At 47.8% G+C, this 112,836-nt stretch overlaps 6 protein-coding genes and 1 long non-coding RNA gene across 13 annotated transcripts; 4 read left to right on the plus strand and 3 right to left on the minus strand.

The window, feature by feature from the left end:
- Nucleotides 1-484: 484 nt before the first annotated feature.
- On the minus strand, nt 485-16,097 carry ROBO3 (roundabout guidance receptor 3). Its single transcript, XM_068554800.1, has 28 exons — nt 15,938-16,097; nt 12,604-12,930; nt 12,111-12,268; nt 11,504-11,624; nt 11,269-11,407; nt 10,822-10,949; nt 10,416-10,540; nt 9,081-9,252; nt 8,560-8,765; nt 8,260-8,341; nt 7,790-7,955; nt 7,438-7,604; nt 6,783-6,907; nt 6,369-6,594; nt 6,032-6,153; nt 5,602-5,773; nt 5,321-5,506; nt 4,487-4,510; nt 4,353-4,395; nt 4,015-4,154; nt 3,534-3,728; nt 3,226-3,364; nt 2,844-3,056; nt 2,314-2,462; nt 2,074-2,184; nt 1,701-1,868; nt 1,028-1,218; nt 485-710 (listed from the first exon to the last, which is right to left on the minus strand). Exons 1-27 carry the CDS (start codon nt 16,095-16,097, stop codon nt 1,058-1,060), a joined length of 4,125 nt encoding a protein of 1,374 aa, XP_068410901.1. The 3' UTR covers nt 485-710; nt 1,028-1,057.
- Nucleotides 5,442-10,877, plus strand: LOC137771444 (uncharacterized). The gene is made up of 3 exons (XR_011075364.1): nt 5,442-5,523; nt 7,296-7,354; nt 10,799-10,877. It is a non-coding gene; the product is annotated as an uncharacterized lncRNA (long non-coding RNA).
- Nucleotides 16,098-50,281: 34,184 nt separating the features above from the next.
- On the minus strand, nt 50,282-50,892 carry LOC137771873 (small ribosomal subunit protein eS6-like). The gene has a single exon (XM_068555609.1). It carries the CDS (start codon nt 50,831-50,833, stop codon nt 50,282-50,284), a length of 552 nt encoding a protein of 183 aa, XP_068411710.1. The 5' UTR covers nt 50,834-50,892.
- A 7,325-nt stretch (nt 50,893-58,217) lies between these two features.
- Nucleotides 58,218-87,408, plus strand: MSANTD2 (Myb/SANT DNA binding domain containing 2). 7 transcript variants are annotated; one of them, XM_068555932.1, is made up of 4 exons: nt 58,218-58,822; nt 80,685-80,940; nt 82,543-82,603; nt 85,205-87,408. In XM_068555932.1, exons 1-4 carry the CDS (start codon nt 58,313-58,315, stop codon nt 86,055-86,057), a joined length of 1,680 nt encoding a protein of 559 aa, XP_068412033.1. In that variant the 5' UTR covers nt 58,218-58,312; the 3' UTR covers nt 86,058-87,408. The 7 variants fall into 7 exon arrangements, with proteins under 7 accessions (XP_068412033.1, XP_068412034.1, XP_068412039.1 ...); XM_068555933.1 differs by having other exon boundaries at nt 58,240-58,822; nt 80,841-80,940; XM_068555934.1 differs by lacking the exon at nt 58,218-58,822 and adding an exon at nt 76,874-76,940 and having other exon boundaries at nt 80,841-80,940.
- Nucleotides 87,409-90,864: 3,456 nt separating this feature from the next.
- On the plus strand, nt 90,865-99,054 carry ESAM (endothelial cell adhesion molecule). Its single transcript, XM_068555289.1, has 7 exons — nt 90,865-90,961; nt 94,407-94,603; nt 95,678-95,879; nt 96,052-96,207; nt 97,471-97,593; nt 97,876-98,002; nt 98,227-99,054. The coding sequence occupies exons 1-7, from the start codon at nt 90,892-90,894 to the stop codon at nt 98,543-98,545; spliced, it is 1,194 nt and encodes a 397-aa protein (XP_068411390.1). The 5' UTR covers nt 90,865-90,891; the 3' UTR covers nt 98,546-99,054.
- Nucleotides 99,055-99,846: 792 nt separating this feature from the next.
- On the plus strand, nt 99,847-104,766 carry VSIG2 (V-set and immunoglobulin domain containing 2). The gene is made up of 7 exons (XM_068556331.1): nt 99,847-100,255; nt 100,633-100,796; nt 101,382-101,589; nt 102,397-102,555; nt 103,520-103,639; nt 103,751-103,895; nt 104,634-104,766. Exons 1-7 carry the CDS (start codon nt 99,847-99,849, stop codon nt 104,764-104,766), a joined length of 1,338 nt encoding a protein of 445 aa, XP_068412432.1.
- Nucleotides 104,767-105,284: 518 nt separating this feature from the next.
- On the minus strand, nt 105,285-112,253 carry NRGN (neurogranin). The gene is made up of 4 exons (XM_068555868.1): nt 112,159-112,253; nt 106,534-106,760; nt 106,288-106,305; nt 105,285-105,879 (listed from the first exon to the last, which is right to left on the minus strand). Exons 1-2 carry the CDS (start codon nt 112,171-112,173, stop codon nt 106,539-106,541), a joined length of 237 nt encoding a protein of 78 aa, XP_068411969.1. The 5' UTR covers nt 112,174-112,253; the 3' UTR covers nt 105,285-105,879; nt 106,288-106,305; nt 106,534-106,538.
- Nucleotides 112,254-112,836: the final 583 nt, after the last annotated feature.

Genomic DNA, 112,836 nt, shown 5'->3' on the forward strand with positions numbered 1-112,836 from the left:
TCTGCCAGTCTAACCAGCTACATCTCGGCCTAATCTGGCTAAGAGGTGCCCGTCTACACACACCCTTCGTGAGGGGGTGTGGCTGGTTGTCTGCAAAAGCCTGTTTTTCCTTCTTGGCTGGGATTTCCCCCATCAGCTCCTCCTTTCTTTGAGTTTTTAAAAATTACTGTTATTGTAAGGGGTATATTTCCTGATAGGGGAAGAGGGCACCAAGGGAGGGCCTGGCTCGGCTCTCGGAAGGCGGGACAAGATTCTCGCTGTTGGTTATTTGGAAAGTCCTTCTGGGTGTAACTGGGAAGACAGTGGCCTCAGCTCCTTCTGGAGGCAAAACAGGTGGCATCTCTTAGCCCTGCCCTCAACTAGTGCTTTCAGCCGAAGAAGCTCAAATGATATACACACGCTCGCAGCCCCCTTCCTCCCCACATCCTGCACAAAACCAGACAAACAGGGCCCAGGGCTCTGATCAGACTCTTTTTATTGTCTTTTTTATGAATGGGTCCCAGATGGCAAGGGAAGAGCTGGCTCCTGGCTTCTAGGCCAGTTTCTCAGGGAGCCCCATGCATCATTGCTGAGAGGGAAGAGACTCGGCCCTGCTCCTCTCTGCTCAGCCCTCATTCACCAGGGGGAGGGGCTCTTGCTCAGGCTCCCGGCCCAGGGACATGCTCTTCCCCATGGGATTTCTGGTATTTCATCAAAGGTCATCTTGGTTCCTAGAGAGAGAGAGAGAGAGAGAGGCTGGTTTGCAAGGCGCTGGTCGGTACAAACAGGACCCAGTAGGGATGCACCTCATTTCTGGTCAGCCTCTCTCCTGATCCAGCTCTCCTACAGAGTCTGGCCCCTCTGTTACGTCATCTGTCTTCATCCTTTGTCACCTGTACTCCAGGAGTCCTCCCTTCCTCCTTACTCACGGGGTCCCTTCCTTTTGACACTTCCCCCAGAAGACCTCTCTGCCTTCCTAGTTTTAATCATCCCGTGGCCCACGCTCCCTAGCCCTCCACTCTCATTTTTTGCCATCCCCAGCCCCTACCTCTCCACGCTTCTGTCCTGGCCTTTGGCTCTAGCTCCGGCTCCGGCTCCGGCTCCGGCTCCGGCCAGGGCCCCGGGAGCCCCGAGAGCTGCCGGAGCCTCTCGAAGAGTTGCTGCCGGCTGTGGAACAGGTGCTGGTGCCCTGGCCCCGGGACAGGAAGCTTGGTCGGCTGTAGGGGAGCCAGGCCTCTTCTGCAGCACGAGACAGAGGGGCATTTGCGCCCAGGCAGGGGGAGAACATCGCTGCTTGCCCCCGTGCCCCCCTAACCGCCATCCCAGCTCTGGAAGCAGAGTTGAGGGCAGACCGTCCTGGGGGCTGAGGAAAAGCAGAGCGCGCAGCCCATGGCCTTCACATAACACGTGCTCAGAAACCCGTGGGGAACTCCCACGCAGAGAGGGCCTTGGGAAAGCAGGGACAGAGCGCCCGGCTCCCACTCTTTTCTCCTCTGGGCTTCAGTCCTGGGAAAGGATACAACTTGGGAACCTCAGGGGATTTTGCCCAAAGAGAGCTAGAGAGACAAGTGTCTTTGATGTTGATCAAATGTTGACCTCCTCCCAGCTGGAGGTCAGGGATGAGCTGGGTTGAAAATCAGTGCATCAGTGGCACGGTCTGTACAACCTGTTAGGCTCCAGTCCCAGCGCCCACCCTCTTGTGTAGCAGGGGCCCTCCTTACCATCCAGGTGCGGGCCCCGCCAGGCGCCCAGGGGCCCGGCCTGCGCCACTCTCCTCCCCCCACAGTGCTCCCGCTCCCGTTCCAAGGAGGACATGCTGCCTGCAGCCCTCAGCCCCAAGGCCCAGCTTGCCTCTTCCTCCGGCGGCGGCAAGGGAGGGGGCGGCAAGTCTGGGGAGAGACCTGTTTTCAGCACTCTCCTGCTTCTCCCGATATGGGTCTTTCTCCCACTCCCACTCCCTGGCGTCAGAGGGCGCTGAACGAACAGCCCAAGGTTTGGGTCCACTCGCTCCCTCCTCCAGCCCGCAGAGCTCACCCTTGGTTATCCGCCTGCTTCCCCTACTGTCACCACCTCCCAGGCTCATGGCCCCCTCACCCCCAGGACTGAGCTCCCGCTGGTAGGGAAGAGCCTTGGGTTTCTTCCGGATTCGGGCACGGGGCCCGTGAAGTGGAGGAGTCATCTCCCCAGGCGCCTGCCGGGTTCTCCCTGTGGCATCAGGAGATGCGGGGAGGAGCGGGTAAGAGAGTGGGTCAAGAAAGGGGCTTGAAGGTGAAGGGGAAACAAGCTTCTGGGGGATGGGGAGGTGGAGGCCAGTTGAGGGGTCTACAGACTCACCTGGGGCACTGCTGGCTGTACTAGTGGCAGGGCTGGGGCTGTGATGGAGGGCCAAGGGGTCAGCAACCAGGCCAGCAGGCCTCCCTTCATGGCTACTCAGCGTGGGCTGGGATACACTGAGAGGGGAACTTGGCCCAAGGGGCGCCCTCCTGCAATGACATGAGGCTTCATTTGTTCGCTCAACAGACACTAAGTGCCTACTGTGTGCCAGGCACCGTGCTAAACAATCAACCTAACACTCAGATGAATAAGACACAGCTCGTCCTCCACAAGGCTCCCATGCTGGTGGAATACTAGGAAAGCCAACTTTGAAATGCCCCAGGAAGCTTGCAGAGTCCCTCCAATGACTGTCGGGAGTGAGAGACCTTGCCAGCCTCCACATTTCTCCCCAGATCACACTTCCACCCTGATACAGCCATGAGACCTCTGGGCCCCAGATTCATCCATCCATCTGGTCATCCACCCATTCACCCACTGAATAGATATGTACGGAGGGCCTGTAACATGCAAGGTACTATACACCTCCCTACCTGGGCGTCTGGTGGAGATGGGGAATGTCAGTGGGGGGCTGGGGAGGGTCAGGAGGTGAGGGGGTAAGAGTGGCTGTGGACTGCTGTCCATAGGAAGGTGTGGGAGAGGGGGTTTCCCCTCGGGACGGAGGGACCAAACACCCCCCGCTGGTGCTGGGCTCTGCCACGTGGCTCCTCTCGGGCACTGGTGGGCCCCACTCTTCCGGCTCTGAGCTGGGGGCAAAGAGGCAGGAGGGCGGGGTGACTGAGTAGCTTCATACCCTCCCTTTGGCCTTCCGCTGCCCCCTTCCCTTCTTCTCCCAGCATCTTTGCCCTCCGCCGACAGGAGGCCCTGGGCTGGTCCCATGTGTACAGGGCATCTGCAGGCAAGGCGCCTCCTTACCCGCCCTCCAGCTCCTCCTCAGGCCCCTCTAGGCAGCTCAGTTCACAGGAAGGGGGCGGGGGTGGCAGCACTTCTGGCCAGTTGAGAGAGGGCATCTGTACAGGTTTTCCCAGAAGCTTTACTTTGCCTCCCCTGGCTCCTGAGGAGAGCAGGGTGGGGCCACAGCAAGATACAGGCAGGAAAGAGGCAGAGGTGAGACACGTCAGAAAGGAGTGCTGGGCTAGGTCCCAGAAGGGGGGGTGGAGGACACTCTTTGGGGAAGATGCCGCTCAGGGCTAAAATGGGGGTGTTGGGAACTGGAGTCCTACCACTGTCCCCCTGGCTCCATTCTGGAGGAGCATACTGGCTCCAGTCGCCTGGCTCCCCTGAGGGGTGTGGAGGGAACCCCCCGTGGAAGGTCTGCAGCTCCTCGCCGGCCAGGTCAATGGCGCTGTAGACGGGACCCTCAGCAGAGGCGGCAGCTCCCCGGGCCGTCTGAGCCAGGTAAAGGGAGATCCCTGCTTCTGAGGGGGAGAAAGAGGGAGGCCCGGGGAGGAGACGGGGCAGAGACAGAAAAATAGAGGACAACAGGAGAATGGAGGGCACAAGGGGATCCCACTTCTTCCCCTATCCCAATCCGGGGTAAAGGTAAGGCATGAGAGAGGCTCCCCCAACTCACAGCCTCCCAAGGATCACGCAGCCTCAGCAAGACTGGGACCCCTTGGCCCCCTTCAGTTTGCCCCAGCCGGTCGGGAGGAGAAAGGGTGCAGGGCCTCCTGGTGTACCCCTGAGGGAAGCAGAACTCCTCACCATTGTAATATCTGTCGTCTGGGTCAGGATTGCTGGGGCAGCAGCTTCCCCTGGGTTCCTGGGCCGAGGGGCTGCGAGATGAGTGCGGCCACGAGTCTGCCAGCCACGGGTAAGGAGCAGGGCCAAGGCCCATTGGTGGCCTGAGGGACAGTAGGTGAACGCTGGGGACAGAGAGCCTGAAGAGGCCAGCGAAGTAAGGGAGGCAGGGGTAATGGGAGCTGGAGGACGGTAACGGTGAGTGTGGCGGTGAGAGGAGGGCGGAGGTCAGCACGGGGAGGCAGCTGGGCCTGGGACGAAGGGAGTGGTCTCATCTTGGGGAGATGAGCTAAGAGAATTACCTGGAACTGGCTGCCGACAGGCCCTCTGAGTGTGGGAAGGACACTGGGGAAGACGAGGGGGAGACTGTGAGAAGCGCGGCTATCTGGGGTCCGAACCCCGCCCCACCCCCACCCCGGGGGCAGAGATGTCTTACCTGCAGATGTGTAAGCAAAGGAGCCTTCCGAAAAGGAACCCGTGGGAGAAAGAAGAGGGGAAATGGGGAGAAAAGTCAGAAATATCCATATTCTGGTCCACTCCTTGGGCCTGGTCCTAATTCCACCACTCGGGTTGTACCCTGGACCAATTTCATCGGAATTCCTAGGGATGCGACTCAGGCATCAGTATTTTTCTAAAGCTCCCCAAGTGATTCCTGCGTGTAGCGAAGATTGAGAACCTCTGAACTGAGAGACCTTACATCTCTCCGGACACGCCCCTTCCCAGGGAGAAGCGGAACTCAAGTCTCCTCCTTTCAGCGGGTCACCCCTTTCCATCCAGACCCCGCCTGACAATTTATCGCCTGGGATCCTGGCCACACGCCCTCTGCCAGCCCCCGACCCCCAGGAAATGAGTTTCCGCCCCCCGCCCCCCAGACTTGCCCCTACTCTACTGAGGCTGACTGCAAAGCCTGCTCCTTCCCGAGGCATTTTAAGGACAAATCTCACTCCTCTCAGCAAACTCAAGTCCCGCCCCGCCCCTCTGGGCCCCGATCTTCCCCGTACCCACCCCCTACCCCCCCAGCCCAGGTCCCGACAGCTCCCGGTTCCACCTTGGGCACCCGGCCCCTGTCCAAGGGGCTGAGTTCCCGGGTGACCCCTCGCCCGACGCCGCTCCGGGAGCTGTTGAGCCCCTCCTCCTCTCTTTCCATCCTCCCCGCCTCCCTCCCTGGGGGGGCGGGATCTCCAGGCTCCGCCCACTCCAAGGCCCTCCTTTCCATCTCCGCGACGCCCTTGTGCCCCCCGCCCGCGCTGCCCCCGGGCCGGGCTCTCACCCGTGTAGTGACTGAGCTCCTTGCGCTGCCTCTGGCGCCGGTAGAGGGCGGCGCAGAGCCCGAGGAGCAGCGCCCCGCACGCGGCGCCGCTGCCCGCGAGGAAGGCGGGCTCCCGCAGCACCCTCGCCAGCCGCTCCGCCAGCCCCGGCCCCGCCTCGAGCCCAGGCTCCAGTTCCGGCGGAGACGCTGTGGGGGTCAGAGAGGTGAGGGGAGTAGAGGCACCGCTACCCCAGGGCCCCCCTTAACTCCCAGCCCCGCCCTCCCACCCCCTCCGGACTCACGCAGCTGCACCGACACCGGGGCACTGGCCACGCCCACGCCCGCGCTGGTGGCCGCCGCCACCTGGGTCCGGTAGAGGAGACCGGGCAGCAGTCCCCGGAGCACCGCCGAGCGCGCCCAGCCTGCCGCGGACCGGTTGAGGTGGAAGCGGCTCTCATTGCCCAGGCACCAGATCTGGGGAGGCCGAGACCCAGGTTTAGAGATTCAGAAGTGGCTTCTGGCCTCACGGGGAAACTTGAAGCTCTGAATGGTAGAAGGGGCTTAGCCGGGCGTAATTCAACTCAGAGAGGGCACTCTGGAACCTCTCTCCTCTTCCCCCAGCCTCGTCTCCAGGCCCAAAGCCAGTCCTAGGTTCCCTCCTCCCTGATCCTAACCCCTGGAGCCTCCCTCTCCCTCCACTCCCCAGCCCGCCCACCTTCTCAACCCCTGCACCTGGTATTCCTTGATGACCCCATTTTGCTGGGAGGGGAGCGGAGGTTCCCAAGACACAGTGATACTGCTGTTGCCTTCACCCCCCAAGGCCACTGCCACTCCCTGGGGGGGACCACTGGGGGCTGGGCCAGGGTGGAGCATGGTGAGAAGGACACAGACAGTCATTGCAAGCTGCCCCTCGTGCCCCGCCCTTCCTCATCCTCCCAGTTCTAACATCTTAGGGAAGCGAGATGCATCCCTCCTTCCCGCCGGCTCCTTGCTCTCCGCAGGCAAACCTTCCTCCTCCCCCACTCCTTCCCTCTTGTCCACCCATCAGCTCTGGGCCCCACCCCCTTACCCTCCTCAGGAATGCTCCTGGTCACCAAGGGGCTTTCAGCCCCCAGCCCCTCCTGGCCTTGAGCTTGCACCTTGATCTGAATTTGAGTCCCTGGGGGGAGTCCTCTTAGCACAGTACTTTGCTGGCTTGGGGACTGTAGGTCCAGCACTGACCAGCTTCCCCCATCAGGACCTGCTACCCTCCAAGACACCCGGAAAGCTTGTACCAGCTGGACTGGGCCATCTACCTGTGGGAGGCAGGACAAAGCACACCAAGGGTAGAGCTGGAGCCACACAAGCCCTCCAGCCCCAGCCCTCCTCCACTCACCCATCTTCCCCAGCCGCTCACCTCGCACCCTCCCACACCCATGCTTGGAGGCCCCTTTGTGCCCCATCATCACCTCCGCCCTTAACCTCATCCCTAGGCCACACTCACAGTCCAGGACACCTGCAGGGTCCGGGGCCCAAGGACTACGGGCTCCTGCAGACGCACAGCCACTTCAGCCAGTCCCCACTGGCCCCTCCACGGGTCCTCCTCCACTGGCCTGGATGGGTTGCTGTCTACTGACCAAAGAGCCCACTCAGCAGGGGCCACCGGGACAGGGGGTCAGGACTGAGAGTGTGCGTATGTTCCACCTCTGCCCTGCCCCACAGACCACTACTTAGTACTTCGGAGCACATCCCAGGGTCAGGAACAGGCTGGTCAGGGGAAGACCTTCCAGAGGTGGGCCAGGGTGTCCAGCTAACATGAGTATTCTTTCTGCCTGACTACATATGTGCCCTTTAAAGGCCCTGTTCCTCATCTCTCACATGAAGATGACCCTCCAAGTTTCCTTCCACTCCTTATAATCTGCGTTATCTGTGGGTAAAGGCTCAGAAGTGAGGAGATACCAAGATGCCTGAATCATCTTCCTCTCTTTCCCTCTCTCCTCTTCTCTCGTTCCCTCAGTGAAAGGGAAGCATGACCTCCTATTCCAGGCCGGGCCACCAGGACAGACCTGGAACCAGGTAGGTGCCATGGTTTGCGGGGAGGGGGTGCTCTGCCATGTTTCACGTTATACCTGTGACCCAGAGACCCTGACCTTACTCACCCTGGGTGCGGACGGGCTTGGAGACGGGGCTGGGCTCACTGAGGCCCCAGGTTCCCACGGCTCGCACCAGGAACAGGTAGATGGTATTGGGCTGCAGACCGCTGACAGTGTGTGTCTCCAGCTGCACGCCATCTGCCACCGTCCGCCACATGTTGCCAGAGGCTTGGCTACAACAAGAATGAGGTGACAGAGCTGTCCGAACCCAACCTGTCTATTTCATCTCATCCATTCTCTGTCACCCCCTACTACCTCCTCACCCTGGCAGACCTCTCGCCACAACAGCAAAGCCTTTAAGGACACAGGGGCCCCTCCTTGTAACATTCCATGTTTGCATTCAAAACCTTCTCTTTACCTGAAGGCCTCTATCACATAAGAGGTGACTGTGGCCCCAGCTTGTGGGTTAGGCTTCCAGGTCAGGGTAATGCTGTTCTTGGTAATGTCAGTGACCACTGGTTGCGAGGGAGGCCCCGGAGGGGTACTGGGTTCTGTAGGGGGGTCTGGTGATACTCCCCAGTCTTCTGCAGTGAGGAGATAATCTTTGAGTAGAAGGATGGGGAAAAGATGGCCCCAGCGTAACCTTCCTCCTTCCCAGAGGAGCTGTGGCGCTGTGACAGTGGTGATGGTGGAGGGGGGACATAGTGAACTAACCCCTGCTCACATGTGCCTCCCAAGGGCACCACTTCTGTCCTCCTTCTCCCCACCACCATGACCCTGGCATTTGGAAGATAAAATCAGTCCTGGGGTTTGGGGAGGTACTGGCCACCTTTGAAGCAGGTTTGGAGAAGGGTGCTGGCAAAACAAGGGAACAAAGGAAAAACTCACCCCGCCTCCTAAGCCAGCCACTCCAGGTGGCCTCCCCTGTGGAACTCTTGGCCACACAGCTGTAGAATCCCATGTGCATCTCCTGCGGGAGAGGGCGGAGGATGGGCAAACTGGGAGTGGAGCAAGGTAGGGCGAAGGAGTGGAGGTGGGTGTACAGAAGGATGGGGAGGATGTTGTCCACTCTAGGTGGCCTGAGAGCAGAGGGGAAGAGGTGGAGTTCAAGTTGCAGCAGGTACTGGAGTTGGGCATGTGGACCACGTGGCCATTCTCAGTTACTTGGGCCCCAGGAGTGAGACTCACCTGCACACTGGCGATGTGCAGGGTACCGTTGGCCATTAGGTTGAGTTGGACGTCATCCCCTTGCAGCCACTGCCCATCCTTCTTCCACTGGACGCTAGGCTGAGGGTTCCCAGTCACTCTGCATGGCAGCCACACAGAGGAGCCAAGTGCCAGCGTCTGATTGGCTGGTCCCTGGAGGATGATGGGAGGCAGCCCATCCAGGGAGGCTGAGAGAGGAAGAACTTGGGCACCTCAGGCGAGGGTCCTGGGTTCAGGCAACCAGCCCCTTGTCCTCATCTCTGCTCCTTCACTTCCCCTCCCCTGGATATTGCAGGGGGCTTCCATAACCACCTGTTGTCTCTGTGTGGGATCAGCCATCTATTAGTGGCTTCTGTACCTGATTTCCAAACTTCAAGGACATGCCTCAGGAACATGCCTCTCCCCTTGCAGACATATTACATTGAATCCAAGAAAAACAGATCTCTTTAAGCCATGATTTCCTTCCAGGCCATGAGTCCAGCCCTGTCTCCATGGGCACGTACCTCCTTTCACCTCCAACAGAGCCTTGGCCAGGATGCTGCCGGCCACACTGACAGCCTGGCACACGTAGTAGCCAGCATCCCCGCTCTGCACTTCAGTGATGCTGAGCTGGCCTCTGGGAGAGACTGAGAAGCGCCCCGTGGGCTGAAGTGACTGACTGGGGAATAGCAGGGCCTGGGGACAGAGCAAGCAACCAAGCCACCTGGCAGCTGGCAGGGAGAGCTCCCCATTCTCACCAACCCCAGAATCCAGAGAAGTTCTAAGGTTCTAGTTCATACTCTGTCCCAAGCCAGTTTTGTGACCTTAGGCAAACTAGTTAACCCTATTCACAAGAGTAAGGGAGTTTTATTAGATGATTTGGGGGTGCCCATCCCAGCTCTACCAGTCAGGAAACTGAGCAAGCTATTTAACCTTCCTGAGCCCCAATTTCCCCAAATTTGACTCTTAGAGGATAGTTATGAGGACTAAATCAAGTGATTACCTGAAACTCTTTCAGTACATTTGGATGATAAACGTTAAGTACTTTCCCCTTCTCTCTGGCTTTAACATTTTACATTAGATACACAGAAGGTAGGGAAGCAGGTTTTAATGGCACCATGCTGAGCCCCTGACTGATACTTATTCCCACCCTCTACTACCGTCAGCGTTTTTATTCATTTAAGAATCTAATTAAAATGCAGCAGTCCCCAATGCTAGAGAAGATGTTGGAAAATTGTGGCTGTGGATTTGCAACGAGGTAGTGGGTGGCCTGGTTTCCCAGTGGGATGGGGTTAATGTGACTTATTTTATTATACTGACCCTGTTTCCCAGTGGCAAAATTCCCATCCTTCCCTTGGAGGGAGTTACTTGTGTTGTAACATTAACTAATGTTCATTCCAATTCTATATGCTGAGATTCGTTTGCTGAGGTTGAGGGGTGTCTGTGAGCTCCCCCTGGTGGAAGTCCTTTGTAATTAGAAAAGCGTGTAACGTTCTACCCTGAGCAGCTTTGGTACAGTACTCGCTTTCCAGAGCGGAATGTTAAAGCCCAGGCCCCAGGCGTGGGGAGGAGGAAGGATCTAATTGGATCTGCTACATCCTCAGGACAGCCTTGCCCAAAACAGAAAGATTCTCCAATGAATTACCATACAGGACTGTTCCCTACCTCCAAAACATATTATCATATGTTCCAGGCCTTTTATATTCATTATCTTATTTAATCCTCCCAAATAACTTGCACGGGTTTCTGGAAGGAAAGGTAAGACAGAACCCCAGAGAGAAGTTTGCAGAATGTAGAAGGAGGAAAGCTGAGACCCAGAGGAGAAGCTGGTGGGAAGGCCTGTGGAGCTGGCCACCTACTTGACTTCCCTCCTTTTGCCAGAAGATGGCAGGCGGGGGGTTTCCTTTGGTCTCGCACTGGAAAGCTATGCTCTCTCCAGGAGCCGCCATCTGGTCCCGGGGCTGGATCACCAGCTGGGGTGGGACTGGGAAGGGGAGGGGAGATAAAGGAACAGGGAGTCAGGGGTACTAAGAAGGGAGACAGAGGGAACAGGAGAGAGAAGCCTGAGCTTGGCTTAAGCAGGAGCAGATGTCCATCTCCTGCTCAAGCCTGCTTAGCTTTCCCATCCTTCCTCCCCTTCCAGAAGTCTCAGGGGACGCACTCATATCTCCTGCTCTGTCCTTTCTCCTCATTCTCCACCTCCACCCATCCTCCGTCTTCCCTCGTCTCATCCCTGCTGCAGGCAGTCCCAGGTGGGGCCCTCACCGTGAACACTGAGGGAGCCGGAGGCTTCGGTGCGGCCCACACTGTTCTCCGCCACACAGGTGTAAGTCCCCTCATCTTCAGCGCTCACACGCCCGATCCAAAGGCTGTGGTCGCTCCGGATCTCATACCTGCTCCACCCCCCCACCCCCAGGCTGGATTGGCCACAGCTACAGACCCTTTCTCACCCACCCAGGACACACACCAGGATCAGGGTACATAAGGACAAGGTAGACCTCAACAGGGACAGAAGCTGGTACCCATGGACCCATGAACGGACGTGGGGACTGGTTAGCGCAGGGACCACAGGCTCTGGGGGACAGACTTCTCTGTGCCATCAAGTGAGAGGCATCTGCCTTCCTTCCCACCCCCCCCCCCCAGTTTTCTAGGGCTGGGTATGTTCTTGAGCTGATTGGGTCTCCTTACAGGCAGTAGGAGGGGGCTTCTCACCTGCCTGTGGGCAGTTCCCCATCCTCCTTGCGCCAGCGTAGACGAGGCGGGGGATCCCCCTGCACCTCACATGGGAAGTCCACGGGGGCATCAGCCAGGACCACCTGATTCACTGGTCTACGCAGGAATGAGGGACGCTCTGTGCAGAGGGAGTGAGTGAATAGTCAGGGGGTCTGCTCAGTTACTCACTCCCCAGGCTACACACTCCCGTAACTCCAAAACCCCACGTGCCTACCCAGGACCACAAGTTTGGCTGCCCCACTCTCCCGTTCTCCTGCCATGTTGGAGGCCACGCACACATACGTCCCTGCATCACTCTTGAGCGTATGCGACATCATCAGCTTCCCTCCACGGAGCTGCAGAGTAATAATGGAAACTTTGATCCTTTATAGCCATCAAAGCATATTTGTTTGTCTGATCCTCACAGCAAGCCAATGAAGACCAGTGAATTTGACCCACTTATCAGATAAGGAATCCTTGAGTGATGTGCGCAAGGTGGGGCTCAGGTGTATCATTTCTCCCACAGCCCAGACCACCTCCCACCAGTCCCTGGGGCATCATACTCCCTGCCTTCTTACACTGATTCCGTCCTACCTTTGCTGATTTATCCCCCACTCAGTAGCTGACTCTCAGCCTCTGGTCAGCTAATGCCCCAATTTCAAATCTCTTGTCTTATCGCCTCCAGGACTTTTTCCCCCGCCCCTCTAAGACCTTTAGATTCAGGCCTTCCTCCTCTGACACATGTCCCAGACCCCTAGCCTAGGGCTTCACCCCTCAGGATGTCCCTGGCCACGACCCTGGCTCCCAGTCGTCGGATCCCCAGCCGTGGTCCCGCCCCTCACCGTGATCCTTCCCTCCTCCTCCTTGAGTCTAGCACCGTCCTTCTTCCAGGACACGGAAGGCTCTGGGTGGCCGCGGGGGGGCACGCATTCCATTACCGCGGGCTCCCCCACGGCCGCCACCACGTTCCCAGGAGACTGCCGGAAATCATCGCGGAGGACTGGAGAGAGGGAGAGCGAGAGCGAGCGAGGAGAGGGAGAGAGAATGAATGTCCAGGGGAATAAATAGGGTGTGGGGTGACATAACTGGGTGAGGACACAGGAAAGTGTTTTGGGGAGAGGTGGATCACCGCAGACCGCAGACCGGAACTCTTCCCGGGTTGCGACAACACCAGGCCCACTTCCTCCTCCGGCCAAGGCGAGGGCTTTAGAGACCAAAGGTCTTAGTCCCAAAGGGAAGCTGCTGAATGGGTTGAGATGGGGCCTAGCCCTGGATGGCATTACCCGGTGCCCTCCCGCCTTCCCGAGGCTCTGGAAGCAACCAGGAGACTCCTACCTGCCACTTCTAGAGAGGCGTTTCTACTAGCCGCCGCTCCCAGGTAGTTGCGCGCCACGCAAGTGTAGACACCCTCGTCCGGCCGCGCGCGGCGCCCGTGCACGATGCGCGGGAAGAAGAGGGCGCCGCTGGGCAGAAGCAGGCGGTGTGCGCGCGGGTCCTCGCGCGCGGTGGCCACGCGCGCCCCATTCTTGTACCACTCGATGTTGGGCCGCGGCCGGCCCTCCGCGCGGCAGGGCAGCGTGGCCGGCTCGCCTCGGGAGACCAGCAGATCTGGCGGCTGCTCCACGATGCGCGGCATCGCGTCCTCCGGCCCGACCTTTGACCCTGAGGGGGGTGGGGGGCGCAGAGCATTCAGACCCGGAAACCAGGAGAAAGATCGAATCTCCAGAGAGAAGAAAGATCCCCTCCTGCCCACCCTCTCTGTGTGTAGGGTCGAGTATCTCCTTCGGGACAGGTGCCCCGCACGTTCTTAGGCTGGAAAGGAGATGCCTGCGGACAGGCAGATCAGTAGAGGAATCTGGACACCTGCTCCTAGGCCGGCTTCCTAGGCCGGCTAACGACGCCAGCCTCCTCTCCTGCCAAGTTGAAGTGCAGAGTGACTGGGCCACGGCTTGGCAAGTAGACCGCGCCTCTAGCCGACTGGTTTTCAGTCCCCCTCCCGCGCTGGTTCACAGACCTGTGAACAACCGTAAGCGGTGCACCAGCGCCGACAATTTGTTCTTCGCCTCCGCGCGGTCCCGGACCAGCGCTATGGAGACTGTGGCCCAGCCTGGGGCCCCCCTTAGGAAAGGGAAGAAGTGAATGATGGACTGAGGGCTGGGACTCCTTATCCTGGAGCCCGTGAATGGGCACAGTGCCCTTCTTACTGACACCCTACAGATAATCACGTTTCTGGGTCCTGTGACGTCACAGGAATTGAACGCAAATGATGGTGGAATAGTGAGTAACGCTCCTTTTCTAAGAGGGCATAGTTTTCAACAGATTATGCTACAGGTTGATATAGTTAAGAAAGGCTAAGAATCATTGAGAGAGGAATTCCTCTACTTTCCTTGGTCACTCAGATCCGTTCACCCGCATGTCTGCTCCTGCCCCTCACTTGGCCTACAGACTTCTGCTCGCTTCTTCTTCTGCAGTTTGGGATCCAGGATCCTCGAGCGGGTTGAGCTCAGACGCCCACCCCCAGATTCGTCAAAAGTGGATTTGTAACCTATGGCGGCCAGTAGGCGTCGCTGCCGCCTCGCGTAACCTGGTGTCCTTAAATAATCAGGGACAGCCCCGTGCTTCTGTTCTCTGCCTCCCCTCCCCCGCCCCCGCCCCCAACGCCCCACCCCACCCCCAGTTCCGAAATCCGCGGGGACCTCTTGCTTCCAGCCTCTGTACGGGATTGGGTTTCGTTTCTCAGCCCCGGCTCTTAAGAAGTTCTAGTGGAGACAAAGCTGCATGGGCTGCCCCGTGCTGCTGCTATCCTGGGGAGAGGGTATCTAACTGGTTAGGGACAAGAAGATCGGTTTTCCTCCCACTTAGGGAAGGAAGGAATTTTTCTCGATTTCCTCCCTTTCAGATGGAAATCTCTGCTTCTCACTCGTTTCTTCTCCTCCATCCCATTCCAGTCCCCGTTTAGACAGACCAGACCCCACGTGAGCGACCCTGGAGTGGTTAAGAGCTCAAGGGGTGTCGTGGAACCGACCGGGGCTGGAATCTCAGACGCTGACACTTCCTAGCTGTCAGAACTAGGGCAAATTATTGAACTTGTCTGGGTCGAAGTTTCTTTACCTGTAATGTGGCAGTAGTGATAGGGTTGTCACAAGACCAGAGTGTATGTAAAGCACTTGGAAGAAGACTCCATGAATATGGCTATTCTACCATTAGTTATGGGCTCTTCCTCCCTGGCCCACCTTACCGTATCTTGACCTCTACAGTCTCTACCTGAATCAGATTCTTCCAGGCCCCAAAATTCCCTTTCCCCCCTTCACATGGTCTTTGGGTGTAATGGAAGTTGGTTTGTTATTGCCAAGCTTTACGTTGCTTTCGTGACCATTGGGATACTATTCATCCGCTCTGAGTTTGTTTTCTCAGTCACAAAATGTGACCATCAACGCACCTCCTTAAATTTTCGAGTTTGAATGAGACCATGTGTGGTGAAAACACTGTAAGAGCGCTGGGGGAGCAGAGGCGCGTCTGGGGTGTCCGTGAGAAGGGCTCTGTGCTTAACCTCCTGGGACTCTAAGAGGGTCAGGAGGTTGGAGAATCCCATCTCATTCCCCATCTTCTTCCTCCTTGCTCCCTCCATACAAACCACACCCTTCTCATCGGCTCTTTCCCCCTAATTCCTGTAGACACAGCTGCAGGCGTCCTTTCCCTGGAATTTCTTCCCTGTCATTCCAGGTCTCAGGAGATGCTTCGACAGCAGCTAATGAATAGCTAATGGCCATGCTAATGGGGCTCTGGCGCTCCTCCCCCAGCACCTGGATTACCCCACTCACAAACACACATCCATTGCCTGGGTCTCCTTTCTTGCCACCTTGGAGTCCCCAGCACGGTGCTGGTAGATTCGAGCGGGTAGAGGCGGAGGGATGAAGGCTGTGCCCAGAGGGGGATCAACAGCAAAGTCGTTCAGGGATGCGGGAGTTCCCGATGCGGCCGGCAGGGGGCGCAATTGGCCCTCTCCCCAGGCTCCGGCAGATCTACTCTCGCCGCCTCCCCGCAGCGCTAGGGGAAAGCGCGCTGTCTCAGTCATTTATTAATCACCGTAATTAGCGGTAATGACCTCCCCGCCAGCGCTGCCCGCCCGCCGCAGCTCTGCCGGGGTGGACCGGCGGTGAGTTCTACCTCTGAGGGGCAAACTTCTAAGTTTCCCTGAAATGGTCGCCGCCTCTACCTTCTTCTGTAGCAAACACATTTAACATTTTGGCGTCAACACCCTCGTCCTAAGTGAGTTCTTGGAAAACTTAGGGTCCCGAAGGGAAACCTGTTACCTGGGTGGGTCACCGAGTGGCCCGGCTTGGCCCAGGCCCTCCAGCGACCGCGCCCCCTCCTCTACCCTCCGTGCTGTGGGTCCCGGCCTCTCTTACTCCGGTTCTTCTCACCTGGGGTGGCCGTGGGCATCGGTTGGGGAGGAGAGGAGTGGTGGACTCAGCTGCCAACTCTTCCCAAGCCCTCGACCTCCCGCCGATATCCCCACTCAGGTGCTTTAAGCCCCAAACTATCCATTGGCCCCCACCACCCGGGAGGCGCTGGGAGGCGCGGGAGGGCATCGCTTGGTCCCGGGCCTTGCCGCCCTCCCACCTTATCCCATCCCTGGATCCGAAGTCCCCGTGGGGCAGGGTCTCACCGTTGAGATAAGGATCGCCGGGGGTCAGCTGGCTTTGGTTGAGCGTCGCCACCGAGGAGTTGAAGCCGAAGAGCAGGTCGCTGGAGTTGGAGATGTCCCCGCCCAAGGAGTCCGCGAACAAGTTCATCTGCAGCAGCGTTTTAAGCAGGTAGCGCAGCATGGCGCGACCCGACTGAGACCGGGGCTGGGGGCTCGGAGCCCAGCCCCTGGGTCTGAGACCCGCGGGCCGGGAGCCGTAAGCCCCTCTACAGCCTCTGCGCGCTGTCCCAGCCACGGTGCCGCTCTCCTGCCGGCGCGCCTGGGTACCGCGCGTGCCTCCGCGTGCCCTCCTCCTTCCCTCGTCCTTCTCTCTCCACCCGCCAGTGCCCGGGTCCCCCGGGAGCTGGGCGGGCAGAAAGCAGGTGCCACGCGGATCACCGCGTAATTAAGGGATTAAGCCGCCGCCTTCCACCCTCCCACCCCCACCCCGACGGCCACTAGCAGGGCCAGAGACTAGAGTCGCGTCGCGCGCGAGATGGAGTCCCCGCCCCGCGCCCCGAGTCTCGCGCCGGTTCTGGACACCTCGGGAGAGTTTCCCTCCTTTCTCAAAGCACCTAAGATGAGGGATGAGGCTCTTTCGGACTCTGCCCTTCTGCCTGACTTCAAAGGAGGAATCCCTCCCCTCTTTTCCTCTTTTAGGAAACTGAGGCAAAGCGCCAGACCGTTCCTCTAGCTCTCCAAGTCCTGGCTTCCACTTCCTCCCAAGTCCCCGGGCTTTGCTGCGGGAGTGCGGACGGCTGGCTTGGTTTGGGGCGGGAGTTGGGAGTGGGTGGAGAATAATTCCGCGGTGCGTCCACCCCTTTGCCCAGCAGTCGCCTGGTTTGCAGCCGAGAGACCGGGGGATGAGGCGGCGCGTCTTGACCTGGGAGTCCTTGCCCCAGACGCACCACTAATCTAGTAGTTCCTGAGGATACTCAACAGGGATAAAACTGGAGGCGGAAAGCCCAGGGAAACCCAGGCATCTCGCATCTATTGGCATGCTTTTGCATTACTTTGCTCTGACATATTTTATTAAATTGTCTTACCTTTCGGAGGAGACTGAAGGGGAACCAGGGAGTCTGGGGCTAAGACAAAGAGAGCAATATTGTTTCTGTAAAGGCAAGTGCAAGAGAAGACATGGGGTTGATGGAAAACTCGCTCAAATCTGTTCAAACTTGATAACGATCCTCCTTAGGGGGGGGACACGACACCCCCCCCACCCAACCCCCTCCCCCCACCCGCCTGTTTCTGGCTTTTCTGGCGTGCTTTGTACCTGAAGATCTCCCAGTCGCCCCCCTCCACACACACACACACACACACACACACACACACTTTCCTAGGCTAGGGGTGGCCTTGGGGTGTCAGGGGAAGAGAGACCCGGGCCTATCTGAGCTAAGGCCCTGCTGATGGTGGGGTTCTGGTTCAACCGGAGGGCTCCGTGTGAGGAGATCACCTTTGAGGGGTGGCTGCCTCCGAAGTGGGAGGAGGCAGGTGAACAGGTCAGCATCCTGAGGGGTGGGTGCTACACAGACGTAGACCCCATCGTAAGCTAAGTCAGGAGTTGAGTATTTCCGGCAGGCAGCGCTCAAGTGAACTAGAGACTTAGTCAAGGGGTGGGGGCTTGTCCCCAAACTCCTCCCTCAATCCTCAGAGCAGCCCTCGGGGACCTCAAACGAACGGGCATTTAGGTGCCTTCCTACGCCGCCCCCCCCCCCACGCCCAGCCTCAGCTCTGCGCGTGACTTCGCCAGGCCAGAAGCAAGAAGGGCGGAGGCGGGGCAGGGCAGTGGGGCAGGGCCTGCCCCACCAGAGGCTGCGCCCTAGGAGCTGTTCTTTCAGCACCCCGTCTGTCCTTGCTGGACTAGGAACCTGGCACCCCACATACAACTTAAATCCCAGCGGACCTTAAGTTGGAGTAGGTGGGAGAGGAGCTGGTGACATATTTTTTTCTCAAGGACCAGATACTAAGAGATAGGACCTGACGTCTGATCCTTGTTCCAGGAAGAGGTTGCATTCAGATAAGAGAGGTGATAAGGGATAGATTTTCCCACCAGAAATCAATCCCTTCAGGAATGATGAACCCAGACGTCCCAATCCTATATTTGCCAGTGAGGAGATTTCACACTCTAGAGCTGTTTGCGCATCCGTTAAGGAGAAATTGGACTACTTGCTCTGCTCTGATGCTTCAGGTTCCCGGTTCAGGAGCCCTCTGCCCCCCTTCCTGCTGCCCCTCCCAGGTCACCTGGGTTCCATCACATCAGAGGATGAACCAGGACAGAAATCCGGCGTCCTGGCACCAGCCCTGCTCTGGGGCAGGGAGGGCTGCAGCAGACAGGAAACCGCATCCCACCATGTGGCTCCTGCCCCATCCTAATCCCCTGATTTGCTCCCGGTGGGCCTCTCAGCAAACACAGGGCCTGCCAGCGTCTAGGGGCTTGTCACCCTGTTAGCGGATTTGTTCCCAGAGACAGTGCAGTTAATTGGCCCTTTATGTGGGGATCAGGGCTATTTGCTCAGGGTTCCCTGAGCGGAGGCTGCAACTCAGCCCATGGGCAAGGCTGCTTCCTAATCCCTGGCATCCTGGGTTTGGAGGCTGGACAAAGTAGGGCCACTCTCTTCCTTTCCGAGACTCTCCTGACCCAAATCTCCTGTCCCTCTTCTACACCTCACTCCGTCTCAGTACTCTTTTCTCTTTCCCCACTTTTTGTTCTTGTTTCTTCTCTTTCCTTTTTTGTACTTCTCTGTATCTCTAGAATACTCTCCCTTTGAACCAACTCATATTAAACACCAAACGAGGGTCCAGTACTCAACTGGGGTGCATTGGAGAATAAACACCTCCCAACCACAGCCCAATTCCCAGCCCCCTCAGGGCCCCTGGAGCCCTGGATTTAGTAGAGCGTGGGGCAGAGAGTGGGCAGAAAAAGCCCAGCCTCCCTTTCTTAAGGTCTGATGGGCAGCCTGGACACTGGCCCTGCATCTTTTCCAATCCGGCTTCTCTCCGTGCTCTTCCCACAGGCAGTTCTGGAAGGAGTTTGCCTCCTATTTGTCTCCCCACTGCCTGCCCCACCTCACCCCACAAACGACCAACACAACTCTGGCTTCTACCTCTTGCTTAGAGAGAATAGGTAACTCGCTGCATCTGTCTCCATTTCCTAACCTGTAGATCACAGGTGCTGGTACAGCACCTAAAGCAGCGGTCCCCAACTTTTTGGCACCAGGGACCGGTTTTGTGGAAGACAATCTTTTCCACCGATGAGGGGCGGGTAGGGGATGCTTCAGGCGGTAATGCAAGCGATGCGGAGCGGCAGACGAAGCTTCACTCGCTCGCCCGCCGCTCACATCCTGCTGTGCAGCCCGGTTCCTAACAGGCCGCGGACTGGTACCGGTCCGAAGCCCGGGGGGTTGGGGACCCCTGACCTAAAGCACTCAGTGTGTGCACTATAATTGGAGGGTCCTCGTCTAACTTCCACTGTAGGCTGGAGAAAGAATTTGAGTTCCAGGCCCCTCCCTTCTGCTGCCTCAGAAGACTACTTCTTTCCCAGCGTTTTATCAGTAACAGTCTGCACTTCAGAAAGAGTAAAAAAAAAGGAAGTTTTGAGGGGAGTTGGCAAAAAGAAGAGAGTAGCAAGAGGCAGAGAGGATGGGGAGAGTTGAGTCTATGGAGAGAGAGGGTAAGTTTCTTCTGATAGGGTTATGGCGTCTGGCGGGAAGAAATGTGTGTCTGGGGTGTGGGCGTGGGTGTTTATGGAGGGAATAGCTACCCCAGGCCAACTTCCGTGGCCTAGAACCATCACATAGGCCAGAGAACGTAGCTGGGGATTTTCAGTGGCCAAGCTAGGGGCTGTATGGGAAGCTTCTTGGTGGTTCGAAGCCTGCATGCCAGCTGGTAGTGGATGAGCTGCTGGCATGTAATTGCCCAGGAGGGCACTCTGAGGACAACCTCCCTATCTCACACTGATTACTGCCCCTGCCTCCCCCTATTGCACACACACACACACACCCAGTCCATTTACATCCCCCCGGAGCCTGTAGCCTCCCATCACTCTCTCCACCTTGGTCCCTTCCCAGGGCACTGATACACCCTGAGCATATGTGTGTGTTTTTGTTGGGGAGGGGGACAAGGAACTAACATCTGTCCCCCACCCCTACTAGGCTATGCCTGTGAATGGCCCAGCAGGGTTGCTGGCTTCAGAGCAATGATGCCAGGGGGCACTGACCCAGCCTGCAGGGGCCAGAGGGCCAAACAGGAGGGGGCATCAGAGAGCGAAGAATAGGCCCCCGGCTGGAAAGCAGACAGCAGGAGCCAGCCCCCGGCAGGAGCCAGGGTCTGTTGACTCAACCCCTGTAGCTGCTGAGATAATAGGCCAGGGCCCCTTGTCCTAGAGCGCACTTCCCCCCCACCCCGGCCCCCCACCCCTGGGGTTCCAGTGGAGGAGCCTGGGGGGAGTTAGTGTGCAACACACACCGCCAAGTCTGGAAATTTGGAGGCACCTGGGCAGAAATGTCCACATCCCAGTACAGATGGAACAAAGGCTAGGGAGAACAAGAGCTTTCCTGATTCCTTTTATTAAACTTGGTACAGAGCAAGCACTCTGTACATATTGGTTTAGTGAATACACCCAATTAACTAGTCAGTCCTCACAACAACTGCCCCCTCAGAGCCCACTAGCCTTCCCTCTGTGCCTCCCATCCATTCTTATTCTCTGTCTCTGTCTCTCTCCCCTTCTATATTATTTTCCTAGGGCTGCTATAACAAAAAACCACAAACTAGGTGGACAAAAACAACACATATTTATTCCCTTTTGCAGGCTGCAAGTCTGAAGTCAAGGGCTATGCTCTTTCTGAAGGCTCTAAGGAAGATTTCTTTTTTTTTTTTAAATTTTTATTTATTTATTTATTTACTTAACATATTTATTGGAGTGTAATTGCTTTACAATGGTGTGTTAGTTTCTGCTTTATAACATAGTGAATCAGTTATACATATACATACATCCCCATATCTCCTCCCTCTTGTGTCTCCCTCCCACCCTCCCTATCCCACCCCTCTAGGTGGTCACAAAGCACCGAGCTGATCTCCCTGTGCTATGCGGCTGCTTCCCACTAGCTATCTATTTTACATTTGGTAGTGTATATATGTCCATGCCACTCTCTCACTTTGTCCCAGCTTACCCTTCCCCCTCCCCATATCCTCAAGTCCATTCTCTGGTAGGTCTGCGTCTTTATTCCCGTCTTGCCCCTAGGTTCTTCATGACCTTTTTTTTTTCTTTTTTTTTTTTTAAGATTCCATGTATATGTGTTAGCATACGGTATTTGTTTTTCTCTTTCTGACTTAGTTCACTCTGAATGACAGACTCTAGGTCCATCCACCTCACTACAAATAACTCAATTTCGTTTCTTTTTATAGCTGAGTAATATTCCATTGTATATATGTGCCACATCTTCTTTCTTGTCTCTTCCAGGTCTGGTGGATGCCGGTAGTCCTTGGCATTCTTCGGCTTGTAGACGCATCACTCCAATCCCTGCCTTTGTCTTCACATGGCATTCTTCCCTGTGTGTGTACATCTTATAAGGATACGAGTCATTGGATTAGGGCCCAACCCAATCCAGTGTGACCTCTTCTTAACTACCGAAAAGGTCCTATTTCCAAATAAGGTTCCATTCTGAAATTTAACCCAGTACACCTTCTTTTTCTGTTTTTCTTCCTTCCCTTTCCCCCTCTATTATGTCTGATACTCTGCTAGGGATCCAATTTTGTTAGTTTAAAAAAATAGTTTTATTATCCTAGGCATAATACATGCTCATGCAAGAATATCCAAGCAGAATAAAAGAGTATGTGATGAACAAAGTCCTCACACCATTCTTATCCTTCTTCAGCCTGGGGTAGCTACAGATGGTTTCTTGTGTATCCTTTCAGATTTTAAAAAAAGCATATATCTCTCTATCCTTCTTAAAACACAAATATGATCATATTAATTGTACTGTTTTGCAGCCTGCTTTTTGTTAACATCAATATTTTTAGGGTATCCTTTCACATCAGTATATATAAATAGAGCTGACAAGATTTTACTGGTATGGGGAAACCTAAACATATTGTAGATTTTATGGTTAATATTAGTAAATTAGTTTGGGGCATGTTAAGTTTGAGATGCCTGTTAGAAATCTCAGTGGTGTCATCAGATGGGCAGTGGGATGAACTAGTCTTGAAGTTCAGAGGAGCAGTCTAGGCTAGAGATATAAATTTGAGAGCCTTCATCATATAAATGCTATAGCAAGCCACAAAACTAGATGAGATCATCAAGGGAGATAGAAAAAAAAAAAGTAAACAGGTCCAAGGACTGGATCTTTGGTTACTTTAATATTTAGGATTTAGGGAGTTGAGGAGGAAGCATAAAGAAAACTTAGAAGGGGCCAGAGAGATAAGAGGAAATCTGGGAGAGTGTGGTATCCTGGCAACCAAGTGAAGGAGGAGGGAGGGATCTATAGTAAATGGAGTAAGAAGAGCTAGAATGAAGACCGAGATGAGTCATTAAATTCAGTAATGTGGATGCCACTGTGACCTTGTTAAAGGCAGTTCTGGTGGTTGGGTGGAAACAAATTCTGACTGGGGTGGCATGAGAAAATAGAAGCAAAGGAATTAGAGTTTTGCTGAAATGGGAAGACTTGTAGGGAGAAAGTTGAAAAAGAAGTGGGATCAGAAATCTCTTTTAATAAAATGGGAAGGAGAGCCTCCTGCTTCTGTGCTGACTGAAATTACCTAATAGAGAAGGGACATCCACGATTCAGAGAAGAGAGGGGAGAGTGGCTGGAGCAACGCCCTTGACTGGAGAGACGACGGGGTCTCGTGCACGAGTGAACAGTTTCACTTGGGACACAGATCGTTCTTCCACAATAACAGGAAGAAGAGGGTACGGCGTCCAGACACAGACACGAGTAGGCGGTAAGATGTGATGGTGGGAGCCAGTGGGAGTTATCTTCTTTTTGATTTAATTTAATTTAATTTATTTTGGCTGCACCGGGTCTTAGTTGCGGCACGCGAATTCTTAGTTGCGGCATACATGCGAGATCTAGTTCCCCAACCAGGGATCAGACCCGGGCCCCCTGAATTGCGAGCACGAGCGCAGAGTCTTACCCACTGGACCATCAGGGATGTCCCGGGAGTTATCTTCTGATTGCTTCTCTATTCCTCATGAAATAGGAAGTAAATTTATCAACTAAGAGTAGGATAGGGGAAGAGGTGTTGACGGTTTGAGGAGGGAGGTGTGTGTATGACTTATTCATATAGGAGAGCAGTAGAGTTAACAACTACGGAAATGCAACATAATCACCAGGCAGTGTTAGAGGCCTGCTTGGGGTTAGTGATCATGAATTTAAAGTGAGACCATTGTGCATAGTTTTGCATGTTTTCCAGGTACCTTCAGTGGCTTGGGTGCAGGTTCAGAAGAGGTGGAGAGTTGGATTTATTCAACTTTGTGGGTTAGTCAAACACACTCAGAGAAGTGAGGGTCAGATAGGAAAGCTAAGAATGTCTACAAGAAACTGATTCTGATGATTGACCATGGGAATTTAAGCTGAGTAAGGAGGGAAGTAGGGCCACGAGTTGAAAAACTGGAGTGACAGTGAAAAGGAATTGAGATCAATGGGAAAAAATAAGATTCATGGATTATTCTGGTGGGGGTCTAAGGTTTGTTGTAATTGGAACATCAGAAGAAGCCAATGGGAAAAAATAGGAGATGATGATTGGAAATGAAGTTGCTTGAAATTAAGATCATGGAGTAGTTCAGTTACTGGTTATGACAAGGTCTACTAGGGTATGACCACAGGAATTAATGGCTAAGGTAGAGCAGACAACAAGGTTGTGAGAGGAGAGGTCAAGAAACTGAGCAGCAAAGACATTGTTCAGTGTTTTTTTTGTTTGTTTGTTTTTTGATTTTTTGGGGATTTTTGGCCGAGCTGCCAGCATGTGGGATCTTTTTTTTTTTTTTTTTTTAATGTTGGAGAAGGCAATGACCAACTCCTCTTTTTTTTTTTTTTTTCAATTTTTCAATTTATTTATTTATTTATTTATTTTTGGCTGCATTGGGTCTTCATCACTGTGCGCGGTCTTTCCCTAGTTGCGGCGAGCGGGGGCTACTCTTCGTTGAGGTGCGCGGGCTTCTCATTGCAGTGGCTTCTCTTGTTGCGGAGCACGGGCTCTAGGCGTGCAGGCTTCAGTAGTTGTGGCACATAGGCTTCAGTAGTTGTGGCTCGCGGGCTCTAGAGTGCAGGCTCAGTAGTTGTGGTGCACGGGCTTAGTTGCTCTGCGGCATGTGGGATCTTCCCGGACCAAGGCGTGAACCCGTGTCCCTGGCATTGGCAGGCGGATTCTTAACCACTGCGCCACCAGGGAAGTCCCAGCATGTGGGATCTTAATTCCCTGACCAGGTATCAAACCCGTGCCCCCTGCAGTAGAAGCTTGTAGTCCTAACCACCGGACGGCCAGAGAATTTCCGAGCAGCAAGGATATTGGATGGATCATCTGAGTGGTTATTAGAACCATCAAGAATTAGAGCAGGGGAAGAGTTGGTGAGAAACATTGAGCCGGAAGCTAAAACCTGCAAGGAATGAGGTGGTAGGACCCAGGAGTCGGCAGTAGGTAGTACTGAGATGGTGGGTAATAGAGTCTTATGACATTGGACTCAAATATGGGGCATTTTCAACAATGAGGGGCAAGGAGTATATTGTTCCCCTTTAGGACCAGTGATACATGTTTGTGGCAGAAAACATCTGCCTCATTTTTATGTTCTTTAACAATTTTAAAGTTTCCATGATGTAGATCTTGAATACTTCTCATTTGTTTATTCCTATGTTTATTATTGTTGTGTTACAATTATAAACAGGACCTTTCCTTTGGACTCTTTCTAAATTCTTTATACCTCCCCCACTTAAACCCTGAACCTGAGGATGCCAGTCCAGTGAGTCTCTGAGAGCTATTTCATCAGCTCTGTACCTCCTGCCCATCTCCACAGTCACTGCCTTAGTTTAGATTCTCACCATCTTTCACTCTGACTATTGCAAACTAACTCCCTGCGTTCAGTCTCCCAGTGGGAATCCATCCCCTACTCTGCTGCTTCAAGGAGTTGTCATATATTTGTTCAAACCCCATTTAGTAAGCAACTGCCAAGTGCCAGACACTGAGCTACATGCTTGTCTCTGATGTTCAAATCTGATCATGTCACTCGCCTACTTAGAAATGATCATGGCTTCTCAATTCCTAAAGGAAGTGCATACAAGTATCACCATAGATCATGTGTACCTTTCCCAGATCTTCTCCATTACCCCACCTCTCACCCCATCCCTCTGGCCATCTACATCTCACCACCAAGCTGCCTTTTTTCTTTCACGTGTGGTGCTCTCTCTACTTCTGTACCTTAGCTCTTGCCATTCTCCACTTCCTTGTCCTGAAATGCCCTCTCCCTTCTGTTCTCCACCTGCCAGGATTCCGTGCATCCTGGCAATCCAGTCACCTGATTAGTGAAGCCCTCCCTGACTCTCCCAGACCACTTGATTTATTCCCCTACTGTATAACTTAGCATGTGATGTTTAAATTATTTGCTGCATGATTAGCTTCCCCATGAGCTCCAAGTTCCCCTTAGGGAGCTGGAACTTATATCTGACTCATCTTTGAACCCTGGGTGCCTGACATAATGTGTAGCATAGCATTTATTGTGAACTTACTATTGACAGGGCTGTTCTAGGTGCTTTGCTCATTTAATTCTCCTAATAACTCAATAAATAGGTACTGTTACTACCCTCATTTTACAGACGGGGAGATGTAGGCACTGAGTGGTTAAGTAACTTGCCCAAAGTTAACTTAAGTGGCTACTAAATGGAGGATCCAGGATTTAAACGCAGGCTGATCATACACCTGTGTGCTTGGTACACCACCTCTCTGTGAAAGACCTGCATCTGAGGATAGCAGAAGGAAGATTCCCCTGCCCCCCCCCCACCATTCTTATGTATAATTCATAATTCTAGTAACAGAATGACTTCTACAATTACATTGCTGAGTGTAATCCACTAAGACCTCCAGATCTTTTTCTACCATTCTGTTTTTAGTTCCGAAATCCCATAGTACCTGGTACTTATCAGTATTAAACCTGCTGCTCTTTGCATTTGCTCATTTCTATAATTCCTGGAACTTTTGCAGTTTCAGGGGAGTCAGAAATGGACTATGTTTTTTATCACTCTTTGTCTCAATTTCCCAGCCTCAACCTCTCTCTCTCTCTCCCCCTCTCCCCCCTCCCTCTCCCCCTCTCTCTCTCTCTACATGAGCATAAAATTCACAAAGGAAGAGACCAATTAAGATCTTCAAATCCCCTGCATCCAACAGAGAATGTCTCATTTTTCAATTAAAGAGAAATATTCCCATGCCTCTAATGATTTACATTCAGAAGGAAATGTTTTTGCGTTAAATACATATGTGAAAGGTTTTCCACCTTACGTCACTGAGTCTTTAGTCTCTGTGTTCTTTGAGTTGCTACTTGTGTTCATAGATTTATTTGTATTCACCTTGAGTACTGGACCTATCTCCAGTGTCTTTAGGGACCCCTCTGCCCTGGAGTCCTTCCTTCCACTGCTCTACATTGATCTTTGGTTTTCTACACCATAAGGGGCTCCGTTTAACCGACATACCCTGGAGCTCAATTCCCGGGAGTGAAGATGACTCCAAGATCTCTCTGGGCTTCCATGGTCTGACCTGGAAAAGCCAGCATCATTGTGACCTCATTCACCATCTACACATGTAGAGAAGTCATTATTCTGACAAGTCATGAGAACCTATTCTTCTTCTTCCTTCCTTTCATGTGTCCCTCTCCTTTCCCCATGGCTTTTCTTCCATGTCTCTCTCTCTCCTTCCATCTTCCCTACCCCCATCCTGCTGCCTGTTTAGTTCAAAGCCTTACCTCCTAGGTCCTGATTGCAAGGCTCATAAATATTCAATATTTCCTAGAAGCAACCTCTGAATGTTATTTCACCACTCAGTGTTGTTACCACATCCAATCAGAAATGGAGCTAGACTTTACTCAGGGTCACTTGCCTCCACCCCCTGAGCCCTACACTATCAGCATGGGGGACTTATTTTCCTCTCCAAGATCTTAATCATAAAGGGATGGCCCACTGTGACTTTGGAGCCCTTTATGGATTCCAACCTTGACAGGTGCTGAGACCCCCATCTCAAATGTGAGAATTTCCAAATATTCCATCATGAGAGGGTTTACTTATTCCAGAGCAATAACCCTGGCATTAAAAGAGGAGAAGGAAAGATAGGAACAGGTCTGGAGTTATAATCCAGGTAGAAAAACTATATGCGCTGTGCCTGACGCACAGAAGACATTCGGTAAATACTTTAGTTGTGTGGAATGATTTCTAAGCGTACAATGAAAAAAAATAAACCAAAATCTAAGCAATGGTTGGTTAGTTATGAGGGACTATATGCAATTTTTTTTACCTTTCCTCCATTTAAAAATATTTTGATAATTAATAATGGAAAATATAAAATTATCATTTTAAAGGTTTAAATAGAGGAAGGAGGGCAGGCAGATCACAGGTCGAGGACTCTCCTCAGGACAAAGAGTTCCTGCCTCGATGGGCACCCAAGCCCAGGCAGCAGCCAATCTCTTCTTTCCTCCATTGGTTTGGAAAAAGGGTCAGCAAACCCACAGCTCTTCATATTGGAGGGAAGGAAGGAAGAGAGATGTAGGGATAGGAAGCAAGTGCAGGGAATCAGAGAATGGTAGGTCCCTTTGCAAATATCCTCCCCAAACCTTTCTTCTCATCCAGGCTTGGCTTGAATCCTTCCAGAGACAGGGCGCTCAAAACCTGGTGGGATGCCTAGGACAAGATGGGCAGCTCCAACAGAGAGAACGGCTCTGGTCTGTAGATACCTGCCTCACCTTTGGGGCTTGGTTCTAGTTCTGCCTCTAAAGAATTGGTTGGGAAGTGGGTAGGAAGAGAAGTAGGATCAAAAAATAGAGATGGAGTCCAAGAATTAAGGAAGAGAAAATCACTTGGTGAGATTCCAACATTAGTCGAGTCATTGGAGACTGAAGGCCAAGCTCGTCTTTTAACACAGCCTGGAGCCGTCTCTGCCCAAAACCCACACGGGGACTTAGGTTGGCAGAGGTTGGGGGTGGAGTGGGCGGCGATGACTTGTGCCAGCGTCCAAAGAAACAGCTTTCCAGCTCCCATTTCAGCACAGCTTAGGTGGGAGATGGAAGTGGGGAATATTCCATGGGGCTATTTCAAAAGGCCAGGGCTGCTGTCAGAGGAAGCTGTAAAAGTGTGTGTGTGTGTGTGTGTGTGTGTGTGTGTGTGTGTGTCTGTATGAGGGGGAGGGTCGGTGTGGGGACAGGGCCCATGTGTTTTGGGCTCTACTAACTAACTCCCTCCCATCCATCACAGCCTCCCCCCAGGCCTCCGAAGCCCTGGCAGCTGGGTCACCCCGGGGAGGCTGGGCTGAGGGTCCCTAAAGGGAACCAGGCTTCAGGCAGAGCAGCGGAGACACATGTGTGCCTGGCTGGGTTGGGGCTGGCGCCTCATTGAGAAGGGGGCTCTCCAAGCTGGGCTTCATTAGGGCAGTGGCACTAATAGGGGAGGGGGTGCAGGGGGCCGGGCTGACAGCCAATTACTTGCTCGTCTGCATTATGGATTAACCCATCTGGGTCTGGGAGATTGGCTCCGAAAGGGGCACAAAAGGGGGGGCGTGACCACAATCACACACTGAATTATCCAGTCTGAGCACAATTGTCCACCAACAAACGGGGCCTCAGGATGGGTGACCCCCTTGGCTTCTCTCCATCCCCCACCCCTCGCCCCACAGGAAGAGCCAGAGATAAACTGCTGCCTGGTTAAAAGGCAGGGTCTGGGATGAGGAGAATGAGGATGCCAGAGAGGCAGGGAATTTAGGGAACGGGGGCTGGGTTTGAGGTTAATCCAGAGAAGTCAGGAGCCAAGCAAAAGTTCTCCCAACAGACTTTTTAACTTCAGTCCTCTACTTCAGAGGCAAAACATGACTTAAACTTGCCCATCTAAAATACCGGACAGAGTCAGAGAGCAGAGGGTCTCAGCTGAGTCTAGGGGAAAGGAATGGAAAGACTCTCAGAATCGGGTGTCTCACATCTCACCCATCACCCTTTCTGAGGTTAATTGATTCCAGAAGTGAATAGGGGCTTTCAGATGGGGTCCTGGAGGACCCCTGCCCTGCTCTGGCATCTCTGATGCTCTCCCAGTGGGAGTGCCCTGCACCCTCCCCCACACCTCCTCCTTTAGGAATAAGCCCACCGTGCAGGGTGATGGAGGAAGAATGGGAGGGGGCGGCAGGCAGGGGGCTTCTCTCCTCTGGCTAATCCCCTCATTACCATCTCATAATCGGAATCACGCTTTCAATGTAAATGGGGTTGTTAAATATTGGTTTCTCTAGACACAAGCTCCTTTGGAGAAAATTATTGATGCTCCCTTTTTGCCATCCCTGGCTGGCTCCCACAGTGAGGGTGGGTGGTGTGGAGTGTTAGTGAGGGCTGGGGGCTTCAGGGGCTGGTTGGTGGTGAAGGTGAAGGTGTCTGACAAGCAGGGGAAGACTGATTTGTTTTTAGTTGGCCCGGGCAGCCTCAATTTCCCTGGTTCAGCAGAAGAAACTCATCTGGAGGAAACTGGCTCATTTTGAAGTCAAGAACTTCTTGACTTCAAGAAGTCAAGCTGATTGGTTTCTGGTACCCAATCACTTTAGACTGGAGATCAATATGGAGCTGTAGATCCCAAAGTGAGATTACTGGGAGAAGGGAGGTGTATTCATTGGGCAGCTCTGGCATCTTCCCCTTTGCCCATTGCTAGAAACCCATGGCACGCCCCAGGGCAGTGACCTGGACTCCCTGGCCAGCCATTTCTAGATACAAAGCACAACATAAAGTTACAATGACCCTTTACATGCAAAGCTTCATGCTTGTCCTGTTACAGCAGTCCTGTGGAACAGCTATGGTTGTTACCATCCCAACCGGCAGATGAAGCTCGGGGTCGTCAAGCCACTCACCCAGGTCCACATGGCTGGTCAATGTCAGATTCATATTGGAACATGGTTCTTCCGAGTCCAAACTCAGCCCCATCCCTTTGTGCCAAGCTCTATCCTTTAATATTGAGGCTACCACTCCATGCCACTGTGTGGACATGGAGACCATTTGGTGTGTCTGTAGTATGACCGTAGAGGTGTGTGCCTTGAGAGGTGGGTATGTAGAGCAGAGCAGGTCATTTTCTGCTCTGCTCGCCCACTATGGTCAGGACACAAGGCTGCAGACTGTTGGCGAGGCCACCACACCGCCTGTTGTCTCTCCCTGTTCAGGGGCCACATCCTTCCCAGCCCTGTCTCTACCCTGGGTCCAAAACTGAGTATGAAAATAATAATAATAATGACAACAACAACAGTGGCTTCTTCGCACATTTGCTTAGCATTTAACAGTTTACAAAGCCTTTTTCACGTGTTATATGAGGAAATCCTCACAACCACCTTGCAAACTAGCACTGTTGCTTACTGCTAAGGACACGAGCTCTGGAATCACACCGTAGGTTGACGTCCCAGCACCACTTAGTAGCTGGGTGGCCTTGGGCAAGTTACCTCACGTTCCCTGCTTCTATGTCCTTCTCTATGGAATAAAGATGGTAAGAATTGAGCCTGCCTCCTAGAGTTTGAGGGAGCAATTAAGGAGATTATACATGCCAGCTGCTTACAGGAGTGTCTGGTACATACTAAGTTCTCAGTCAACCTTACCCATTTTGAGGTGGGGGTAAGGAGTATGATCCCATTTTACAGATGCAGAAACTGAGGCTTAAAGGACTAGGTAACTTGTCTAAGTTTAGTCGGTTGGTAACGACAGAGTTGGTTATTAATTCGGGTCGGGAATGAAATCTGCAGGGGGTCTGGGACTCCTGCACGACAATGAAGAAGGCGGTCTCCTGAGGTCCTTTGTTGGGTTTTAGACGGGAAGGGCAGGTTCTTTCTCTGTTTAGCGAGTTCGGGCACACACGGAGGAAGGAGAAGCAAGTTCTCCACGGCGGCGAGTGTGAGGCGACCCCTCCTCTCCCCGGCCGGAGGCAGCGAGCGGAGCCCGGGCACCACGTGGCTCGCGCAGAGCCTCGGCGAAAAGAGAGGGCGGGAGATGCCTTCGGAGACCCCCTCCCCCCCAGGGCCTGAGAGTGATTCCGCTGCTCGGCTCCCTCCGTTTAGCTTTCTCCTCATTAACTCCCCGGCCTCATTAATCAGCCGCGATGAAATGCGCCCCCGGGAACACTGCCCGCCCGCTCCGCCATTTGGCGCTTTAATTATCGTCCCAGCGGGAGGAGGAGGGGTGGGCAACGTGCGCGCGCGTACACACACACACACACACACACACACACACACGTGTCCTCGGATGGACAAGACCAAGCCGGGCCCTGGTCGTGGCTCAGCCAGGGCAGCAGACACAGGCTTGGTCCCCAAGATGCTGCATCAGCCCCAGGCAACCCTAGCCAATACTTGGCATCTGTCAGTGAGTTTACTGTAGTGGTGTCATTTGCATCAAGCCCCCTCCCTACAGCGGAAGGGAGAACTTTCTTCTGTCCAAAAAAGTCCACAAAGCTTCATCTCTCTGGTCTAATTTCATTTACTAAACAAAATCCTCGCTGACCCGCCTACTGTGTGCTGTGCTTCTAGGTGTTGGAGATACAGACATAGCACCTGTCAGGCCTCAGGAAGCTCCCACATCGTCCAGGTGGGAGACAAGTGGAAGAAAAAAACGAACCTAACTTGAAAAAGAGAATACAAGAACAAAAACCCACACAGGAGGCCACAGAAGTGCAGAACAGGGCAGGGAATGCAACCAGGGCCTGCCCAAAGCAGTTTTCCAAAGAAGATCAAAGCTTGAAGGGGACTTAAACTATAAGTGAGAGTTAGCTGGGGAAGGAGTGGGTGCTTAAAGAAGCAAATAGAAAGTACAGAGGACAAAATATAGACAGCACTGTGTGTGCAGAGTCCTGTGGGTAATTCAGTCTGGCTGCAGGACAAGATCATGACAAGGGGACAGCATGTGGTTAAGACGCAGGTCACGGGGAGCCTTGTCTGACGTGCAAAGGAGGCTGACTTAGATCTAACCTAAAGGCAATGAGAAGTTACTGACAGATTTTTAAGCCAGAGAGTGACATGATTAGACTTATGGTTTGGAACACCTCTTTTTGATGAGGAGGATGAATTGGAGGGGACAGGAATGGAGGCAGGGAGGCTAATTAGCAGGTAGGTGACTGATTGGGTGTAGAAGGCAAGAAAGAGAGAGAGAGGAATTTGGGATAGCCTCAAGTTTCCTCTGCAAAGTGTGTTTTGGGAATTGGGAGGAAGGTTGTCTTGAGGTGTTTCAAGGTCTCTGACTCAGCTCAAATTAAAGGTAAGGCAGAGTCCAGCTGGTTCTCTCCTCTGAGGAGGCAACCAGGAGACTTGTCTTCTAGTCCCAGGTAGGTAAATTACTTCATCAGTTCTCTCATCTGTAAGATGAAACACAGATTGAATCTGGTTTACAAACTCACACCTGCAGTGTCCAGGGGGGTAACAGAAAAGATCTGAGCAGACCAGGAGAAGAATAAATGCCCAGTAACGAGGGCAGTGCCCTTCAACAACAGACTGCTCTAGCCATGTTGGAAAAGCGCTCAGGATTGCCAGATCATCTGCAGGAGAAACCAGAACTCAGAATTTTTAATATGGTACCTCCTAATTTAAAAATACCCATGTAATCAAAACATACTTAGTGTGAAACATATCAAATATATTTAAATCCATGAGTTCATAATGATTTTTTAAAAAAAATCATTGCTTACCTTTAGAGGATGCTAAGGAATTGGTTCATTATTTTGAGAAATAATAGGTAAAGGAAAAGAATCAAGCCTTTATCCTACCTTTTCTATTTGGATGTACCTAAGTGTAAACAAATAGTTGATGACAGGTTTTCTTTAGAAAAGTATTACAGCTAATAAATGAAGATGGAATCACAGAATTAGAATGCCACAATTTGGCAATCCCTAATGAAATAATGGATCCAGGCAATGATCTTCACTGGATACTGGATGCTGATATAACAACAACAAAAAACAGACAAGCAGACATTACTCCTGATACAATTACACAATATTGCCTATGAAGTACTCTTGCAAAAAAATATCGAGCATTAATTGATCAAGCCTTTATATCTAACAACCAATTTACAGGAAATATAGGGGCAGAAGAACATGTTAAATGACACCATGGGGATACATTCAACAAAATTCAGACTGTGGAAAATTCTACAGAACAAATGACCCTGTTTTGTCATTTGCAAAGAAAAAAAAAAGAGAAAGATTAGAGGGGAACATCCAGTTAAAAGAGACATTGCACTGTATAGATTAATTTGGATCCTAATCTGAACAACAACATTGAAGAAAAATCATTGAAACAACTGGGGAAGTTTGAATATTGATTATATATTGGGAGATATAGGTGTGACAATTGGGTGTCAATTAGGGAGATTGTGTGTGACAATTAGGGAGATCAGGTGTGACAATGTTATTACTCTTATTATGTTATTTAATGAGACCTTACCTTTTAGGACTACTTTGAAATATTTACAGAAGAAATATGATTTCTGACATTTGCTTCAAAATCACGAGGGGAGAGAGGTGGAGATAGATGAAGGAAGATTGTTTTTGAATGGACAAGTGCTGAAGCTGAGTGATGGATCCATGGGGCTCATTCTATTACTCTCTCTAATTTTGTACATGTTTATTATCCAGAATATGCTGTTATCCATAATAGAATGCTTAAAAATACTTAACGGGCCAAAATGTGTCTGTCGCCTAGATTTGGTCCACGAGCTGCCAGATTCTGGCCTCTGGATCTGATGAGCTTCGGCTTCCACTCAACGCTACCCCCCCACCCCCCATGAGTCCGAACCCTCAGTGGTGGGCGCTTTATCTCTAGACCTCGCTGTCCCTTTTCAGGTCCTTTCCCAGAGGTGCCCATCTCCCAGGGAACGTAAGAGTGTGGCAAAGAGGAGCATGAAACAAAGCCATAAAGACCAGCGCAAGTTCCCTGGGACAGAAGACACCCCAGAATTAGGGAGCAGGGAGCTGGGTGTCAGGGGCCGTCACAACCTAGCACACTTCGTTTAGTTCCCTCCCTCCACCCCTCCTCTATCCAAGTCTTCTACCTCAACATCAAAGGTACACACACCTGTCCAGACCTCCCAGCTTTTATCTCAGCATTCCAAAGTCCAGACAAAGGCTTCCACTGCCCAGGAAAATAAAATAAAATAAAAAGAGGGCATCTTTCCCGGACCAGTTCGGGTTAGAGAGGAGAGTCGTCAACCTGGGGAGACGAAGCATTTGGGGCGCGGGAGGGGAGCGCGTGAAAGTCCCGTGATCCGCAGGCACGAGTGAGGGACGGTGTTGGAGGCCGGCTAGTGCTTTTCTGTGCAGCCTCTGCTTCCTGCCTCCCCTTCCTCTCCTCCCCCCAGGCCCCCTCCGTGAAAGACCCTTCCCCCGGCACGCGCCGGCGGCGCTAGCTGCTCTTTCGAACGGACGGGGCCAGCAGGGAGAAGGAGTTAACGCCAGGCGAGCGCGAGGGGCGGTGGCCGGGCGCGGGGCGCGGAGGGGACGCGGACAATAGGCAATCAGCGGCCCAGCAGGGCGCGCGCTCCCCGGGCGCCGCCCGTCCCTCCCCAGCCCCCTTGGGCCTCTTGTTGTTCCCTGGCTCCGCCTCCCGCCCGGCCTTGGGGGCCCAGATTGGCCCGGGCGTTGGGGGTTTGGCGAGACTCGGAGCTCGGCCGCAACTGGACCGGTGTCCACGGTGCAGGCCTCGCCCCTCCACCCTCGCGCGCTCCGGCCCCGGGGTCTGCGCGCAGCGGTCTGGCGGCCGGCCCTCCCCCTTTCCCCCCTCTTTCAACACCCGCTCCCCGGCCCATCGGGGTAATGAGCCGCCCTCGGCCTGGCCCCGGCCCCATTGTGTGCACGTAGGGAACGAAACCGGGTCTCCGCGGTGCGATGGAGAGTGACCGCGCGCGCGGCTGCGACCCCCGCTTCACACCTGCTCCCCGCCCCCAGCTCGGGGCGGGCGCGGGTGTGTCCTCTCCCTCCCCGCGGGAGGGGTCTCAGCTGGGGCTGCACTTGGTAAAGAGGCCGTGGAGAGGCCGGCGGCGGCCCGAGGAGGAGCTATAAATTTGGAGCAGATGCGGCCTGACAGGCCCCGAGCCCGGGGAGGTGGGGGAAGGCTCCGTTCCCGGCCCAGGCCCCATCTTCCCGTCTGCAGCGGAGTTGGACGGACTCCGGGCGAGGTGACCGGGGACTTTGGACGTACAGAGCCCGTCCCCCCCCACTGCTACCTCCGCTTCGGCTCTTTGTGTGCCCACGTGTGCGGAGGAGGAATGGAAGGCAGGGAGGTGCCGCAGGGAGGTGCCGGAATGAGCTTATTGCTTTCCCCTTAAAAAGAGTGGTTTCTTTGGAAGAGACTGGCAAAGTCTGAGCCCCTGGCTCTGGCCTGACACTTTTGGGCAGCGGCTAGAGAGAAAAAAAAGCAGATAGTAGAAGCATGCTTCGGCTGTTCATTCCACACCATTTAAATGCCCATTTTGTGCTAAAAATGCAAGGTAGGGAGACAGGCAGACGGGATGGGGGGAGGATGGGAACGGGTGGCAGAAAAATACTAAGGAATAATGCCTGCCATGCTGTAAGTACTATAGGTGCTGCGATACCGTACATTTAAGTAGCATTTCCCTTTAGTAAGTACAGTCCTCCCTGGGTATCCTCTGGGGATTGGTTCCAGGACCCCCATACCAAAAATCGGATACTCAAGTCCCTTATCTAAAATGTCCTAGTATTTGCATATAACGTATGCACAGCCTCTCATATACTTTAAATCATCTCTAGATTACTTAAAACTCCTAATACAGTGTAAAAACTATGTAAGTACATAGTTGCTCTCCCGCAGCAAATTCAAGTTCTGCTTTCTGGAATTTTTTTTTTCTCAGTATTTTCGATCCACAACTGGTGGAATCTGTGATTGCAGAACCAACGGACCCAGAGGGCCCACTGTAGTATTCTCTCCGTCCAACAGAGGAGGGAGCAAGGTGCTGAGTGCTGCCAGGGGCTTGATGGAGTTAGTATTCAATCCAGGTATCCCAACCCCAAGTGGGAGGAGGTGGGAGGGTGTGCTAAGGGGGCTTTCCAATACCCTACACTGCCAAGGAGGTGAGGCGGGCCTGTCATGGATCTGGAAGGGAGTGGAGAGAGTTGAAACTGAGTGTCGGTAGCAGTTGACACAGCCCTGATTGACCTTACCTGGACTCGACACTGTGCAGCTACTTCTCTGGAGTGGCACGAATTGAAGGCTGAGTCCGTGTCCCAAGTCTGAAGGTCGTGGTACGGTCACCATTCTGACCTAGGGTGAACTGGGGGTTAGTGTCTACAACACTGGTGCCAAGCTGAGTTGGCAAAAGCCACTGTGTGCGGTGTCATCTCCGTTTACAGCTGTTCTCTGCTTCCTCTGCTTCTAACACGCCATGGGGCTAACCAGATTGGCCTGCAGGAACCATTGCTTCTTCCCTTCCCTTCCCTTCCATTCCTATCAGTCTCCCTGGTCCATACCCACATAGTTTTGTAGACTAATGGTTCTCAAGCTTTGGCATGCATCAAAATTGCCTGGAGGGCTTGTTAAAAACACTCCCAGGGTTTCTGATTTATTTAGTCTGGGAAGTCGTAGGGCCTGAGAATTTGCATTTCTAAAAGTTTCCCAAGTGATGGCGGTGCTGATGGCCACAATTTGAGAGGGCTGACCTAGATGGAAGGAGAAACAAGGGCTGGTGAAAGAGGAAAGAACTGATGTGTGTGCAGTGCTGGAGAAGGTTATTGGAAGTTCAAGCTCCCCAGGGTCCTGGGGTGTCTTCACTCTCTGTGAGGGATAGATAGGCTATATCCCCAAGCAATTGTGGGCATATTCCGGAATTAGCCCAGTATGTGGGTTCCTTGTCTGGAGACTTAGCACTCCCCCTAATGGACTCAAACGATTCTGCACTCTCCTCAGCCTCCTAATGGAAACAAGAATTACCCTAATTTATTTTCCCAACCTATCTTGGTCATCCATTCATCTCTTTGCCACTAAAGGTGCAGGGATGTTGTCTTACACATTTCTGTTTGCAAATTGATTAACATGTTTTTTTTTTCAAGGAAAGGCATTTTATTTTGATTAGCATGGTTTTGGGCGCTCAGTGGTGACTCCGTGAATGAATGAATGCTTTCTTTCTTCTTTAGGAGAACCCTAACATCTACCAGTCCCCTCCCCTTCACCTTTGCTTCTCCCAGCTGCTCTAAAATACTCTACAGGTGATTTAAGACCCAGATATTTGCTGAAAAATTCTCCTCAACGTGTCAGCATCATTATCACCAGTTACAAGACTTTGGCTGGGGGCAAGCAAGCCCAAGTCAGAGGCTGAGGATGGGTTTTGTAAAAATGTGATTAAAAAAAAAAAAAAAAGTATAACAAGAAATTAGATGAGAAAAGCAGGTGGCATTTTATTTCCTACCACCAGGTGGCAGACCTTGCCCCATTAATGAGAATTTACCCTGGACTTGAAGCCTGGCCTCAACTACTTTTTTCAAATCAGAGCCAGGACAAAAGGCTGTTTCTCTACTTAAATGACTTGGGAGTTGAGGCAGGGAGAGCAGTTACTTGAAAATACCTTTGTTAACTGCTGCTACTCAAGGTACTTGAGTAGATCCCTTGAGTTTCCTCAAGGGCTCGCTGAGACGTGCTTGTTTTTCCTTCCGGAAAAGAGGTTCACCCTCTTGTAGATGGAAGAAAATGGGTTAGTTAACTAAGAAAAATGCAAAAAATGTAACTTCAAACCAGAGGTTTCTGGCGCCGCATACACACGTGGCAGCCCTGAACGGCTTTAAGCCCCAGTGCTTGGCTTCTTCTTCCCAGCCCCCATCTGGCAGTCAACCTCTATTTCCTACCACCCGACAGTTCTTTGTTCTCTTGCTCATACTGAATCTTCCTCAAACTAAAAATGAACGCTTTATTTTAACTCTAGAGTCCACTCCAGGGCCTTCTTACTAAATTCCAGTTTGCAATCTAATGGACACGTGGATGGTCTCTAATCTACCCCTCTCTCAGAGGATCCTCAGTATGTTACAAAACCTAAATCATACAGCAACTTGAGCAAGAGTTACAGGCTCACAGCAAGAATATACATACATATGTGTTTCTGTGAAAATATATATATATGTATATACATAATGTCTTACAGGAGGGCTCAATGAATGTTTTGGCAGACAAACAGGTGAAGATTCGGTTTTATGCACCTTTTTTTATCTCAGTTGTATGTGCAACAGATATTGAGAATAGAGCAGTATCCACCACAGTGCCAGGGTCAGAGCAGATCTATACCTTACACACAAAACAGGAAGTTGTCTATACCATTGTTAAGGGTCTCTAACACAGGTGAGCCATTGCCCTCAGCTCATCAGCTTGCAGCTTCCTCCCTCCCTTTGGGATGTGCAAATCTCAGGTAATACTGACCATCTTAGACTAAGTAAAACTCACAGCCCAGAGCGCTTCACTGGTTCCCTACCACTGCAGCAGCTCCCTTGGTGGCCTAAAATGTTTATAGATATCTGTGCTAAAGACAGAGGCTATGAGAAAAAAAATAATTGAAACAGTACATATTTGGGTTTTTTTTTTTTCTGTGTGGATTGTTAACAGAGTCAGTCAAAACATATTTATGCCCTGCCTGCAGGGCACATAGCATGGTACTTCACCCCTCATTGAAAATCCATTAAAACAATTACCAGGCCATGCTTGGAAACTTTTTTTCACAAAGGAATTTGCTTTAGTTGCTGGGTTAGCAGGAACTAATTTGAGATGCAAAACTAACAACCCCCTTTGTACTAGGAAGCCCTTATGTAAACTGTCACATACTACAAATAATATATGTGTATTTATTCATACCTGTGTCTGAGTATATGGACTTAAAAGCTACAAACCTAATGGGATAGTGATATAAGGGGAAAATAATTTTAAAAGTTAGTGAATCATCTTCTACTAATGCTGCAAAGTTAAATGTTTACCTGGGAGGTTGTGCCCTGGTTATAGGCCATTAACGACCATCAAAAAATAAAATCATGTTCACATCTGTCACACTTACGGAATGTCATATTGTCTTGACTCTCATACGAAGAAGCTAGGTTCAAAAAACCCCACTTTTATTGAGATACTGTTGATCAATGCAAATGGTGAGACTCATTCAAACCAACATTTGGTCTTTGAAATTAATTTATAAACATAAGAAGATTTCATAAGTTTGTTTATTGCTTTTCCCCACTGCTAACTGTAACAACCTTTATTAGCATACGTACATACACACAGTTGGTTCTGTCTTCTTTCAATTATTTGTTCAACAAGGAATTTTCATTACCTACTTAAGGCACTGAAACAGAACTTACCCCCATATCTTGCAAAGCCCAAGTTATCTAGTAGAGAGATGCAGTTTGAGGGAGTTGTGGGGTCTTGTTAATGGTACCCAGTTGTAGTGGGAGCCCCACCATTGCTACTCTTGTCCTATGTTTCTAGTCCCAAACCTTCTCTGCAACCAGTGTCCAACCCAAGACCCTCTACTGAATCCCCTACCTACTTTAGGGCAGAAGGAGAGAGAAAGAGTAGACTTGGGCAGAGGGCCTTACTCTTAAGAGAAGAACACACTTTCCATCAAATGGTAGAACTGTGGTGACTGACACAAGGAAAGTAATATAGGTTTAAAGCATAAGCTGAGGTCAGACAGTCCCAGCATCAAAGTTTAGATTCATCATTTACCAGTGATCAGGTTTTGGGAAAGTAACTTAACTGCTCTGAGCTAAGGCTAAACATCTCACTTATAACGTGACAATAAAATAATGCATGTAAAATTCTTAGTATAGTGTCTACCAGAATGCATCAGTGAATGGAAGTTCTTGGTATCCACCAAAGCTCTGTGAGAGTAGAAAACTACTTCACCTCTGATGCTTCAGGTGGCTTCTGGCCGACCTTCACCTGTGATCAAGAGAGTATGTATGGGGAATTCCCTGGTGGTCCAGTGGATAGGACTTGGCGCTTTCATTGCTGGGACCTGGGTTCAGTCCCTGGTCAGGGAACTAAGATCCTGCAAGCTGTATGGCCAAATTAAAAAATAATAATAAAATGTAAAAAGAGAGAGAGAGAATGTATGCACTTGCAATACAGCAGAAAGCTCACTGATCTGTCAGTAAGCCAGGGTACTGCATCATGGGAACATTCTATTTGGGGAAAAGCTCTGTTTGGGGCTAGGAGTCATAGATGAGCAAGACTCTTTTCTTTTTTTCTGATTATTTTTCCAATTATTGGTAGGTTAGTTTGGAACTTCCAGAGATCGACGCTGAGACAAGGATTAGAGTGCAAGGAGTTTACCTGGGGAAGAGGACCACCAGTAGGGAAAGAGGTGTTTAAAAAAAGGAAGGAGGGCAATAAAGGGTGAGTGTGGGCAACTGGGGTTTAATCCCATCAGGGAGCCCTGGGAGATGGTGTAGGACACACCTCAGAGCTACCCCAAAGGGAAGAGCAAGGATGTTGGGATATTTATTTACCAACTCTCCATCATTGGTTAAGATCTGCTTCTGGGAACATTAACTGTTGCAGGACAGCCAAGCAGCAGAACCCTGGAGGTCTACACTACAGTTTTCCCAGTGGAGCTTGCAAAAACTCTACATGGCATACACATGTACAACTAACGCCACTAGCACCAAGGAATCTACTGGTCATAGGGCCAGGCAGCAAGGCCACTTAAACGGTACCCAAACCTGCTACAGAGTCTGCTCTTGCTCTGGCCCCCCTCATAATGTGTGACCTTTAAAGTCACTAATACATGGATTGGAGTGGTATTCCCTAACGTGGTATATGCTGTCTCCAAAGTCCCAAGAAGCCTACCAGAACTACACCTCCACGTGGTAGGCGGAGCAAGGTACAGGAACTTGTCCTCAAGCTTGGAGTGGACCTCTTGGGCATGCCCCAGACAACCGGACCCTAATAACTAGTGATATGGCAGGCACCCCCCAATCATTTTAGGGTGTATATCCTCCCTGCTGGTATTCAAGTGATCCAATTAACACAATGCTATCAAAATAGGGGAACTTGTGGTGTTTCGTGTCACATATACCAAGACAATCAAGGTCTCTGGGGGCAATAATTTGGAACTACTGTGGGAAAGCATCCTTAAGATTCTCAGAAGCCCTTGCTGAGAGTCTTTTAGGCATTTACCTTAAATCATTCAGGAGTCTTAACAAAGGTTCTCACAGCCATACCCTTGATTTTGACCTCGGACTCGAGGCCTTGGACTCTTTTAATGCTGAGAAATATAAATGAGCTGGGAAAACAGGGGGTAAGAGACGGTTCTATCAGCCAAACCAGCAAATCCTGGTGCTTCTGCATCGCCTCCAGATTCTGCTTGTAAATTGCAAGGTGCCTTCTTTCGCTCACCCCTCTTCCTGTGCGTTATTATACTCCGTTAGAAGAAACCAAATGGCACTTTCAACATTCTGTCTGGAGATCTCTTTATCGTATATTTTAAAGTTTATTAGGTACATTTCTTATCTTTCAAGTTTCCATGGGCAACATTTTGCCAATTATTCCATCACACATAACACATGTTGTCCTTTCTCAAGCCTCTAATAACTATTTTCTTACTGCTTTCTCAGGCTCCAGCAACTGTTTGTTCACCATTCCTCCAGGCTTTGCTAACAGCGTCTTTGGTATTTTTCCAGCTTCTAACCACCAACTGGTCCAAGGGCAGAATTCCAAGAGCATGAGAGGTTAGGCTCTGGAACCCTTCTGCTGCATTTTATTGCAAGCAAGCCCCAGGGCCATTCCGGATTCAAAGAGTGGGGGAAACAGATTCATCTCTTAATGGAAAGCATTGTAAAATATTGTGACAGTGTTTTTCAATATACAGCAGACATCTTTACACTAACCAGTGGATACATTTTTAGAATAAATTCCTAAAAGTGAACTTGCTGAGTCAAATGCAAATATGCATTTGTAAAATGTTGCCAAGCCACCCTTCACAGAGGTTATACGAATTTTGAATCTCCCCAGCAACATAAGAGGGTGCCAGATGAGGTTTCCCCAGATCTCACAACACAATGTGTTATCCAATTTTTTTTCTCTGCCAATCTGACAGGTAAAAATGACATCTTCTTGTAGTTTTAATTTGTATTTTGCATATTATGAGTGAGATTGGGAATATTTTATTTACTTAAGAGCCAATTGTATTTTTTTTTCTTGAAACTGACTATTCGTATGTTTGCCATTTTCCATTTGGTTTGTAGGTTTGGCTTATCATCTTTCAATGCACTCAAGAACTTGTATATGTTAGTAGTGTGATACAATTCTGGGACAGGCTCTCTCAAGTCTCTGAACTGAAAGTTTCCTTACATACCTAATTTTGGTCTTTCTGAGGGTAACGAATTCTCTCCTCCCCTGGGAAAGGCCAATAGTATGAGACCATTATGAGCTCTAAGGGAATATGTGGTTCTCTACCTGGCGAAGACCTGGGTTTCTAGAGATTTTTCCCCAAATTTCACTGCTCCCAAAGAAGAAAGTCACATAAGTGGAAGAGGATCCTGAGTCCCAAGTCTGGAGGAACCTAGTTGCCTTCAATTTCCTAACAAGGGCTTAGGCAGAACTGATCATAAAGATACCCCTGCTTATGTGTTATAATTGACTTCTGTAGTTTGTGGGTACTACTATAAAGAGTTCTGTGTTGAAGTAGAACACCTGTGTTTGAGTCTAGTGACCTTGGACAAGTGTCTCCCCTTCACTTCAGTTTCTTTGCTTCTAAAAGGAGGATGATATTACCTGTTTAGAAACTCAGATTTGAAATTTGCCAAGGTAAGTTGTACAAATATGTGGTGTTATGATGTTCACCTAGAGCTACTGGGTACCATCCAGGATCTAATGCAGGCTGTGGAAACTCCGTAGTTCTAAACCATCATTGCCTGCGGGACACTACTATTTCTCGCAACCTGAGGTACTAGATATTGTTGCCTAACTTCTTCTAATGCTACTGTTAGAGCCAACCGAGGTTAAGAGCACAGACCTCCAGACTGCCAAGTGTGCCTGAGACTAGGCACCAACTGCAAGTTCAGGGATCCCTAGGGCCACCCTTACTTCAGACCAGCTGGCTACAAATTAGGAAGCTTCCATGACCACCTTCAGGTTCCATCCTTTACTACAATGACTCACCGGACTCAGGACTTATGATGGTAGTTTTGTTATAATAAAAGGATACAAATTAGAACCACTCAAAGGAAGAGATACATATGGCAGAATGTAGAACTGAGAGAGTCCCAAATGCAAACTTTTGTGTCCTCAAGAATGAGTTTCTCTCATGGCTTCAATGTGTGGTAATATGCAGAATATTGCCAACATAAGAAGCTCATCCACACCAGTCCCTCCCATCAGGAAGCTTGCACAAGCCTCTTAGATAGCCTCATCCACCAGAGGGCAGACAGCAGAAGCAAGAAGAACTACAATTCTGCAGCCTGTGGAAGGGAAACCACATTCACAGAAAGACAGACAAAATGAAAAGGCAGAGGACTTTGTACCAGATGGAGGAACAAGATAAAACCCCAGAAAAACAACTAAATGAAGTGGAGATAGGCAACCTTCCAGAAAAAGAATTCAGAATAATGATAGTGAAGATGATCCAGGACCTCGGAAAAGGGATGGAGGCAAAGATCGAGAAGATGCAAGAAATGTTTAACAAAGACCTACTAGAATTAAAGAACAAACAAATAGAGATGAAAAACACAATAACTGAAATGAAAAATACACTAGAAGGAATCAATACCAGAATAACTGAGGCAGAAGAATGGATAAGTGTCCTGGAACACAGAATGGTGGAATTCACTGCCATGGAACAGAATAAAGAAAAAAGAATGAAAAGAAATGAAGACAGCCTAAGAGACCTCCGGGACAAATACAGCAACATTCGCATTATAGGGGTCCCAGAAGGAGGAGAGAGAGAGAGAGAGAAAGGACCTGAGAAAATATTTGAAGAGATTATAGTCAAAAACTTCCCTAACATGGGAAAGGAAATAGCCACCCAAGTCCAGGAAGTGCAGAGAGTCCCAGGCAGGATAAACCCAAGGAGAAACATGCCGAGAGACATAGTAATGAAATCAACAAAAATTAAAGACAAAGAAAAATTATTGCAAGCGACAAGGGAAAAACGACAAATAACATACAAGGGAACTCCCATAAGGTTAACAGATGATTTCTCAGCAGAAACTCTACAAACCAGAAGGGAGTGGCATGATATATTTAAAGTGATGAAAGGGAAGAACCTACAACCAAGATTACTCTACCTGGCAAGGATTTCATTCAGATTTGATGGAGAAATCAAAAGCTTTACAGACAAGCAAAAGCTAAGAGAATTCAGCACCACAAAACCAGCTCTACAACAAATGCTAAAGGAACTTCTCTAAGTGGGAAACACAAGAGAAGAAAAGGACCTACAAAATAAACCCATAAAATTAAGAAAATGGTAATAGGAACATACATATCGAAAATTACCTTAAACATGAATGGATTAAATTCTCCAACCAAAAGACACAGGCTCGCTGAATGGATACAAAAACAAGACCCATATATATATGCTGTCTACAAGAGACCAACTTCAGACCTAGGGACACATACAGACTGAAAGTGAGGGGATGGAAAAAGATATTCCATGCAAATGGAAATCAAAAGAAAGCTGGAGTAGCAATACTCATATCAGATAAACTAGACTTTAACATAAAGAATGTTACAAGAGACAAGGAAGGACACTACATAATGATCAAGGGATCAATCCAAGAAGAAGATATAACAATTATAAACTTATATGCACCCAACATAGGAGCACCTCAATACATAAGGCAACTGCTAACAGCTATAAAAGAGGAAATCGACAGTAACACAATAATAGTGGGGGACTTTAACACCTCACTTACACCAATGGACAGATCATCCCGACAGAAACTTAATAAGGAAACACAAGCTTTAAATGGCACAATAGACCAGATAGATTTAATTGATATTTATAGGACATTCCATCCAAAAACAGCAGATTACACTTTCTTCTCAAGTGCACACGGAACATTCTCCAGGATAGATCACTTCTTGGGTCACAAATCAAGCCTCAGTAAATTTAAGAAAATTGAAATCATATCTAGCATCTTTTCTGACCACAATGCTATGAGATTAGAAATCAATTACAGGGAAAAAAACGTAAAAAACACAAACACATGGAGGCTAAACAATACATTACTAAATAACCAACAGATCACTGAAGAAATCAAAGAGGAAATCAAAAAATACCTAGAGACAAATTATAATGAAAACATGACGATCCAAACCTATGGGATGCAGCAAAAAGAGTTCTAAGAGGGAAGTTTATAGCAGTACAAGCCTACCTCAAGAAACAAGAAAAATCTCAAATAAACAATCTAACCTTAAACCTAAAGGAACTAGAGAAAGGAGAACAAACAAAACCCAAAGTTAGTAGAAGGAAAGAAATCATAAAGATCAGAGCAGAAATAAATGAAATAGAAACAAAGAAAACAATAGCAAAGATCAATAAAACTAAAAGCTGGTTCTTTGAGAATAAACCAAATTGATAAACCATTAGCTGGACTCATCAAGAAAAAGAGGGAGAGGACTCAAATCAATAAAATTAGAAATGAAAAAGGAGAAGTTACAAGGGACACCGCAGAAATACAAAGCATCATAAGAGACTACTACAAGCAACTCTATGTCAATAAAATGGACAACCTGGAAGAAATGGACAAATTCTTAGACAGGTATAACCTTGCAAGACTGAACCAGGAAGAAATAGAAAATATGAACAGACCAATCACAAGTAATGAAATTGAAACTGTGATTTTAAATCTTCCAACAAACAAAAGTCCAGGACCAGATGGCTTCACAGGTGAATTCTATCAAACATTTAGAGAAGAGCTAACACCCATCCTTCTCAAACTCTTCCAAAAAATTGCAGAGGAAGGAACACTCCCAAACTCATTCTATGAGGCCACCATCACCCTGATACCAATACCAGACAAAGATACTACAAAAAAAGAAAATTACAGACCAATATCACTGATGAATATAGTTGCAAAAATCCTCAACAAAATACTAGCAAACAGAATCCAACAACGCATTAAAAGGATCATACACCATGATCAAGTGGGATTTATCCCAAGGATGCAAGGATTCTTCAATTTACATAAATCAATTAATGTGATACACCATATTAACAAATTGAAGAATAAAAACCATATGATCAGGCTTCCCTGGTGGCGCAGTGGTTAAGAATCTGCCTGCCAATGCAGGAGACAAAGGTTCGAGCCCTGGTCCGGGAAGATCCCACATGCCACAGAGCAACTAAGCCTGTGTGCCACAACTACTGAGCCTGTGCTCTAGAGCCCTTGAGCCACAACTACTGAGCCCGTGTGCCACAACTACTGAAGCCTGTGTGCCTAGAGCCCATGCTCCGCAACAAGAGAAGCCACCTCAATTAGAAGCCTGTGTACCACAAACGAAGAGTAGCCTCCCACTTGCCTCAACTAGAGAAAAGCCTGCGCGCAGCAGCGAAGACCCAATGCAGCCAAAAATAAATAAATAAATTTATTTTTTAAAAAAACAACATATGATCATCTCAATAGATGCAGAAAAAGCTTTTGACAAAATTCAACACCCATTTATGATAAAAACTCTCCAGAAAGTGGGCATAGAGGGAACCTACATCTACATAATAATGGCCATATATGACAAACCCACAGGAAACATCATTCTCAATGGTGAAAAACTGAAAGCATTTCCTCCAAGTTCAGGAACAAGACAAGGATGTCCACTCTCGCCACTATTATTCAACATACTTTTGGAAGTCCTAGCCACGGCAATCAGAGAAGAAAAAGAAATAAAAGGAATACAAATTGGAAAAGAAGAAGTAAAACTGTCACTGTTTTACTATACATAGAGAATGACATGATACTATACATAGAGAATCCTAAAGATGTCACCAGAAAATTACTAGAGCTAATCAATGAATTTGGTAAAGTTGCAGGATACAAAATTAATGCACAGATATCTCTTGCATTCCTATACAGTAATGATGAAAAATCTGAAAGAGAAATTAAGGAAACACTCCCATTTACCATTGCAACAAAAAGAATAAAATACCTAGGAATAAACCTACCTAAGGAGACAAAAGACCTGTATGCAGAAAACTATAAGACATTATGAAAGAAATTAAAGATGATACCAACAGATGGAGAGATATACCAACAGATGGAGAGATATACCATGTTCTTGGATTGGAAGAATCAATATTGTGAAAATGAGTGTACTACCCAAAGCAATCTACAGATTCAACGCAATCACTATCAAATTACCAATGGCATTTTTTTACAGAACTAGACCAAAAAACTTAAAATTTGTATGGAGACACACAAGACCCCAAATAGCCAAAGCAGTCGAGAGAAAAAAACGGAGCTGGAGGAATCAGACTCCCTGACTTCAGACTATGCTACAAAGCTACAGTAATCAAGACAATATGGTACTGGCACAAAAACAGAAATATAGATCAATGGAACAGGATAGATAGCCCAGAGATAAAACCACACACCTATGCTCAACTAATCTACGACAAAGGAGGCAAGGATATACAATGGAGAAAAGACAGTCTCTTCAATAAGTGGTGCTGGGAAAACTGGACAGCTACATGTCAAAGAATGAAATTAGAACACTCCCTAACACCATACACAAAAATAAACTCAAAATGGATTAGAGGCCTAAATATAAGACTGGACACTGTAAAACTCTTAGAGGAAAACATAGGAAGAACACTCTTTGACATAAATCACAGCAAGATCTTTTTTGAGCCACCTCCTAGAGTAATGGAAATAAAAACAAAAATAAACAAATGGGACCTAATGAAACTTAAAAGCTTTTGCAAAGCAAAGGAAACTACAAACAAGATGAAAAGACACCCCTCAGAATGGGAGAAAATATTTGCAAACGAATCAACGGACAAAGGATTGATCTCCAAAATATATAAACAGCTCATGCAGCTCAATATTAAAAAAAGAAACGATGCAATCCAAAAATGGGCAGAAGACCTAAATAGACATTTCTCCAAAGAAGACATACAGATGGCTAAGAAGCACATGAAAAGCTGCTCAACATCACTAATTATTAGAGAAATGCAAATCAAAACTACACTGAGGTATCACCTCACACCAGTTAGAATGGGCATCATCAGAAAATCTACAAACAACAAATGCTGGAGAGGGTGTGGAGAAAAGGGAACCCTCTTGCACTGTTGGTGGGAATGTAAATTGATACAGCCACTATGGAGGACAGTATGGAGTTTCCTTAAAGACCTAAAAATAAAATTGCCATATGACCCAGCAATCCCACTACTGGGCACATACCCAGACAAAACCATAATTCAAAAGGACACATGCACCCCAATGTTCATTGCAGCACTATTTAAAATAGCCAGGTCATGGAAGCAACCTAAATGCCCATCGACAGACGAATGGATACAGAAGTTGTGGTACACATATACAATGGACTATTACTCAGCCATAAAAAGGAACGAAATTGGGTCATTTTTAGAGATGTGGATGGATCTAGAGACTGTCATACAGAGTGAAGTAAGTCAGAAAGAGAAAAACAAATATCGTATATTAATGCATATATGTGGAATCTAGAAAAATGGTACAGATGAACTGGTTTGCAAGGCAGAAACAGTGACATAGATGTAGAGAACAAACATATGGACACCAAGGGGGGAAAGGCGGGGGTATGAACTGGGAGATTGGGATTGACATATATACACTAATATGTATAAAATAGATAACTAATAAGAACCTGCTGTATAAAAAAATAAATAAAATAAAATTCAAAAAAACATTCAAAAAAAAAAAAAAGTTCATCCACATGCTTTGTATATTCAAGAAACAGGAAGAAGCCTGGTGTGACCGGAGCTGGGAGCAGCAATAGGAGATGAGGTCAGAGAGGCAACTGGATGGCAGCAGGAAGACCACTTAAGCAGTTCTCTAAATAATCTAGGCAAGAGATAATGGTGACTTGGAACTAATACTACTGATATATTATTTCACTAAAGTCCGTAGTTTACATTAGCATTGGTTCTTTGTGCTGTAGAGTTGTATGGGTATTGACAAATGTATAATGTCATGTATCCATGTGTGTATGTCAGTATCATACAGAGTAGTTTCACTGCCCTAAAAATCCCCCCTGCTCCACGTATTCTTCCTCCTTCCCTTCCTGCCCAACCTCTGGCTGCCACTGATTTTTTTTTTTTTTACTGCTTCCATAGTTTTTCCTTTTCCAAAATATCATATAGTTGGAATCACACAGTATGTAGTCTTTCTGATTGGCTTCTCTCACTTAGCAATATGCATTCCTCCATGCCTTTTCATGGCTTGATAATTCATTTCCTTTATTCGTTGAATAGTATTCCATTGCATGGATGTACCACAGTTTGTTTTTCCATTAACCTATTGAAGGACTTTCTGGGTGCTTCCTGTTTTTGACAATTATGAATAAAGCTATTATAAACATTCATTTGCAGGTTTTTGTGTGGACATAAGCACTATTGCTGGATTGTGTGGTAAGACTATGTTTAGCTTTGTAAGTGGTTGAACCATTTTGCATTCCCACCAGCAATGAATCAGAGTTCCCATTGCCCCACAGCCTTGTCAGCATTTGGCCTTGTCAGTGTTTTAGATTTTAGCCATTTTAATAGTTGTGTGCTGGTATGTCATTGTTGTTTCAATTTGCAATTCTTCAAAAACGTATGACATTAAGCATATTTTAGTATGCATATTTCCATCCATATATCTTCTGTAGTGAAGTGTCCATTCAGATCATTTGTCTATTTTTTAATTGGGTTGTTTTCTTTTTGTTGAGTTTTAAGTGATCATTGTATATTTTAGATATGAGTCCTTTATCAAATATTTGTTTTGCAAATATTTTCTCCCAATCTGTGGCTTGTCGTTTCATTCTCTTAAGTCTACTATTCTTTTTTTTTTTTAATGTCTGATCTTATTTATCTGTTACTCTTAGAGCATCTCATTTTTGACTGGACTCAGACTTAGAAGTAGAAACTCTCAGGGCGGACAGCCTCTGTCTCATGGCAATCTGTTCCGGGCGTTTTTCTTTGGCTTCCTTCATTCTTTAGGCCAAAAGTTTAGCATATTCTGTAGCCTCTTCCTTATTCTTCTTTGTACGCTGTTTCTTCAGAGCAATACACCTCTGTTTATGTTGCAGAACACGTGGAGTAACAAGACGCTGAATTTTAGGTGCTTTGGTCCTAGGTTTCTTACCTTCTTTGTTTAGGGGCTTTCTCAAAACATACGGGTGGACGTCATGTTCTTTAGAGAGACTGAAAAGTTTGCAGATTCTGCAAGTTCTTTTGGGCCCCAGGCGACGAGGCACAGTAGTATCAGTGAGTCCAAGAATATCCTTCTCCCCTTTTTCTACGATGACCAAATTGAGAACGCTCAGATTGGCATCCACAATGCAACCCCGTACAGATTTGTGCTTTCTTTCTCCAGTCCTCCTCGGTCTGTAACAGGAATGCCCCTTATTCAGTAGCAGGCAGGCTCGACCATTGGTCAAGACACCCTGCTTCATGGGGGAACCTGGTTTGTCATTCCCACCACTGATACGGACCACATAACCCTTCCATTCTTCACCCAGAGCGTCAGCAGCAACTTCCGTGGCCATATGCTTCTCATAAAAGGTAGGAAGTTTTCGTTCATCATCCACTTCAGTGAGTTTCTGGCAGCCAGTGGCCGGGAAAGAGATGGTCAGCTTCTTCCTGAAGCAGCCGACTGCCTCCAAGGTGCCACAAAAAATAGCAGTCTATTATTCTTGATTAACAAAAAATAGTGTAAACATCTCTCTAAGTTAATTCATTTGCTACATCATTTTTCTTGTCAGAATAATATTTCATGGAATGAATATAGCAGTGTTCATTTAACTGGTATCTTACTGCTGGGTTTATAGATCCATTCTAATTGTTGGTACTGCACACAGTGTAGAGGTGAACCATCTTGTAACTGAATCTTTGTGTGCAATCTTATTTTCTCAGTATACATTTCTAGAAGTGGAATAGCTAGATCAAGGGGTTCTTACGTTTTTTGAAGATTTTGTTATTTATTAAAATTGTTCTACAGAAAATTTCTCCCAGTTTACGTTCTGATTAGCAGTACAGAGAAAGCATCTATTTCCCCAATCTCTTAAGTAGGTATTATAAAATGCTTTAGAAATGGAAATAGCTTTCTTTTTTCTTCTGAATACAAAAATAACTCATGCTTATGCTATCATTTAAAGCTATTTGAAAATTGAAAGTTAAAAACAATATTTCGTTCTTTTAATTTGTATTTCTTCGATTGTTAATGAAGTTAAACACTTTGTCAATAAAAATATCTTTAGTCCCACTTAAATAACATTAATATAATGGATGTGTAATAAATGTGCCATGATAATATTCATAAAACATCATTTGAATACTTGGTACTCACATGGTACTTTGCTGGGTATTACCTAAATATGTATAGAAGAGTCAATCGCTAACCACTAAGAAATCACAGTCCAAGAAAATCAACAGTCAGTCAACAGATGTTTATTGAGTGTCTACTATTTGCCTGGAACTATGTTTTTTTATAACAACTTTACTGAGGTATAATTAATATACAATGAACTGTACATAGTTAAGTGTACAATTTGATAATCTCTAACATATGCATGCACCTGTGAAACCATCACCACAATCACCTTGTTTCCCATCTCTTAGGTTCACTCTCCTTTGTTTTCTGATGTCCTTTGTCTTGAATACCACTGTTTCATATATTTTGTCTGGTTTTCTAGTTATTCAAGGGAGGAGGGTATATTTAGTCCCGGTTGCTGCATCTTGGTTGATGATGAAAGCCTGCCTGGACTATTCTAAGTGCTGGATCTAGTAGAGGGAACAAAATGGACAAAATCCTTGGCTTCAAACAGCCTACATTCTAGAGGGGGGTGGCAGACAATAAATATATGAAAAAAATTAATTTGCATAAATAAATGATTTCAGAAAATGTGTGTCAACAAAATAAGATGGTAGGGGCTTCCCTGGTGGCGCAGTGGTTGAGAATCTGCCTGCTACCGCAGGGGACACGGGTTCGAGCCCTGGTCTGGGAAAATCCCACATGCCGCGGAGCAACTGGGCCCGTGAGCTACAATTACTGAGCCTGCGCGTCTGGAGCCTGTGCTCCACAACAAGAAAGGCCGCGACAGTGAGAGGCCCGCGCACCGCGATGAAGAGTGGCCCCCGCTTGCCGCAGCTGGAGAGAGCCCTCGCACAGAAACGAAGACCCAACACAGCCATAAATAAATAAATAAATAAATAAATAAATAAATAAATAAATAAATAAATAAATAAATAAATAAGTAAATAAATAAATAAATAAATAAAAACAAAAAAACCCCATTTATTTGGCCCACTATCCCCTAAAAAAAAAAAAATAATAATAAGATGGTAATGTGATAGAGATGCCGTAAAGGCGTCTCTGGGGAGGTGACATTTGAGGAGATGACTTATGAGAAAGAGGCTGTCACTTGAAGAGCTAAGATAAGAGCGCTCCAAGGTAAGGATATATGACAAGTCCAAGGGCCCCCAAACAGAAATAAGCTGGACTTGCTTGATAGGACAGATACAAGGCCAGTGCTGTTGGAATGTATCTGAGACGGGAGATGAAGTTGGTGTGGTAAGTAGGCTGAGCTTAGAGTAAAAGGGTCTTGTAGATCAGTGTTCCATTACCAACTGCTGCATAGCACAGAACAACAATCGTGAACTATGCTCATGAAGCTGGGGGTGCCTGGGGTGAGCTAGGCGGCTCTTGCTAAGGGTCTTGTATGGTTGCAGTCAGGTGGTGGCTCGGGCTGGGGTCATCTCAAAGCTTCTTCATCCCCCTGTCTGGATCCTGGGCTGTTTAGACAAATAACTGGAGGATGGAACATTTCTGGCTGCTGGGCACTCTCTCTCTCTCTCTCTCTCTCTCTCTCTGGTATCTCCACGTGGACTTAGGGTAGCCCAATTTTGTACATGGCGGCTAAAGGTTTTCAGAGTAAGTATATCAACAGAAACTGGCAGAAGCTTCAGGGTATTTCCAAACCTAGCCTTGAAGTCACACAATGTCACTCCCACCACATTTGGTTCATTGAGATAGTCACAAAGATTTACCCAGGTCCAAGGGGAAGGAACATAAATTCAACTTCTTATTGGAAGAGCATCACATAATGTGTGGATATATTCTTAAATCACCACACTCAGGACAAAGAGTTTAGATTATATTTTTACAGTGGGAAGCCATTGGTGGGTTTTTAACGAGGGAATGATATGCAATGATTTACAATTTTAAAAGACCAATCTGTCAGGATTACTTAGATGCAAAATCAGCATTCAAGCATCAATCGCATTATTATATACCAGCAAAAACAATTAGAAAATAAAATATGAAAACATGATACCATTTACAAGAGTGTTTTAAAAATACCAACTACCTAGGAATAAATCCAAAAAAAATGTGTAAGACCTTTATGCAGAAAACTACAAACATTTTTTGAGAGAAACTAAAGACTAAATAAATGGATATACTATTTTCCAGGATTGTAAGACCAATTCCTATAAAGATGTCAGTTTTTCTCAAATTGGTCCATAGTTTCAATGCAATAGCAATCAAAATATCCACAGCTTTTTCTGTAGAATTTGACAAGCTAATTCTAAAATGTATATGGAAATGTGAAGGATTAAGAATAGCAAGCCACTCTTGAAGAAGGAGGAGGAAGAAAGGAGGAGGAGGAGGGACTTTCTGTACTTGATATAGACTTATCATAAAGCCAGTGTGACCCACTATTAAGGCAGTGTGATATTGCCACAAGGAACACAAATAGAAAAATGGATACATGGACCAATGTAACAGAAGAGCCCAGAAATAGACCCATGCACATATGGACACTTGATTTATGTCAAAGAGACATAAATGTCTTTTTTTGGCATTGCAAAAAAGGAAGGAAAGGATGGTCTTTTCAGTAAATGGAGTTGGAGTAATTGTGTATCCACATGGAAAGGCGGAAGGAAAGAAGGGAGGGGGAGGCATATACTCTGCAGAAGTACTTGCACATATGCACTGGGAGACATGTACAAGAATGTTTGTAGTGGCATTATTCATAACATCCTAATTTAGAGACAACCCAAAGATTCAACAGTAGGATGGATAAATAAAATGTGATATGTTCATAAAACAGATTATTTTACAGCAACAAAAATGAATAAACTGCAGCCTCATAGAGAATAGATGAATCTTAGTTAAAAATACTGAATGAAAGAAGCCAGACACAAAATACATGTGATTTCACTTCCAAAAAATTCAAAACCAGGGAAAACTTTTAGCGATGTATAATCAAGTGATAAAACTATAAAGAAAAGCAAGTCAGGATAGTGACTTTATGAGGGAGATAGGGGTTAACATTGGGAAGGGATTTTAGGGTAGGCCTTCTAAAGTGCTGGCTATATCCTATTTCCAGTCTTGGGTGGTGATTATATAGTATTTGTTTCATAATTCATATAGTAGTTGTACATGTACGTTTTATTTACTCCCCTATATGCACGTTATATTTCACAAGAAAAATGTTTTAAAATACCAAGTTCACTCTGGCTACTGTGTAAGCAGGCAAGTATGCAAGTGGGAAGTCCAGTTGTCCAGTAAAGACATGATGGAGGCTTGGACCAGGGTTGAGAAGTAGTCAAATTTAGGAAATGGTTTAGAGGTACAGGTACCGGGACTTGATATGCAATTTGAAGGGCAAAAAGATAAAGCAACAAACATACTGACAGTCATAAAACACAGCAAGAGAGTATGCAACAGAATTAACTAAGCTTCTGAAACAGAAACATTAATGTGAAGTGCTAAGTTGTGTGAATGGGTATTAGATGGAGGACTTCTGTCCAACAGATTAGGGAAGGCTTCATAGAAAAGCTTGGAAAACAAACACTTGACTCAGATTGTGGAGGAAACGGATAAGGGGTGATATGGTTAAAGGGAGTAGTGTATATTTTACAGGTGGAAGATTTGTATTGTTGTGTACTCTTTTGCCCATTATTATATTTTTGAGACGTTTCATATATTATCTCTCAAATAAGATTTTATCTGCTTATGACTACCATTTGGATCCACAATAAAAGGTGTAGCATATTACTTCAATCACAATAGCCATTCCATAAGTCCTGATTAAACCATGAAGTCTTGAACAAGTATATCGCACAACTTCTGGAACCCAGGAGCGGCCACAGGGAGCCAACATGATGATCACATGATCCTGGTGGACTATATAGCAGTGCCTCTATACTATGGAACACATATTAATAGCTTTTACATTATTGGCTTCGTTTTAACTTCAGGGTGTTAATGGAAATTTTATTATTTTATTTTTAAAATAATTTTTAAGTAGATTTATTTATTTATTTTTGGCTGCATTGGGTCTTCGTTGTGGTGCGCGGGCTTCTCATTGCGGTGGCTTCTCTTGTTGCGGAGCCTGGCTCTACGTACGGGGGCTTCAGTAGTTGTGGCACGTGGGCTCAGTAGGTGTGGCTCACGGGCTCTAGAGCGCAGGCTGAATAGTTGTGGTGCACGGGCTTAGTTGCTCCGAGGCATGTGGGATCTTCCCGGACCATGGCTCGAACCCGTGTCCCCTGAAGTGGCGGGCAGATTCTTAACCACTGCGCCACCAGGGAAGTCCCCAGAAATTTAATTTTTAAATTTTTATTGTTTCTATTTTTTAAAATATAAATCTTTATTTATTTATTTAATTTTGGCTGCGTTGGGTCTTTGTTGCTGTGCGCGGGCTTTCTCTAGTTGCTCCGCGGCATGTGGGATCTTCTCGGACCAGGGCTCGAACCCTTGTCCCCTGCACTGGCAGGTGGATTCTCAACCACTGTGCCACCAGGGAAGCCAAGAAATTTTATTTTTGATACAAGATTTTCTCATTGGATAGACTGATGGGTGTGGGAATAAAGGGGGGGTATATAGAAATAATGTCTAGAAACAGAAGTTTGTGGGAAGGGAGACTTCTCAGTCAACCCACTTCATCTAGGAAGGCTTCCTGAATGAGTCAGAGTTGATTTGAGAATCATCCAGAATTAACAGTAGAAGGAGGGAGGATTTTTTTTTTCAGGCTTGTGGTAAAATGAGAGCGGGAGAAGCAATGATTTTAAAACTCTTTGGAGTTTCTGATTTCATTATGATTCTAGGCATGTCACTCCCTCTCATACATCTTATGACATTAAAAAACTTACTGTTGGGCTGAATGATAGTGAATTTTGCTTTGATAGGTGTTTGAGCTTCCACTAGAGCCCTTAAGAGAACTGGAAATGAGAACACTGAATACCAGAAGTGGAGAGAAAGCGACAAAGGGAAGATTCTATTAATGAGAGTACAGGCAAAGTGAGATGACAGCTAATGCTCATACATGTTTATGTGAACCAGGCACCATTCTAAGGGTTTTATCTGTATTAACTCATTTATTCTCATGACAATACTCTGAGGTCATCCTCAATTTATAGATGAAGAAACCAAGGCGCTAAGAGGCTAGGCACATAAGTTGGCTGAGGCTGCAGAATTGGAATTTGAAGCCAGGTATTCTGACTCTAGAAATCATACACTTAACTGAGGTGCTAGACTATATCTTTTATTTATTTATTTATTTTTGGAAGGATGTGAAAATTTTGTTTTTTGTTTTTAATTTTTATTGGAGTATAGTTGATTTACACTGTTGTGTTAGTTTTAGGTATACAGCAAAGTGAATCAGTTATACATATACTATACTATATCTTTTTCTTAGAAAAAGAGGAAGAGATAGCATAAATGTTGGAATTTCTTTATGTTTCTTCATATTGCTAACATAAACTACAGTGTCATTTTAATATGACATACGGAGACAATTATCTCCTCTACTTCATCTCTATTGCTTATTCCTTTGTCTTTCCAATGACAACCATGTCATTCTCTGGGGTGATTCTGAGTTTAAAATGTAGCTGACCTCAGTTCTTTTTTTTTTTTTTAAACCTAAAATATATTTGCTATTTAAAAAAACATTGAAGGTTATTCATATTTGAACAAAAAAATCAGCTGGGGCCTTCAAGTTAAAGATCCAAGATAAACAATTAGATTTTTGGCTTTGAAGAATATTGAAATATCTTACAGCGATGTATTGGACTTGGGGGTGTTAATGTTCATTTAACTGCAGCATGTTATGGAGGGTTCAGGCGCGGTTACCACTAATTACCGGAGGTCACAAGAGCTGTCATAATTGACAGTCTTCTTTTTAGCCTCCTTACACTTGAGAGCATGAAACACTGTGGGAAAAACATGCAACTTCCAAATTAGGGCGGATGGAGAATGGTATTGTAAAGTTAACTTTTCTGCCGAGCTCGGGAGTTCCTACCTATTTAAGTTGTAGACAAACCGTGCAAGCGCAATAAAGACATCTAACTATTCTACAAACCGTCACACCCACCCAGATTAACTAGAAAATAGATCAGAACTGGAATCAGAGTTGCTCTTCAAATAATGCGCTTGGGTTTCGTGAAAAGCTACGCCGCAGGAACTCTAACCCTGGTCCCCAAATGCTTTTTAAAGTCTTCCCCAGAAGCCTCCCGCTGCAGCCTCGGCGCCTTCCTAGCTGTGCCCTGCGCAGGGCTCCCCAGCCTCCGCCCTGGACGTCAGCCTCTGCACCCCGAGGCCAGTTCCGAGTGGGGAGCGGCAGAGCCGAGGGAGAGAGGCGAGCGAGCGAGCGAAACGGTCAAGTCCTCCTTAACTCTGGGCCCCCTCGCGGGCCTCACCCCTCCTCCCAGGGGCTGAGATTGGAGAGGAAGTGGGAAGGCTTCAATCGGTTCCTCACACCAGCGCCCTCATGCCCCCACCCTACTCTTCGGCTCGGGGCTTCGGCGCGCCTCACCGCCGCCCCTCGCCGCGGGAGAGGAGCGGGCGGCGCGGCCGGGCTCGCGGTGAGAGGCCTGGGGCGGCAGGCGGCCTCCGCGGGGCCGCCAGGGCCCGCAGCCGTCAGCCCGCTGGAGGGCCAGGCCCGAGGGCAGCCCCGGAGTCCGCGGCGGCCGGATGCGCGGGCGCGTCACTTCCGGGCGGTGCAGCGGCGGCCGCTTGGAAGATGGCTGCGCCCTGTGGCTCGGAGCTGCCCGCCAACTCGCCGCTAAAAATCCCGAAGATGGAGGTGCTCTCCCCGGCTTCTCCTGGTGGCCTGAGCGACGGAAATCCATCGCTGTCCGACCCTTCCACGCCTCGGGGTGCCTCCCCGCTCGGGCCGGGCAGTGCGGCGGGCTCGGGGGCAGCGGCGTCCGGGGGTCTCGGGCTGGGGCTGGGGGGCCGCAGCGCCGCCTCGTCCTCGGTCTCCTTCTCCCCTGGTGGCGGCGGTGGCGGGGCTGCGGCAGCCGCCGCCGCCGCCTGCCGGGGCATGTCGTGGACGCCGGCCGAGACGAACGCGCTGATCGCAGTGTGGGGCAACGAGCGGCTGGTGGAGGCGCGGTACCAGCAGCTGGAGGGAGCCGGCACGGTGTTCGGCAGCAAGGCCCCCGGGCCAGCCATGTACGAGCGCGTGTCCCGGGCCCTGGCCGAGCTGGGCTACGAGCGGACCCCGTCCCAGTGCCGGGAGCGCATCAAGGTAACCGGCCGCCCGGCCTGGGGCAGCGAACCAGAGGCAGAGAGAAGGCGGGGAAGCGGGCCTCGGGGGCGGGGGCCGGTCTGAGCGCAGGGCTCCCCTCCGGGGCCCGGTGGGCGATTCGCATCTCCTCCGCCTTTTTCTTCTCTCCCTGGGAAGGGGGCTTTTTTCCAGATGGCCGCCAGCCCGTAGGTTTCCTGAGTTTGAAGTTGGGCGTGCCTGCCGCCGCCCCTCTTTCTTGCCAATTGAGGATGTTCTCGCGCTCTGAAGTTGGTAGTTGCTCATTGTGCGGCGGGCGGCGGTCCCCGTGCTGCCCGCGCCTCTCGCCCCCACCGCCGGGGCCCCTCGCTTTGTTCCAGGCCGGGGGCTCCTAGGCAGAGGCTTACTGGCCGGGGCGGGACGGAGCAAGGGGAGAAGAGCGGGGCCGCTGAGCCCCCAGTTTAGGAATTTTCAAGTGAGTGGCAGGGGTAGAGCCGTACGAAGGGCGCCTTCGGACGATGGCCTTTGTGTCAGTCGTCTTGCTTCCGACTTGAGCTTGCTTCTAACTCGAAGGGCGACCAAGTCTTGAGATGCTTTGGAGAATTGGAAAGGCTCGGTTGTAGCCAGATAGTGTATTGCTTTCGTGGAGTTAGGAGCACACGGTTCGCCTGGCTGGTAGTTGGTCTGGAATTTGGAGTGTGATGCCTGCAGATTTAGGTTGGTTTGAGGCCCTGCTATGTTTCTGACTAAACTCCTTCTTGAAAGCCAGTTTTCCCCTGCTTTAGCTGTTGTGCCGGCTGCGGTGACAAGTAAAGCTCTCACTGTGCATCTGGCCATCCTTGTGTACCTGAATGTTTAAATACAGAGGCTTAATTTGGGCTAGAAATTTCACCTCCAACCGGGTTATCGTTTTGCTCTTCCTACTGACTTTTAATCTAGGAGTTCAGATTTGTAGTCTTGGCAGATACGGAGTTGTTTTTTAGGTAAGCTGGTTCCCTCTTCACAGTGCCTGCTAAAAGATTCTGGTAGGATTCTTTCTCCCAGTTTTCACGGAACTCCTTCTTGTTCAGAGTTATAGTATCTGTGTGCTTCTCTTCTGGCAGGGATGACACTCTTGGGAACTCCTTGGGGGGTAGAAACCCAGTAAGAACTGTCATACTCACACTAGAGAAGGAGATTGCTCCAAAGTTCCAGAGATCTTGGCTTAAGTAGTGTTCATCTGAGGACATTGTTGCTTAGAAAATTTGGTCCAGAAACCAAGGTATTTCAAACCTATTAACTATTGTTCAGGGAATTTGACACCCATTTCTCAATTACAAAATTAAATTGGTTTACCTGATAACATGTACCTCTGGGTTCCGTCTCCCCCCGCCCGCCTTTTTTGAACAAGGATGTCATTAAAGTGATAGTTTACAGGTAGGATTAAAGTAGTAGCTAATAGTAGCCACTGTTCTCTGAATCTCATTTGTTGTTCTGTTCAAGGTTAAATTTGGGGGAGAGTTTTTGCATTGTACTGTTTAGCATCTATCCATGAACTTTTCTTGAGTTAAGTGCACTTTAGGTATTTATAATTGTTTTAGCTTTATTGATTTTTGTCCATAGAAATTTCCCAATCAAAAGGAAAGAGTGTCTTATCCAAAACTCACTGCTTATAAATCTAACTGATTATAAAATTGTTTCTCAAATAACCAGGAAATCTTTAGTTGGGTTGCATCTTTGTCTGGTTATGAGAAACATAACCTAAAGCAAGGAAAGGAGATTGAGTGTCTCTGAAGAATTTTAAAAAGAGGATCGTCTTATCTGTCTGCAAACAGATAAGATCAAATTGACCTCAGCTCTTAGACTATTTTGAGACTATATAGATGATGGTGATGGGTTCTCTGATCCACAGCAGCAGTTGGCAAGGAGGGTAGATAGCTGTTTTTTGTTTTCTTTTTTAAGTGCTCTACTCCTTAAGTCTGATTTCAACCAGGGAACCAGACTTCTTCATTAACAATGTAGGTCTTTCCTGCCGGAATTATAAGCTCCGTAAGGACAAGTTCTGGTCTCTCTTATTCACAACAGTATTTCCAGTGCCTAGCACATAGTAGGCACTGGATACATATTTGTTAAGTTCACCAAATAAACAAAGTCTAGAAGGAGAATTTTGTAAAGTATAGAAATCTAGAGCAGTGTTACTCAAACTTTAACCCCGAAACATAGACTTTGAAACCCAATTTGAAAAAACTGCATTAAAAACTAAGCTCTGTCCCTCTAGGAGGCTTAATATGAATGTAATCTTAAGCATAGAAGGACACGTAGTCACTGAAATCATAGCTTTACACAATTATGATGTGGATGTCCAAGTACTCCAGATTACATTTATGAAAATAAAAACACAACCATAGAAAATTCTCAGAGAATCCCGAACCCCTGAAACAAATCTTTCGATCCTAGTTTCAGAAATGCCAATTTAGAACAAGTAATTCAGAAATCTCTTTCACTTTATCGTGTTAATGAGAACTGCAAAAAGAAATTCAGTAATCCTTTTTGCTTTAGAATTTGCAAAATAGAAACAAAGTAGTGCAGTAAGATATGGACCTGGAAAAACATCTTGTATAGGCTAATGTAGCTCACTTAAGTGTGAACTCATGTCAGAGTCTCCCAGGGAAGGAACACCATGTGCATCAGTTACATTTCTGGTCAAATGTATTTAAATATCTATCAAAATTCAATTATGAAGACCCAGTAAATAATTTCTTCTAAATTTGAAAGGAAGCATGATACATAGTAACTTCAGTTTTTCCCTGAAACTTTCCCTTAATCATAGTTTCAATATATTGATGTAGCGGCCTTCACCTCATCATATGAAGGCAACAGCAAGCTGAGTCCTATCCCAGCCTCTTCGAAGACCACCTTCCTGAGTAACCTTAAAGCACGTCACTTCCCTTCTCTGGACTGCCTCAGTCCTCTTATCTATACAGTGAAAGTATTAAAGTTTTAAATATTGAAATTGAATTAATGACTCTTGGATTTTGCTACCAAAGTACTATTTTTAAATACTCTCAAAGCAAATATGTATATTTCTAAGCACACAGAATTTTAACTTAAAGTCAGATATAGACATTTTTTTTATTGCTGCAAAGACTTTCATTTTGAAGTCTGACATGTCCTGTTATTGGTATTTGTTCAGCCATTTGGATAAAATGGATGTGTTTGAGACTGCCTTGCTACACATGTTATTGTTTGGTTCTGAAGTTTTGTTGCTTTTTGTTTGTTTGCCAGAAGAAAATTAGTCTGCTAGCAATTTCAGCCTAAATTTGGAGTCAGATAAACAAATAGGTGGTTTTCTGTTCTTTTCTGTAGACCTTGTCTTCATATCTCCATTCGCCAAATACTTGAGTGTTTACTGTCTGCTAGGTGTTAGGACGAAGAAAAGAACTGTAATATACAGTCCCAGAGCTTAACAGTGCAGTTGAAGTCTGTAAACACACATCCAAAGTTACAAAGCTGTACAAGACAACACAGGGGATAGTATGCAGTGCAGTACTTGATTGAGTGTCAAATGACAAAAGCAGACAGTAAGTGTGATAACTGCAAAGGAGGGAGAGATCTCAGCACAGTCCATACTGTAGTAGTTGAAAGACCTATCTAGACTTGGAATTCATGAAAGCATTCACTTCTGAGCCAGATGCTGTATTCACACTTCAGTCAGTCAGTCTGATGCACTGCAAAACCCATTCTCAAGTCCCATATTTTTGGGTGTTCTCCAAAAATTTGCCTCTTGTGGGTTGGCTTTATGTCTTTGAAACAGATGTGTACTTTTAGCTCTCCCTCAAGATGAAATGCAAGGTGATTGTATGACCTAAAAAACTTGTCTTTGCTGGATCAATGCTGGTTGCTCATCAGGTAAATTTAAAAGTGGTAGGGAGTCTTCTGCCTAGCAAACAAGATGATTAATCTTTTAGGGACTTTGCTTAGATCTATTCATCATAATTCATCATAATCTTTGGAACAAATATTGTACTTTAGCAGACAAATCACAGTATAGTATATGTGGTCTTCATTTTAGCTATCAAGACTTGTCATTATTTGTCTGTGAGAACCAATAGGGCAAAGATAACTTGGAGCCCAAAGATACAATTGTCCCTGTTTAAGCATTTTAAGACTCTGTGGATCTCTGAGGACTCTTCTCTGGTGTTTGCAGACAAGACTTTCCTTCTGCATTATCGTTGAAAGATTTTCCAGAAATACGGTATACCACTCAAAGAGTTCGTAAGATTTAGTGAGATTTGTCTCCTTCCATTTCTGTTGTTCTAAAGCCATTGCCACCTGAAAGCTTGTGTGTTCCAGTGTTTTTGTCTGTTTGTGAATCTGACAAAGGCTTGATATGTATCCTAAAAGAATAGACCATCCTAGACTCCTAGCCATACATTTATATTCAGGCTTTCAGTTTTGGAGGTAAGGGATCTAGTAAGCACATGTTAAAACTGTGCATGAACAGGCAGGCATCTGAGTTTATTTCCTGGCATTTTGGGAAGTCTACTGAAGAGTGGAGTGAAATATTCTGGATCCTTCATTAAGAGGATATATAAAAAAAATTTTTTTTTAAAAAGAGGATATATAAAAGGAAAAAAAATTAGAAAACCCATAGTACAAAACAGTGTAGTTCAATAAAACTTTCTGTAATGATGGAAATGTTCTGTATCTGCTGCAGTTCGGTGTGATAGCCACCAGCCACATGTGGCTGTTGAGCTTTTGGAATGTGGCTAGTGTGCTTGAGGAACTGAATTTTTAATTATATTTCATTTTAATTAATTAAATTTTAAATTATAAATAACTACATGTGGCTGCTAGTGGCCACCATATTGAACAATGGAGATAAAAAGTTATTATTCAGAATATTAAAGAAGTCTTTATTTTATGAAAGCGTTCTCTTGGCTACACACTCAAACCTCCAAAAGGAGCTCCAAGTTTCTTCTTCTTGCCCTCCCTGTCTCTTTACCCCTGAGTAGGAGGAACCTCGATAGAAGTCAAGAGATATGGTCCACCATCATAGGAAGAGGAACTTTTCCTGTAAGGAATAAAGTATTATAAGCTCAGTTGGCTGGGGCAAACCATGTCATATTCTTGGTTCTCTAGGGCAGGGCTGTCCAATAGAACCTTCTGTGGTGATTTGAGTGTTCCGTATCTACACTCTCCAGCAGCCACTGTGCAGTAGCCACTGGCCACAGGTGGTGATTGAACACTTGAAATGTGCCTGTGAAACCAAATTTTTAATCTCAATTTTAATTAATTTAAATTTAAATAGCCATATGTGGCTAGCTAGTGGCAATTATATTGGCCAGAACAGCTTTGGAATAATGGTGTTCAAACTTTTTTGCTTATGTACTCCCCAAAGAGTTTTGAAATCCGTGCACTCTCTTGAACATTTTAAAGCTGACATTAAAATTTTTTCATCATATGTTTGAAAGTTTATGGGAAATTAACAGGATATAGGACATATTAAATCTAGTATAAGATGAATAAAATGAGAATTGGCTGTAAAATTTATTGAATAATGTACTCTGAATCTGAAAGATTCACCCCAATTCTTATCTATAGGTTTTATCAAATGTACCTTGAAAATGCTGATGATCAGACAGTATTCCACTTACATTTAAAATAAACAACATCACTAACCTATATTCCTTTGGCTATGCTAAATTCAGCAGCCAAGCTTCATGCCTAAAAAATACATGCAAGACTGAGAATGACAGGAGTTCCTAAGGTTTAAGGTGCCTTGATCAGTCATTAAAAAAGGCATATAGGTACCACAATTAAAGACCACTGCTTTAGAACTTTGAGCATCTTTTCGATATCCTTCTAGGCAGATGTAGAGGGCCTGGGCCCTTGAATTGCACTGCCCATAGGAAACAGGAGAGAGGGGTGGAGCTTAACTCCTGGCTGAAGTCCAAGCACCTGGGGGAGGATTTGGAAATCTTACCCATTCCCTACCATCAGACTCATCTGACAGATTCATCACAGGGTTTCTTTAAATACTAAGGTCTGAAATAAGGACTTCATTTTTTTTTATTATTCACCAGCAGATACTCGAGTGCCTCCTGTGGGAGGCCCTGGAAATACAGCAGTGTACCATTTACTGCCAAGGCGTCTGCTTTCCAGGGCAGAAGTCAGGCTGCTAAAGCGCCAGTACTGTGACCACGGCCCGGGTGTTGTGTGGACATGAGGCTCATGGTGCTGCAGGCACACACAGGAAGGGCATGTCAATTTAGGCTTTCAGGAAGTGGATCGCGAAGGTGAGGGGGGACTAAATTGGGCAGAAGGGAATAGAGATGGATCACTAGTTGGGGTAAAAGCCCAGAGGCAGCATGGCCTAGAATGGTGCAAACTGCAGATACAGTAAAATCTATTTTGTCCAAGAATCCAAAGTTGGAAGCATCCAAATAATGCAGTTCCAAAAATTTTAAGTGATCAGCTATTTAAAAAGTCATGCCTTTCAGTTGAAGAACAGTTTGCCATAGCTCAGGAAGGTATTGCTGTAGACACCATGAATGACTGTTTGGTGGTGTCATCAAGGACCTTGTCAAAGGGTGGAGCCGATAGTTTTGGGATAACCGCGGACACACCAATTCTAGAAATTTATATGTTTTGATAAATAACTTTTTTATAGTTTGAATTGCAGTTATGCAAATATCCATTATCTATCTAATTCCTTAATTTATATACTAGAAAGAAAAAGCAAAGCTATGAATCTTTTTGAACATACAACAAGAAGAAATATATTTTACCCTGTGGCCTAGTACTCACACAACATACATATATGTGCATAAATATATACATGTATATGTATAACTGAAACAAATTTCACAAAATAATAATGCTTATATGGCATTTGCTATGTGTCATCCACTGTTCTTAGTGCTTTACAAATACTAACTTATTTAACCCACATAATGACACTATACTTAACTGTGCAGTACACTCTGGTATGTTCCACCCTGTCTGAACGCAGATCTTCTAGCCCCAGCGCCTCTTGAGTAACGTGAGTCTGCAGCACGTGCCCGCACCTGGCAGGGCCTCTTTCTCCAGCCCCTCCCCACACCCTCCTCCTCCTCCCCGCCAGTGCTTTTCAGCATTGCCTCCCCTGGCACCCCGGCCCCTCTGGTACGTCATCTTTCCTCCACCCCAGCCGCACTCTCAGTGTCTCCGGAAGGTCCCTCACCTGAAACAGGTGCAAAGAAGACCTGGGAGGATGGGGGCGACCGCACCCACTGGTATTGGGCAGCGGGCTTACTCCTTGGGGACTGGCAGCGCAGGGTCACGTTGGTCCCCACGTGGGGCACGCCCCGGAGGCGGCAGGACGGAGGAGCTGGAGGAACTGGGGGAGGGGAGACAGGTTAAACACTCACATCCGGGGGCCAGCGGCTCCTCCTCCCCCGCTCCCACCCACCGACCCCCTGTCACTCTGTTTGCCCCTCCCCCAACCTTCACACTCAGTCGTTTGGGGGAGAGACCTGCCCCACCTCCCATGGGTGCCGCCTCTCACTTACCCAGCACATTGAGTTCTAAAGTCTTGCTGCTGTGACCTCGAACAGTGCCTTGACTGTCTTGCAAGTTCACGGAACAGAGGTAGGGTCCGGAGTCTTTCTCCTGGAGGCCCTGCAGCCGCAGTGACACGTTCCGGGAGGGCATGGGGTAGACCAGGGATGCTCCAGGTTTGCTTGATGTGACCCCACTGATGTGCGCCAACACCTGGTGGGCGGGCGTAACACCTTCCCATTATCACTTGTCTGCTCTGTGCCCAGGGCTCAGCTAGTCCCCCTCCCCCAAACTGGGGGTCTTCAAATGCCCCTCACCTGCACCGCCCCCTCTAACCTCTACCAGCTCTCCATTCACCCCTGTCTCTCTAGCTACCATCTCACCGCCCCGGGTCCTCTGCACCAGAACAGGTCCTGTTCCCCTGGACACTGTCTCTTCATCTCCCGCTTGGGGTGTTCAGAAAGGTGCCCACAACTCATTAAAATGGATTGCCCAACGTACTAATGGGCCAGAACCTGCAGTTAGATAAAAGAGGAATGGAAGAGAATGAGGTGAGATCAAGTTGAGAGATCACTGTGCTACTTTAGACTAAAGGTATCAAAACTCCAGAAACATCATTAATTTGGAACAGGTCATGTCCCAGATATTCTGGTGAAATATTTTATCCTGTGTAGTTCTAGATTGCTAGAGCCTAGGGTTTGAGGGAAAGGGTGAAAGGAGGTGGGAAGCAGTAAGAAATGAGACGGGAGACATAAACACGAGGTCAGATGATGGGCTAAGGAGTTTGGACTTTATCCTAAATTATCAAAGAATTTTCAGCTGGGGAGTGACGTGGTTCATCTTTGGTTCTAGAACTGGCTGTAAGGCGGGAAATGAATTGGAAAGGGTGAGAGTGGAAGCACAGAGACCATTTAGAGGCTGCTTGCAGTGAGCTAGGCAGGAGGTGAAATAAAGCAGTGGCAGTGAAAATGGAGAGGAGAGAACAGATTTCAGATATACCAAAATCAGTGGAGCTGTTTCGGAGAATCTGAAGATTCTAATTTATCGGATTTATTAGATCTTAACCTGGCACACAACTCACTCTGTGCTTCTCTACCAACTTAGCCAGAGGATTCTTAGTTGAAGACCTCAGAGGTCGTCACAGTACCTCATAGCCTAAGTTTTAAGAGTTGGTTCTTTTTTTTTTTCAGCCTTGCCAGCATGGCATGCGGGATCTTAGTTCCCCGACCAGGGATCAAACCTGTGCCCCCTGCAGTGGAAGCTCGGAGTCCTAACCACTGGACCGCCAGGGAATTCCCTAGAGTTGGTTCTAGAACCCAATGAGATCCAACTAAAACACTGTTTTAGGGCAGTCCTGTCTGTGTTACATCCAGGCTATATACAGCCTCTCTTGATTCAGATCTAAAATTTCAAATGTTAATTGTCACGCAGGCACTCTGAAGTCTGCTCATATCACTAGGATGAGGTAGAATAGCAGTCCCCCGTCCCCTACCCTTTGGATGGTTGTATCTGTGTAATGTTTACAAAATGTTAAAAAAAAAAAAATGGGAGAAAAAACTTCTTGAGTTTCAAAAACAAAGACCAGTACCATAAAAAGCTCTAGATTTTAGACAATTGTTAGGATTGCCCATTGATTATTAGGTAGTCTTTAATTTTATTTCTGTTGTGGGGATTATGCAATGTGTTCTTCTGCCTGCTGTTTACCATTGCAGTAACTCCCTTCAGTGTTCAAAATGAATGCTTAATGACTCTGTACCTCGTGTGCTGCATATGTTACAAATTATCTGGGGTTTGTAATCTATGTGGCGTCTCCCCCCTATTGTTCTGAATAATTGAAAAATGTCTTCATATTGGAATAAGGCATGTATTTAAATCTGTATAATTCTTACCTATTCGTAGTTGAGAGAGTCCTTGAGAGCCAATGAAAATACTTTTTTTTCTTGGCACCAATCAAGTGAGTGTTACCTTGTCACTTAGTGGGTGGGATGTGGTGTTATTTCTTAGTAAAATACAGACCTGTGTTTATTCTCAGACATCTTAGGAATAACAGCCATCATCTTATTTTTATATACGTGTTCTTGGCTGTATTCATAAATTACATTTTTTGAGCTACCAAATAATACTTCATTCAGTATAAAGTCATACGATAGAATGGAAGTTATTTACCTAGATATGTTTTCTAGTTGCATTTTCTCAGCCTGTGTAAGATGACTTTGTTGTAATAGCCTGAATTTTTGAAACTCACAATGTTGTTTCTCTACTATCTACCTTCAGATTACTTCATTTATCCAAAAAGTCAATTATGTTTGTACTTGATATTAATAAAACCAGAATAAAGTTCATATCTACCAAAACCTGCTTTTATCATTATTATTTAAAATTTACAAATACTTTTCTCTAAATGGATAGAGCTGGTTTATGATTTAGAAAGAAGAGTGTGATAGGTCAAAAAGTACCTTGACCTTATATTTGACCTCTCAACTGCCACATACAGTCTTGAGGAGTTTTCATTTATTCATTCATTTAGCGAAAATCTATTGAGCCACTTCTGGGTGCCAGGTACTGGGAATACTTCAATGAATAAAACTGGAAAAAAACCCACCTGTCTTCAAAGAGCTTATATTCTGGTAGAAAACAGTATATTTTAAATATGTTAATTCAAAACAACACAATTAGAAAACCACTCAAATATGATATTCCTTTATATCTGCCTCATTGACCTTAGAAAGTTTGAGCTCTCTACCTTTCATTATGCATAAGAAATAGAAATTCATTTGCCTTGGCTTTATTAAGAATGATTTACATGATTTCATATTACGCCTTCTTATTGTGATATGTTCAGTTGTCACTTTTACCCCTCCAAGCAGCAAAGTGCCATATTGTTGGTATTCATGCAGTCATTAGATAATAAGCACGTCTGTGCTGGTCCTGAAGGTACAGTTTTCAGCAGAAATAGGTAATGTTCCTTCTCTTTTGTACAAATTAGGAAACATGGTTAATAGTTGGACTTGAGAAATCAGAGTTGTGCCAATTTTAGAACAATATAAAATATTTTTAATATAAATTACGTAAACCACATTACAAAATTAAGAGAAAAAAGCAAGGGAAGAATTTTACCTTCTCCACTGTAGCATAACTACATATCTGTGAAATGTTATTTTTCAAGAAGTGGTGAATCTGATTTTAATTCCAGTAAAATTTCCATGCACCAAAAATGAGAGGTCTACATGCTTTTTGTTTTATTGAACTCCAAGAAAATATATAGGTCATTCATACTTCTTATTTGATTCATGCCTGCCACCTGCTTCTTGCAAACAGGTTGCCCAGTGAGTGAGGCCAAATCCTCACTCTGGATGGGTAGTTAGGATTCCTTTTTTCTCCCTTGTTTATATATCAGTGTGTTAGTCACCATATTCTTGCTAAGACTATAAACCTTTGAAAATGGTTAAATGATTGGCTTTTAACTATAAAAGAATAAATATGAGTGAAAAGTTGAAGCTGTGATGACAAAGCCAGGTGTTTATGAAACTTGAATAATGTGTGGCAAAAACATGTTTGTATAACAGTGTTACTTAACATGTAACAAACCTAAGTATAAACTTTTACTTATAGATTTCACATGTTATTAAGCAAAGACAACTTTATAAAATATTTTAAGTACTAATAAAACTAAAAAAAAAGAAAAATCAAGTGAGCATTCTTTTAATATTGGATGGTATAGTTTAGCTGAAACTTACTTGCTTTTCCAAACAAGGTTCTGATACTGACTGCTACAGTAAGGTTCTTTGGAGTTTGTTATTCTTACCATGTGCTTAGTGATAAAACTTCGCTGCTACTTTTTCTCTACTTGAACTGACCTTTACATAAGGCACCTTGGTCTCCAAATGGTGTGACTATCATTTTTGTAATAATAACAAATAGTTAACATCTACTGAGTACAAGCTATTAAGCAAACACTGTTTTAAATGCTGTGCTTGAATTTGTTCATTTAACACAACAAATCTATGATGGAGGTACTGTTATTAGCTCCACTTTACAGATGGAGAAATTGAGGCAGAGAGAGATTAATTTGTCTAATGTCACAAAGCTAGCAGGTGGTGAAGCCAGACTAAGGAGTCTGACTCCATGCTCTTAACCACTTGATTATACTGTTACCTTGTGAATTGTCAGCCCACCTTTATTAAACTTTGACAGTTGAACTAATATTTTGGCAACAATGAAATCATAAAGTCATAAATGCCAAAAATACCAAAATCACATAGCAACACCCAATGGACATCATTGTGCTCATACATGTTTCTTGTCATAGAAATGAAAACACAAATTTAAAAAATTCTTGCAGATAATTCATGCTGTCCTAAGATTGTAAACACAGTGAGAGACATTGATTTGGAAGTCCCAAGGAAGAATTTAAAACAAGTGTTGAAACATAAGACTTTTATTGTAGAGGGCTCATTCAGTCATTCATTCAAGCCTTTATATACGTGATGGTATTTATTGGACTACCAACTCCTCTTAAAGGAAGTAAGTTTGACATTATAGGAGAAACATTTACAAAGTAGAATTACTTTTTGACAGTAAAAGTGGGTAAGGATGTGGCTTACCAAAGGAGGCCACGGAGTGTCCATTATTTTATGCCTGCCATTGTTCACCTGATGTGTAAATGATTTGGATACTCTTCTTAGAGATGATGAGACAGACTGTCTTGTATAATACAGATATACAAAGAAGGGAATATGCATATGAAGAAAGCTAAAAATAGAATCAGAACATGAGAAATCAGAGTACAGGGAGTATAGCAGTAACCCAGGTAAATATGGTTACTTCAGCTAAATAGTAAAATGGGCTATGAACTTCCCGGCAACCATGGCAAAAAGGTAAATACAGTGACTTTCTGTACTTTTCAGTGTCTGCAGGAGAGACGCATACCAGGTCCTAGTTTTGAAAGCTAAGATGAATTTGCATTAAGGACACTCTGATAGTGACCTCGCATAAGCTCTTACCTTTCTTTTAGTTCTCTTTTCTGTTAAATAGCGATGCATCACATATCTTCTGTGATATGTAATACACTGCCCGGACCCCTCCTCCAGGAATGAGACACTGGTGCGTCTCCACCAGCTGCCTGGAGCGCTGACTGGTGATGGCTTCTGGTTGGATTCCTCCCAGGAATTTCCCGTTGCCCAAGGTTAGGCTCCCTCTCCAGTGGCGTCCTGGACCCAGTGATTGGTCAGTGCTGAAATACAAAGGTACAGCCTCCTTGCCTCAATTCAGGGCAACTCTGAAGGGTCATCCAGCTTCCATACTTCACTTTAGGATTAACCGAGGCCTCTGCTGCAACTGTGAGTTCCTTCAGCTCCTCTCTCTGCCCCGTCCTGCTCCTCGTTTGCTCACAAGTGCTGTTCTGAAGAGCCCTCCGCTGTAAACCTCCTGTACGGTCTCCTCAGCCTCTGTTTCCTGGGACCCCTCTCTTTTAGCATTACTGTAAAAATTAGAAATAATAAATGTAAACTGCTTACCCCAAATCTCAGCACATGGTAGGCACTGAGAAAATGGTAGTTATGGTTGACTTTCATTGCATGGGACATTGAGCCACCTGTGGAAATGTTTTGATTTTTGTAGAAGGTACAGACATTTTTTCATATGGTGATTGCTTTTAGCAATCCTCATAAAGGTAAGGGTAAAATGTAAAAATGCTACCAAATGAGCTATAAAAAGTGTTATGATTACCTGAATTTCTTTCTAACAACTTCCTAAATAAGTTCAGGTTGCCCAAGGACAGGTGCATAAACTTAAAACAGGCTAATTTTCAGATTTTTCATAGAAAGTTTATATGTCAGGATATGAAGATGTATTCTTTTCATGCATTTATGACCTATAGTTTATACCATGTAAATGCGAAAAAAAATTTTTAAAAACCCTTTTGAAGTAATTTAATATTTACCAGGTTTTAACAGTTGACTGAATCTTGACTTAATGCTTGTACCCAGATATCTTGATGGAGGATTTCTAATAACCTTACTTTTTAGATGATTTTGTCTTAGATGTCCAAATTACTTTTTTTCACAACCAAATACATAAAACTTACTAATGGGAAAAAAGTCTGTATTGTAAGTTATCTTTGCATCATAGATGATAGTTTTTAGTAACAAAATAGCTACAAAACAGAGAATCACATGGTCACCATATGAAAGGAATCAAGTGACCTGTTTCAGGGGTTAGCCTGCTCTGCATAAACATTGGTCTCATGAGTATAAGAAAAGTACCTTTGTGTTTGGGAAGCCATACAATGTTGTAATGATAAAGGTCTGTGAGGATTTTTGGAATGTGTGTGCATGTGTGCACGTGTGGTGCCTAACCTTTAGACACCGCTGATTACAGAACAGTCAGTGCGTGATGCAGGGTGTTTGTATGGCAGGACTTTAAAGATGAATGGCTCTCACTGCTATCCGAGATATATTTTAGGTAATTCTCTTGAGTGTGTTTTCTAGTTCTCACATACTAATAAAAGTTACCATTTTAATATCATCCAAATACTACTTCTAGGTGGTGCCGTGGGATGGGAAGTACTGAGAAAAGATTCAACAGAGATGCTAATGTAGCAACGTCAGAGGTAATACAGGAGGTCAGATGAAAATAACCTCTAATCCAAGTCAGTGCTTTACCAAACAACTGATTTCTTTTCCCTTTTAGGTGGGAAGTTCTAGATACATAGTGTTATCTGACTATGTTTGATGACTAACTACCTGCTGCTTATGTCTGAAATAGTTAAGTAGTTCAGTAAACCCTAATTTTTTTACCTGTCTTGTTCTAAATGGAGAAGCCCTTGAAGATGTCTAGAAGGATTCTTGTGTCCCAAAGAAGCCCTTAAACATGACCATACATACTAGGTATAGCTTATCTAGTATTGCTGCCAATGTGAGATTTTGTATGACTATCTGTATGATTTATATACAGAGTAGAGTTAAAAGCTTTATGGCCATATGAGTATAGTTCCTTGAGCCAACGAAAGGTATTTGGTTCTGACAATTAGTATTGTCCTCCTTGAGGGCTTTTTTCTTCATAATCTGAATGGATTAAGACCCTCAGCTCCTAGCATGGAGGAAGCTAGAAAGCTTAGGAGTTGATACTCACTGAGAACAAAACTTCCTGAATGATTTGTTCTGTGCAAGTATTTCTCCCTCATGAAGACATACTGACCAGTTAATAGACATAAAAGTGAGTCGTTGATAGGCAGATTCGGGATGAAGTGCAGCTGATAGAATTCAATCCTGGTCAGTTCCCCACAAAGACTAAGGCTCCAGAGAGGCAGGAGCTCTTGGTTTCTGGTGGTCATTCTTCTGTCTGACCCTGTTAAAATCCAGGAAGCAATTGAATCTTTTTTCCTTTTCTACCTTTGACAGAACTACTGTCAAAGAATATTATATTCTTGAATATTTTATTTATTTAATTTGTAAGGCATAAGAAATACAATTTGGACAGGGTTACAGAGCTCCGTTTGGCAGGTAATCCCACCCCGCCCCCCCAAAGAAAGTGTAACATGGTAGATATTTAAAAATAGCCTTGCCCTCTGCTGTTAGTCTTCCTTTGTTACAAAGAAATTAATTTGCTTTGCTAATTATAGCTGTATCTGTTTTATACCCTTTAGGGCTCCTGCTTTTTTCAAAAGGTTTTAGGAGTCCTACCTACCTTGGATTTATTGATTTTTATAAATATAATCCATCGTTGTGGTTAACCAATGAGTTTCCTGATTTTCTTTGCTAAAAAAATTTTGATCTTCTTGGTAGTGATTTACTACTTTAAAATTACCTCAATTCATTTAATAAATATATATTGAACAATCCTTATGTGATAGGCACTCTTCTGGGCTCTGGGAAGCAGCGAACTAGGCAGACATAACCCCTACCTCATGGAATTTACAATCTAGTGGAATAGCTTTCTTAGGATACAATAACATTTTGTGAGTGGCATTTGGTAATTTTTATATGCCAGATCCCTTTTGAAGGAATGCTTAACTTGTCTTGGGACCTTGGCTCCTCATTTGTTAATTAGACCTAGATGATCTCTAAAGTTCTTTTCCATTCAAAACTTCTGTAATGTTTCGGAGGTTGGAACCTGGTTTGGTATCAGAGCATTGGGCAGCTCCACCCACTCTCTGTGAATCAGTATATTACAGAAAGTTTTGCAAAAGAGGCACTTGGCAAGGATGGTGACACAGATAGGTAATGAATAGTATTAAGTGCTGCAGGAAAGTCAAATGAGTTAAGGACAAAGTTTGAGGACCATTGTTCTTAGTAATTAAGAAGGCATTGCTGACCATGACAGTTTCAGTGGAATAATGGATCAGATTTTGATCCCATTGAGTTAAGGATTGAATTAGTGTAGACATTGCCTATTCCTTTGAGTCCCTTTAGTCTTCAGGCAGTGTTAAAATGGGGAAATGTTAAGGCTTAGCCATTATCCACTAAGGAAGGTAGTCAAGACTTACTTTCCTATACTTGTTTCTAGGTGTGTGCATTTCCCTAAGTTGTTACCTTAGGTAATTTATCTAGCATCTCTATTGATAAGTTAATCAGATAGCGGATGATCAAGTACTATGTGATACAACTGGAACAGGTGATCAACATGTTATGAATCATTTATTATTGTTTAATTGCCACTTCAGAAAAAGATTTCTTCCCCAGCAGGTAGAAAAAAAGCGCTATATTTTTGTGAAGAGTAAGTTGATATCCTTGTATGCTTTTACTGATAGAAATTGTTTCTTTCAAGAAATGGGAATTTTGCTAATTTACCTCTTAAAGGAAATATTAATGCTGCTTTATCTAAATGAGCAGGATACTGAGGAAACTGGAGAAGTTATTCTTGAACTGGCCCCAGTCTCCAGACTCTCTTGTAAAACCTATGACACAGACTAAGTCTACCTCATTTTAGGGTTTCTGACTAATATCTATTATATTTTTTTATGGAAGAAACAACCACGTGGCATAGAGCAGAGTTTCTTAACCGAAGGTTCTTTTATGAGCTCTTCAGAGAGTCCATGTTCCCCTTGACATTGTGTGGGACAGTTTTGTATGTGTATTCTTCTGGGGAGGGAATCCAGGACTCAAAAAAGTTAAGAACCTCTTCTCTGGAGTGGAAAAGGAAAAGGAAATCTTACGAATAAAAAGATTTCTCACTTGCCAAAACTTCTGTAGCACTAAGAACCGGGGAGTGTGAAACAAGTGCTGTGTTTTTGGTTTTGGTTTTCTTCTGTTGGGGTTTTTGATTGGTTGGTTTTAAAGGATTAGGTGATTGGCAGGTTAGTTTGCCAAATTTTAATGTACAGAAAACCTAAGAAAGTAGGTAGTAAAGCTTCTACTGGCCCCAGATGGATTTTACCTTAAGATGATTTTACCTCATCATTAGTTACAGCTCTGTGCCAAAAATATATATAGTAATTTATACTATGTCCTTAATATCCCTCTTACTGTGCAGAAATGTTTTTACAGTTGTCTGCCATTTCAGGGTTTTTTTTTTTTTGCCCTGCCTTTGTGCTCACAGAAAATGAAACTAATTTAAGAAATTTTGAGTCTTTCTTAGAGATACTGAAATAAACTCAGTATTGTTCTGTTGCCTCAGTTAACTAAGAGCAACTAATTGCAACACAGTAAAGCAGTAGCTTTAGTTTAAAGGAAGAGGATAGATCTATTTCACAAAGGCTTCTTTTGCTTTGCAGTACACATTGCTTAGGCTGAGGTACTGTTCTTAACACTTTTATAAATAGTCACTGGAGATGTGCTCCCAGTATAATTTCCCCTATCTCTTGCGGAATATAATATGTGATTTTTAAGACTTTGTTTGCAAATAAGTGTATTCTTTATTTAATCATTTGGGTTAAAGAATTTTAAATTTATCATATTTAGTTGGCAGAGGGTTAAGATAAACTATAATATGTAAGCCATTTCTAGTATGGCCAGTTTGACAACTACATTTGAAAATCTGTTTCACTGCTTGTTTTTTCTTATAACACTGTTTCCTGCTGTTGTAACTGAGCTGTCCTCCCTGCAGTATGACTATTTTCATCTGACATCTTAGACTGATCATGCCGGTGTTTTCTAAACAACACGTTTATATGGCAATTATGCCTTATTTCTGTTCTCCCCTGTTATATACCCTGTTCCATTGATAGACAGTTCTGTTAGAACAGTGGTTTTGTCAGGGTGATGATTTTATGATTGTATGAAATGGGGCAAATTTTGAGAAAATGATTGAGCCAGTAGCAGAATTGGTTGGCATATGCTCGTATGATTTATTTAGCTTGCTTCCTACTTTGCCATACCAGGGAAGAATTCTATTCTTCCCACTTCTTGAAAGTCGAAGGAGGGATTGGAGGACACTGAAACAAAAGAAACCTTATTTTTACCCCCAAAGTAGCTTATATAATGTCAGGAAGGGCTTTGATGAAACCACTGGCCCTACTTAAAGATCTTATTTTCCAAGCCTTTCATTATTTTATTTGCCCTTTTCTGAACTCTACAATTTCCCTCTCTTGTAGCTGGTTCGATGCCCAGAACTGAATGCTGTGCTCCAGCTGTGGCCTCACCGGTGCTGAATAGAGAGGAAGAGCCACCTTCATAGCTTACATGTGATTCCTCTGCTTATACAACCCAATACTGGATTTACTTACTTTGGCAAGATAGCTGCATTGTGCACTGTATTTAATGTTACGTGTACTGTAACCCTGGGTCTTTCTCTGCATTGCTGCCGTTAAACCCCCAATCCTGCCAATCTAAAACTCCTGCCTTTGTTTACCTGCCCCATCCCCTACCTCCAGACTCCCCTTACATTCATCCACAATGAATGTCATCTTTATTCTCTCATTTTCTTTCACTGTAATCTTAAACTTTGGCAAAACTTTCCCTCTGTCTATAAATTGTCAGTTGTCAGCCATCTGATTTTTCTCCCTGCTTTGGTAATGGGACGTCTTTCACGTCTTTCCTGTGGTACTTTTCCTTTCCTAGTCATTGAACACTTGGCACGGTGGATTTACCAAGCATTCACTTGGCATTTCTTCCACATCAAATACCTTTGGACTTCTCCGATCTGACCACCTGGTCAGGTTGTTTCCTGTGTTTTAGTTCTTCTGTTCAGATTTTTTTGACTTCTCCTGACCTGTATCCTTATAACTTCACTCAGGATATAGTATTATCTCATAGCTCTTGTCCCAGGGAGGAGACAGTAATACTGATTTACCATGGACATTCCTAACAATAAGGAAAGTGTTCTTCTTCACTGTGACTAGAATAGTCTTTAATAATTTTAAGCAAATTCTTTCCCCTCTGAGAGCTTAATTTTTAAAAAAATGCTAGAGCTAAGTGACTATAAATTTCTAAGATGAGTGAGGTAAAGGAAGAAGGAAGAGAAACAAGGTTTTTGTGTTGAACAGGAAATGGTTCTCCAAGGAAGCTGAATTGAGGTTCTTGTTGGGTTTGGTACAGCTGTCCAAAATGGGAGGCAAGACTTCGTTTTTCCTAGATTCCAGAGCATTATCTTAATCTAAGATTTACAGTAGGTGTTAAGTTGGTTTATTTAGGACTGTTGACAGAGACACACAATCACTTAATTATATGCTTTGGTTAATCATGTAGAGTGTGGAAAGTGTAACCTTTTCTGATTTATTATGGATGATAAGAATTGGAAGGTCTCCATATGTCCTTTTTATCCGTTTCTAAAGTCCCTCTCGTTTATCTAAATCTGTGTTTCTTATAGTAGCAGTCAAGCTGATGTTTAAGTTCTTGCTTCTTTTTCTTAGTTGATATGTGCTATTTAAACAGCCTCTCCTTGGATCTGTGGTCTTTACTGAACCCAGAAGATACGTCTTTTGTATATTTATGTCCTGAGAGAGTTAAAATCAATTTGGAAATCTTTCAATACATCAGATACCTATCATATGGATTTAGGAGTTACCAAACATTTTGCATTCAGACCCCTAATAGATATTTTACATATCAGCATATTGCACTATTAAAGTGCATTTCAAAAGTACACTACAAAGTAAGAGGTGGCAAGATCTGTTAGGCTTTTCTGATGAAATATAAAATATATCATCTGACTATTCTTCCATATCTAGAACCCTTAGATATTTCTAGTTTCCTTATTCATAATTACACAAGCCAAGTGAAATTTTAAGCTCGATTGGGTGGTTTAAAAGAAAGTAAATCTTTTCTGTGGTTTCCCACCATATATAGTGTCAAAGATTGGTCGCTTTGCTTACGCCTAGGTCACGTCCTAAGTGTGGCCCCTTCCTTCAAAGGAATGTTAGTTTTATTCCCTGACTTCTGAAATAACCCTCCGTGACAGATCCAGTTGGGCTCTTTTGTGTGCTGAATGCCTTTCTCTAGGCGGCCAGTAAGTAGTGAGCAGTGGCATGGTTTCCATCTCCATTTATGGCCTTGGAAGGGTGACAGGGACATGGCTGGGACTCTCCATTTACGGTCCTTGGAGGAGCTGAGAAGAGTGGCTGGGGTGCTCTTGGAGGGCAGAAAGTAGACATTGTGAGATAAAAATAAATAGGAGATGTTTGCAATTCAAATTCCAGTCCCTGGGGGGAGGGCAGAGGGCACCGGGAAGGGGAGTGTGTAGCAAGTCAGATGAGATCTGCTGCAGGCATTTGTCTCCTTCCATTGGAAGGGTTGCTCATCACACGTTTCCCAGGTTCATTTCTGATTTGTTCCAGAAAGTTGTGTGTTATGTACTTGTGACTCTCCTTTACGAAGAGAGAGAAGGAACACTAATTAAAGTGTGGCAGAAACCTAACTTCTTTAAGGCATCATTTGAGGCACCAGAAGAAATCTCCAGAAGGGGGGAATGAGGCAGGTGCTTTACGCAGGGGATAGGCTGGCTGGTTTTAGGACGGGGTGACTCTTGTCACTCCTCTGCTTGTGTCAGAGGGAGATCATCATCCGTGTCTTATGTTTATTATTCCTTTTGCCCATCTGGATTTCTGGCCTCGAGGGACAGATCTGCAAAGTATTTGACAGAGTGTCTTCCTGTAGTTTATCAACTGCGATTTAAAGGTACTGAACTTCCGAGGAGGCCCGATAAAGATTATTCAGAGTTGTTTCTGTTTGGCGAGAATAGAGGACATATTGGCTTACGGAGAGCCATCGCACATTCAGGAGAAATTTATAGTCTGGCTAATGTGTGTAAAGTAAGCCTGAGGTGAACTGGTTTGGCACAGCTGAGTTAGAAAGTATTTGGAGCCACCAGAGAAAAAGGGTCTTGTCTGTCACGAAAATCCTCAGAGTAAAACCCAGTAAAGTAGAGAGGAGAGCTGAAGGAACAAAAGGAGGCAGCGATGGGACAGAGAACGATGTAATTAAACTAAATTTGGGACTAAGTCCTTGATTTATCTTTTGAAGTGTTGTGTAAGATAGCATAAGATGTACCATGAAACTAAGGAAAGAAATCATCAGAAATATGCGTTAGAAGACCACGAAGCAAGTTGAAGGGTTGTGCAAGATAATAAAACTGTCCAGGTTGTATCTGTGGATTTGCATAATGATATTTGCTGTGTGCCACGAAAAAGAAGTGAAATAACACCCTTTCACCTCACTTCCCCCGCAAAAGGAAATTACTGGCTTCATTTGTTGGTGCGTTTGGCTGGCAGTTTGAGTTGGTAGAATAGATTAGTATTATCACTGGCTAATTTTTAGATGTAGGTATTAGTGTGTTGTTTCTTGATAATTGATGTTTGAGACTGGGAATCTGTAGCCTTATTGATTTGATCTCTTTTAAATTTTAGCAACTTCCCCAAAGACAGAGTGAGTTAGTAAAGATTATGGACTATGTAAGGAACAAGTTTTACCAGCTGATTTGTTTAGGCAATTGTTTTTACCCTGTATTCCTTCTTAATCAAGGGTAAGGAAGGTTATATTCTTTGCTTTGGGAAATTCTTCTTTCTGTCCTCCCTCCCCTCACTTTTTCCAAATTCTGGGCACAAATAGCAGCTCTTTCTTTTCTGTGGCAGGTGTGCATCCTATTGGCTGGCTGGTATTTCTTGTTTTCCTTTTTTTTTTTCTTACTCTTTTAAAATGGGGGTGGGGGTGTACAAATACGTGTATGGGACACATGCAATAATGTTGTAATGTTTCTTGTTGTTTAATGGATAATTAATTGCAAAGTAATTGTTTGAATTATAACATGTTTGAGTAAATGCTAAATTAGTATTTTTTTTCTAATATAATCATGAATTTAAAATCTAGCATTCCTGTAACAATGTGTCTGTGTTTGTCTGTCTGTGTCTGTCTAATAGTAATTAATATCTGTGGTCCGTACCTGGAAGAGGAAGTACAGCTTTAAAGGAATAACAAAAGACTTTGTGTCTTAGACCCTTCGCAGGTGTTACAGTCGGGTGAAAGAACATGGTGTTGGGAAAAGAAAGAGCAGTTACACATTTGAACAGTTGGAACAGGTGTTTGGTCAGGGAGGATGGGATGCTCAGCCCTGCCAGCCTGTACTTATTAACAGTAGTGGCTTGTACCAGGAGCTGGAGTCAGATGGCAGCACTATGGAGGAGTATTCACAGGAGGACTGGGGAAACCACAGTCAGGATCTCCACGGCTATCCAACAGATCAGGAATTGGGTAAGAGAGCCAGTATCTATGTTACTTGTGTGTGTGTGCACGCGCACGCGCGTGCACGTGCATATACATATCTTTATATGTGCACAGGTACTTCATATCTGTAATATCTTCTTATACCATTCCCACTGACAGCACAACGCATATAGCCAGTCTATTGGGGGCAATTTGGGCATCCTTAAACTACCAGCCTAGTGCCTAGTGACTTGGGTTCCACAAAATTCCTAAAGACAGAGAAGAATTCCTAATTCTGAGCCGCACAAGGAAGCTCAGTGACAGGCTATGCAATTAAAAATATCCTGCACCTCTTAGTTCTAAGACGACTGCTAAGAGTGTTGACTCTTGGCTCGACTGGTATAGATATAACTGTCTTTTCCTTCCTTTATCCCAAATACTTTTTTTTTCCTGTTTGTGATTTGCAAAAGGTTCCTTTCCAGGCTTCAGTCTAAACAATCAATGAAGGGAAGCCTTGGTTTGAAAGGAGCTGATATTTGAACATTATCAGGGATCATACTCCTTCAAACTCCGTAAAGGATCCCATCCCAACAGTAGCTGGAATGATTTATTCCCAGTCTTCACATTAAAAATGGAAAACAAAACTCCTGGCCATCAAATCTAAACTTGTGTGGACTAATTAAGAGGGTATATGTAGTTGTTTTTCTTTTTTATTTTCAGTAAATGGTCCAATTTTAGTTTTCATAATTTGCAAGTACTAATCAAGTTTCTGCTGCAACCTTTGTACATTCATAGCAAGTTGTGTAATGAGTGCTCACTTATAAGTAAACGTTCTCACTATCCAGTGAAATACTCAGGTAGCCCCCAAGGAAGGATAAGTAGAATTGGTACTATAAATGTGCCTCCCTAGCTTAAGACAAAAGCCAGTGGGCACTATTTTACAGAACTCCTGATAGAGAAATGCTTAATTCGAAAGAAAAAGGATTAAATGTTAACATTTCTTGTGAATGCTGTGTCTAAAAAAAATCTCTCAAATATCAGAAGAGAGAGGGAGCGAAGAAAGAGGTTATGAAACTGTAAGACTAACACAATGTAAGAGAGAGAATTGATGACTAGAAGAATAAAAAGGGCAGATGCTAAGTGATCACTACCTCTTAATTTCAAAACGGTACTAAGGTCTAAATTACTTTGGCATCCTCTAACTCTGGTTTTGCTGGAGAGAGTTAAGTCACCTAAACCTTTGGGAAAAAAATAACATGCGTAGTATATACTGATCCTGATATTAGGGGAATAATTGCTCGCTAAAACCTACATAGAAAGTCTAAAAAGAACAGAATTATTTTCATTCTCGTTCCTTTAAAAATCATGTTTGCCATGAAATTAAGCTTTAAGCTCCTAGCTAGAAATCCACTGGTGACCTTGAAGAATTTTATACTTGTAGAGCTGGTTTCTGATCTTGCATATAAATGTATGCATCTCATTATGTAAGAGTTATATTTATAAATCTGGCATTGGACAGTGTTTGACACTAGAATTAAGTTCTCGCATTGGAAAGTATGGAACAAACAGTAGACATATAGCTACTTAGCTACATAATTGTATGCCACCACTTAGGAAAATATAACTTTTTTCAAAACCTCTGTTTTTCAGATGAAATACCTGTCACAAAGAGAACATTAAAAATAAAACAAGAGTCTTCTGAAGAAGCACAGTAAGTAGATGTTCCACCTTTCTACAAAGTGTATTTACCTAAGTTTAATGACAAAGGTCTTGCTGTAATGAAGCATGCTATGAGAGTTACAGCCGTGCCACTGAGAGAGCATGTCTAGTTGTTCTTCCTCATCTTTTTAGCCTAAGTTTTCCAGTGGTTAATCCAAAATGTTGAGAATGTTGTATACAACAAGAAGAAATAAATATATTATATGAAAATAAGCGTGTTTATGGTATTTTCCTGTGTGTGGATGTGGTATTTGGATGTTTAAATATGATACAAAGATAAGTCACAGGGCCCAGAGTTTGTCTGGGGTTAAGTGAAATGATAGGAGGGCCAGAGGGACACTTAAATTCCTTATAATATTCCATTTTAGGACTCAAAAAGCAAGTTCTTAGGAACTACAGGGGAGGCCCAATTGATGTAACTGGGGATGAACTCAAGCTTCACAGAACTGGTGTCACCAATCTCAGACCCCCTGAACTTTTCCCATGGTTGGAACTTCAGAAATACAACAGACAGTTCTCAGGAACTGTTTAAATAACTGGATCTAGTTCTCACTGTGCTCCACAGCTGTGGAAAGCTCATCTGAGGGCTGAGCCCGGGGAGCTTCAGGCCGAGATCAGATCAGTGGGGCAGGCACCTGACAGGCTCTGCAGAAGTGTCCTGTGTGGCTGCTTCTTCTCCAGGTTTCAGCTCACAGGGTGCGAGGGTTCTAAGAGGCGGTTCACTTCCCAGTGCAACGGTTTCCTCAGACCTGTTCCTTACGGATGATTTAGGGCTGTGACAGCGCTGCATAAAATGACTTCATTTGGGCACTGGATCTCTTCACTCTAGGTTTAGGTGGGATTAGCCTGAACTAGCTGCTGTAGCCTGCAGTCAAATACACCATCCTTCACCCGCGAAGAAGAGTCACCACTTATTTATCAAATGCCTACTGTATGTCAGGCATAGGAATACAGCAGTGAGCAAAAGAGACAAAAAGCTCTGCCCTCCATCCCACCTCCTTAGCCTAGTCCTCCTTGAGATCAGTAAAATATTTTAAAAGAGGACAGGGAGAATGGTAGCTATGAAAGATAATTTTTCTTTAAAGCATTGACCCATGCAGAAGCATGGTCCTATGTCTTAGCCTCACAAGCACCACAATCTAAATATTAGAAAAGTGATCGAGTGCCTTTGTGTACTCTTGAGAAGAGAAACAATCTCCAGAAATGCAGTGATTTCATCCTGATGGCCACTCAGATACTTGAGTAGCTTTCAAGACAAACTAAAGTGTGGAGGGTAAGTCCAGGGCAGTCTTTGGTTCAAGAAGCAACTGACAACAAAACATTAGCTCTTTGCCATCTTGAAAAGAAAATCAAGGAAAGTAAGAGAGAAGGACTATGTGGAAGATTTCCCCAGTTTGTTGCAAAAGCTCTTCCAGAAGGTATGAGAATTTAAGAAGAAAGTTTCCAGGATCTGTCTCCTTCCAAGAAGCTGTTAGCAAACCACCCTTACACCCTGTTTTCTTGCCTGTGTTTGATTGTATGTGAGTGTGGTAGTTGAGTATTTTTGTAGCTTAAACCTATGATTGATGTCGAGTGTAATTGTTCGTTGCTAAGTTGATATTTAACAAACTAAAGTCTTCCAATATCAAAGTTGTACCCTACCTGAGAAACAAATATCCTCATATATATGTACAAATCATCATGAAGTATCCGTTGGAATTACATGAATTAAGCAGCATATGAAACAAGAATTTCCCTGTACTTGTCTTCTTCTGTTAACTGTCCAGATCAAACTTGAAATAATTTCTATACTTTTGCTTCCCTTTATAAAATATATTTTAGAAAAATCTCAATTCATTATCTGGAATTTTTTTTCTCTTACAACTGAAGCTTAATAATGGAACTTTCGCATCTGAATTCTCAGATCTTAATTCTGTGCTAAACTGACAGTTCTTTTAAATTTGGGAGTAGTAATGTATTTCAGACAAATAGAAGAAAATGTCCTTTTTTCATGTTTTTGTATCAGATCAATAGTCATAATCAGTTGTATATTTTCCTATGGCCAGCGTGTATGGGCCAAACTTATTGAACTTTCAGAATTTCCAGGTTAGAAATTAATGTGTTCATTCTTTTAAGTGATACCTACTGGTTATTTTTCTGAATACAGCATCCTTCACCTGCTTTTGGTAGTTAGGTCTGAAGGTCATCATGTGCACTATAATAGCCACTTTAAAAAGTACATGATCCTTGGTTTCTGAAATCTTATGTATCAATAGTTACTAAGTGGAGTACAGCCAGACTTTAGAAGTAATGGAAAGCAGTTTTTCACTAGTTCCTAGGAACTTCCTAAGGGTGAGCATGTCTCAGATTTTAATACTATGATTATCTAGACTTGCACAGTCCAATATGGTAGCCACTAGTCACCTAGGACTATTTAAATGTAATTTAAAATTAATTAAAAACTTAATACCTCACTCACACTAGCCACATCTTAAGTGCAATGGCTAACATATTGGACAGCACAGACACAGGACATTTCCACCATTGCAGAAATTTCCACTGGACAGTGCTCATCTAGACACCTGAAGAATCTGACTTTTATTTCTCTTTCCAGGAAAAGAGACATCATGCAGAATATCGTACAGATTTTGGAATCAGTACAGTTGAAATGGGAACTGTTTCAGAGCTGGACAGACTTTTCAAGGCTTCATCTTTCTAATAAACTGGCCATTTTTGGAATTGGTTATAACACCCGTTGGAAAGAGGATATCCGTTACCATTATGCTGAGATCAGCTCCCAGGTGCCCCTTGGCAAGCGACTCCGGGAGTACTTCAATTCTGAGAAGCCCGAGGGACGGATCATCATGACCCGAGTGCAGAAGATGAACTGGAAAAACGTTTACTACAAATTTTTGGAGATCACTATTAGTGAAGCGCGGTGCCTGGAGCTGCACATGGAAATTGACTGGATACCCATTGCCCACTCCAAACCAACTGGTGGGAACGTTGTTCAGTACTTATTGCCAGGAGGCATTCCCAAAAGCCCAGGCCTTTATGCCATTGGCTACGAAGAGTGTATTGAGAGGCCCCCCTCACCCCACATGGAGCGACGTTCCCTGGACCCAGGAAAGGAGGGCCGGGTTGACTTGGAAACCCTTTCAGCACAAGCCTCACTACAGATGGAAATAGAACCTACCCGAATTATCTATTGCTACCTCGGGATCGCTGAGGTCAGGACTCTGCAGCAATGCTTATTTTTACATTTCCAAGCAAATACCAAAACCTTCAGCAAAGATTGGGTCGGTATTAATGGGTTTTTGTCTCAGAACTGTATTGTGGATCCTGGAGTTTCCCCCAAATCCATCTATATCAAATTTGTAGAAGTAGAGAGGGATTTTCTTTCCGCTGGCTCTTTAGTTGAGTGCCTGGAAAAAGCCATTGGCTACCCCTTAAAATTTAACAACTGAATGTCATCCTTCATAAGGATTCGGGCTCTTACCTCTCTCTTCTCTACTCACATCCCGTTACCCAGACTGTCCCTCATCCAGATGCTGCCATCAGACTTCATGGAAACTCTTTCCACGATCGGGCCAGTACAACTAAGAAATCATAGTAGACTTTGGGCAGAAAAAACAGACCTCACCTGAAAATGCTCATTTTGAGCCAGCAAGCTATACAGCGGACTTGCATGGTGGGTCAGTTGTTTCTTTTTTAAAAACAAAAAACAATTTTTAAATGGATTTTAGAGCCCTGATGTAAACAAATGTAGGTACATTCCATATTGGACAAAACTTATACTTTGAGTTTCATATGAAATTGAAAAATTGTATTTTTTTCACGATGTTTCATTTTTACACATCTCTATGTCTCTATATAAGTATTATTTACAACCTTGAATAAATAAGCAATAGATAATGGCAAGTTAAATCTTGAGTCACAGTAAATAAGACTGTTTTTCAATATTACCCTTAGCTACTATTGTATATAATTTAGAGTTTCATTTTTTTCACCAATCAAGTGTTTTGCTATTCCCAATCAGTGTTGCCTGCAAAGACCTTTGTTTCTGTGATGTACCAACTTTATGGTTGTGCTGCCATTTAAACTTTTTTTTAAAAAAAATCATTAAAGTAATTCCTGGCCTCTTGGCGTACTAGTGGAGCTTTTTGCAGCCGAGTGTGGTCGCACTGGCAGTGGGGCCGTGCTCTGACTTTACTGCCAGGGATGAACACAACAGAGTAGGGCAGCTTCACTCCCTCTCGCTCTCTGTACCCCACTGACCAATGTCATGATCTCTTGTCAGAGTAACAAAGGTCATTGGACATTTCACTTTGTGCTACTTTTTAAAAAGCTACAAAAGGATATTCCTTTTGGCCCTAAGTACATGAATTTGTAAGAGACTATCATTCCTCATCTTTACACTCAGTAATCAGGGGCAGCTCTCTCAGGAGCACAGGTGGAGAATTGATGTCATCATACTGCCTGTGAAAAAGGAGAGAAGATCTAATAGAAACATCCAAACAAAAATTTTAAGTGATCCGTAGGATAGGAAACTGTAAGGTATCAGTCCATTAGGAGGGTAACTATCACCTTTAGATCTTGCAGTGATTCCTGTGGGTCAACTAGCACTCCAGTTGGAGGTTAGTACTCTTGGCTAAGAACTACCTTACTAGTAGAGTAGTCAAGGGTCACTTTGGTCTCATGACAGGGACTTGTTAGATTGGTTATTTATCTTTAATGATTCCCCCAGCATCTCTCGGGTACTCTACTTTAAATGGACTGCAAATCCAGGTAAGAGCTATAATTCTCCCCGTTTTTCTGTACTATTCAAGATAAAATTGCACATTGATTAAAAAAAAAATGTTCTTTCCTGCAGCCTGAGTTGTCTTAAATCAGTGGTTTTTCTCACTCTGATACTTCTTGTTTGGTTGATGCTTATTTATTTTTCTAGTGACTAGAGAGCTTATAACCAATGGGATGACTTTTATTAATGTCATTTGAGTCTAGGTTTATGGAGTTGGCTGTTTCCTGATGTGAGTTGCTAAAAGTGGGTGCTAGTTCAGGGAGAGTATAAATAAATATTCTGGAATGTTTGAGTGCAGCACCTCTTCTCCCTGGGCACAGGCTGTAGGTATGGGCTTTAGGAAATTCTCATGAGTTTGCTCTTCTTTGGAACTTGGAATTATAGTCCTAAAGACCGAGCCTTCATTGACCATTTTGTAGCAATAATCTCATAATGTTAGTGCCAAGTGCTGCAGGAAAAAGCATTATCACCAGGAGTAGTACATGGCATCCCCCAAACTTTGCCACTGATCAGCCCTAAAACTAACATTATGCTTCATTCATTTCTTCCCCCATCCCGCTTTTCACTGCTGTTAGTTACTTAGCAGGGGCAGAACATTTGGGAACATTTAGTGAGGATGTCTGAGATCTACCTAACATTACTGAGAATAGGGCATTGCTAGACCACTATGAGCGGCACAGAGTGTATGGCAAAGACTGATCCAACATGTGTTTTCACCATGTGGCTTGGGATGGGGGAGGGGGAGGGGCAAGAGGACAAAGCTGAGCACCAGGAAACGGAGACTTGGAAAGAAAGTACCTTGCTGATGCTGAATATCCATTCTCTTTGGCCAGAACAATCTAGAAAAGAGGACAGCAGGGTGTCAAATAACTATATGAGCATTTCTAAAGACAAAAAGTAGACTATTTAGACCTCAGTGAAGCCTTATAACTGATTCCAGGAGGATGGAGACACTACATTCAAATGTTAAGAGTCAGCATTAAAAAATACTGTAGAGATAAAAGATGAGGTATGACGGGGAGAAACACTAGTGAGCTGCAAGTCTCTTAACACATGAAACTATGAACTTAGCTCTTGCACACAACTTGTTGATGCAGGTCACTCACAGATCATCGGCGCTAACATTCCCATTTTACACAAGGGTAGAGAGCAATGTTCACCCTAAACTGCAGCTCAGCAAAAACTTTCAGAAAGTAATAGAACTGCTCTGCTAACTTCTACCACTTGACTGCCTCAGGGTCAGCAGAAAAGAAGTGGCTGGAGTAGGAGATAGTATAGAAAATTCTTTGATTGGGTGAGAGCGGTGAAAGAGTCCTGAAGGGACTGTTTCAGTGTCACATGGAGAGAATCACTGCCTGCAAATCTTTATTTGTATCTTTACTTCTGATGTTGTAAATTGTTTGGGGCACAAATTCTGGAAAGTTACCTACTGAGAGTGAATGCTGAGGCCCTCCCTGCCTTACGTAGCACTTGATAAGGATGAGCACAGCCTCTGTAATCAGATGCTCTGGTGCTCCTGGGATACAACCGAGAGCATTGTACTGCTGTTTTTGGAAGGAATTACTTATTTGGGGTAACCTAGGCCTGACCTGGAAATAAAGGAGAGCTGTTTACAAGAGGTGCTTTGCAGTGAAGACTAAAGTAAAAAAAAAAAAAAAAAAAGAGTGTGATAGACTAGAAAAACCAAACCAACAGCACCCTCCCCCCATATATATATATATGTATACACACACACACACACAATCTACTTGACAATTCAAAGTTTGTAGGTCCCTGTATAAGGGTATGAGACTAGCAGTTACCTATTACTGTTGCCTTTGCTGTCACTGAGCTGCCAAGTACTAGATTCTAGGGGTTGCATGAGCAGTCTAGTGTTTGCATAGCCATTTCTCAAAGCCACTGCATGGCAGGTATTTGAAGAGCAGCCAGGCAGGTCACACTAGGAAGAAGCAGCCTGAGAGCGTCTACAGGGCGCTGTGTAGAAAAAGACCTTGGGCAGCGCAGGCTCAAAGACTACATTCAGTGTTAATGCAGGGCCGTGTGGAGTAAATGGAATCCAGGAGGCCTGGCTGCTTTTCTACCCAGTCAACTGGTCACCTAGGGCAGGCAGCGCCAGGGGTTCCTTGTTATGCCTTCTGTCCTCGGTGACCTTTGCTCCGTGGTTGAGCCGTGCCCGGATGTTTGAAGCATCTTTATTTTGGCTGTCCGACCGAGAAGCCAGAACGGGTGCGTGCCCTTCTGTAAGAGAGCTGCGGCCGCCAGAGGGCGCAGAGGTGCCTGTGACCGGCTGGCGCGGGGAGGGACGGTTAAATTAAATTTCACAGCGAACATGATCTAGTCCCGGGAATTAAAGGATCAGAGCGGGCCTGAGGAGGGATGGGAGGCAGCGAAGACATGGGGATAAATAAATGGAGGGACTTGGTCCAGTCTACCTTCCCGCAGCTGCCCCCTCCACCCCAGTCTGCATGAGGCTTTTCAGAGTTAAGCGGGGAACCGGGATCTTGTTTCCTCAGTTTCCTGCTCAGCTCCTGGGGTTTCCTTGCGCCAGTCACTTCCCTGCTCGGGTTTGCGGCGCAAGCTCCGGGTGACCCTCGGGCCTTGGTTTTAGGGAGTCTCCGAGAACGTGCTGAGAGGCCCCGTCTTCTCCGGCCACAGGTGAACACGGTCCTCGGGTCCACCGCCGGCGCATCCCCCACCGCAGCCACGGGGCCACGCGGCACGTGCGGGGGTGGGCGGGGGTGGGCGTGGCCGCCTCCCTTCCCGAGCCTCTCTCCCTGCCCGCTCCCGCGGCCCAACCCGCCCCTGGTCCTGGGAAACTGGTAGTTGCGGGCAGCAGAACCGGGCCCGCGCGGCCGGCACTCTGGACCTGTCCTGCCGCCTCAAGCCCCACACTGCGGAGCCCCAGTGGCCCCGGGAAAACGCGGCTCCCCTCCTCCCCGCTTAGGCTGAGGACGCGTTACCCCCAAGCTCGGAGCCGGTCGGGCGGGCGGGAGCCCCGGCCGCTTAGGGTGTCGGGTGCGGGTGGCCCCTGGACGTCGGATAATCCCCAAACCTTCCTTCCTTCCTGGCCCTCCTTCCTACCGCACTTAGCGGAGGGGGAAGGCTATGGCGTAGTCTGAGAATTAGGGCTCTTCTCGTCTGCCCTTGCCCCCGGCCGGCTGCGAGGGCGCCACGACTCACCCGACCCCACCCCGCGTCCTGACCCGGTGGAGGCCGCGGGAGCCGGCCGTCGGAGCGCGAAGAGCGTCCCCCCGCGGCGGGTCACCCTCGGGCCCCGCCCGCGAGGACGGCGACCTCTCCGCCCCCTCGAATGCCCCGCCCCCAGTCCCCGTCGGTCCCCACCCCACCACCGGCACACGCACGCAGACTCTGGCCAGAGCCGCCCTTGGTGTCAGTGGCCCGGCTCCCGCCTCCGCTCCGGCCGTCGTGCGGCCCCAGCACCTGTCGCTTGGTGTGTCCCGGAGCCGGCGCCCCTGACTCCGTCGGGGCCAGGGAAGGCCATGGTTTCCCTGCCCGGGTCCCCTGCGACCAGCTTGCTGCGGTTTTTGTTCCTGGGGCTGACTACTCTCGGTGAGTGAAACCCTGGACCTGGAGGGGACGTGAGATGGGAGAGGTGGGGTGAATGCGACCCTGAGGGAGGTGGTTTTGGGCACTGATGAGGAGGAGCTGGGTGGGACAGGACTCCCGTCTCTGACTCTTTCCCTCCCCGCCCTTATACTTCCCCCCACGCAGGGCATCACTTGTGTCCCCGCTGCGTCGGGGAACAGCTCCCACTTTGGGTGCGGTGTGTTTGTGGTCGGGGAGAGGGTTAGGGCACCGCCTGGGGTGAGTTGTTGGAGCCATTCCTCACCCCCACTCCCCACCTCCACCCAGCAGAGCCGGATGAGCTGAGCTGCTGGATGAGACACTGGCTGAAGGGCTTAAGGACTTAACTGCAGCCCCCCTCCCGACCCCCACCCCGCCACAAACTGATGTGCGAGAGCCCCTGGGGAATTCCCTGGTTCCCGGGCTTGACACACGCACTTCACCTCAATTCCCCAGCCCAGATCCTCCCACTTGCCCCCTCCTCCTGCTTCCTGCCCTGGGAATCAAGGGAGGTGCCCCCAAAGCACGACCGTGAGGTCATTTGGGACACAGGAAGTGGAGGAGGGCTTTGAATGCCTAGAGGAGCAGAATTGTGAGCCCCCCCCCCCCCAAGAGGTCCACCACCCCCACTGGCTCCCAGAGCCAAAGGGACAAAGGAAATAGAGAAGAGGGCCTTTGAGTCAGAGAGGAAGGGCCCCTCCTTGGAGCAAGTGCTTGAGGAGTGTTTGAAGGCCTCCAGGAGCGCCCAGGAGCTGGGGTGGCCCAGGGCAATATCTGGGAGAAAAGGACCCACAGGAACTAAGCTCATTATAAGCTGTTTCACATGCTGCCTCCCAGGCTTTCTTGCCATCTTTCTTCAAGGATCCCGAATGAGGGTGAAGGGTGGGTTTGTCCAGGTCAGCTTTAACTCCTCATTTCTCTCAGGTTGGAATCACCAGGGCAAGTAAGGCTTGGAAAGATGTAGAGTGAGATTCAACCACAGTGATGGGGCCCACCTAACTTTTACCCGTGTCTCCTTCAGCCCAGTCTGTGCTGCAAGGGTGTTGGGGCATGAAGTATTAGGGTCCCCAGACAAAGTGGGGCTCAGGACCAGACCGCCAGCCCCTCTAGGCTTGGTGGGGCTGCTGCAGGATCCCTTGACTTCTCAGGCCCCCTCTCCCAACTTCAACATCGTCGATACCTCTTGATCCCTTCTGCATTCTACCCCCCCAACTTCCCCATCCCCCTTCCTGCCGGGGATCTCTGAAGAAAGGGAGAAAAATGCAAGTTAGCGGCCGGGGCGTCATCGGCAGCTCTCCTGCAACCCGTCCTCTTTCTATCCTAACTCTTGAGCCTCAGATTTCATACTGAAGACCCAGGCTTCAGCATCCCTACCCGGCCGCCCCCGGGGGGCCACTTGAGGGTTAAATGGCCCTCGGGATGGTCAGCGCTTTGGGTGGCACAGGCTCCATTGGGCTCTGCCCGACAGGGTTCTCCGCCGAGGCCCGTCTGCTCGCTCGCTCCTCCTCGGACGCTCAACGATGCTGCCCCTGGGGCGTGAGAAGCCCGCGGGGGGAGCTTCTCAGAGAAAGAGGGAGACTAAAAATAGTAGCCCTGGGGAGCAGGCCCATTTTCCTTCTCCCGCGCTCTAGCCTGCTCCACACTCTGGTCTGGCGTGGGCCACAAGGGTCCCTTCCCTGGGCTGCGCCTGTCTCCCTCGCTCGGACCCAGCCACCCCCTTTGCCTCTCCCTGTGGCACCTGGGAGCAAAAAGGGCCGAAGAGTTGAGGGGCTTCTGCTCCAGCGGACGCCCCGGACCAGGCCAGCGAAGCCTGGGGCCCTCTGCAGCTCCTAGCTGGCCTTTGACCAGACCCCAGTGTGTCCGCGTTACTACTGATTTACCACCCCTCTACCTTTGGCAGAGTGACCTCATAAATGCAGGAGCGGAGGGAGGTGGCTGGGGGTGCCTAGGGCGGAGGCGGCTCACCCCTCTCCCGGGACCGTGGCCGCTCTCCGGCGGGAACTGTGTCTGGCCGCTGGGGGTGAGCTGCAGAAAGGCGGGGCCAGAGTCTGCACCACCCGTAGGCCTCTCGGCGTCCCAGCCGGCGGGCTGGTCCTGAGCGGGTGTCAGGCTCCTTGAGGCAGAGGTTGTTTTTGCCTGCAGAGCCTCCGGTCCAGCGGCGCCCTCCTCATTGTCTTCTGGCTTATCACCGGGCACAAGTTTCCTGCTTGGCCCACAGGGACCTGCCAGGAAATGGGGAGGGGGGTGCTAAGAAGGCCAAGGAATCGGGCTGGGGGTTCTGTAAAGACACGCAGCCAGGAAGCCATGGGGGCGGTGTGCATCCTGGCCGGATCCACTCCTGGGCCCTTGGAGGCCTTCAGCCGGCCTCTAGCAGGGTGGAAAGCCGGACCCCTGCGCGGCCGCTGTCCGAGCGGTGGCCCCCCTGATCACCACGCGGAGGTGGCATCTCACACTCCAGGGCAGAGCGTTGAGGCGGAGGACTCAGGGCCTCAGTGAGAGCAGGGCTTAGGACTAGGGCGGCCAACAGCCTCAGGCCTGGCCACGGACAAGCCCAAGCTTATTCCCCCAAAGGGCTTTTGACTGGCTGCTCCGTTGCCTCTCCAAAGGGCAATAAGTGAGTGCTCCTGGGCGCCATGATGCAAGCTTTGATTCGACAGGCCCCTCCTTGAAACCAACACCCCAGGCCACCTCCTGAAGGTCAGTCACAGGCAGAGGCAAGCTCTGTACTTGATTGCTTTGTACTTGATTGTCAGGGGACCTTCATTCTCCTCTAGCTCTGCCAGGATTCCCTGCGACCCGCCCAGATCCCCTGGGCCCCAAAAGGGCCCTTGGGAGCTTTCCTGGGGAAGCCCACGTGTGGGAACCCAGCGGGAGGCCGGGGAGCACGGGCAGTCACTGGGCCGGGTTGGGCGCTAGGCCACTCCAGTTTCCCTGGCTCGGAGTAGTTCAGAAGGAGCCGCGGAGTTAATCGGTAACCGATTAACCCTCCCACCCCGCTCCGCCCATCTGGTTGAGAACGCAGGAGATGGGAAAGCTGTTGATCCTGACCAGCGTCTTACCGCCCAGGAAAATTGGGGGAGCAAGTGGCCTACGTAGAGTGTAGATTAAAAGTATTGACTCTTCCCTTCCTCTTGGATGTCTTACCCTTCTCGCTGGAAATCTGCCCCCTCCTCCTCTTGGTGCGCGGAAATCTGTGCCTCTGGATACCGATAAATGCGTAGACACGGGTCCCTATCCCTGCTGCAAGCCAGCGGGCTGACGTTGGGGAGAAGAGGCTCTGATGAAATTGACAATGGGATCCCAGGCCAGCGGGCCCTGGGCAGTCTTCGAGGCCCACGGTGGCGGGACCCCGCGAGGTTCGTCCTCTCCTGCCGCCGCGTTGAGCTGGGTCCTTGGGCTCCGCGCTTACCCTCCTCGCTCTCATCCCCAGCGTCCCCCTCGCGGGCCCAAGTGGAGCTGCACGTGCCCGCCGGCCTCACCAAGTTGCGGGCGGTAGAGGGAGCGGAAGTGGTGCTCCCGGCGTGGTACACCCTGCAAGGGGACGTGTCTTCGACCAAGCCCAAGCCTTGGGAGGTGCCCACCGTGATATGGTTCTTACTGGAAGGGAAGAATATGAATATGAGCCAGGTGAGGGAAATCGTCTCGGCCAGAGGCTAGCTACGCCGGAGGGGTGGGGGGCGGGGGTGGGGGCGGGGTGGGGAACAGGGAAGAGCTGGCAACGGTGGGAGGGGTGGCCAGGGGATGGCTGACTCGAAGGAGTGTCAGGGAAAAGCAAGGTCCACCTCACCGGTTCAATTTTTGTTTTGATCTTGGAGGCTTCCCCAAAGAATTCTCTTTTTCCCAGGTTTCCCTAGAAAGCCAGCGCACCAAACACTGACAAGTGGAGAGGCATTTTACTTTGCGGGGCAAGGAGGAAAGTGAGGATTGAGGGTATAGGAAACCGGAAGGGTTAGGGCAAGTATCACACAACTTTTAAAAGTTGAGCATCTTCCTGTTTTCACATTATCTGTGCTTTGGACATTGTCACAGGCCGCTTCTCTTTCCAAATGATTATCTGTCCCCCTGCTCCCACATAACCTCCTTGAGAGGCAAGGGAGGGTACATGTCCTCCTACACTCTCTCACCTATCTTCCTTCCTGACATCAGACAAAGACTCAGAGGCAAATTTACCCAGAAGCCAAGGAAACGTCATTTTCAGAGCTCCTTACTTGCTAGGCTCCTTGCAAGGTCCTAGAAAGTGTGTTCAGGAGGTCATTTGATAAGTAGGGGGTATGTAGGAAAGAAACTTAGATTACAGGGGTAGGGCCTGGACTTATACACTGGGGGGCTGGGGATCTTCAAGAAAAAGAAAATTTAAAAAGATATTTTTTTCTCTTGGCTCTACCCCTGCAGTCTAAGTTTCTTTCATGCATTTCCCCCTATTTACATTATCCCTCACCCATTTTACCACTTTCTGAACACCCCAAGCGGGAGATGAAGAGACAGCGTCCAGGGGAACAGGACCTGTTCTGGTGCAGAGGACCCGGGGCGGTGAGATGGTAGCTAGAGAGACAGGGGTGAATAGAATAGCTGGTAGAGGTTAGAGGGGGTGGTGCAGGTGAGGGGCATTTGAAGACCCCCAGTTTGGGGGAGGGGGACTAGCTGAGCCCTGGGCACAGAGCAGACAAGTGATAATGGGAAGGTGTTACGCCCGCCCACCAGGTGTTGGCGCACATCAGTGGGGTCACATCAAGCAAACCTGGAGCATCCCTGGTCTACCCCATGCCCTCCCGGAACGTGTCACTGCGGCTGCAGGGCCTCCAGGAGAAAGACTCCGGACCCTACCTCTGTTCCGTGAACTTGCAAGACAGTCAAGGCACTGTTCGAGGTCACAGCAGCAAGACTTTAGAACTCAATGTGCTGGGTAAGTGAGAGGCGGCACCCATGGGAGGTGGGGCAGGTCTCTCCCCCAAACGACTGAGTGTGAAGGTTGGGGGAGGGGCAAACAGAGTGACAGGGGGTCGGTGGGTGGGAGCGGGGGAGGAGGAGCCGCTGGCCGCCGGATGTGAGTGTTTAACCTGTCTCCCCTCCCCCAGTTCCTCCAGCTCCTCCGTCCTGCCGCCTCCGGGGCGTGCCCCACGTGGGGACCAACGTGACCCTGCGCTGCCAGTCCCCAAGGAGTAAGCCCGCTGCCCAATACCAGTGGGTGCGGTCGCCCCCATCCTCCCAGGTCTTCTTTGCACCTGTTTCAGGTGAGGGACCTTCCGGAGACACTGAGAGTGCGGCTGGGGTGGAGGAAAGATGACGTACCAGAGGGGCCGGGGTGCCAGGGGAGGCAATGCTGAAAAGCACTGGCGGGGAGGAGGAGGAGGGTGTGGGGAGGGGCTGGAGAAAGAGGCCCTGCCAGGTGCGGGCACGTGCTGCAGACTCACGTTACTCAAGAGGCGCTGGGGCTAGAAGATCTGCGTTCACTAGGTGTGTGACTTTGTGACTCTGTTTCCTCATCTGTAAAATGGGGATATCAATAGCCCTGATTTGAACACACCAGCTATAAAAAACATTTGGTGGCAATTGGAACTTTTTTTTTTTCAATTTGACTGAGATAATCGATGGAACAATTTTAATATGGAGTACTAGATGCTCTTGGAGAATTAGTCTTAATTTATCAGGGGTGGTAATGGTATTGTGGTTATGTAGGATACTGTCCTTCCTTATTTTTGGAGTTTCATGCTGAAGTATTTACTTTAAAATGTCTCAGAAAAAAGAGAAAGAGAAATGAAATAAGTATAGCAAAATGTTAGCAACTGTTGAATCTAGGTTGTGGGTATATGGATTTTTATTTCGTCCCTCTTTCTACTTTTTATTTGACCATTTTTATAATAAAAGTTTTAAAATTATTTTTATATAGAGCTTACCTCATAGGTTTGTTGTGAAACTTTTCTAAGTTAGTACATGTAAAGAACTTAGTCTTTGGTGCAGAGTAAGCAGCCAATAAACTTTCACTGTTAAAATCATTAGAATATTTCATATATTCCTTTCAACACCATCAAGTAGGTCATATTACCCCATTTTACAGATGAAGAAATTGGGACCCAGAGATAGCAGGTAACTTTCTTAAAGTCAATTGACCAGTCTTCCCAAGGAGAAGACTGGTCAATTCTGGATCCTAGGTTTTCTAATTCCTCGCTCAATGTCCTTTCTCTCTCACTCTCTGCCATTCAGAAATAAAAGTAAAAATTGGATTTTGGTTTTTCTGGGCATCACTTCCTCTTTAGCCTCCTTTCAGATATCACTTGGGGACACTGAGCGGTGGAAATGGAGAGGGGTACTGAGCTGGCAGTTAGGCAACTGGGAGCAGAACCCAGCACACCGGCTGTCACACCTTTCCCTTCCCTCAGGGAACGGATAGCCGGGGAGTCTCTCCCAGGGAGTCAAAGAGGACATTCCAGAGGAGGGGCAGGATGATTTTTATGGGAAAGAGGATCCCTGGACTGACGGCTAAATTGTGTCCACAGATGCCATCCATGGGTCTTTAAACCTCAAAAACCTTTCCACTTCCATGTCTGGAGTATATATCTGCAAGGCCCACAATGAGGTGGGCAGCGCCCAGTGCAATGTGACCCTGAAAGTGAGCACAGGTCAGTGAGGGGTAAGTGTGGTTAGGGAGAAGATTGGTCAATGGGGGGTGGGGTGGGTTTGCAAGAGAGGGGAGGAGGCCTTCCATTACAAGAGGACAAGGAGCTTGTCTTGGTCAAATGTTCATGCAGGTGCTTGGTCAGTGACCACTTTCTTCTTGACAGCACCTTCTTCTTAACAAAGAGAGAAAATGTGTATGCTGGTGGTAGGGCAGTGGGGCAGTGGGGTTGGAAGGGGCCAGGGAATAAGCTGAGAGTCCCCCGCTGACAGCAAGGTTTTTCCAGGGCCTGAGGCTACGGTGGTTGCTGGAGCTGTCGTGGGCACCATGGTTGGATTGGGGCTCCTGGTTGGGCTGGTCTTGTTGTACCAACGCCGGGGCAAGGCCCTAGAGGAGCCGGCCAACGATATCAAGTAAGTGTCCCTGATCTCTGCCAAGATGAGGGCTCTCCTTGGGAATTCGGGCAGCTCTCATCTAATGGAAGGTTGGGCGGTGGTTGAACCATCCTTCTTGTGGGCAGATTTTAAGTGAGAGGAGAGTTGAAGGAGAGGGGAGGTGAGAGTAAGGCAAAGCACGTGGAAACTCTCCCCCTTCCCCCTTCCGGCTTCTGACCTCTTATCGCTTCTTTGATGACTAGGGAGGACGCCATCGCTCCCCGGACCCTGCCCTGGCCCAAGGGCTCAGACACAATCTCCAAGAATGGGACCCTCTCCTCTGTTACCTCCGCACGAGCCCTTCGGCCACCCCACGGCCCTCCCAGGCCTGGTGCATTGAGCCCCACACCCAGCCTCTCCAGTCAGGTCCTGCCCTCACCAAGGCTGCCCAGAACAGATGGGGCCCACCCTCAGCCAATAATATCCCCCAGCCCTGGGGGGGTCTCTTCCTCTGCTCTGAGCCGCATGGGTGCTGTCCCTGTGATGGTGCCCGCCCAGAGTCAGGCTGGGTCTCTGGTGTGATGGCCCAGCCACTCGCTGGCCGAGCATCTGGCTTCTCTCCTTCCTACAGGGGTCACCCCTAGCACAGAGGCCTGAGCCTTGGGAGGGTGGCCACCTTCCAGACCTCCGGTCCTCTGCCCCCACCTTTCTTTACTATGGGAAAACTGAGTCTCAGTTAAGACCCAAACTTCCAGGAGGTAGAAGAAGAGGACGTGGACCTAGGATTAGGAAGGCCCCCGCCCTGGGCTCTCTCTAAGACTGCAGTGGGATGCTGCTGAGATTGCTACCTCTGCCTCTCACCCCCATCCCCCAGGGCCTGGTAGGGACCGCCAGTCAACCAGTCCTCCAGGCCCCCTTGGTCTGTACCCCGTCCCACCTAACCTCATCCTTCACTGCCCCTCCAGCTCCCGGCATTAATATAACCTGTCCTGCTGGTTTGGTTGGGTTTTGTTGGGGCAGGGGATAAGGAAGATATTTTTTATACTAACTTGAAATGCACGGTTTTGCTTTTATTTTGCAAACCTCAATAAAGATACATTGTGTTTGTGTGGAAAGTGAGAGTCAAATCACCTTTTCAGACTTGGAATTCCCAGGAGAAGCTGAGTCTCAGGATGATGCAAAAAGGACCCTGCCCAGGCTGTGGACCCAGAAGGGCTTCTCCACACAGCCTCCAGCTTGGCTTACTGGCTCGGGATAGCTCTTCTAGAGTCTTTCAAAGGGTCATTTGCTGTCAGGCAGTGGTGGAGAGGCACAAAGGGCCTGGGGCTGGGAGACCCTCACTCACTTTGAGCAGCAAGGGGATAAAATTGGTGACTTTCTGCTGGAGCTTGAGTGCTCACAGCTCAGGTGTGTGTGCACTGAATCTCCTGTTTCCTCCTCAAGGGTAGGGGAGAAGAACCTAACTCCCGCTCCTCTCCCCCAGACCACTGAGTCCTTACCCGTCTTCGTGCCCGTCCAGCAGTGATCCCCCTCGTACTGGGGGGCAGCCAGGCACAGGATGTGGTGGCGGTGTGTCCACCCCAGTCCTGCCGCACCTTTTCCTACCAAGGGTAGGGGCTCCTCCAGATCTCAGTTTCTCTGCCCGTGAAATGGGGTGGCTCTGGGAGTGGAGAGGGCTTGTAGTTTCCATGGAGACTCCTGCCTCAGCAAGTGGTGATAAAGGTGCCAAAGAAGGGATCTCAGAGGAGTAACTTGAAGAGGGGCTGAGGGGCTCAGAAGGAACAAGCCTCTGAAGGGGGTGGCAGGGACTTGGCCTGGGGCTAGAGCTCACAGTGTGAGACCCCAAAGTGGTGACGTCATTTGCCAGCTCCCAGGTTCTCAGAATGCCTCCCTCTTCCTCCTGGGTCACTCTTTCCCTGCAGAGCACCAGTTCTGATCCCTCTCCTGCCCTGAGGTGCCCGCCCCAGGCCCAGCCCTTTCCCCAGGGCCTGACTGCTTCAGAAATTGGGGGGAAGGGGACAAAAGAAGGGAGTGGGGCTAGAATGATTCCTGTACTGGGGCCTGGAGGAGGGAGGCGCACTTCCTTACCTGAGGGCCAGGCCTCTCCCCTTGTTTGCTCTGAGATAGCCAGTCTCGCTGGGGCCTGGCACCAGGAGGCTGCCCTGTGGGCACTCGCTACCTTCTCCCAGAGCCAGACGCCCAGACGGACCAACAGCCGGCAGGACGCGGCCATGGCCTGGCTCCCGGGGCCCTTCCTCTGCGGGGCCCTGCTGGGCTGGGTCTGCTTGAGTGGTGAGGAGGGGGCCAGCGGACGGCGGTGGGAGGGGGCGGGGGCAGAGGCCGGGGAGAAGACGTCGAAGGCCGCTGGGAGGGTGGAGGACAGAGGAGGCCGGCGGGCCAGCAGACAAGTTGGGCCTCTCGGGAGGGTTTAACCACCACCCGGCTTTTGTTTTCCTTTCCCCGACAAGCACACCCTCAGACCGGGCCCAGTCTTGGCCCTTTCAGGTCCTTTCACCCAAAAAGCCGGTGGTGTGTGGGCTCCTCCCTCCTGGAAACCTCAGGTTTCAGGAAGGGAGGGATGGAGCGGAGGGAGTTGAGCCCCAGGGGAAGAAGGGCACCCCGGCCGGGTCATCTGAGTGCTTCTCCCGCCGGCCTCTCGGCCACTCCAGCCCCCGGGCTGGCCGTGGAGGTGAAGGTGCCCACTGAGCCCCTGAGCGCGCCGGTGGGCACGACCGCCGAGCTGACGTGCAGCTACAGCACATCGGTGGGAGACAACTTCGCCCTGGAGTGGAGCTTCGTGCAGCCTGGGAGGCCCGTCTCCTCGTCCCAACCCGTGAGCTGAGGGCACCCGCGCGGAATGGGGGGCCCTCCTGCCTTTGGCGGGCTTGGCCAGGAGAGGCAGGAACAGGGGACCCACCCAGAGATGAGGGCGAGGGGGTCGGAGAGGGGGCATTTGTGGATCAGTATGCTTAGATGAAAAAGATCTTTCTAGATCTTCTTAGGAACGCAGTCTCTGTGAGGCTATATCGCACATACAGCCCTGTGTATCCAACTGCCTCCCCCAGAGTTCCTCCATGCAACCCCCGTATGTTAGTGCCACTCCAGTGTCAGTTCATAAACCCACCAAGGCTAAGCTGTTGTGATTAAAAGCAGGATAAAAATGCTGCCCCCTCCGGGAATGTTTGCTTCCCCTCCCCCCAGATTGAGAGCATGCTTAGCGGAAAGCAGTGAATCTAGTTCATTCAGCACCTGGGAAGGGATGGTATTTGGCGACATAGATCTTCCTGGTTCTGGCTACAGAGTATCAGCTTCCCTGGCTGCTATAAGGGAGGGGCTTCTACTACCCGCTTTGAAGAAGGACTACAGAGTTGACGCCAGGTGGCAAAAAGCACATTATGTGTCTTCTGCTTCTCCCCAGATCCTGTACTTCACCAATGGCCAGCTGTATCCAACTGGTTCTAAGGCAGAGAGGGCCAGCCTGCTTCAGAACCCCCCCACAGGAGGAGTGGCCACCCTGAAACTGACTGATGTCCACCCCTCGGACACTGGAACCTACCTCTGCCATGTTAACAACCCGCCAGATTTCTACACCAATGGGTTGGGGTTAATCAACCTTACTGTGCTGGGTGAGGCAGGCTGGGGATCCATCAGCCACCCACATAACCTGAAAGATTGCACTGGCCCTGCTAAATCCTCCCCTATCCTGATTTCCAGCCCAAGGGCCCAACTGCACTGGGGACCCCGAAGGAAAATGCCCCCTTCCCAAAGTCATCCAATCCTACCCCTGCTCCACCGTCCACAAAGAATGCCTCCTCCCTCAGTCGCTAGTGAGGGTTCAAGAGAAAGCCCTTCCCACAGATAGGGATCTGAGTCATGCCCCCAGCAGCTCCATCGTTGGGGGAACCTCCCATTTGTAGCTAGGTTTCTGTCCCTCTCTAGGTCAGTAGCAGAGAGGGGGAGTGCCCGTTAAAGGAAAAAGGGCCCCTATCACTAAGCACTAACTTTGTGTTCAGAGCATCCATCTCACCCCAAACTAGAGCCTGCTTGGAGATGAGCAAGCAGAAGAAACTATTAAAGGGCCTGGAGATGTTTAGATGGAAAAGAGAAGACTTAGGAGGTGGTGTATGACAGCTGCATTCAAATATCTGAAGGGCTGTCCTGGGGAGGAGAGATTTTTTTCATTTCTCTTTGTGGGCCCAGAGGGCAGGAATTGGGACCAACTGGGATATTATACTAACACAGATTTTGGTTCAACATGAAGAAGAATTTTCTAACAATCAGAATTTCCAATAGTGGAAATCATTTCCCTGGGATGCAGTGGTATGTGAATAGAGGTGGACCGCTACGTGGTAGGAGGTATTGAAGCAGGAAACCTAGCACTTCATGGGGGTGGGGTTAGAAGATGGCTAAGGTACTTCCTGTGATTTTTGCAGTGCCCCCCAATAGCCCCTCGTGCAGTCAGAGTGGTCAAACCTCCGTGGGGGGCTCTGCTGCATTGAGATGCAGCTCTTCCGAGGGAGCCCCCAGGCCAGTGTACAACTGGATCCGCCTTGGATCTTCTCCTACACCACCTCCTGGCAGCATGGTGCAAGGTAAGGGCCCACACCATCAAGGAAGAAGGGACTCAGAACCTGGGCAAATCTGGCCTCTAAACTCCACACACCCACAGTACAAGTTCCAAGCTTTCAGGTATGAGACACATTGCTATACCTTTCCCCTGCTTCTTCCTTGGCTCCCGTTATTGTTCCCTCCTGTCCTCCTGTACAGTCTGTGGCTGTGTGGTCCCTGGAGCATTACTCAAGCTAAACGTACTCCTGATATCCTGGAAGAGAGTGGAAGGCAGGGGCATTCTATGATTCCCACTTGCCTATTTTGGGGATCAGGATTCCTCTTAGATTTCTTAAGGGTCATGAATCATTTCCAAACTTCCTAGAGAGGAAGCCGAGGCAGAGTAGCATGGACTGGCTTGAATCATTTAGCCAGTTTCTTCAAGGAACCATGTGACTGTCTAAGAGCCTTGGCTTCTCAGCCTCCTCATGCTGGCTCCAGTGCCCTGGTTCTCCTCCCAGCCCCAGCAAACCCCTCTATCAATCCAGAGAGCCCCCAAGATCACCTCCCAATGTGTGCTCTTCCTTCTAAAGGGAAGGTAAGCAGCTTAGAAGAGCATTTGGGTCAGCTTAGAGCCACCCAGAGGACACAGTTTCCAGCAATCAAGCCCTTTTCCCCCAACCAAGAACCTGACATCAGCCAGTAGACACCCCACCCCGATTCCACTGTGGTTTCTGAACCCTTCATGTGTGTGCTGTCTCCCCCTTCCCTGAAAAGGCAGCTGTGTAGTGTGGGAAGAGCACAGAAGTTAACAGTGGTTTTGACACTTCCTCTCTGGATCACCTTGGACAATTACTTTCCTTTTCTGAGCCAGTTTCCCCACTAATAGAATGAGGTTAGTCCCTTCCTAACAGGATTATTGTAAGGATGAAATGAAATATGCTTTTGTCATAGTATAGCTCACTGTGAGTTGAATGAGTGATGGAACACTTCCTCTTTACCCTCTAGATGAGGTGTCTGGCCGGCTCATTCTCACCAATCTCTCCCTGGTTTCCTCGGGCACCTACCGCTGTGTGGCCACCAACCAGATGGGCAGTGCATCCTGTGAGCTGACCCTCTCTGTGACCGGTAGGGGATGCTGGGCAAAGGCTGGGCTGGCAGGCCTGGGTTGGGGGTCTGCATGAAGCTATCTGAGGCACCAAGGAAGGTCTGCAGCTCTGAGGATCCTGTGTCTCCTAGACCCTTCCAAAGGCCGAGTGGCCGGGGCTGTGATCGGGGTGCTGCTGGGCGTGCTCTTCCTGTCAGTTGCTGTGTTCTGCCTGATAAGGTTCCAGAAAGACAGGAGGAAGAAGCCCAAGGAGACATACAGGGGTAGTGACCTACGGTGAGCAGGAGGGCTGAGGGCTGGTGCAGAATGGGAAGAAAGGGCTTGGGTTAAGAGTTGGTGACTTCAGCCCTCAAACTCTGACACCTTTAGGGGGTGTTTCAGGGTGCGGGGTGCTGCTCAGCCCTGGGCTTTTGTGGTAGGAGTGGCAGTACATCCCGTGTAGTTGAGCGTGTGAGCAAAGCGTGCAGGGTGGAGGGCTTGGTTCATGAGCTGCCCTCACCCTCCTCACACTTTTCAGTAAGGTAAAAAAGAAGAATTTTTACTTTTCACTATTTAAGGCCTTTTATATACATCGACAGGATGTGGAGGCCAGGAGTTGTTTGTCCTGAGCACTCAGCTGAGTTTAGTTCTTGTGTGTGGGGCAGTAAGGGAAGGAGAGGCAAAAGCTGCCTGTCATCAACTTTAGCTGTCAGTCATGGGGTCCAGAATAGGGATCAGAGCAATATTTCTCCAAGTGTGGTCTTCAGATTACTCGAACAGAAGTCACCAGGAGCTTGTTAAACATTCAGATTCAAGCCACTTCCTATCCCTCCTGAAGCAGAATCTGTGTGTGTGTGTGTGTGTGTGTGTGTGTGTGTGTGTGTGTTGGGGGTGATGGGGCCTGAAATCTTCATTTCAACCAAAGTTCCACCATGATTCCTGTGCAGAGTGAAAATTAGAAGCCCCTGGGTTAGAGGATGATGGTGCACTGAGGGATGCTTCCAGCCTTCACTTAGAATTGCCTGTGTTTATCAGGGAGGATGCCACCGCACCTGGGATTTATGAGCAAACTTCTGTGAGGGCCGATTCTAACAATGGGCTCCTGGAGAGGCCCCCGTCTGCCGGCACTGTGACGACCGCCAAGTCTAAGCTCCCTATGGTTGTCTGATTTCTCTCCCGATCCCTGAGGGGGAATATCAAGAATTAAAGCCTTTGGGTACCATATTGTCTCCTTCTTTCTGCCGGTATAGCGAATTCCTCTAGGCGGCCCAAAGAGTGTTACTGGTAAGGGAAGGAGTGGGCTTGAAGTCCCAGAGGGGATGCTGTAGGCGGGAAGTCTGGTTGGTTCCGAAGGTACGTTCTAACCTAGGTTCCTCTCCTCCCTTCCCCCTCTCCACCTCCACTTTTTGGTTCGGTCAAAGGAGATTGTGCAAATTTCGAACGGTGGCCTTGTGCACCCAAACTCCCTTCCCCTCTGGCACCCTCTGAACACTTGGACATTCCTCTTTATTGTTCACATTCCAACCCAGCACGGTCACATGCACACACGGAGATAAAAACCCTCCCGGCCACAGCCCCAGGAGCCCGTGGGGGCGGGGCCAGCAGGAGCAGGGGCGGGGCCTCGGAAGACTCCTCCTACCGAGCCTCCCCCGCACTCGGCCTTTGCAGAAACAAGCAGAGGGCTGGAGAGGCGGCTCTCGGGGTGCGCTGGGGAGAGGGGAGGGCAGATTACAGGCAGGTGTGGGGTTGGGGTGTGAAATGGGGACTTCCGATCACAGCAAGAGGTATCCGACATCGTAAAAACCCTCCTCCCCTATCCAAAGTTCTGGGACTAAGCTGGGACGTGAACAGCGCAGAGAGGCATGGCGCCCCCTTTAGCTGCGCAGAGATCGAAAGGACTTCTTTTTTGGAGTGTTTTTGGGCAACGCTTAGGGCGCCCTCCGCAGAGCGCGAAGGGAAGCGCACCGAGGCTGCGGAGGCAGAGCAGCATGCTGGGTGCGGGGAGAGGTGGGCGAGAAGCTAAAGAAGGAAGATTTGGGAGCGCGGAGACTGGGGTTAGGGTCGGAAGGAAGGGCGAACGGGGACCATACTAGACTGGAGAACTAACTAAAAGGGCATGGCCTTAGTGAGTCCTCGACGGAGTCGGCCTCGGTGAGGGGGTCTCTGAGGACGCAGAGCGGGCTCCTGAAGCTGGCAGGTTGGTGGGAAGGAGAGGATCACAAACACGGCAGGGAAGTCTCGTCGCTGCGAAGGGGACGTGGCATCCATCTCTCTTCGGGAACTGAGGAGAGAGAAGGTCTGAGCACCTGCCCTCTCCCAGTACTTCCTCTCCCCTCTCCTTCCTGAACCAGGAACCAGGGCGGGGAGCACCAGGGAGCCCCGGTCACCCGGAACTGCCCAGCCGGAGTCACTGAGCTGAAATGAGCCCGCGGCCGGTACGTGTGAGACGCTGGGTGCTTATGGCCCCCGGCCGGGCTGGTCAAACGCGGGTGACTGGGTATCTGCGTCGGTCCAGGTGCGTCCCCGTCGCAGTCTCAGGCGTCTCTCCAAGTGTCAGAAAGCCTGCCGGCGCAGGTGCATTTTCCCTGGCTGGGAGGAGGTGAGGGCGGGCGGAGGGAAGGGCTGGGGATTTGGTCCTTTCCTCCCACTCAGGGGTCCCACCCCGCTGCTTCGGAGTCGTATTCATTACCTTCGAAAACGCTCAGTTCTTCGGTCCGGGGCGGGGCAGCAGGGAGGGTGGAGAGAGAGAAACAGGTGAGCGCTCCAACCCGCGGCATCTTCAGCCTCTTCCCACCCACCGCACGTCTTAGATTTCTAGGCCCCCATCCTTGACTCCTTCCACACCCGTCTCCGCCCCCCAGCCGCCCTTAGTCTTCCTTGCTCCTTCGGAGGAGGGGGTCCGGGGTCGGGAAGGAGAGCCTGCGGCCCGCCTCACCTGGCCTAGTCTCCGCTGGGGCCGCCGCCCGCGCCTCCCCGGGCGCCCCCAGCTCCGCCAGGACCCCCGGGGCCCGGGCCCTTCCGGCCGCGCTCTCCGCTCTTTATCTTCTTCCGCGCCATGTGGCCCCGGAAACTCGCCTGGATTTTGGCAGCGGCCGCATTGGCACCCGGATCGTCCAGCGGGATGTCTAGAATGTCGTCGTCCGGCTTGGAGCAGGCGCTCTCCTGGGGGGTGGGGGGGGGGTCCTTGTGGGGTGACCGGGCCGAGGGCCCCCGAGGGTGGGGTAGGAAGAGAGTGTTGAGGGATTGAGACGAGGGCGACGTGGGAGTGGGAAGTTCACAGAAGGGCTAAGGCAGCGCCCGTGTGTGTGTGTGTGTGTGTGTGTGTGTGTGCGCGCGTGTGTGTGTGTGTGGCTCCTGGGCAGCGGCAGGTAAAAAGGAAGGTTCAGGGTCAGGTGGACACAGTTGTGTTCCCAGCTCAGGAAAGAGAAGTGCACGGTAGATGGGATACAAGACAGCCGGGTAGCCCTGAGTGAGCGAAGGCCCCTTGCCAGCGGCCGAGTTAGGGGAGCTGCCCAGCTGACTGGAGGGTGGGTTTGGAGGAGCAAAGTAAACCACAGCAGGGACTCCTGGATGTGGCTGCCTTTCCCCCGTCCTCAGAGGGTGCCTCCAGCTCAGAAGGGTCCCTTCTGAGTCCAGGATTCCCTGGGAGAGGGTTCAGAAGAACCGGCAGGCCAGTCCCTTCGCTGAGTAAAATCGCACCAGAGCTCAAAGCTGGAATTAGGGTGAAGATGGGGCTTAGCCCTCAGCGAGGCAGCCCCCTTCCACCCAGGGCTAGAGGCCAGAGACTGTTTTCCCATTGCCTCTCCATTTTGCACTGCTCCTCAGGATGTACTCAAACACAGAAGAGAGGAGATGGTCTGGAAGAAGCTACAGAGAAAAGGCTTCACTCCAAAAAAGGACAAAAGGAAAACAGCAGGAGCAAGAAGCCCTTTCCATGATGTGCTCAAGAGAAAGGAAAGAATTATGACAATAGCTACCATTTAAGCACTGCCCTTGTTCCCGGCACAGCATCACAGAGTTTTACAGATGTTATTTTATTTAGTCTTGGCAACAACTCTTATGACGTACCTTTTATTGTTATCCCAGTTTACCCCTGATAAAACTGATTAGAGTGTTGAAACCATACCTGAGGTCATACAGGTAGTTATCAGTGGACCAAAGAGTCAAACCTTTGTATGCCAGAGTCCAGAGTATATTTTTAACCCCTACTCTGCAGGTAAGCAAAGGCAGTCAAGAAAAGGAACCAAGCTCTACCACTTGCTAACTGAGTGGTCTTGGGCAATTTTTCTAATCTTTTCCTAACTCAGTTCCTTCATCTGAAATCAGATAATAATATCTACCTCTGGGTTGTGGGGAAGAATAAACAATGTGATATGCAGAAAGCTTCTGGCACCATCTACTTGGTCGATTAATGGTAGCTATTATGATTCCTTTAAATGATAGTGAGTTGATGGGAAAGAGCTGTTTTTGTAGGCTAAAGTGGTCATATAAAAACAATTTCGTAGGGATCAACCTAAAAATAATGAGACCCACCCACAGGCTCCAGGTTTCTGTTTCTCCAGCAGCCTGCCCTAGCTGAGAATAGAAAGGGGTAGGGAACTGATGGGACTGATTTCAGAGGCGAGGCTCTGGAACGGAGAGGGCCTCAGCGCCCCCGCCCCCAGCCTGCTTCTTGCTTAGTGTTACTCACAGTGATGACGTGGGGTAGGAAGCAGAAGGGTACTGTGGAGTTAGAAGGGCATTTCTTCTTTGAACTGACCCTCTGGCTTCTAGGAATTTGCTTTTTTTTTTGCCTGAGGACTTCCACTACTTCCCCTGTGCTTTGCTTCTCCGCAGAGGTCTCACGCAGTAGTAGTAATTCAGTTCTATTCCTTTCCCCTCGCTCCATCACCCGTCCGGTTCACAGAATTGGGATAGGTGTGCGTGGGGCCTCAGTGATCACTGCCCCAGCCCGGTCCTGTCCTAGGAGGCACAGATTTACATCCCAGATGCCCTAAGCCCAGGTTTACAAATGGCTTCCTCTCATTATGGTTCCCAAGGCTGTCTTCATTTCCTGGGCTTCAGAGCTCCTCAGTTTGTGCTCAAGACGTCCACAATTGATTTAACTTCGGTTAAAAGGAGTTATCAAGGGCCGGTGTGGTTGTGGAGGGGTCTGACACACTCTTTTTGTCTTTCCTGGATCTAGTGCTCACCCCCTGACATCTTGTTCCCCACTTAGAAACAGAAACAACCCTTTTTGGATCCTTGATTCTCAGAGCTCAAGCCTTTCTTGGGAGAGTCTTCAGGGAATAGGGACGCTTCTTCTCAAAAGAGGACAGTGCTCAAGAAAACATTCCTGAGCCCCTCTTCTGGGCCAGCAGCTGTAGAGGTGGAGCGGAGGAAGGGGTATCTTCCCCCAAACATGCTAAGACCCACCTGCGGTCACCACCCACCCCAGCTGGATCCAGGATGGAACAACAGGCGGAGCCACCCCCAGCATGCTGCTCCTCCCCGGAATCAGCCCCCTCTCCCTCCAGCTGAATTCTCAGGGCAGAGCTGGAGGGACAGAAATGGAGGGACAGTAAAAGGAATCCAGGAAGGGTCATGGTGCCTGGGTTGGTGCCTTCCAAAGCCAAGATCTGATGGTGTATGCCTGAGAGCTCTGCATGAACTGGGGGGGTTTGTAGGAGGGGGAGGGGGAGGGGGACAGTGGTGGGCAAAACACAAGCCATGGCTTCTGGCCCCAAATGGTCCCATCACTTCACCTCTGAGGGTCTCAATATCTTCAGCCACAACTAGAACTTGGCCTAGATGAATAAAGTCTCCTTCAGCTCCCAAATCCTAAAAGCTTTAAGAATGATCCCTGCCTACTGCTTGTTATATGCTGGGCCCTGTGTTAAGCGCTTTGCACACATTACCTCATTGAATTCTCATTTTACAGGTAAAGACACATCCTCAGAGACATTTTGTAACTTACGTAAGGTCACAGAGCTGACAAACAGTGTTGGGATTCAGAAACCTGTGCTGTTAACCACTACCTCAGGGCAGGTAATTATTTCTATGAGTTCAGCTGGACCAAGTCAACTAGACTAAGCAAAATATGGGTCCCAAAAAAATGTTTCTTTGCCTTTTTATATTAAGTGAGTTCAGGAAAGTCAGATATAAAGTCAGACTATGTAAATTGGCAACTGGTACATCTGAATCAACAGCTCTTGCTCTTAAAAAAAAAAAAAAGCGGATCTGTTTTCTTTTTCTCATTTCTGTTTGAGCCTCCTTACAAAGGAGAAAGAAGAAAATAAAGCAGGACTAGGTGTTGCCCAAACACCAGGTTGGATGGTCAGCAAGGAGAGCCCCAGAATGGAAGGTGAAGAGGGACCGGTCCTCACCCCCCAGATGTGCTCTGCTCTCTATGCACGTCCCAGCTGCTTCCCAGCACTGAGCCCAGCCCTCCGCAGAATGGGGTTGGGTAGGAAGATGATCAGTGCCAGCCCTGCCCCTACGCTCTGCCCCGTTACCTCTTCTTGGCCGCCACGCCACCACCCCCCCCCCCCCAACGCCATACACAGCCTGACAACGGTGCTGTCTCTTGCTCAGTTCTTTAGTCCTGCAGGCCTAGGACAGGGCCTGAAAGGGGAAGGCTCCGGTGTAGAGAATGCGCTGGAGGAGGTGACCCAGGGTGCTGGGCCTCTGGGATAATTATGCATTTGCCTCTTCTGTACTGTTTCGGTGGGCAGCTTCTCCTTTTTTTAGGGGACACTTATTCCAAACATGTCTACCAATCCCTCAGTATGGCCTTGTGGGCACCCAGGAGCATGGTCCAGGGCAGATCAGAGCCTACAGGCAGGGACCCGACATCCTACTCTAATTAGTCCTGCAGGTACCAGGGGAGACAAGTTACATTCCTTCTCTGGCTTCTTGGAGTCTTTGCTCTCTCACCTCTTTCCACTGACCATTCTTCCTACCTTCCCTTCCCCATCATTCATACCATCTTGGCAGTATATCCTCTCCCTTACATGTGTATCCAGAACCCACCATCCATTTATTGTCTCTGTTTTGTAAAATACTGCTGGGGGTGAGGAGCCCAGGAACCTCCATTAACAGCCCATTCCTCCTTTCACAACCAAAAACTGCTTCCTGGGGAATAACAAACAGAGGAGAAAGACTGGAAGAAAATATGTTATTAGAGCTTTCTCCAGGGGGTGGGATTGTAGATGATTGATATGTTTCTTTTTTATACTCTTCTTTAGTTTTTAAATTTTTCTGTTATGACCATATTACCTTTATAATGAGGAAATATAGTAAATGTTTATAGGAGAGGTTAAATTACAGCTATTGGAATCAGACAAGGCTAGTGTCCCACCTCCACACTTAGAAGCAGTGCCTCCTTGGGCAAATCATTTAATCTTTCTAAACCTCAGTTTGCACATCTGTAAAATGGGAAAAATATCTACTTCACAGGGTTGTTGTGATGATTAAACATAAAATGTTAGGTACATGGTAAGCATTCACAAATTGACAACTATTATTTGTATTAATAAGAGTTAAACATCATAACAACAACCACAACCACTTGTCCCTAAGTTCTTTCTGCCTCTTGGTACCCAGACATAGGGAAGTCTCACCTCTTCTAAACTGGTCTTTTCTTTCCTTCCAAACCTCACTTTTTTTCCTTTTCTAAGCAGGCAAAGTCATAACCTCTTGTATCATTAGCTGGGTTGACCAAACGGCTGAGAATACAAGACTTTGGAGTAGGACTTTCTCCATATGTAGGGGCTAAAATAAAATAAATAAAAATATCAAATAAATGAACAAATAAATTGTATACATGCATGATCACTGCACTCCTCGACTGTGCCAGCAGCCTGGTCCTGTACCAGGCGCTTTCATACCAGAGTACTTTAACAGCAACCCGCTTTGGCATTAGGTCTCCGTGTGGGCGCTGACAAATTGCAGACACTTCCTTCCCTCGCCAGCAGGGCTCCCTCGCGGTCACTTCACCCAGCCCCCTCCAGGGCTAGAAGGCGTTGGAGGTCTGGCCAATCCCTCCCCAGAACCACACGGACTAGGCTCTTCGCAACCCATCATCACTACTAAGCTAACCAATAATAATTGACTATCTCACCCGGCGCTGTACAGGGCGCGAGGGTCACGAGAGTTAACCTGTCAGCCCACCGACGGCGGCGGCGGTGGGATGGGGAATGGGGTGGGGGACGAAAGCCAGGGGAAAGGAGTCGCGGGAGCTTCGCTAGGCGACGGTTTCCAGCGTCTCTCTGGGGGAAGTTCCTCTTCCCGTCTAACCTGCAGCTTCCCTGTTGCAGAGCCTTGCCGAGCTCCCAGACCAACCTAGACTGCCTGGCGGATGGGCGCCCAGACGCCCCCACGAGTTGGGGAACATTCTTCCTAGGGCTTTCAAGTCAGGCGGGCGCCTTCCACCACCCACCACCCACGTCTCAGCAGGCACCCTTATTGCTGCTAGGTCTTCTGCACCCACTTCCATCCCTCGCTCGCCCTCCAGGGGCTTCTCGGGTGCCCCTTCCCCCAGTCCAAGCTGAGTGCCCGTCCCCCAGACCCTCTAACTTACGGTGCAGCAGTCCATGCTGGTGTTGGGGGCCCTTGGCTGGGAAGGAGGCTGGCGCAGGGGGTCGGTGCGGTGCCGGGTGGGGACTCTGGGGCAGTGGGGAGGCAGCCGACCGGGGCCAAACCAGCCGCTCAGCTCTCGGGTCCTCTCTCCCGCGCTCGGCCCTGCGGGAGAAAGTAACCTGAGCCCTGCGGTCGAGAAGCCAATCAGGAGAAGCCTTCGGCAGGGTGGGCGGGGAGATTGGAGGGGGACCACGCCCCCTCTCGGCTCCCTCCGGCTCGCTCCCCCTCCTGCCCCAACCCCTCTGCCTACACACTTCCATCCATTCCTCCTACACATCCCCATCCTCCCAAACTCACCCCCGATGCTGCCGAGGCGGCAGACTGCCAGGCAGATGTATGCTGGCGCAGGCAGAAGGAGGACCCCGACATCCCGGGCACAAATACACTCGCATCTGTGCACAACACCCCTCCCACCCACATAGAGAAAAGCATGCACCCCTCACCTACCTCCCCACGCTTCCACAACCTAGTTAGAGTGCCAAATATGGCTCCCTCTACCTTCCCTCCCCCTCAGTCCTCAAAGAAATGCCCCCTAAGACGTGCGGTTTAAAGGTACCGTCATCGCTCTGCTGTGGAATGGAGAAGGTGGGCACACATAAACACAAAAGCTCACGCCTGA

Source organism: Eschrichtius robustus, chromosome 11 (genome assembly GCF_028021215.1).
Source record: "Eschrichtius robustus isolate mEscRob2 chromosome 11, mEscRob2.pri, whole genome shotgun sequence".
Taxonomy (NCBI): Eukaryota; Metazoa; Chordata; class Mammalia; order Artiodactyla; family Eschrichtiidae; genus Eschrichtius; species Eschrichtius robustus.

What these genes read in the sequence shown, in the direction of transcription:
- MSANTD2 (XM_068555932.1), top strand. Translation starts at nt 58,313, where the DNA reads ATGGCTGCGCCCTGTGGCTCGGAGCTGCCCGCCAACTCGCCGCTAAAA. An exon ending in TCCAACAGATCAGGAATTGG is followed by an intron (nt 80,941 to 82,542) that starts GTAAGAGAGCCA and finishes TCTGTTTTTCAG; the next exon opens with ATGAAATACCTGTCACAAAG. An exon ending in GAGTCTTCTGAAGAAGCACA is followed by an intron (nt 82,604 to 85,204) that starts GTAAGTAGATGT and finishes TTCTCTTTCCAG; the next exon opens with GAAAAGAGACATCATGCAGA.
- VSIG2 (XM_068556331.1), top strand. Translation starts at nt 99,847, where the DNA reads ATGCCTCCCTCTTCCTCCTGGGTCACTCTTTCCCTGCAGAGCACCAGT. An exon ending in CCGTCTCCTCGTCCCAACCC is followed by an intron (nt 100,797 to 101,381) that starts GTGAGCTGAGGG and finishes GCTTCTCCCCAG; the next exon opens with ATCCTGTACTTCACCAATGG. An exon ending in TCCTGGCAGCATGGTGCAAG is followed by an intron (nt 102,556 to 103,519) that starts GTAAGGGCCCAC and finishes TTTACCCTCTAG; the next exon opens with ATGAGGTGTCTGGCCGGCTC.
- LOC137771873 (XM_068555609.1), bottom strand. Translation starts at nt 50,833, where the DNA reads ATGGCCACGGAAGTTGCTGCTGACGCTCTGGGTGAAGAATGGAAGGGT.
- ESAM (XM_068555289.1), top strand. Translation starts at nt 90,892, where the DNA reads ATGGTTTCCCTGCCCGGGTCCCCTGCGACCAGCTTGCTGCGGTTTTTG. An exon ending in TTTAGAACTCAATGTGCTGG is followed by an intron (nt 95,880 to 96,051) that starts GTAAGTGAGAGG and finishes CCCCTCCCCCAG; the next exon opens with TTCCTCCAGCTCCTCCGTCC. An exon ending in GAGCCGGCCAACGATATCAA is followed by an intron (nt 98,003 to 98,226) that starts GTAAGTGTCCCT and finishes TTTGATGACTAG; the next exon opens with GGAGGACGCCATCGCTCCCC.
- ROBO3 (XM_068554800.1), bottom strand. Translation starts at nt 16,097, where the DNA reads ATGCTGCGCTACCTGCTTAAAACGCTGCTGCAGATGAACTTGTTCGCG. An exon ending in AGGAGGAGGGAAGGATCACG is followed by an intron (nt 11,625 to 12,110) that starts GTGAGGGGCGGG and finishes ATTACTCTGCAG; the next exon opens with CTCCGTGGAGGGAAGCTGAT. An exon ending in AGACGACAGATATTACAATG is followed by an intron (nt 3,729 to 4,014) that starts GTGAGGAGTTCT and finishes TCTCCCCCTCAG; the next exon opens with AAGCAGGGATCTCCCTTTAC.